The 117653-nt window shown below is 40.2% G+C and overlaps 10 protein-coding genes and 1 long non-coding RNA gene across 15 annotated transcripts; 4 read left to right on the plus strand and 7 right to left on the minus strand.

The window, feature by feature from the left end:
* Nucleotides 1-4943: 4943 nt before the first annotated feature.
* On the minus strand, nucleotides 4944-37941 carry LOC121646025 (extracellular calcium-sensing receptor-like). Of its 5 annotated transcripts, none has more exons than XR_006011548.1 (10): nucleotides 23772-24009; nucleotides 23253-23547; nucleotides 23013-23099; nucleotides 22572-22841; nucleotides 22175-22381; nucleotides 21802-22077; nucleotides 21368-21595; nucleotides 21157-21280; nucleotides 20016-21058; nucleotides 4944-5067 (listed from the first exon to the last, which is right to left on the minus strand). XR_006011548.1 is itself a non-coding variant. In XM_041994882.1 (10 exons), the coding sequence occupies exons 1-10, from the start codon at nucleotides 37939-37941 to the stop codon at nucleotides 20148-20150; spliced, it is 2502 nt and encodes an 833-aa protein (XP_041850816.1). In that variant the 3' UTR covers nucleotides 19984-20147. The 5 variants fall into 5 exon arrangements, 4 of the variants coding, with proteins under 4 accessions (XP_041850816.1, XP_041850815.1, XP_041850817.1 ...); XM_041994882.1 differs by lacking the exons at nucleotides 4944-5067; nucleotides 21157-21280; nucleotides 21368-21595; ... (4 more) ...; nucleotides 23253-23547; nucleotides 23772-24009 and adding exons at nucleotides 32827-33687; nucleotides 35423-35546; nucleotides 35636-35863; ... (4 more) ...; nucleotides 37436-37730; nucleotides 37832-37941 and having other exon boundaries at nucleotides 19984-20197; XM_041994881.1 differs by lacking the exon at nucleotides 4944-5067 and having other exon boundaries at nucleotides 19984-21058.
* LOC121646029 (extracellular calcium-sensing receptor-like) lies at nucleotides 5184-9027 on the minus strand. Its single transcript, XM_041994887.1, has 9 exons — nucleotides 8790-9027; nucleotides 8271-8565; nucleotides 8023-8109; nucleotides 7582-7851; nucleotides 7246-7452; nucleotides 6873-7148; nucleotides 6440-6667; nucleotides 6229-6352; nucleotides 5184-6110 (listed from the first exon to the last, which is right to left on the minus strand). The coding sequence occupies exons 1-9, from the start codon at nucleotides 9023-9025 to the stop codon at nucleotides 5200-5202; spliced, it is 2634 nt and encodes an 877-aa protein (XP_041850821.1). The 5' UTR covers nucleotides 9026-9027; the 3' UTR covers nucleotides 5184-5199.
* LOC121646027 (extracellular calcium-sensing receptor-like) lies at nucleotides 25629-30405 on the minus strand. The gene is made up of 9 exons (XM_041994885.1): nucleotides 30281-30405; nucleotides 29737-30031; nucleotides 29548-29634; nucleotides 29062-29331; nucleotides 28602-28802; nucleotides 28229-28498; nucleotides 26855-27082; nucleotides 26627-26750; nucleotides 25629-26551 (listed from the first exon to the last, which is right to left on the minus strand). Exons 1-9 carry the CDS (start codon nucleotides 30388-30390, stop codon nucleotides 25638-25640), a joined length of 2499 nt encoding a protein of 832 aa, XP_041850819.1. The 5' UTR covers nucleotides 30391-30405; the 3' UTR covers nucleotides 25629-25637.
* Nucleotides 37942-40478: 2537 nt separating the features above from the next.
* LOC121646028 (extracellular calcium-sensing receptor-like) lies at nucleotides 40479-44689 on the plus strand. Its single transcript, XM_041994886.1, has 8 exons — nucleotides 40479-40687; nucleotides 41143-41437; nucleotides 41526-41815; nucleotides 42028-42323; nucleotides 42748-42953; nucleotides 43092-43313; nucleotides 43407-43530; nucleotides 43609-44689. Exons 1-8 carry the CDS (start codon nucleotides 40581-40583, stop codon nucleotides 44511-44513), a joined length of 2445 nt encoding a protein of 814 aa, XP_041850820.1. The 5' UTR covers nucleotides 40479-40580; the 3' UTR covers nucleotides 44514-44689.
* A 9798-nt stretch (nucleotides 44690-54487) lies between these two features.
* Nucleotides 54488-60355, minus strand: LOC121646145 (vomeronasal type-2 receptor 26-like). The gene is given in 4 exon segments (XM_041995016.1): nucleotides 54488-54612; nucleotides 54615-55400; nucleotides 58511-58624; nucleotides 60352-60355. Coding segments are annotated over 4 exon segments (1029 nt in total).
* A 5825-nt stretch (nucleotides 60356-66180) lies between these two features.
* Nucleotides 66181-70232, plus strand: LOC121646030 (extracellular calcium-sensing receptor-like). The gene is made up of 8 exons (XM_041994888.1): nucleotides 66181-66307; nucleotides 66699-66993; nucleotides 67093-67382; nucleotides 67595-67890; nucleotides 68466-68671; nucleotides 68811-69032; nucleotides 69126-69249; nucleotides 69328-70232. Exons 1-8 carry the CDS (start codon nucleotides 66201-66203, stop codon nucleotides 70230-70232), a joined length of 2445 nt encoding a protein of 814 aa, XP_041850822.1. The 5' UTR covers nucleotides 66181-66200.
* A 6378-nt stretch (nucleotides 70233-76610) lies between these two features.
* Nucleotides 76611-103225, minus strand: LOC121646146 (extracellular calcium-sensing receptor-like). Its single transcript, XM_041995017.1, has 5 exons — nucleotides 103183-103225; nucleotides 103072-103097; nucleotides 102355-102585; nucleotides 89662-89782; nucleotides 76611-77449 (listed from the first exon to the last, which is right to left on the minus strand). The coding sequence occupies exons 1-5, from the start codon at nucleotides 103223-103225 to the stop codon at nucleotides 76611-76613; spliced, it is 1260 nt and encodes a 419-aa protein (XP_041850951.1).
* LOC121646032 lies at nucleotides 88125-89234 on the minus strand. The gene is made up of 3 exons (XR_006011550.1): nucleotides 89104-89234; nucleotides 88964-89027; nucleotides 88125-88537 (listed from the first exon to the last, which is right to left on the minus strand). It is a non-coding gene; the product is annotated as an uncharacterized LOC121646032 (long non-coding RNA).
* Nucleotides 92758-97006, plus strand: LOC121646031 (extracellular calcium-sensing receptor-like). The gene is made up of 8 exons (XM_041994889.1): nucleotides 92758-92825; nucleotides 93298-93592; nucleotides 93693-93982; nucleotides 94195-94490; nucleotides 95069-95274; nucleotides 95414-95635; nucleotides 95729-95852; nucleotides 95931-97006. Exons 1-8 carry the CDS (start codon nucleotides 92773-92775, stop codon nucleotides 96833-96835), a joined length of 2391 nt encoding a protein of 796 aa, XP_041850823.1. The 5' UTR covers nucleotides 92758-92772; the 3' UTR covers nucleotides 96836-97006.
* A 27-nt stretch (nucleotides 103226-103252) lies between the features above and the next one.
* On the minus strand, nucleotides 103253-112486 carry LOC121646148 (extracellular calcium-sensing receptor-like). Its single transcript, XM_041995018.1, has 9 exons — nucleotides 112443-112486; nucleotides 108335-108544; nucleotides 107939-108233; nucleotides 107748-107834; nucleotides 107335-107604; nucleotides 106719-106994; nucleotides 106319-106546; nucleotides 106106-106229; nucleotides 103253-104091 (listed from the first exon to the last, which is right to left on the minus strand). The coding sequence occupies exons 1-9, from the start codon at nucleotides 112484-112486 to the stop codon at nucleotides 103253-103255; spliced, it is 2373 nt and encodes a 790-aa protein (XP_041850952.1).
* Nucleotides 112487-113287: 801 nt separating this feature from the next.
* LOC121646500 (extracellular calcium-sensing receptor-like) lies at nucleotides 113288-117449 on the plus strand. The gene is made up of 8 exons (XM_041995517.1): nucleotides 113288-113493; nucleotides 113914-114208; nucleotides 114311-114600; nucleotides 114813-115115; nucleotides 115676-115889; nucleotides 116028-116249; nucleotides 116343-116466; nucleotides 116545-117449. Exons 1-8 carry the CDS (start codon nucleotides 113387-113389, stop codon nucleotides 117447-117449), a joined length of 2460 nt encoding a protein of 819 aa, XP_041851451.1. The 5' UTR covers nucleotides 113288-113386.
* The last annotated feature ends 204 nt before the right edge of the window (nucleotides 117450-117653 follow it).

Below are 117653 nucleotides of genomic sequence, written 5' to 3' on the forward strand. Positions count from 1 at the left end.
TGTCCAGGTTTCACTGGCAATCCACTGTCGACCTGTTACATTCTGCCTCGCCACCTAAATTTTAAAGAATTCTTTTAACCATTCGGAGAAAGGGACTGTATTTTTAAGCATTATGGGTAATTTGAGCATTTGTAAGATGGATGATGGCTTGACTTTTTGAAGAGCCTTTTTATTATTATACATAACAATATTTTTTGTTAGGCAATAGTACATAGTGAAGAAATCTTTTTGGAGCATGACAAAAAATAATCAGAATAGTTAATCAATATAATTTAAATTATAGATTAATATTTAACTAAATTTAATTTCTTACCTCTTCCATCAGTTGAATCATGTGAATCTCATGTGCAAACACAATGACAACATGAGCGGTTGATTTTTTAATCAAATGTACAATCCTTTTGAGTTCACTTGGATTACTGTCCCAGGGTAAAACCTCAAGGTAGGCCAGGCAACCTCCACCAGATTTAGGCAGGTCTGATTGAAAGGACTGGGCAACATGACGTCCATAATCATCATCACTGACCAGCAGACCTACCCACGTCCAGCCGAAGTGTTTGAGAATCTGAATCATAGCACGCACCTATACGTGAGCACATGAGCATTAAAACATTAGTGTGTGGACTAGTGTATTCTTTTAGAACAAGCTATAGAAAACTCCTATATATTTCTCTATTAAACTTGGTACATTTGTCACCATCAAATAAAATAAAGACTGTATCATTTAGTACTAGTTATTTATTCAGACAATTGTCTGAAATACATGTACTTTAAATTTTCCGAGGTAATTGTGTTTCACCTGAAAAGCATCACTTGGTTGTTCTAAAGAAGGTTGGAAAGCGCTGCCGATCACTCAGGCAGGAACATGTGGCAAAATAACTCACCTATAAATAAACAGAAACTTTATAAAGTCATTAAAAGTATTTGAATAAACATCATTAAAAATATTAATAAAAAAGACAGAAAACTGGAAACTTAAAACTTACAAGAGGCATTTTGTATAAACCTAGCACATTGGCAATAGCAATAGAAAAAGTTGAATAGTGATCGCCAACATTTCCCAGGACCGGAGGGGTTCCTGAACAGTTTTGCTGGAGCTGAAACTGGTTTATTTTTTATTAAATCCAACTTGAGCCAGATTGCTTTTCATATTGCTAACAATAGTTAAAATAACTAATCTTGCAATGAAAGGAAACAAAAATAGAAACAACATCATGAAACATAATTAAAAACAAACAAAGAAAAAGCATTCTTATCTTTAGTTTATAAGTGTTTATAAACTGTTTGGTGAGATGATCATCTGTGTGTGTGCAGGAGTTCAGTAGAAGCAGCTCTGCAAGGCTATGTGTGTGTCATTGTGTGTGTGCAGGAGAAAGTCAGTGTGGAGGTTTTTGTTTAGAATGTGTTTCATATGAGCAAGATTGGGAACATTTGGGGAGATTATTTGCAACTCAGAACACTTAGATAGGATGAAGAAGAAATCTCTTCATTTGGTTCAGATAAGAGGTTGTTCAAGAACAACGAGAGGAGGAAATTTCATTAAGAATTCTATGACAGTTTTGGTTATGAAGAGGTTAGAGTTATGAAGTCATAGAGTAATAGTTAAACCCATCTGTGAGAAATATTAGACTTTAACAGAGGAGTAAAATTTGTAAAAGAAAGAAGGTTACAATAAAAATAATGTAACCTTAAAAAGAAAATAAATTTAAAAGAAGGAAGTTTAAAAATAACAGAGTTTGGCTATAAAGTTATTCTATTTTCCCATATAGCTGCGTAGTGAGACTGAAGACTATAGGAATAAAGAAGCTGACATTTTTTAAGTTGATAGAAGATAATAAGAGTAAGGTAATAGGAATATATTGGGTTAATAAGATATTACTATGATAATGATGAGAACTGTGTGTTTATTAAACAAGTTACTTCAGCTCTGCAGTTCAGGACATCTAACTCATGCTGGAGACAGATGTTTTATGGTGCAAAGCAATGCATGCAAATTAGTGTTGTTCATAATGTTTTATAGTTTTCAATTTAGAAGTCAGCAGTCTGTTGGTTAGATGAAGCATTTTGGTCAATTGCAGTTATAAGAAGTCACATAAATAAAAGGGGACATAAGGGGGTCTGAAGACGGTTGATGACCCTTGTTAATGTTTTATTCACAAGAAAAAGAGTGAAATAAAGAAGAAAAGAAAAAGATAATTTAAGATCAAGATTCAAGCTTTTTTATTGTCAGTTTCTGTGGTATCTGAGTACATACACAGAAATTAAAAAGGATGTTTCTCTCCATCCCATGGTGCAAAAAATACAAAGGATAATTTAAAGAAAAGAAAAACAGTGTAAAACACACAATTAGGTGATTCTGTGGCAACAGCAGCCTCATTTTTTTTTCTTTTTTTTTTTTAATAGTGCAATTTCTGTGTTCAGTAAGTGTTGAGGAGGGTTCAGAGTTCAAAGTTTCTGGAGGCCGAGGAAGGAGGTGGTAGGGAGGAAAGAGTGTTCAACTTTCTAACAGACTGATGGTCGAAGCTGTTTAAAAGTCTGGTATAGCAGGCTTGGATGCTCCGATACCTTCTTCCAGAAGGCAGGAAGCTAAACAGGCTGTGCAAGGGGTGGCTGGAGTCCCTCATAATGCTGACTGCTTTGCAGGTCAGGAGGGTGTTATAAGGGCCCAGGAGAGGAGGAAGTGTGACACCAATAATCTTCCCCACTGTGTTCACTATGTGCTGCAGTGTTTTTCTGCTCTGTTCTGTGCAGCTCCCGAACCACACAGTGACACAGCTGATCAGGATGCTCTCAATGGTGCCTCAGTAAAAGGTGCACATAATGGGTGAGGGGGCTCTCACTCTATTCTATTCTATTCTATTCTATTCTATTCTATTCTATTCTATCACAAGATCACAATTTCATTGAACAATGTCAACTTGGGTATAAGTGCACACAGCTTATTCAGTTCTTGGTTGAGCCAAAGAGCTGGACAAATCTTTCTAACTCATTCTGTTGAGTAGAAGAGTTCAGCTACTGAGTCTTTAGCTTGCTTTTAAAAGTGGATAAGGACAGAGTTAGGCCGATCGTTCCACCACCGGGGGACAACAGAGGAGAAGAGTCTAGCTACTGATTTTGTGCCACATTGTGGTGGGAGCACTAGGCGTCTTTCAGTGGGAGAGCATTACTGTCGAGAGGGAGTGTAGCTCTGGATTAAGCAGTGGAGGTAGACAGGAGGTATTTGGGTTATTGTTTTGTAAGCCAGAAGCAGCGCTTTGAATTTGATGCGTGCTGCATCCTCATCTGGCGACAGACAGCAGCTCAAATTGATACAGTGGCAACTTACAGCAGTGCTTCCTGTAGCTGCCACAACCTGCTGCGAGTCTCCAAAGCTTTCCAGAGCTGCTGGAGCTGTTGAGAAGCCAGCATAATAGTGCTAACGGCTTGGACTGATATGGTTCAGGACCACCTTGTTGTTGTGTAGCTGAGGAGATTCAGGAGGGGAAAAGTCTTCCACCTCAAAAACCGCTGTGGCGTAGTGCTTTGTGAATCTCGCTTTCCATAGCGGCTGCTGAGGTGCTGTCTGTCAATCCTTTCTGCATGTACATTTTGTCCTGACCACTCTCCGCTCCCGATGATCCCAACCCTTGCAGTTTCAGGGATTTTTCCAAATTTGGCAGTGGGTGGAGTTATGCAAACAAAAGTTTTGGTCCGACAAATTGGATTCAATCAAACCATATTGTCAAGTCATACGTGGTTTAATTTAAAATAGTCTTGTAATTTTTGATGTCATGGTCACTATGCTTCACTTTATTGTTTAATATCACAAAATTCAGGATCCTCAGCTTTTTATATTTACATTTAATAAAAAGAAATTTCACTGCAGCAATTTTATTAGTTCTAATGAGTTTCAGCAGTAGTTCCCAATCTGGGGTCTGGGGTCCCCGAGGCTTTGAACATTCAGAGCTATAGACATTGTCCTTATCTTATGGGAAAAAGTAAGGCTATATGTTTTCATTTAATGTTGGCTCTATCAAAGGACAGAACTCACTCAGAATACATTATTTATGGTGGGAATCTCACTTTCAAAGCATAACACCAAGCAATGTGCGGGGCCATATCTGGACATATGTATGAAAACAATTATTATTTTCAAGGTAATTATGTAACTGCATGTTTTATTTGTGCTTTGAACGTGATCTATGAAGTTACAACAATGAGTTCCTTTACAAGTTGTACAGTAGTGTGGTGGCTACCACATCGCCCTACAACAAAAAAGTTAAAAAACACAAAGCCTTGGGGCTTTGTGTTTTCTTCAGGTACTCCAGCTTCCCCCAACAGTCCAAAATCATGCATTCATGCTAGGTTAATCATAATAATAATAATAATAATAATAATAATAATTATAATAATAATATTAATAATAATAATAATAATAATAATAATATTAATAATAATGATAATAATAATAATAATAATAATGAGATAGGGTCAAGCCTCCTGTTGCCCTGCATTGTAAAAAGCAGATTTAGACATTGAATGGATGGAGTCTGCTAACTACATGTTGTTACATTATTAACCTGCTGCTGCCATCTGCTGTTCAATTGTCCAACTTGCTCCCTTTTACATGTGGCTAAACAAATGTTTGATGATAGCTTTTTTTTTTTTTTTACTTGTAAAAGACAAGACAATATGTGTAGACTGAGAAAGAAAATGAAGGAAAAGAAACATAAAGGTGCAACTCACATATATATTTCAGTGGCTTTAAAAGACAGAATGTAATATTTTATTGCTATGAAAATGTAAACATGTTTTTCACTTGTTATCATGCTGGTGATACTGGTTCAGATTTTATATGGTGCAAACATTCCCCGAAATAAAATGACCCATGTTTTTTGAGAGTTCTGATATTATGGTGTGATTTTCATTTTTTAGTGTTATGATGATATACCTTTATGCAACTACAGTATTAAGCAGCAAGGTTGATCTGTTTATTAAAATTAATACCATAAAAAGAGCAAATATATGTGTAATAGTTTTACAACTTTATTTAAAATATCTCACTGTATCTATTGTGAATTATGTTACCTAGAATGCTTAACATTTAAAAGTATTAATTTGGCATCAGCTCTTTTTCCTACAATTTTAGAAATATTACATCGACCTATAAAGAAAAAGAAAAAGTATTCAATCTGTCCTATAAAATGGGTGCATGCTCTTTTATGATTTAATACCTCGACCCATAATAGCTTTCTTTGTGTTCCTTTCTGGTCTCAGCAAGATTATGTAACATTTGGGTCCAAACAGCGCCAACAAGAGACCAAAACTAGAAGCCAGAATGGCAAATACCTCCACTGCATCTGCATATTTGCCTGGTGAGCTGATATAAGCAGGAACAAAGGCCACCCACACAGCACAGAAGATCAGCATGCTGAATGTGATGAGTTTGGCTTCGTTGAAGTTATCTGGAAGATTCCTTCCCATAAATGCTAACAGAAAGCTAAGAAGAGCCAATAAGCCAATGTATCCAAGTAATACAGCAAAACCAATAGTGGACCCAACAACACACTCATAAACTATCTTGTCATCATAATATTGAGTGTTTTTATAAGGGGTTGGTGAGGAAGAGACAAGCCAAGCAGTGCAGATGGCTGCTTGAATAGAAGTAAGAACTAAAACTGTTCCTCTCTGCTGCATTGCACCAAACCACTTGAGATTGGCTCCACCTCCTGGCTTGGATGATTTGAACACAGTCAACACCACCATGGTTTTAACCAGGATGCACGATACACAAAGCACAAAGCTGATCCCGAATGCTGCATGTCTCAGTTGGCACGTCCACAGTCTGGGTCGTCCGATGAAAAGCAGTGAACACAGGAAACACAGTTTGAGTGACACTAAGAGCTGAAAGCTCAGTTCAGAGTTATTGGCTCGTACTATAGGTGTTCTGCGATGATAAGTGAAGATTCCCAGGACAACAGCACAAATACATGTTCCCAGTAAAGATGCAGCCGTCAAGCAGATACCCAGGGGCTCCTGATAAGAGAGGAACTCAGTTTCTTTAGGAATGCAGTAGTCACGCTGAGGGCTGGACCAGAAGTCTTCTGGACAACTGATGCACTCTAAGGAGTCTAACAAAAAGGGGAGACAGTGTGACATATACTGCATGCTAAAACAAAAAAAAAAACAAACAAAAAAAACAAACAAACAAACCATACTGTCATAAAAATAAGTTAGATGGATACCCACTGGTTATATTTATAATCTTTCCCTCAGAACAAGGGATGCAGTCAAAACAGCACTCAGGTTCCCCCTTCCTTCTCACCATGCGAGTACCTGGTAGACAGTTCTCACTGCACACTGAGCGAGGAGGCTATGGGAGGAAAAAAGATTCTGTTATTTGAGCATTTTTTACCCTTCTAAGATGAATTATAAAAGAGGAAAAACGATAGGATATAACCTTTTTTGATTCCAAATTCCAGAAGATCTTGTCTTCGTCAATGATAAGTTCTTCACCTTTGAATTCTGATATTTTAACTTCTCCCACATTTTGAATTTTAGTTCTTCCATCAGGGAGCCACAACCAGTTCATAACATCATATATTGGTAAAGCATCACCTTTCGCATCAAATGATACTCGATCCCCAAATGATGTAGTGAAGTTCACTTTTTCCAGATAATACACAAGCTAAGAAAGAAGAAAAAAAAAGAAAACATAAACTAAGCAATAATTTGAGTGATGTCAAATAGCTTCTTATTGATATCTTGCAAAACATTTTTTAATAAATCCTTCTGTCAGTTCATAATCCATTTGAAAACTTTGCGTTTCATCCTGCAGGCTAAACTAGTGAAAAGCAGGATTTAGTCACATAATCAGAGGGAGCATAGTGTACCTGCCATGGCTGAAGTGTTTGCAAAGTGGCACATGTGTGCTCACTAAAAGGCCCTCTCCCTTGCTCACACCGCAGCACATCATTAAGGGCATATGCCAATGCATACACAGCTTTGTAAACATTGTAGTCAGCCCTGAGATTAGAAACATCCAAAAACTCAGTCTCCACAGCCTCTAGATCTTCTTCTCCAGTGCACAATGTTCCCCCAGCTTCCACCCAGTCTAATGAAGGTGGTGTAAATCTACACTGAAATGTGAATTCCCAGAACTGGTTTACCTGTAATAAATGCAAAACTCTACCTTGTCAGTGATACTTGTCTTTTGACTGTTTTTCACTGATACAAAAAAGATCAGCTTATGCTGGTAAAACTCACAATGCTATTTTCATAGCTGTTGTTATGAAGGAGGTCAGGACGAGTTTGCAGCAGAAAGTCCCTGAGGCCTGGTATTTCCCCTCGGCGAATAGCAATCCCCAGTGTTCCACCCAAGTATGGCATGAGATGAGGGGTCTGAAGCACGGCAGCAGTTGTCCAGGCTTCACTAGCCATCCACTGCAGACCCGTCATATTCTGTCTTACCACCTGTGCATTTACCAAATGTATACTCTTAGATTTCCAAGCCACTAGATTACTGCATTACTCTGAGAAATTATGGGTATTTTTAGAACTGGAGCATACAATAAATTTTCTGACTATAAAACCAAGACCAACCTCCTCCATGAGATTAATGATTTGACTCTCATGTGCAAACACAATAACCACACGGGCGGTGGATTTCTTCATCACATCCACAATCCTCTTCAGTTCAGTTGTGTCTTTCTCCCATGGCAAGACCTCTAAGTAAGCCAGGCAGCCTGCACCAGACAGACTGAGATCTGTTTGGAAGGATCGGGCAGCATGGAGTCCATAATCATCATCACTGATCAGCAGACCAGCCCAAGTCCAGCCAAAATGTTTTAGAATCTGAATCATAGCACGCACCTAAGTGAGCACAGAGTGAGGAATAAGTGGAGTTCAGGAGCAAAATATATTTATTTATATAGTTTGGTCAGTTTTGTTTTCTATTTTACAATTCAGTTGATAACAAAAGTGTGTGACTAGTCAAACAGAAAATTTCATTCTGTATAATATTTCTTATTTTAAGGTTTATACCTGGAAAGCATCACTTGGAATTGTCCTAAAGAACGATGGAAACTTCTCCCGGTCACTCAGGCAAGAGCATGTGGCAAAATAACTCACCTGTGAAGCAGAAACACACACACTTTGCATTGCTAAAAATATTAAAATCTTTTATCACTAAATATAATATAGTATCACTTTTATACACTTGACATTAAAAAGTTTTAAAGTTTAAATGAAATCATTCAAGGAATTATTAGATGGTAAAATGAAAAACTTACCATAGGTACTCTGTACAAACCTAAGACACTAGAGATGGCTATAGAGCGTGTTGATGAAGAATCACCTACGAGCCCAACAATTGGAGGGCTTCCCACACAGGTCTTATTTAATGTAATTTGCTCCTCTTGACCATTGAGTAATGCCAATGCTGCACGGAATCCCACTCCAAGAGTGAGACAGTTATCAAACAGACTGTATCCCAGAGTCACATTTGGAAGCAGGTTGACGTTTCTGTTGATCTCATCAATGGCAAAAGTCATGGTCTGGACCTTCCTAAATCCTAGAACATCAAAACTAAGAGAAAGTACTTTACTGTTTAACACAGAAAAATGTAACCACGCCAACTGCACAGAACAATCATTGTTACAAAATAAATTAAGTAAATTGCCTAAAAATGTTTTAAATGTCTGCAAACAAACATTGACTAATTTGAAGGTATGATATCAGTTTTGCAGCTGTTCTGTCAGTTCCAGATTTCTCCCAGATTCTTATATTTGCTGTGACCCTAACACACTCACCCATTGCAGGTTAGTTGTTGTGGCTTGGAGGTAAAAGATAGGTCGGGAAAGGTGGAAAAGAAGTGCATTTGAAACAGTCCCCCCAGAACCACGTCTCCTGCCTTGTGCATCCCATTTAGATGAAACTGTCCCTGTAACTCACAGGTGGAGGAGAAGTGAGAGGAGGATGCAGTGGAAGAAAAAGCATACTCAAACAACACAAGCATGAGCAGGCTTGTGTGTAAAATAGGCCACATGACTTTCACCTGGTTGCCCTCTTCTCTGAGTCCAGTTTATGTTTAGTTGTCCCACTTTTATTGGTTTGCAGTCTTGTTTCATCTTACACCCATTAGAGAAAAAAGAACTGTGGGCAGGGCCTAACATGCATTTCATTACACAATGATTTTGCATGAAAGTAGAATGACTACAGATGTTAGAATATTACAATAAATAAATTATCCACTAGATGGTAGCAGCACACCAAGACAGCTGTGACTGCAATGTTTGATAAAGGTTTTTCCAACGATTATGGTTGGTCTCAGTGCTGCAATTGATGTTCCCTAATTGGAAAAAGTACAATGTATTTATTACTAAAATCATATATGGCAAAAATGGGTTGAAGGGATCCCAACACTGTTGTTGGGGCAGTTAGCCCCTGGTAGGGTAGCTAAGGCAGACTGGCTGGTAGAGTTCATTACAATGCAGATTAGAAAATGGTCTGAGATAGTAAATAATCCTTAAAAAAATCCCTAGATCCAGGTGGGGATCCAAATCACCCCCAAAATCTATTCACATGTTGCTTATTCCATTTCTGAGATTTTATGAACATTTCATTAAAATCCATCCATGACTTTTTGAGTTATGATGTTAAAAGACAGACAGACTGACAGACAAACGAACCCACGCTGCTGCATACATATATAAGATCATGGTGTGGGCCTGTCTAAAGCCTAATACAAAAAAGCTAACGCAACACACTTCACACGTAATTATCCATGGGTCTACATTTGTGGTATAAATAAATGTTAAGACTTCCATCTCCCCCATAGCAGAGGATAAAAACATTGTGTTTTCTTTTGTAAGCTTGATGTTGCTGTCCACAGTAATCATGTTTCAAATGAAGGTCAACTTTCGCCATAGCAAAGGGCATAACCTTTGCTATGGCGAAAGTTGTAAGTAAATGAGTTTTTAACTGAAGAGGGCTGCACATTCTTATCTTTCATCACTATCCTTGATGAGTCAGTAGAGATGAGTATGTATTGACAACTAAAATTATACAATAAGATAATATTATAATTACAGTCTAAGATTTTGAAGATCAGTGGTTGATAGGAACATTTATCTAAATGTAAAACTGTTTTAAACAACAACAGGTGCTGCTAATTTAATATAAATAGTCATTTTTAGAGGAAAGAGCCAAAGTAATGACTTCCTTAGTTTTTAGATTTGCTGTTCAATCCATGTAAATTTCACCAGTTTCTGAACAGCACAGGTCACTGCTGCATACACAGCTGTAGAATCGAATTAATTTATGTGTGATATCAATTGATTGTTGAGGGTTGAAAACCTTAAATGCTTGTGAAAGAACAACGTGAATGATCTTCTTCACATATCATTTATTTATTACTTGAAGTGCAGTGTGATGTTTATTGCTAACAAAAAAAGCATACTCAAACAACACAAGCATGAGCAGGCTTGTGTGTAAAATAGGCCACATGACTTTCACCTGGTTGCCCTCTTCTCTGAGTCCAGTTTATGTTTAGTTGTCCCACTTTTATTGGTTTGCAGTCTTGTTTCATCTTACACCCATTAGAGAAAAAAGAACTGTGGGCAGGGCCTAACATGCATTTCATTTCACAATGATTTTGCATGAAAGTAGAACGACTACAGATGTTAGAATATTACAATAAATAAATTATCCACTAGATGGTAGCAGCACACCAAGACAGCTGTGACTGCAATGTTTGATAAAGGTTTTTCCAACGATTATGGTTGGTCTCAGTGCTGCAATTGATGTTCCCTAATTGGAAAAAGTACAATGTATTTATTATTAAAATCATATATGGCAAAAATGGGTTAAAGGGATCCCAACACTGTTGTTGGGGCAGTTAGGCCCCAGTAGGGTAGCTAAGGCAGACTGGCTGGTAGAGTTCATTACAATGCAGATTAGAAAATGGTCTGAGATAGTAAATAATCCTTAAAAAAATCCCTAGATCCAGGTGGGGATCCAAATCACCCCCAAAATCTAATCACATGTTGCTTATTCCATTTCTGAGATTTTATGAACATTTCATTAAAATCCATCCATAACTTTGTGAGTTATGATGTTAAAAGACAGACAGACTGACAGACAAACGAACCCACGCTGCTGCATACATATATAAGATCATGGTGTGGGCCTGTCTAAAGCCTAATACAAAAAAGCTAACGCAACACACTTCACACGTAATTATCCATGGGTCTACATTTGTGGTATAAATAAATGTTAAGACTTCCATCTCCCTCATAGCAGAGGATAAAAACATTGTGTTTTCTTTTGTAAGCTTGATGTTGCTGTCCACAGTACTGATGTTTCAAATGAAGGTCAAGAATGATCAGCATGTCTTAGATATAGGTGTATGTGTGAAAACAAACGTGACATAGAATCTCTTTTTTCTTTTGTGATCTCTTCCTTTTGGATTTCTCTTCAAAGGCAGTTATTACATTTTAAAGTGGACTTTTTTGGTGCCGATAATCATCAGAAAAATGATAATTCTGGTCTCAGCAATAGCTTACAACTTTCGCCATAGCAAAGGGCATAACCTTTGCTATGGCGAAAGTTGTAAGTAAATGATTTTTTAACTGAAGAGGGCTGCACATTCTTATCTTTCATCACTATCCTTGATGAGTCAGTAGAGATGAGTTTGTGTTGACAACTAAAATTATACAGTAAGATAATATTATAATTACAGTCTAAGATTTTAAAGATCAGTGGTTGATAGGAATATTTATCTAAATGTAAAACTGTTTTAAACAACAACAGGTGCTGCTAATTTAATATAAATAGTCATTTTTAGAGGAAAGAGCCAAAGTAATGACTTCCTTAGTTTTTAGATTTGCTGTTCAGTCCATGTAAATTTCACCAGTTTCTGAACAGCACAGGTCACTGCTGCATACACAGCTGTAGAATCAAATTAATTTATGTGTGATATCAATTGATTGTTGAGGGTTGAAAACTTTAAATGCTTGAGAAAGAACAACGTGAATGATCTTCTTCACATATCATTTATTTATTGCTTGAAGTGCAGTGTGATGTTTATTGCTAACATCAAAATACAAAGAGGAAGGTGAAGATTGTACTAATTTTATGACTTGGTTGTTGCTCACATTCCCACACACAGGTATGTGTAGTTTAGGTTTACCCACATTGGCCTGTGCTGAACCCAAATGAGATCCTAAGAACCCAAATCTAAGCTCGTTTGTGCATTCACAGTTCCCCAAACAAAGCAGACTTTCTGAGCAAACAGACTAGGATTTGAAACAAAGAGAGCTGGTGTAAATGCAGATGCATTAACTGTGAAATATTGAGCTGACGTTATACCAGTATTGATGTTAACATTTTGTCAGAGAAACCATAAAATATGCAATAAAAATATTATAACGTTTCATCAGACTATTTTTGAATGAGCACAAATTTGTTCTAAGAAATTACTTAAAGCTATCTTCAAAGTCAAAGCAGCACAGCCAGGATACACCATATAAATATCAGCTACTGCCTGATGTTATCCTTGCTGAAAAGCTAGCTGCAGCTATCAGGCTAAATTTGAGGTGTATAGTGTATCTGTAGATATCTAATACTAATAATTTTTCATTCATTCACTTTCTAAACCACTTAGTCCAATTCCAGATCAAGGGGAAGCTGGACCATATTTTCAGCAATTAGAAGGAAAGAAGCTGCTTACAATTTAAGACTGTTAATAACTAATAGCAAACATATCACCTTTATGATTAGATAATGTGCCTTTTCTTAACAATCCATGCTAACTATAATATCAGGGTGTAGCAGCCTCGACGGATGGCGATGCCCAATGTGCCGCTCAGGTATGGCATTAGCTCTGAAGTCTGGAGTACAGATGCTAATGTCCAGGTTTCACTGGCAATCCACTGTCGACCTGTTACATTCTGCCTCGCCACCTAAATTTTAAAGAATTCTTTTATCCATTCAGAGAAAGGGACTGTATTTTTAAGCATTATGGGTAATTTGAGCATTTGTAAGATGGATGATGGCTTGACTTTTTGAAGAGCCTTTTCGTTATTATACATAACAATATTTTTTGTTAGGCAATAGTACATAGTGAAGAAATTTTTTTGGAGCATGACAAAAAATAACCAAAATGGTTAATCAATATAATTTAAATTATAGATTAATATTTAACTAAATTTAATTTCTTACCTCTTCCATCAGTTGAATCATGTGAATCTCATGTGCAAACACAATGACAACATGAGCGGTTGATTTTTTAATCAAATGTACAATCCTTTTGAGTTCACTTGGATTACTGTCCCAGGGTAAAACCTCAAGGTAGGCCAGGCAACCTCCACCAGAGTTAGGCAGGTCTGATTGAAAGGACTGGGCAACATGACGTCCATAATCATCATCACTGACCAGCAGACCTACCCACGTCCAACCAAAGTGTTTGAGAATCTGAATCATAGCACGCACCTATACGTGAGCACATGAGCATTAAAACATTAGTGTGTGGACTAGTGTATTCTTTTAGAACAAGCTATAGAAAATTCCTATATATTTCTCTATTAAACTTGGTACATTTGTCACCATCAAATAAAATAAAGACTGTATCATTTAGTACTAGTTATTTATTCAGACAACTGTCTGAAATACATGTACTTTAAATTTTCCGAGGTAATTGTGTTTCACCTGAAAAGCATCACTTGGTTGTTCTAAAGAAGGTTGGAAAGCGCTGCCGATCACTCAGGCAGGAACATGTGGCAAAATAACTCACCTATAAATAAACAGAAACTTTATAAAGTCATTAAAAGTATTTGAATAAACATCATTAAAAATATTAATAAAAAAGACAGAAAACTGGAAACTTAAAACTTACAAGAGGCATTTTGTATAAACCTAGCACATTGGCAATAGCAATAGAAAAAGTTGAATAGTGATCGCCAACATTTCCCAGGACCGGAGGGGTTCCTGAACAGTTTTGCTGGAGCTGAAACTGGTTTATTTTTTTATTAAATCCAACTTGAGCCAGATTGCTTTTCATATTGCTAACAATAGTTAAAATAACTAATCTTGCAATGAAAGGAAACAAAAATAGAAACAACATCATGAAACATAATTAAAAACAAACAAAGAAAAAGCATTCTTAACTTTAGTTTATAAGTGTTTATAAACTGTTTGGTGAGATGATCATCTGTGTGTGTGCAGGAGTTCAGTAGAAGCAGCTCTGCAAGGCTATGTGTGTGTCATTGTGTGTGTTGAGGAGAAAGTCAGTGTGGAGGTTTTTGTTTAGAATGTGTTTCATATGAGCAAGATTGGGAACATTTGGGGAGATTATTTGCAACTCAGAACACTTAGATAGGATGAAGAAGAAATCTCTTCATTTGGTTCAGATAAGAGGTTGTTCAAGAACAACGAGAGGAGGAAATTTCATTAAGAATTCTATGACAGTTTAGGTTATGAAGAGGTTAGAGTTATGAAGTCATAGAGTAATAGTTAAACCCATCTGTGAGAAATATTAGACTTTAACAGAGGAGTAAAATTTGTAAAAGAAAGAAGGTTACAATGCAAATAATGTAACCTTAAAAAGAAAATAAATTTAAAAGAAGGAAGTTTAAAAATAACAGAGTTTGGCTATAAAGTTATTCTATTTTCCCATATAGCTGCGTAGTGAGACTGAAGACTATAGGAATAAAGAAGCTGACATTTTTTAAGTTGATAGAAGATAATAAGAGTAAGGTAATAGGAATATATTGGGTTAATAAGATATTACTATGATAATGATGAGAACTGTGTGTTTATTAAACAAGTTACTTCAGCTCTGCAGTTCAGGACATCTAACTCATGCTGGAGACAGATGTTTTATGGTGCAAAGCAATGCATGCAAATTAGTGTTGTTCATAATGTTTTATAGTTTTCAATTTAGAAGTCAGCAGTCTGTTGGTTAGATGAAGCATTTTGGTCAATTGCAGTTATAAGAAGTCACATAAATAAAAGGGGACATAAGGGGGTCTGAAGACGGTTGATGACCCTTGTTAATGTTTTATTCACAAGAAAAAGAGTGAAATAAAGAAGAAAAGAAAAAGATAATTTAAGATCAAGATTCAAGCTTTTTTATTGTCAGTTTCTGTGGTATCTGAGTACATACACAGAAATTAAAAAGGATGTTTCTCTCCATCCCATGGTGCAAAAAATACAAAGGATAATTTAAAGAAAAGAAAAACAGTGTAAAACACACAATTAGGTGATTCTGTGGCAACAGTAGCCTCATTTTTTTTTCTTTTTTTTTTTTAATAGTGCAATTTCTGTGTTCAGTAAGTGTTGAGGAGGGTTCAGAGTTCAAAGTTTCTGGAGGCCGAGGAAGGAGGTGGTAGGGAGGAAAGTGAGTTCAACTTTCTGACAGACTGATGGTCGAAGCTGTTTAAAAGTCTGGTATAGCAGGCTTGGATGCTCCGATACCTTCTTCCAGAAGGCAGGAAGCTAAACAGGCTGTGCAAGGGGTGGCTGGAGTCCCTCATAATGCTGACTGCTTTGCAGGTCAGGAGGGTGTTATAAGGGCCCAGGAGAGGAGGAAGTGTGACACCAATGATCTTCCCCACTGTGTTCACTATGTGCTGCAGTGTTTTTCTGCTCTGTTCTGTGCAGCTCCCGAACCACACAGTGACACAGCTGATCAGGATGCTCTCAATGGTGCCTCAGTAAAAGGTGCACATAATGGGTGAGGGGGCTCTCACTCTATTCTATTCTATTCTATTCTATTCTATTCTATCACAAGATCACAATTTCATTGAACAATGTCAACTTGGGTATAAGTGCACACAGCTTATTCAGTTCTTGGTTGAGCCAAAGAGCTGGACAAATCTTTCTAACTCATTCTGTTGAGTAGAAGAGTTCAGCTACTGAGTCTTTAGCTTGCTTTTAAAAGTGGATAAGGACAGAGTTAGGCCGATCGTTCCACCACCGGGGGACAACAGAGGAGAAGAGTCTAGCTACTGATTTTGTGCCACATTGTGGTGGGAGCACTAGGCGTCTTTCAGTGGGAGAGCATTACTGTTGAGAGGGAGTGTAGCTCTGGATTAAGCAGTGGAGGTAGACAGGAGGTATTTGGGTTATTGTTTTGTAAGCCAGAAGCAGCGCTTTGAATTTGATGCGTGCTGCATCCTCATCTGGCGACAGACAGCAGCTCAAATTGTTGCAGTGGCAACTTACAGCAGCGCTTCCTGTAGCTGCCACAACCTGCTGCGAGTCTCCAAAGCTTTCCAGAGCTGCTGGAGTTGTTGAGAAGCCAGGATAATAGTGCTAACGGCTTGGACTGATATGGTTCAGGACCATCTTGTTGTTGTGTAGCTAAGGAGATTCAGGAGGGGAAAAGTCTTCCACCTCAAAAACCGCTGTGGCGTAGTGCTTTGTGAATCTCGCTTTCCATAGCGGCTGCTGAGGTGCTGTCTGTCAATCCTTTCTGCCTGTACATTTTGTCCTGACCACTCTCTGCTCCCGATGATCCCAACCCTTGCAGTTTCACTTTAATTGTTTTGGTCCGACAAATTGGATTCAATCAAACCATATTGTCAAGTCATACGTGTTTTAATTTAAAATAGTCTTGTAATTTTTGATGTCATCGTCACTATGCTTCACTTTGTTTAATATCACAAAATTCAGGATCCTCAGCTTTTTATATTTACATTTAATAAAAAGAAATTTCACTTCAGCAATTTTATTAGTTCTAATGAGTTTCAGCAGTAGTTCCCAATCTGGGGTCTGGGGTCCCCGAGGCTTTGAACATTCAGAGCTATACACATTGTCCTTATCTTATGGGAAAAAGTAAGGCTATATGTTTTCATTTAATGTTGGCTCTATCAAAGGACAGGACTCACTCAGAATACATTATTTATAGTGAGAATCTCACTTTCAAAGCATAACACCAAGCAATGTGTGGGGCCATATCTGGACATATGTATGAAAACAATTATTATTTTCAAGGTAATTATGTAACTGCATGTTTTATTTGTTCTTTGAACGTGATCTATGAAGTTACAACAATGAGTTCCTTTACAAGTTGTACAGTAGTGTGGTGGCTACCACATCGCCCTACAACAAAAAAGTTGAAAAACACAAAGCCTTGGGGCTTTGTGTTTTCTTCAGGTACTCCAGCTTCCCCCAACAGTCCAAAAACATGCATTCATGCTAGGTTAATCATAATAATAATAATAATAATAATATTAATAATAATAATAATAATGAGATAGGGTCAAGCCTCCTGTTGCCCTGCATTGTAAAAAGCAGATTTAGACATTGAATGGATGGAGTCTGCTAACTACATGTTGTTACATTATTAACCTGCTGCTGCCATCTGCTGTTCAATTGTCCAACTTGCTCCTTTTTACATGTGGCTAAACAAATGTTTGATGATAGCTTTTTTTTTTTTTTTTTACTTGTAAAAGACAAGACAATATGTGTAGACTGAGAAAGAAAATGAAGGAAAAGAAACATAAAGGTGCAACTCACATATATATTTCAGTGGCTTTAAAAGAAAAAATGTAATATTTTATTGCTATGAAAATGTAAACATGTTTTTCACTTGTTATCATGCTGGTGATACTGGTTCAGATTTTATATGGTGCAAACATTCCCCGAAATAAAATGACCCATGTTTTTTGAGAGTTCTGATATTATGGTGTGATTTTCATTTTTTAGTGTTATGATGATATACCTTTATGCAATTGTAGTATTAAGCTGCAAGGTTGATCTGTTTATTAAAATTAATACCATAAAAAGAGCAAATATATGTGTAATAGTTTTACAACTTTATTTAAAATATCTCCTTCTTCAGCTTGACGGCATCCCTTACTGCCGGTGTCCACCAATGAGTTCGGGGGTTACCGCCACGACAGGCACCGACGACCTTACGGCCACAGCTGCGGCTGGCCGCCTCGACAATAGAGGCACGGAACACAGCCCATTCAGACTCAATGTCCCCTGCCTCACCCGGGACTTGGTTGAAGCTCTGCCGGAGATGGGAGTTGAAACTCTTTCTGACAGGGGACTCTGCCAGACGTTCCCAGCAGACCCTCACAACACGCTTGGGCCTTTTTGGCCTGTGGGACTCCAGAGGCAGCTGATGGGTATTGGCGGGCTAAGCGGGGCACGGCTTCGGCGGTCGCTAAGGCAAAAGCTCGGGCATGGGAGGAGTTTGGAGAGGCCATGGAGAATGACTTCCGGACGGCTTCGAGGAGATTCTGGTCCACCATCCGGCGGCTCAGGAGGGGAAAGCAGTGCTCCGTCAACACTGTGTACAGTGGGGATGGGGGGCTGCTGACCTCGACTCGAGACGTTGTGAGGCGGTGAAGGGGATTCTTCGAAGACCTCCTCAATCCCACCAACACGTCTTCTGATGAGGAAGCAGAGTCTGGGGTAGCTGGTGCTGGCTCGCCTATCTCTGGGGCTGAGGTTGCTGAGGTGGTTAAAAATCTCCTTGGTGGCAAGGCCCCAGGGGTGGATGAGGTCCGCCCAGAGTTCCTTAAGGCTCTGGATGCCGTAGGGCTGTCTTGGTTGACACGCCTCTGCGGCATCGCGTGGACATCGGGGACAGTCCCCCTGGACTGGCAGACTGGGGTGGTGGTCCCCCTCTTCAAAAAGGGGGACCGGAGGGTGTGCTCCAACTACAGGGGGATCACACTCCTCAGCCTCCCCGGTAAGGTCTATTCAGGGGTGCTGCAGAGGAGGGTCCGTCAGATAGTCGAACCTCGAATTGAGGAGGAGCAGTGTGGTTTTCGTCCCGGTCGTGGAACAGTGGACCAGCTCTACACCCTCTTTGGGGTCTTTGAGGGGGCATGGGAGTTTGCCCAACCAATCTACATGTGTTTTGTGGATTTGGAGAAGGCATTTGACCGTGTTCCCCGGGGACTCCTGTGGGGGCTACTCCGGGAGTATGGAGTGCGGGACTCGCTTGTAAGAGCTGTCCGGTCCCTGTACGACCGGTGTCAGAGCTTGGTCCGCATTGCCGGCAGTAAATCAGAATCGTTTCCAGTGCAGGTTGGACTCCGCCAAGGCTGTCCTTTGTCACCGATTCTGTTCATAACTTTTATGGACAGAATTTCTAGGCGCAGCCGAGGTGTGGAGGGGATCCGGTTCGGTGGCCTCAGGATTGGGTCTCTGCTCTTTGCGGATGACGTGGTTCTGTTGGCTTCATCGGGACGTGATCTTCAGCTCGCACTGGAGCGATTCGCAGCCGAGTGTGAAGCGGCTGGGATGAGAATCAGCACCTCCAAATCCGAGACCATGGTCCTCAGCTGGAAAAGGGTGGAGTGCTCTCTCCGGGTCTGCGATGGGGTCCTGCCCCAAGTGGAGGAGTTTACATATCTTGGGGTCTTGTTCACGAGTGAGGGAAGGATGGAGCGAGAGATCGACAGGCGGATCGGTGCGGCGTCCGCAGTGATGCGGGCTCTGCATCGGTCTGTCGTGGTGAAGAGAGAGCTGAGCCAAAAGGCAAAGCTCTCGATTTACCGGTCGATCTACGTTCCTACCCTCACCTATGGTCATGAGCTGTGGGTAATGACCGAAAGAACGAGATCTCGAATACAAGCGGCCGAAATGAGTTTCCTCCGCAGGGTGGCCGGGCTCTCCCTTAGAGATAGGGTGAGAAGCTCGGTGATCCGGGAGGGGCTCAGAGTAGAGCCGCTTCTCCTCCACATCAAGAGGAGCCAGATGAGGTGGCTCGGGCATCTGGTTAGGATGCCTCCTGGACGCCTCCCTGGTGAGGTGTTCTGGGCATGTCCCACCTGAAGGAGGCCCCGGGGCAGACCCAGGACACGCTGGACAGACTACATCTCTCGGCTGGCCTGGGAACGCCTCGGGATCCCTTCGGATGAGCTGGTGAATGTGGCCGGGGAGAGGGAAGTCTTGGTTTCCCTGCTTAGGCAGCTGCCCCCGCGACCCGACTCCGGATAAGCGGAAGAGAATGGATGGATGGATGGATGGATGGATTTAAAATATCTCACTGTATCTATTGTGAATTATGTTACCTAGAATGCTTAACATTTAAAAGTATTAATTTGGCATCAGCTCTTTCTCCTACAATTTTAGAAATATTACATCGACCTATAAAGAAAAAGAAAAAGTATTCAGTCTGTCCTATAAAATGGGTGCATGCTCTTTTATGATTTAATACCTCGACCCATAATAGCTTTCTTTGTGTTCCTTTCTGGTCTCAGCAAGATTATGTAACATTTGGGTCCAAACAGCGCCAACAAGAGACCAAAACTAGAAGCCAGAATGGCAAATACCTCCACTGCATCTGCATATTTGCCTGGTGAGCTGATATAGACAGGAACAAAGGCCACCCACACAGCACAGAAGATCAGCATGCTGAATATGATGAGTTTGGCTTCGTTGAAGTTATCTGGAAGATTCCTTCCCATAAATGCTAACAGAAAGCTAAGAAGAGCCAATAAGCCAATGTATCCAAGTAATACAGCAAAACCAATAGTGGACCCAACTACACACTCATAAACTATCTTGTCATCATAATATTGGGTGTTTTTAAAAGGGGTTGGTGAGGAAGAGACAAGCCAAGCAGTGCAGATGGCTGCTTGAATAGAAGTAAGAACTAAAACTGTTCCTCTCTGCTGCATTGCACCAAACCACTTGAGATTGGCTCCACCTCCTGGCTTGGATGATTTGAACACAGCCAACACCACCATGGTTTTAACCAGGATGCACGATACACAAAGCACAAAGCTGATCCCGAATGCTGCATGTCTCAGTTGGCACGTCCACAGTCTGGGTCGTCCGATGAAAAGCAGTGAACACAGGAAACACAGTTTGAGTGACACTAAGAGCTGAAAGCTCAGTTCTGAGTTGTTGGCTCGTACTATAGGTGTTCTGCGATGATAAGTGAAGATTCCCAGGACAACAGCACAAATACATGTTCCCAGTAAAGATGCAGCCGTCAAGCAGATACCCAGGGGCTCCTGATAAGAGAGGAACTCAGTTTTTTTAGGAACACAGTAGTCACGCTGAGGGCTGGACCAGAAGTCTTCTGGACAACTGATGCACTCTAAGGAGTCTAACAAAAAGGGGAGACAGTGTGACATATACTGCATGCTAAAACAAAACAAACAAACAAACCATACTGTCATAAAAATAAGTTAGATGGATACCCACTGGTTATATTTATAATCTTTCCCTCCGAACAAGGGATGCAGTCAAAACAGCACTCAGGTTCCCCCTTCCTTCTCACCATGCGAGTACCTGGTAGACAGTTCTCACTGCACACTGAGTGAGGAGGCTATGGGAGGAAAAAAGATTCTGTTATTTTAGCATTTTTTACCCTTCTAAGATGAAATATAAAAGAGGAAAAACGATAGGATATAACCTTTTTTGATTCCAAATTCCAGAAGATCTTGTCTTCATCAATGATAAGTTCTTCACCTTTGAATTCTGATATTTTAACTTCTCCCACATTTTGAATTTCAGTTCTTCCATCAGGGAGCCACAACCAGTTCATAACATCATATATTGGTAAAGCATCACCTTTCGCATCAAATGATACTCGATCCCCAAATGATGTAGTGAAGTTCACTTTTTCCAGATAATACACAAGCTAAGAAAGAAGAAGAAAAAAAAGAAAACATAAACTAAGCAATAATTTGAGTGATGTCAAATAGCTTCTTATTGATATCTTGCAAAACATTTTTTAAGAACTCATTTGTAAGTTCATAATCCATTTGAAAACTTTGAGTTTCATCCTGCAGGCTAAACTAGTAAAACACAGGATTCAGTCACATAATCAGAAGGAGCATAGTGTACCTGCCATGGCTGAAGTGTTTGCAAAGTGGCACATGTGTGCTCACTAAAAGGCCCTCTCCCTTGCTCACACCGCAGCACATCATTAAGGGCATATGCCAATGCATATACAGCTTTGTACACATTGTAGTCAGCCCTGAGATTAGAAACATCCAAAAACTCAGTCTCCACAGCCTCTAGATCTTCTTCTCCAGTGCACAATGTTCCCCCAGCTTCCACCCAGTCTAATGAAGGTGGTGCAAATCTACACTGAAATGTGAATTCCCAGAACTGGTTTACCTGTAATAAATGCAAAACTCTACCTTGTCAGTGATACTTGTCTTTTGACTGTTTTTCACTGATACAAAAAAGATCAGCTTATGCTGGTAAAACTCACAATGCTATTTTCATAGCTGTTGTTATGAAGTAGGTCAGGACGAGTTTGCAGCAGAAAGTCCTTGAGGCCTGGTATTTCCCCTTGGCGAATAGCAATCCCCAGTGTTCCACCCAAGTATGGCATGAGATGAGGGGTCTGAAGCACGGCAGAAGCTGTCCAGGCTTCACTAGCCATCCACTGCAGACCCGTCATATTCTGTCTTACCACCTGTGCATTTACCAAATGTATACTCTTAGATTTCCAAGCCACTAGATTACTGCATAAATCAATTACAAAAGGCTGATTCCCTGATTTTACCCTTTTACAGGTAAAATGTATGTTTTTCCTCTGAGAAATTATGGGTATTTTTAGAACTGGAGCATACAATAAATTTTCTGACTATAAAACCAAGACCAACCTCCTCCATGAAATTAATGATTTGATTCTCATGTGCAAACACAATAACCACACGGGCGGTGGATTTCTTCATCACATCCACAATCCTCTTCAGTTCAGTTGTGTCTTTCTCCCATGGCAAGACCTCTAAGTAAGCCAGGCAGCCTGCACCAGACAGACTGAGATCTGTTTGGAAGGATCGGGCAGCATTGAGTCCATAATCATCATCACTGATCAGCAGACCAGCCCAAGTCCAGCCAAAATGTTTTAGAATCTGAATCATAGCGCGCACCTAAGTGAGCACAGAGTGAGGAATAAGTGGAGTTCAGGAGCAAAATATATTTATTTATATAGTTTGGTCAGTTTTGTTTTCTATTTTACAATTCAGTTGATAACAAAAGTATGTGACTAGTCAAACAGAAAATTTCATTCTGTATAATATTTCTTATTGTAAGGTTTATACCTGGAAAGCATCACTTGGAATTGTCCTAAAGAACGATGGAAACTTCTGCCGGTCACTCAGGCAAGAGCATGTGGCAAAATAACTCACCTGTGAAGCAAAAACACACACACTCTAAAAATATTAAAATCTTTTATCACTAAATATAGTATAGTATCACTTTTATACACTTGACATTTAAAAGTTTTAAAGTTTAAATGAAATCATTCAAGGAATTATTAGATGGTAAAATGAAAAACTTACCATAGGTACTCTGTACAAACCTAAGACACTAGAGATGGCTATAGAGCTTCTTGATGAAGAATCACCTACGATCCCAACAATTGGAGGGCTTCCCACACAGGTCTTATTTAATGTAATTTGCTCCTCTTGACCATTGAGTAATGCCAATGCTGCACGGAATCCCACTCCAAGAGTGAGACAGTTATCAAACAGACTGTATCCCAGTGTCACATTTGGAAGCAGGTTGACGTTTCTGTTGATCTCATCAATGGCAAAAGTCATGGTCTGGACCTGCCTAAATCCTAGAACATCAAAACTAAGAGAAAGTACTTTACTGTTTAACACAGAAAAATGTAACCACGCCAACTGCACAGAACAATCATTGTTACAAAATAAATGAAGACAATTGCCTAAAAATGTTTTAAATGTCTGCAAACAAACATTGACTAATTTGAAGGTATGATATCAGTTTTGCAGCTGTTCTGTCAGTTCCAGATTTCTCCCAGATTCTTATATTTGCTGTGACCCTAACACACTCACCCATTGCAGGTTAGTTGTTGTGGCTTGGAGGTAAAAGATAGGTCGGGAAAGGTGGTAAAGAAGTGAATTTGAAACAGTCCCCCCAGAACCACGTCTCCCGCCTTGTGCATCCCATTTAGATGAAACTGTCCCTGTAACTCACAGGTGGAGGAGAAGTGAGAGGAGGATGCAGTGGAAGAAAAAGCATACTCAAACAACACAAGCATGAGCAGGCTTGTGTGTAAAATAGGCCACATGACTTTCACCTGGTTGCCCTCTTCTCTGAGTCCAGTTTATGTTTAGTTGTCCCACTTTTATTGGTTTGCAGTCTTGTTTCATCTTACACCCATTAGAGAAAAAAGAACTGTGGGCAGGGCCTAACATGCATTTCATTACACAATGATTTTGCATGAAAGTAGAATGACTACAGATGTTAGAATATTACAATAAATAAATTATCCACTAGATGGTAGCAGCACACCAGGACAGCTGTGACTGCAATGTTTGATAAAGGTTTTTCCAACGATTATGGTTGGTCTCAGTGCTGCAATTGATGTTCCCTAATTGGAAAAAGTACAATGTATTTATTACTAAAATCATATATGGCAAAAATGGGTTGAAGGGATCCCAACACTGTTGTTGGGGCAGTTAGGCCCCAGTAGGGTAGCTAAGGCAGACTGGCTGGTAGAGTTCATTACAATGCAGATTAGAAAATGGTCTGAGATAGTAAATAATCCTTAAAAAAATCCCTAGATCCAGGTGGGGATCCAAATCACCCCCAAAATCTAATCACATGTTGCTTATTCCATTTCTGAGATTTTATGAACATTTCATTAAAATCCATCCATAACTTTTTGAGTTATGATGTTAAAAGACAGACAGACTGACAGACAAACGAACCCACGCTGCTGCATACATATATAAGATCATGGTGTGGGCCTGTCTAAAGCCTAGTACAAAAAAGCTAACGCAACACACTTCACACGTAATTATCCATGGGTCTACATTTGTGGTATAAATAAATGTTAAGACTTCCATCTCCCTCATAGCAGAGGATAAAAACATTGTGTTTTCTTTTGTAAGCTTGATGTTGCTGTCCACAGTACTGATGTTTCAAATGAAGGTCAAGAATGATCAGCATGTCTTAGATATAGGTGTATGTGTGAAAACAAACGTGACATAGAATCTCTTTTCTCTTTTGTAATCTCTTCCTTTTGGATTTCTCTTCAAAGGCAGTTATTACATTTTAAAGTGGACTTTTCTGGTGCCGATAATCATCAGAAAAATGATAATTCTGGTCTCAGCAATAGCTTACAACTTTCGCCATAGCAAAGGGCATAACCTTTGCTATGGCGAAAGTTGTAAGTAAATGATTTTTTAACTGAAGAGGGCTGCACATTCTTATCTTTCATCACTATCCTTGATGAGTCAGTAGAGATGAGTTTGTGTTGACAACTAAAATTATACAGTAAGATAATATTATAATTACAGTCTAAGATTTTGAAGATCAGTGGTTGATAGGAATATTTATCTAAATGTAAAACTGTTTTAAACAACAACAGGTGCTGCTAATTTAATATAAATAGTCATTTTTAGAGGAAAGAGCCAAATTAATGACTTCCTTAGTTTTTAGATTTGCTGTTCAATCCATGTAAATTTCACCAGTTTCTGAACAGCACAGGTCACCGCTGCATACACAGCTGTAGAATCAAATTAATTTATGTGTGATATCAATTGATTGTTGAGGGTTGAAAACCTTAAATGCTTGTGAAAGAACAACGTGAATGACCATCTTCTTCACATATCATTTATTTATTGCTTGAAGTGCAGTGTGATGTTTATTGCTAACATCAAAATACAAAGAGGAAGGTGAAGATTGCACTATTTTTATGACTTGGTTGTTGTATGACCCATGATAGCTTTTCTTGTGTTTTTGTCTGGTCTCATCAAGATTAAGTAACATTTGGGTCCAAACAGCGCCAATAAGAGACCAAAACTGGAGGCCAAGATGGCGAATACCTCCACTGCATCTGCATATTTGCCTGGAGAGTTGATATAAGCAGGAACAAAGGCCACCCACACAGCACAGAAGATCAGCATGCTGAATGTGATGAGTTTGGCTTCATTAAAGTTGTTGGGAAGATTTCTTACCAGAAAAGCCAAGAGAAAGCTAAGAGTAGCCAATAAGCCAATGTAACCCATTAACACAGCAAAACCAATAGTGGACCCAACTACACACTCATAAACTATCTTGTCATCATAATATTGGGTGTTTTTATAAGGGGTTGGTGAGGAAGAGACAAGCCAAGCAGTGCAGATGGCTGCTTGGATGAAAGTGAAAACTAGAACTGTTCCTCTCTGCTGCATCGCACCAAACCATTTGAGATTGGCTCCACCTCCTGGTTTGGATGATTTGAACACAGCCAACACCACCATGGTTTTAACCAGGATGCACGATACACAAAGCACAAAGCTGATCCCGAATGCTGCATGTCTCAGTTGGCATGTCCACAGTCTGGGTCGTCCGATGAAAAGCAACGAACACAGGAAACACAGTTTGAGTGACACTAAGAGCAGGAAGCTCAGTTCAGAGTTGTTGGCTCGTACTATAGGTGTTCTGCGATGATAAGTGAAGATCCCTAGGACAACGGCACAGATAAATGTACCCAGCAATGAAGTAGATGTCAAACAGATACCCAAAGGCTCTTGATAAGAGAGGAACTCTGTTATTTTAGGAATGCAATGGTCACGTTGAGGGCTGGACCAGAAGTCCTCTGGACAACTGATGCACTCTAAGGAGTCTAAGAAAACAGAGATTAAAGTGAGATATAAACAATACATGTTACATATAAAACATTTTAAACATCAACACCTACTAGTATTATTGGTTATTTTTCCATTAGAACAGGGGATACAGCTAAAGCAGCATTCAGGTTGCCCCTTTTTCCTGGAAATGCGGGTACCTGGTGGACAGTTTTCACTGCACACTGACCGAGGTGGCTGGAAGAAGAGAAAGTGAAATTGTCAATCCATAATATGTTCATAATCTGCAATGATCTAAGAAGAAAATGAATGAGAGATACAATCTGAAAGAAAGAAATGACCTCTTTTGATTTAGAGTTCCAGACGATTTTATATTCATCAAGTGTGAGTTCTTCACTTCCGGAAATTGACCTCTTCACCTCGCCCACATTCTGAACGTTAGTTCTTCCATCAGGTAGCCACAGCCAGTTCATAACATCATAAATTGGTAATGCATCCCCATTCTCATCAAAGGACACGTGGTCACCAAATGATGTGGTGAAGTTTACTTTTTGCAGATAATGTACAAGCTATACATGGAATAGAGAGACAATTAAAACACATTAGGATTGAAAGACTGGGCAGTTTTACACTTTATATAACTTTATTTTGATGGAAACATTTCAGTTGTCCTACTGAAGGGAACAATTGCTGCAAAATCAGAATACTTTATATTTTTTTGCTTTTTTCAAAGTGGGCAATATGTGTTAATGGGATCAAACACATATCTTGTGAAAATTTAAAACATTCAAAATACATTATTCAGACCAATGGAATTTATTCCCTATTTCTTCATTGTCTGAACTGACATGTTTTCATTTCTGGCTTTTCTTCCCTTACTTGTTTACATCAGAGTGTAAGAAATAACCATATGTCTGAAGTTTAATCAGTCCTCCGGCAGTTTTGACCAATCAGAGAAAACAGTGTTTCGGAAGAAGGAGTCTGGAGAGCATTAACTAAGTGGCTAATGCAGGTCAACTTCTGTTTCCACCTCATAAGAGAAAACCATGGAGCTGCATCTGATCCAAGCGGATGGAGCTGCATCTGATCCAAGCGGTCTTGGGTTAATCATATTTCTAACAGAACTTTTAACGCGTTCTTCCACATCTGAACAAAAAACCATTTCTCCCAGTAAGAGCTGCTTACATTCCCACACACAGGTATGTTTAGTTCGACCAATTGCATTTTGTCACCCCATTAATTCCAGAGAAACCATAAAATATGCAATAAAAATATTATAATGTTTCATCAGACTATTTTTGAATGAGCACAAATTTGTTTTAAGAAATTACTTAAAGCTATCTTCAAAGTCAAAGCAGCACAGCCAGGATACACCATATAAATATCAGCTACTGCCTGATGTTATCCTTGCTGAAAAGCTAGCTGCAGCTATCAGGCTAAATTTGAGGTGTATAGTGTATCTGTAGATATCTAATACTAATAATTTTTCATTCATTCACTTTCTAAACCAATTCCAGATCAAGGGGAAGCTGGACCATATTTTCAGCAATTAGAAGGAAAGAAGCTGCTTACAATTTAAGACTGTTAATAACTAATAGCAAACATATCACCTTTATGATTAGATAATGTGCCTTTTCTTAACAATCCATGCTAACTATAATATCAGGGTGTAGCACTTTACAAGAATAGAAATAAAAAGTGAGCGGATATCACACCTGCCATGGCTCCAGAGTTTGCAAAGTGGCACAGCTGTGTCCTCTGAAAGGCCCTCTTCCAGACTCACAGTGCAGCAGGTCATCAAGGGCATGAGCCAGTGAATACACAGCCTTGTACACATTGTACTCAGGCCTGAGGTTAGAAAGATCCAAAAACTCAGTCTCAATATGTGTAATATCTTCTTCTGCAGTGCACAGCGCTCCCTCAGTTTCTATCCAATCTGCTGGATCAAATTTGCACTGAAATGTATGTTCCCAAAACTGCCTCACCTGAAACATAATAAAATAAATTTACTAAAAACATCACTTTCATTACCTTGTTTACTTAGTTTATGTCTTTTACTTTAGATGGGGTTTAAGATTAAATTCTCACCATGTTATTTTTATTGTTATCATTTTGGTCAGGATTTATTTGGAACAGGAACTCCCTGAGCCCTGGTATATCTCCTCGACGGATGGCGATGCCCAATGTGCCGCTCAGGTATGGCATTAGCTCTGAAGTCTGGAGTACAGATGCTAATGTCCAGGTTTCACTGGCAATCCACTGTCGACCTGTTACATTCTGCCTCGCCACCTAAATTTTAAAGAATTCTTTTATCCATTCAGAGAAAGGGACTGTATTTTTAAGCATTATGGGTAATTTGAGCATTTGTAAGATGGATGATGGCTTGACTTTTTGAAGAGCCTTTTTATTATTATACATAACAATATTTTTTGTTAGGCAATAATACATAGTGAAGAAATTTTTTTGGAGCATGACAAAAAATAATCAGAATAGTTAATCAATATAATTTAAATTATAGATTAATATTTAACTAAATTTAATTTCTTACCTCTTCCATCAGTTGAATCATGTGAATCTCATGTGCAAACACAATGACAACACGAGCGGTTGATTTTTTAATCAAATGTACAATCCTTTTGAGTTCACTTGGATTACTGTCCCAGGGTAAAACCTCAAGGTAGGCCAGGCAACCTCCACCAGATTTAGGCAGGTCTGATTGAAAGGACTGGGCAACATGACGTCCATAATCATCATCACTGACCAGCAGACCTACCCACGTCCAGCCGAAGTGTTTGAGAATCTGAATCATAGCACGCACCTATATGTGAGCACATGAGCATTAAAACATTAGTGTGTGGACTAGTGTATTCTTTTAGAACAAGCTATAGAAAACTCCTATATATTTCTCTATTAAACTTGGTACATTTGTCAACATCAAATAAAATAAAGGCTGTATCATTTAGTACTAGTTATTTATTCAGACAATTGTCTGAAATACATGTACTTTAAATTTTCCGAGGTAATTGTGTTTCACCTGAAAAGCATCACTTGGGATTGTTCTAAAGAAGGTTGGAAATCGCTGCCGATCACTCAGGCAGGAACATGTGGCAAAATAACTCACCTATAAATAAATAGAAACTTCATAAAGTCATTAAAAGTATTTGAATAAACATCATTAAAAATATTAATAAAAAAGACAGAAAACTGGAAACTTAAAACTTACAAGAGGCATTTTGTATAAACCTAGCACATTGGCAATAGCAATAGAAAAAGTTGAATAGTGATCGCCAACAATCCCCAGGACCGGAGGGGTTCCTGAACAGTTTTGCTGGAGCTGAAACTGGTTTTCCTGGCCACTGGCCAGTGATAAGGCACCACTGAATCCAACAACAAGTGCACCACAGTTATCATAAATACTGTATCCCAGTGTCATGTTTGGAAGCAGATTGGAGTTCTTGTTGATCTCATCAATGGCAAAGGCCATGGTCATGGCATGCCTGAACCCTAATGTGTCAAAACTAAGAAAGAAAAGTTCATAGTTAACCTCTAAATGAAATGCATCAACCTGAAATTGAGGGCATGTCCTGCGTGTGTGAAAATACACATAATGCAATTCTTATAAATGGATAAATTTGCAGATCCATGTTAAAACGAAAACAAAAAACAAACACAAAACACACACAAACACAAAACAAAACAAAAAGTTTTACTAGCGAGAGAGTTTAATTTGTGCATCTTTGCTTTTCTTGTAAGTGTGTCATACTCACCCTTTGCAGATGGGCTGTTGTGGCTTTGAGGTAAATGTCTGTTCAGGAAAGACAGAAGTGTAGTGGACTTCAAACAGCCCACCCAGAATCACATCACCGGGTTTGTGCATTTCATTCAGATAAAACTTCCTTCTTAAGTTACAGGTTGAGGAAAGAGAGGAGCACACAGGGTATAAAAAGATAAAGTAGAAAATCCCAAGTACATATGTGAACAGAAATGCCCCCATAATTACTCTCCTCCTTGCGAACCTTTTTGCTTCCCTTCATGTGAGGTCACTCAGTTTTATATGTGTAGTGATGCCACCACCTGGCATAGTAATTGTTTAATCATTCACAACATTCATTATGAAAAGAGGTAGGACCAAATAAACACGCTGAAATGTTGCAAATGCAATGAAATATTACTGAGGGTATAAAAACACAAAAATATTTCCTATATTGTACGTTCATATTTAGTTCTTGTATTTTTTTTTAAAGAGGTAGTTTCTTTCTTTCAAAGCTGAGCTCAATATTCTATCATTCTTTGAATATATTTATTTGAATATATATGTACAGTATGTATGTGTGTTTATATATATATATATATATATATATATATATATAACTTCACCTATATATAACTATATATATATATATAACTTCACTATTTAATGCACAGATTATTACATCTTTTTTAATATCAGAGGCTTAACTTATGATATATTTAAAATAAATCTACACATCTTACTGTAAAATCAATAAGACTTTTGGAAACAATTGGGGGCAATATTACCACTAAGTGCCCTTTTTTTTAACTTCCTATCAAACAACATTTTCCAGAGGAAAACAAAGTTATCTTTACTTAGGCTAGTGTTTTTATATCCTGTACCCAACAAGGAACTGAAGTGCTGTTTTAACATGTTGGGGTTTTATTTAGTAAATGTAACATGGAAGTGAATAAACTCATTATAAAAGATTGATCAGCCCCACCTTCTACTATAGCTTGAAAAACCATCTGATTTTGACTGCAATTCTTTCTTCTGCCTTTAGGGCTGAAAGTGTACAGGAAAACTGTTTTGGTCACATTTAAAGAATTTAAGGACTAACTAACTCCTTAGCTAAACAATTATATTTAGGAATTGGCTTATATGAACACAGTAATTATAAATTGCACTAATTAGAATTTTAATTAAGATATAATTGTAATAAAACAAATTGTATTAAACTGGACTGTGTCTTTAAAGTGAGATTACTTAGTTGTGAATTGAAACTAATCTAATTTAATTTAATTTAAGTCAGGGTCGAGGCGTGGATGAGATAAAGACCCAAATACAGTCTGATGGAGAGGCAGGAGGCAGATGGAATGCAGAAACAAGGTTTTAATGGTGAATACTGAGACAGACGAATAGGGAAACACAATGGGTACATGACACAGACTACAATGAACTGGTGGAAAATAAATGAAACTGAGGGCTGTATGTACACAGAGGAGAACTAACAATAAACAGGTGAAGTGAGTTAGCTAAATCAAACCAGGTGCACTAGTGACAGCGATCCCTTCAGAGAAAGGAAACAAGGGGGGAGGAGGAGTGACTTCCTTAGAGACAGGGACCACAGGAGATGGAGGAACATTATTTTCCAGGACCCCTTTGGAAACATGGACTCGAGCTGGATGAGGAACATCTCATTCCAGCACCCTTTTGAAAACATAGACTTGAGGTGGATGGGGAGTGTCCCATCTCGGACACTGTTGCCTCCTTGCTCCTGTTTCCTCGGAAAGTGTCAGTGGCAAGGATGGCTGAACCACTGGACATGACGTGAGAAGCTGATGCGCTGGACGTGTCCTGGGCATGGGACTCTTAAGTGCTGGAAGGGACCTGGGAGCTGGCATAGGATGCTGTGGAGCTGGAAGCGAAACAGGAGACATGGAGCTAGAGGCGACAAAGCAAACGTGGGCCCTGGAGCTGGAGGCAACTCAGGAGACACTGGCCATGAGCTGAAAATGACACTGGAAACTTGGGCCATGGAGCTCATGGAGACAATGGAGATGAGGGCTGGGCCGCTAGAGAAGTAGGATGTTGCACTGCTGATGACAGTGGTGTGAGGCAAGGTCTTTTCGAGCCTTGCCTTTTTCTGGCCACCAAAGTAGTTCAAGCAACAACATAAGAACTGGGTCTCCCAGTTGTCCAGACCATCAATCAGCGTGGTCCATTTCTGGGTCACACCCCATTTCTGTTGCTTATTTTGGATAAATAAAGACTAAAAAAAAAGGGGAACAACAAAACAAAACAGTAGTTTGTAAAGTTAGCCATTTACTTTATACCAAGTCCGACAATGCTGACAAACCAAAACCACAAGATTGTTAGCTAAAAAAAAAAAAAGAATATTGACATAAAAAGTGTATTGCACAAAGCTTATTTACTTGCTTCAAAAATGTTGATAAAACATGATAGCTTTGAAATGCAGATAAGTCATGAGAAAATCTGAAATGTTTATTTGATTATTTATTTGTTTTTATGTCTTGTTGGTAGTGCGACCCATGATAGCTTTCTTTGTGTTTTTTTCTGGTCTCAGCAAGATTATGTAACATTTGGGTCCAAACAGCGCCACCAAGAGACCAAAACTGGAAGAGAGTATGGCAAATATCTCCACTGCATCTGCATATTTGCCTGGAGAGTTAATATAAGCAGGAACAAAGGCCACCCACACAGCACAGAATATCAGCATGCTGAATGTGATGAGTTTAGCCTCATTAAAACTGTCTGGCAGATTCCTTGCCAGAAATGCAAGCAGGAAACTGATGACAGCAAGTAAGCCAATATAGCCCAGTAACAATGCGAAACCTATTGTAGACCCAACAACACACTCATAAATTATCTTGTTATTGTGGTATTGTGTGTTTTTATGGGGGACTGGTGAGGCTGTGACAATCCATACAGTGCAGATTGCTGCTTGAACACAAGTAAGAACAAAAACTGTTCCTCTCTGCTGCATCGCACCAAACCACTTGAGATTGGCTCCACCTCCTGGCTTGGAGGATTTGAATACAGCCAACACCACCATGGTTTTAACCAGGATGCATGACACAGAAAGCACAAAGCTGATCCCGAATGCTGCATGTCTCAATTGGCATGTCCACAGTCTGGGTCGTCCGATGAAAAGCAGTGAACACAGGAAACACAGTTTCAGTGACACTAAAAGCAGGAAGCTCAGTTCTGAGTTGTTGGCTCGTACCACAGGTGTGCTGCGGTGGCAGGTGAAGATCCCTAAAACAACAGTACAAATAAATGTTCCCAGCAATGAAGCAGTTGTCAAGCAGATACCCAGAGGTTCGTGATAGGACAGGAACTCTGTTATTTTAGGAATGCAGTGGTCACGCTGAAGGCTGGACCAGAAATCCTCTGGACAACTGATGCACTCCACAGAATCTACAAAAAAAAAAAAAAAAAAAGAAGAAAGGTCTCCTTTATAATTAAATCAGGTTAGTAAGAGGAAAGCATAAGACTGTCAAATAAGACTGGTTCTTTCTTTTTCTTTTTTTCTCTTTCTTTCTTTCTTTCTTTCTTTCTTTCTTTCTTTCTTTCTTTCTTTCGTTCGTTCGTTGGCATGACACAATTATGTCATTGAACATTGAGTCCTCATTAAACGATTATTCAGGCACAATACTGATAGTCATAGTTGTAATAATCAAAACTATAACAATAATAATTTATATTTTGCGTAAACATGAACTGAGAGTACTGTCTACTGCCTGATGAACATTATTGTGAAAGTGCTCATTCTGGCGTTTGTGAACGGCGTCCTCTAACAATTGAAGTTTGTTCAAAAGTCTCAGATTTCCATGGAGCCTTCCAGGCAAAATCTGGCAACACCAGCCACCACACTGCACTGCGCATGCGTCACCAAATTGTGAAACATGGAGGCAAAATCCACTGAAGGCAGCAGCGCCACTTCTGCCTCAATGATCACAACAGCATCTTTGTATGATCACTTAACCCATAAGAGCCTTACGTGACATATTTCTTACATACAGTTTCTGAGACATTTTGCCTAAATTTATGGCATACACTTTGTTCAAAATCCAAACACTATCTGATAATTGTCTTCTGTTCCCTAACAGATACCCCTAAGTAGAAAACCATATTATAATATATTTAAAATATCACATGATAATAAATGGTAGATATCGCCTCCAAAAAAAAAATGTACATTTTTTGTTAAATATAGACCAGGGCCAAATATAGACCTCATATTAAAAAAAAAAAAAGAAAAAAGCCTTTTCTTACCATTTTTTCATGGGTCGGGCCTTAAAGGGTTCAAATAATTTTTTGAAAAGGTCAGTGATTATCCAGTAGGGAGAAATCTTGCCATTTTATGTGAACTTCAAGAAGCCACTGCGGACTTCAGCAATGTCAACAGCAAATCTGAAATGGCTTACAAAAATAAAGCACTTGGCTAGCCTTCCAAGGTATGTGAACTAAATGTCACTAAAAACAATCTAAAGACCTGATGGGCGCGGTTTTATAGGCAAGGACCCATCCAATTTTTTCTGGAGGGAGGGGGCTGTGAGGTTTATAAAATTTTCTTGTGATGAGAGAAGCACAAAGTACGGCTCAAGTTGGGCTCTACATCACGAAAAACAAAACTTGCTTTTACCCTGCAAGGGGTGTCATGAGCCATTTTTTACTGACAAAATCTCACTTTTTAAAGAAATGGGAAAAATACAACTTTTTTAACAGTATAAGTGGATTCCAACACAGTTATGTAATACTATGTTGTTTACACCTCAAAAAACATATTTTAGGGTGCACTACTCAAATAAGCCCGCTCTCTCCTGATTACATCAGACGCACCGAGATGGACTGCAAGCCTCTGTATGTGGCCAGTGACCAAGAAGTTTGAAGAAAAAAAAAAAAAACCAAGAACAAAACAAAAACAAAAAAATGGCATTAACGTGTGATTATAAAAACATGAACAGCGTTAATGTTAAAGCGATAATAATGCGTTAATGTGCCCAGCCCTAATTTTTTATTTTTTTTTATATAAGACATTTTTAGTAACTTTCTTGTATATGTCACTGAGATTAAACTCCTTCTATGAACACAGCAATGTCTAAGGATGGATGATGATAAAAATGGCCACTATAAAAACAGTGATACCAACCTGTTGTGTTGCTGAACTTTCCTTCAGAACATGGGACACAGTCAAAACAGCACTTAGGCTGTCCTTTTTTTCTGGCCATGCGGGTACCTGGAGGACAGCTCTCACTGCACACTGATCGAGGCGGCTGAGGAGATATTCATCAGATTTGTTCTACAGTACATTTCTCTTAGGTTACGCAGAACTATGTTTGAGCAACAATAAATGAATATGGACCTGATTGGAGTCAAAGTTCCAGAAAATTTTGTTTTCATCAAGTGTGAGTTCTTCTCCGCTGAATGTTGTCTTTTTAACAACCCCCACATTCTGAACTTTAGTTCCTCCATCAGGGAGCCACAGCCAGTTCATGATGTCATATATAGGTAAAGCATCACCATTCTTGTCAAATGACACTTGATCTCCAAATGATGTTGTAAAGGTGACCTTTTCCAAGTAATACATGAGCTGCAGACATAGGTAAGATATAAAGAGATCAGTATCGTAACAAGGAAAAAATACATCCCATAATACACCCAATAATATTTCAAGCTATTTTATTTCTTCAGCCTAACCATCTAAAATGGTGCAGAGTGTATTGACTTCACACCTGCCAGGGCTCCAGTCGTTGTAAAGAAGCACAGCTGTACCTATCAAAAGGCCCTCTCCCTGGCTCACATTGCAGCATGTCATTAAGGGCATATGCCAGAGCATACACAGCCTTGTAAATATTGTACTCAGGCCTGAGGTTTGAGACATCCAAAAACTCAGTTTCCACAGTCTCAAGATCTTCTTCTCCAGTGCACAGAGCTCCTCCAGCTTCCACCCAACCAGCTGGAGGTGGTGCAAATCTGCACTCAAAAGTGTGTTCCCAAAACTGCCTTACCTGAAAAATAATTTTAAAAAAGTCTGAAACACATTCCCATCATTTAACTAAGCAACTACAGTTCCAACTTAAAATGAATTACCATGTTATTTTCATTGTTGCTGTTGATATCAGGACGAATTCTTAAGAGAAAATCTCTGAGTCCTGAGATTTCACCTCGACGGATGGCAATACCCAGCGTGCCACCCAAGAACGGCATGAGATGGGGTTGTTGGAGCACAGCGGCTGATGTCCAAGCTTCACTGGCCATCCATTGCAGACCTGTCACATTCTGTTTCACCACCTATTCGTTAAATAAGAGATAGCTAGATAGATAGATAGACAGACAGACAGATAGACAGACACATAGATAGATAGATAGATAGATAGATAGATAGATAGATAGATAGATAGATAGATAGATAGATAGATAGATAGATAGATAGATAGATAGATAGATAGATAGATAGATAGATAGATAGATAGATAGATAGATACCTCTTCCATTAACTGAATCATGTGTATCTGATGTGCAAAGACGATTACCACACGAGCTGTGGACTTCTTCATCACTTCCACAATCCTTCTGAATTCAGCTTGGTTTTCACCCCAGGGTAAAATCTCTGAGTAAGCCAGACATCCCCCACCAGACTGAACCAACTCTGTTTGAAATGACTGGGCAACATGGAGTCCATAGTCATCATCACTGACCAGCAGACCAGCCCACGTCCAGCCAAAGCGTTTTAAAATCTGAATCATGGCATGCACCTATTGGAGGGAAAGGATTACTGTATAGAATGGTATTGCAGCACATTTTCAGTGGAAATGTCTACTCATTTATCCATTCAATAAAATCACAATAATGGTATTATACTTAGTTTAAATCCATGCAGTCTTTGAGCTCAAAACAAAAATAGTACTTTGGTTTTAATACAGCATTTCCTGTTAAACTTATCTTGTATATTATTTCTTAACCGGTCTCACCTGGAAAGAATCACTTGGAATAGTTCTGAAGAAAGATGGAAACCTTTGGCGATCACTTAGGCAGGAACATGTAGCAAAGTAACTCACCTTTCAAGAAATATGCAGTTAAAATCCATATTAAAGGACTCCAGCAAATATGTAACATTTAATTCTTATTTGAGCACAGCTAAAACTGAGGTAACAATACTTACAAGAGGCAATCTGAATAAACCTATAACATCAGAGGTGGCAATAGAAAATGTTGAGAAGGAATCACCCACAATCCCCAGCACTGGGGGGCTACCAAAACAGTTGTCTTGTAGCAAAAATTGTTCATCTCGACCAGTGGCCAGAGATAACGCAGCACTGAATCCAATTACAAGTGTAGCACAGTTGTCATAAAGGCTGTATCCCAAAGTCACATTAGGAAGCAGGTTGGGGTTTTTGTTGATTTCATCAATGGCAAAAGCCATAGTCATTGCATGCCTAAATCCTGGAGGGTCAAAGCTGACACGAAATGTTACAATTAAACACAAAAAAGCAAACTATGTAGACAAGCAGCAGTGATTTATTCTGTCTGTCGTCTGCTTCATGAGTGTAGTACTTACCCCTGACAGCTGAGTTTATGTGGTGTTGAGGTAAATGTGAGCTCAGGGAAGAAAGAGGTGTAATGGACTTCAAACAGTCCTCCTAGAATCACATCACCAGGCGAGTGCATTTCATTGAGGTGAAACCGTCCTCTCAATTTGCAAGATGTAAAAAGAGGAGAAGAGTCTGACAAGAAAAAGGATGATATCAAGATCAAGCAGACATAGAAGGACAAAGATGTGTGGAGAAATGTCCCCATAACTGCATCTCAGTACACCACTGCTTGTTATCCTCATGAATGGTCATTTTATATGCTGGGCCATCTCCCTTGATGGCTTTCATCATAGTTAGGGAAGGGCATACTCATACCAAATAAGCTCTGAAGACACTGAATGGCATGATTATTCAATATGGAAGAAATAAATAATGTTATAGGATATTTGACATAATGTTATTTTTCTTAAATCCTTTATAAGTCTTAAATGTGTCATTCTTGAAAGCTGGAGATCATCTTGTGTTGTCTTTTACTGAACACTATGAGCTGTGTAGTACAAAAGCTGAGAGCAGCCGTGCTTGACTATTATTCTTTTGTTAATCATTATCTCGAGATAATGAGGATAATTAATTATAACAACAGAGTAATTTATCTTTTTATCTCATTTATCAGAATACACTCCATGACAGCTGAGAAGGGTTAAAGTTATGGTGTATATGTGTAATTCTGTAAATGAGTCATTGGTAAAAGTCCATTGTCTGACACATCACAATTTCAGTCTTTGTCAGACTTTATCTTAGATACTTTATCTTGAGATACCAAGATAAATTATCCAGTTATGATGAGAAAACAAAAAAAAATCACAACCAAACAAAAAAGAAGCAAGCACGACCGCTGCAGACTTCCTTAGTGTGGAAAGGATTGAATGAAAATAATTTTTAAGCCTCAATTAAGTGTTCAACAAAGGAAGTGTAACATGATTTAATATTTGAAGGCTGAATGGGGAAAAAAGACCAGTAGATAAAGAAATTCAACACTTTATCTAATTCCAGCAAGATCAACTTACCAACAGTGTAATCACTGCTGAACAGAAAAAAGTGGAGGCATTGCAGTTATTTTACACACACATAATATCACCACAGTTAATAATAATTTGCATCACTTTTTGAGAAGTGTTGTGTAGTTAAAACTGTTAGCGATTTCTTTTGCATAAATACAATTTACAAGAAGTGCAATGTAGCATTATAGCTAATGTTGTAATCCTATAATATTACTGTAGCCAAACAAAAGTTCTAGAGTAGCACTTTAAAAGTCTTAACACCAAAAACTGCAGCATGAAGGTTTTCCAAATTGCTCCAACTGTAGGAGGATGAAATGTTATAAGAGTGCACTTCCATTAAAAGATTACTTGTAAAAAAGAGTATATGGAACTTTATCAACCACCAGCAGTAAGGAAATTACTTGCTAATTACCTTTCTGATCAATCCTTAGCTTTTAACAGCACGTCAGGCCAAAGTTTGTTTGTGTTTCTTTTTTTTTAAAGAAAGGAATGCCAAGAGCACTTCTCTTTCCCGATCTAATCCCGATCTGCTTACTCATAGTAAAATAAATTTCTGTCAAAGAGTCATATACTATACCAATATGTTGGCACTTCAGGGGGGTTATTTAGCACACAGATAACTGGAGGCCTGAAGAATTTATTTCTGCTCTAATCTTGCTCAGTCATTGTTGGTGTGCAGAGTGTGACAATTTATCAGTGCAGTATTCATCCCTCCCCACTACATCTGGATAAAAAGTGACAGTAACGGTGTTGCACAATGAAAAACACTAAACAAAACAAACAAACAAATGAAAAGCAGAGCATAAACCATCAGCTCAGTCTAAACTAAAAGATTGAGTCATTTTCAGCAAAGTACCACATCCATTTCCTTTGCAAACAATTTAAAAGACAAAAGGGCTTCAAGAGTAGCTTAGCTTCCTCATGATGTTTCTAGGATACTGTTATGACCATGCTGTAGAAATATAAAAACCTCAAGAAGTTGAAAAATCAAGCATTTTGAAACACCAAACATTTAGAAACAATTACAGAAGGATTTGTCCATCGTTGCATTTTCATACAATTACTGAATTTTAATATGGTGTCCAGTAGATGGCAGTATTATAGCAAGACTACATCAGTGTCTGTATAGCTTGACATTTACCTGAACTTTGTGTGTTGTTCCTGTCTCGAAAAATAATATTCAATGTTCAAAAACTGTGTGAAGAATAAATTTTGAGAAAAATGAATGATCAAACTCATTACAAAGGTAAGACTTAACTGTATTATGACACAAAAAGGTGCAATGTTGGGAGATATTTTGTGCTTATTGCAGTGTTGATTTAGGTGGAAAGAGACAGGTCCAAAAGGTTAAAGTTATATAACTTTTAATAATAAAGTATAACTTTAAGAAGAAAAAGAAGAAGAAGGAAAAAAAAATACGTGACGACACACACTTTCTTGTTTACAGTAGGCTAACGTTCAATAGAAAGGTTATATAAACCTGGGAAAAGACACACCTGCAGACACCAGAGGGATGGAGACCTCAGTTCTTTTTCTTGGCCTAAGAATGGCTCTAGGTTTGTTTCAGGTGAACTCAGTTATTGCCTTTAGTGAATCTCTGATTTATCTAAAGTACAGGACTGGACTGAGAGAGGCTGGAAATGATGGAGTCACTGCTGAGACTTCATCATTGAAATGTAGCCTGCAGGGTACTGCTCGCTTACCAGCGTTCTCCATGGATGGGGACTACATTATTGGAGGGGCTTTTTCAATTCACTACAAAGAGAAAATCATGATTCATGACTACATCACCATGCCTGAGCCACCAAGCTGCACAGGCGGGTTAGTAAGAGGAAAGCATGAGAGACTGTAAAATAACAAACATGTTGACTGCTGTAAGGGTAATGATTTTCTTTCATTTTCTTTCATTTTCTTTCTTTCTTTCTTTCTTTCTTTCTTTCTTTCTTTCTTTCTTTCTTTCTTTCTTTCTTCCTTTCTTTCTACTAAAAATGGACATGTTTGTGTTTCATAATCAAAACTTTGTTCAGCAGCTGTTTTGCAGGTCATTCAGAATTAATATTTAAATGATTATTTTTCAGCTGTAGGGGCTGTTGGAATGGTGCACTGGTATCTAGTCCTAAAATTATAATTTAATTATTCAATAATCCCTTTTGGCCCATAGCAAAAACTTGCACAAATCCAGGCTGCAGCTCTGCTTTGTTGTATGTTTTTGAGAAAAGGTGAAGTGACCTTATTTTGTATGAAAACAGTGATACATAACCTTTATCTGTGTGCAGCATTAACAGTCGTGAACTGCTCTTCTCTCGTGTAATGATTTTTGCCATTGAGGAGATTAACAACAGCACAGAGCTACTGCCAGGCATCAGGCTTGGTTATCAGATCCACGACTCGTGCGCCTCAGTCACCATGGCTGTGCGCGTGGCATTTCAGCTCTCCAACGGACAGGACCCTGTGTTTCACACAGGTGATAAGTGTTCTCAATCTGGAATGGTGATGGGTGTTGTAGCTGAGTCTGGATCTTCACCATCCATCAGCATTTCACGCATCATCAGCTCCTTTAACATCCCCCAAGTAAATAATCTGAATCTTTTGAATTTTTTTTTAAAAATATGCTTCTGACTTCTTCAGTTTATATTACTTTAAAGATGTTTTGTTTCAGGTGAGCCACTTTGCCACTTGTGCCTGCCTGTCAGATAAGCAGCAGTACCCGAATTTCTTCAGAACTATTCCCAGCGACCGGTTCCAAGCTGACGTGCTGGCCAAGTTGGTGAAACAGTTTGGCTGGACTTGGATAGGTGCTGTCCGCTCGGACTCTGACTATGGCAATAATGGCATGGCGTCTTTTCTTAAAGCAGCATACAGAGAGGGGATCTGTGTGGAATACTCTGAAGCCTTCTACAGGAACGACCCACAAAGCAAGATCCAGAAAGTAGCTGATGCTATCCGCAGGTTGCCATATCACTAATTTTGCATTGAGGTTTTTGCACTGATACTCTGCAGAGCAAACTATGAAATGAGTATAACACACGATTGGTATTTAGTTTATTGTCTGAGTAGTATGACATGTCTTGAAAATGAGTAAAACACTCAAACAGATAAATTACATATAACAGAAAATGCTGCATGTTAGTTTAATGTTACATATTATAATTTCTCTGCAGGTCTACAGCTAAGGTTGTTGTGGCCTTTGCAGCTACGGGAGACATGAAGGTCCTGCTGGAGGAACTGGCCCGGGACCCCCCTCCACCTCATCACTGGATAGGCAGTGAGTCGTGGATAGCAGACCCACAATTACTGAGGTTCAGTTTCTGTGTAGGAGCCATTGGAGTTGGTATTCCAGGATCTGTTATCCCAGGTCTGAGAGACTTCCTGATGGATCTCTCTCCTTCTGAAGTGGCTGCCTCCCCAACACTTACAGAGTTCTGGGAGGATGCATTCAACTGCACTCTGGAAAAAAGTGAGAAATGCACTGTAGAATGAGCGTATCACCACTATTTGTGGAGAAACAAACATTCAACATGCGTGTTCATGCATGTATTTCTTTAAGCATTGTGTTTACCAGCAAATCTCCATTTATGGATCTTTTATTTTGTATGATAACAGGTCAAAATATGTTTTATTATTTTTAAATAACAACCTTTAAATACGTCCTCTCGCCAGTTCTAACAGGTTCAAGCTATAATTACAATATACTATAATTTAAGCTGTATTCCAAAGCTATAAAATAATTAATTAAATTAATTAAATTAATTAATTAATTAATTGAAATGGAACATATCTATATACTTGCCTTTGTACATAAATATATCAGATATAAAGATATTGATACAATATGTCTTTTAGAGTTTGAAACACCGGCTACTGTGATTGTGTCTCTGTAGGTGCTGCTGCAGTCAAAAAGGATTGCGATGGAACTGAAGACATAAATACACTCAAACACCCATACACTGATACATCCCAGTTGAGAATTACTAACATGGTTTACAAGGCTGTTTATGCAATAGCACATGCTATTCACAATGCAGTGTGTGAGAGAACAAATTTCACAACCCAGTGCAACAAACACACCAGGTTGGAGTCCAGACAGGTCAGATGAAAAGAAAAGTCACCCCTGCTCTCTTTCTTTACCTGTAGTCTAACTTATTTCTAAATGAAAATGTAATAATGACATTGTTTGACATTTAATTTCTATCTTCTGCTTCTTGTTTGCACATCATCTTTACAGATTTTAACTGAGCTGAAGAAAGTCAACTTTTCCCGGAATGGTTATGTAGTGTCATTTGATGCTAATGGGGATCCACCGGCTCTGTATGAGCTGATCAACTGGCAGAAGAATAAGAGTGGAGTTATTGAGTTAGTGACAGTCGGGTTCTATGATGCTTCGATGCCAATAGGTCAAGAGTTTCGTATCATTAGAAACCTAACCTGGATGGATGGTGGCATGCAAGTAATCAGTCTAATGAACTGCTGGTGAGCTGCTTCGTAACATCTGTGTTGCAGAAACAATAAAATATTCCCTTTGCTTGTGTCTCTGTGACAGGTGCCGGTATCAGTCTGCACTGACAGGTGTCTCCCGGGAACTCGTAAAGTGCTGCAGAAAGGAAAACCCATCTGCTGTTATGACTGTAAACCCTGTCCTGAGGGAGAAATTAGTAATGTTACAGGTAAAATAACATGTTTTCCATGTGTATCTGAAACATCACATATGTGAATGTTAATAGTACTATTCGTGTGTTTTTCAGACTCTCCTGATTGTTTCCCTTGTCCCAGGGAATTCTGGCCGAATGCAGAGAAAAACACCTGTTTCCCCAAACCTGTGGAGTTTCTTTCATTTGATGAAGTCCTGTCAATCATCCTGGCTGTATTCTCTGTTGGTGGCGCCTGTCTGGCCATCATAACAGCAGCTGTTTTCTTTCATCACAGGACAACTCCCATTGTTAGAGCCAACAACTCTGAGCTGAGCTTCCTGCTGCTCTTCTCTCTGACTCTGTGTTTCTTATGTTCGCTGACTTTCATCGGGGAGCCCTCTGACTGGTCTTGTATGCTGCGGCACATAGCGTTTGGCATCACCTTTGTTCTCTGCATTTCTTGTGTTCTTGGGAAAACTATAGTAGTTTTAATGGCTTTTAAAGCTACGCTTCCAGGTAATAACATGATCAAATGGTTTGGTCCTCTACAGCAAAGGATGACTGTAGTTTCTTTCACCTTTATTCAAGTTTTAATATGTACTATTTGGTTGGCTGTGAGCCCTCCTTTCCCAGTGAAAAATCTCACTACATACAGGGAGAAGATCATTCTGGAATGTGCGTTAGGTTCTGCTGTCGGGTTCTGGGCCGTGCTTGGGTACATCGGTCTGCTGGCTTTCTTCTGCTTTGTGTTAGCTGTCTTGGCTCGGAAACTCCCTGATAACTTTAATGAAGCCAAGCTGATCACCTTCAGTATGTTGATATTCTGTGCTGTTTGGATCACCTTCATCCCAGCATATGTCAGCTCTCCTGGGAAATTTACTGTGGCTGTGGAGATATTTGCTATTCTGGCCTCCAGTTTTGGACTAATTCTGTGCCTTTTTGCTCCAAAGTGTTTCATCATATTATTTCAGCCAGAGAAAAACACCAAGAAGCATTTGATGAACAAAAATCAATTGTAGCACATTAAAACTTTAGAAATAATACAAGAAGATGATGAAATGGCACATTAAATATACTGCAGTTTGATATGCTTACATTTATTGGTCAGCTAAATTTTTTACTCTATATCTTGCTGAGTTAAACACTGCAATTTATAAATGACACTTTCAGCTGTTGTTTTGTCAAATGTTTTTTTTTTTTTTATTTATGTGCTGAACATATTAAATAAAATCTGTATATTCAAAAGCGTAATGTGGAAGAATTAAGTTCTTTGATTTTTTTTCCCCAGAGCCTTCAATCAGGCATCTTCAATTAGTGGGTGAGAAAGTTCTGTAGGGGGTGTGAACACATACACCCTCTCCTGGGTAACTGGCCATGATTACATGAGAGTTTTAAATCCCTGTTTATCCTGAATAAAACTTAAATACAATTCAAAATTACTTTGTAAACACCTAATTCTGAATGACTCAATCCAATCCAAACCAACTTTATTTATAAAGCACTTTAAAACGACAACGTTGACCAAAGTGACGTACACAGCCCGAGCTTAAAAACTATTTAGATAACATATTAAACAGCATAAAATAATTAATGGACTAGCAGCAGTAACACACAACGAAACAATAACAAAGAATAAACAAAAAATAAAAAAAACATTGAAAAAGTCGACCACTCAAGCTGGCCATGATTACATGAGAGTTTTAAATCCCCATTTATTCTGAATAAAACTTAAATACTACTCAAAATTACTTTGTAAACACCTAATTCTGAATCCAATCCAAACAACTTTATTTATAAAGCACTTTAAAACATCAACGTTGACGAAAGTGTCTTAAGCTATTTAAATAACACACTAAACAGCATAAAAACAATAAATGGACTAGCAGCAGTAACACACAATGAAACAATAAAGAATAAACGAAAAATAAAAAAACATTGAAAAAGTTGACCACTCAAGCTATGGTAAAAACCAATTAAAAAAGGGTATGTCCTACAAAGGATTTAAAAGCAGAGAGAGACTCGTCGTGTCTAAGATGCAGTGGCAGTGCATTCCAAAATTTGGGGCCAACAACTGAAAAGGAGTGGTCCCCTCTGGAATTCTTTTTAGATTTAGGGACAACTAACATGAAGTGATCTGTCGACCTAAAGGAGCGTGCAGGACTGTAGGGCTGGAGCAGGTCATAGAGATATTGTGGGACGAGGCCTTGTTGACATTTAAAAACAAATAAAATAATTTAAAAATCAATACGGAATGAAAGAGGTAAGCTGTGCAAAGACTTGGAAAGTGGTGTATGTGCTCCTGTTCTTTGGTGCCGGTTAAGAGCTGAGATGCCGAGCTGCATCGAGTTGCAGTCGGGCAAGAGTTGACTGACTGATCACGACATAAAATGTGTTGCAGTAACCTAAATGATTTATGATAAAAGCATGAATTAAACTCTCAAAATCATGACGACCGACGAACAACTTGACTTTAGACAGTTGTATAAGCTGAAAGAAGCTGGATTTCACGATCTGTACATCAAACGTTAGAGCACAGTCCAGCATCACACCAAGGTTAGTCACTGTAGGCCTGAGATACTGACCCAAGATCACAGGTCTAAGCGAGCTGAGGAAACATCCTTTGGGCCAAGCAACAGCACCTCAGTTTTGCTATGGTTAAAAAGAAGAAAGTTCAGGAACATCCAGGTTTTTTTTCTTTTTAATTACAACATAACATGCTTTTATTTCTTTAATACAACATAAAAGTGGTTTTATGCAGTAAGCATTACTTTGCTTTAGTGGCATATAAATCTGGCTGTCATCAGCATAAAAATGAAAAACGATGCCATGCTTACAGAGGATGGACCCAAGTGGGAGGAGATAAAGGGAGAAAAGGAGAGACCCAAGAATAGAACCTTGGGAGACCCCACAAGTAAGAGGCACTGTGGATAAATCAGCACATCTGATACGGACACAGGTATGACCTGAGCCACTGCAAGGCATATCCCTGGATTTCCACCAGTTCTCCAAACGAGACATCTAGTGGTCCACAGTATCAAAGGCAGCTGTTAAGTCCAACAAGACCAAACCAACACAGGGTTCAGAGTCTGTCATTAGGAGCACATCATTAAAAACTCTGACCAGCACTGTTTCTGTGCTGTGCTGAGTTTTAAAACCAGACTGGAACACCTCAAGAATATCCTATGCCTCTAGAAATGATTTTAACTGACCATAAATTACTTTCTCCAGGACCTTGGAGAAAAAAGGAAGCTTTGAAATAGGCCTAAAATTTGAAAGGATTGTAGGATCATGACCATGTTTTTTAATGAGGGTTTGTATTACTTTATTTTTAAAATTGACTGGTACATTCGCAGTAATTAGGCTATCATTTATAATGTCCAGAATATGTGATGCCAAGGTGGGAAGAACTTCTTTAAGAAGCCTAGGTGGAAATGGGTCTGGTGGGGAACCAGAGGGTTTCATGTGACCTATCCTATCAGTTCTTCCAAAAAGGTTAGATTGACAGGCTCAAAAGTATTCAAAACAACAGTGGCAAAAAGGAGAATGGACGGGTCATGGGTCGAAGGAGATATAAGGGACCCGGTGCTCTCTATTTTATTAACAAAGAACTGAGAAAACTTCTCACAAACCTCAACTGAGGCCTCTAAGCAGGGTGTTTGAGAGGCATTAAGAATGCGGTTAATAGTCTTAAACAAGACATCTATTTTATTCTATTTTCTTTTTACAAGATCTATTTTATTTTAGCATCTTCGTTCTGTTTTTATTTTATTAATTGCATTTCTTTTAATCTTTGTTTTTCTTTGTGCACTTGTATTGCTTACTGCACCCTGCTTAAATGTTTCATGTAAAGCACTTTGAATTGTCTTGTACATGAAATGTGCTATACAAATATATTTGATTGTCTTGCCTTGCTTTGCCTTGCCTTCCTCTGTCCTAACAAGAGGCTGCTTATTACTCATTGTCCAATCCGGAGCCAGGGGGGTGTGAGGACCTAACTGAAATCAGCTGTTCTCAATTATGTCCAGATTTATACACTCATTCAATTAGAAATACAGCAAGAGAAATATAAACCCCCCCCACAAAATCCACACAAATGTCAATAGCCAAGCTCATGCAAAAATAATACAAAAACATAAAATTGATCAAGAATTAAGCTTAAGAAGAATAAGGTCCCACACTGACATAGTCAGGGACTCAAACGTGAATTTTAACAGTTATATTAAGACAGTTGTGAAGTCAGCCTATTAACACTTAAAGAACATATTGAGGATTTAAGGACTGATGACTCAGCAGTATTTAGAAGTTGTCCATGCAACTATCTTTAGTTGACTGGACTACTGTAATGCTGTCATCACAGGTCTCCCTAAAAAGTCCATCAGACAGTTGCAGTTAGTCCAGAATGCTGCTGTCCGAGTCCTCACTAAGACCAAGAAAGTAGACCATTTAACTCCAGATCTCAGATCTTAACACTGGCTTCTTGTCTCTCAAAGAATTGACTTCAAAATCCTGCTGTTAGTTTACAAAGCACTGAATGGTTTAAGACCAAAATACATTCAGGATCTTCTGGTTTGTTATGAACCAACCAGATCCCTCAGGTCATCAGGGTCAAGTCTACTTTCTGTTCCCAGAGTCAGACCTAAATGTAGCAGGATACACGTGTTATTGATGGCAATATGCATTTTTCAGCCAATTACTGGAGGGGAGGACCATATAAAAGGCAAGCAGGATGTACATGCTGCCACTCTTGCTTGCTAGTGGCTGGGGTTAAATCACTTCCTGGCATCTGAAGCTTCCCCTCCTGAATGGTGCAGGTAGTCTTGCAGCCATGGCTGCAAATTGTTTGTTGTTTTGTCCGTCTAGTGCTTCTCACTCTGGTTATTGTGTCAGAGACTCATGTGGGTATTACTGCAGGCTGCAGAAGCTTCTGCACTGCAGGAGTTGAGTGATATGCTAAGGTTACAGCATGAGCAGTTGAATAAATTGACTCTAAGCATCTCCCAGCTGCAGGGCCTCCAACAGTCCAACCGTACCGCTTCTTGTGGCACAATAGTTTGTAGGAGGTGCCAGCTGCCAGCTGCCAGGTCACCTGGAGAGGGACTGTGATGGTGCCCATGTTCCTTACCATCCGCAGCAGAGCCGGCAATTTCCTCCTGCCAAGGGGCCAAAAAACTAGCACCCCCTGAACTGCAGACCCACATTTCAGGCGGGGCAGTTGTGGGCTCAGGTTTTGCAGGTGATCCAAGCTGTTATCATGTCCACATTTAGGTGTGCGTATGGGTGGAGTTTCTATCTTTTGCCTGGTGGATACCGGATCTATGGTGTCAACCATTGCAGAGTCTCTTTTTTGCCAGCACTTCAAGCCATGGGGTCAAGAACGATTCCCCTTATGAACGTAGGGTCCTCTGATGTACTGCTTTACCCTCGTGCAGTTGATGGGTCCTTAGAAGAGGTACAGATGGTAAGCCTACCTGCTGGCATCAGTGAGGTGCCCCCTCAGGTGGCTACTGTGTCGTTGCAGTCAGTTTCCTCCTCGGTCCAGGATCAGATAGTAGCACTGGAGTTGGGTAATTTGCCTGCAGAAGCACAGGATAAGGTGAGGGCTCTCCTTTGGCAGTATAGCTCGGTCTTCTCAGCTCATGACGGGAATCTAGGTTGCACTGACCTGATTGCTCATGAGATTCCTCTAGAGGATGAAATCCCTGTGCGTGCTGCGCTATCATCGTATTCCTCCCTCTGAGTATGAGGTTGTTAAAGACCACATCAATCAACTGCTTGGGTTGCAAATCATTAGAGAGAGTAGCAGTCCATATGCCTCTCCCACTGTAATGGTTAAAAAGAAGGATGGCAGTCCCCGGATGTGTGTCGACTATAGGCTTCTGAATAGTAAAACCAGAAAGGATGCGTTTCCTTTACTTTGTATTAACAAGTCTTTGGATCCTGACAGGTGCTTGTTGGTTTTCCACCATGGACCTGACTAGCAGGTACAACCAGATTCCAATAGCCAGTGCTGATCTTCCCGAGACGGCTTTTTACACCCCTTTCAGCCTTTTTGAGTGGAACCGCATGCCATTTGTGCTTTGCAGTGCTCCCAGCACATTTCAGAGGTTGATGCAGCAGATTTTTGGGGACCAGCAGTGCCAGTTCCTGCTGTTTTATCTTGATGACATTGTGGTTTTCTCTTCCACTATTGATCAACATTCAGAGAGATTGTGTATGGTGTTGGAGCGCTTGCAGCATGAAGGGCTTAAGGTAGAGCTCAATAAGTGCACCTTCTTTCAGCAGAGGGTATGCTACTTGGGTCATATAATTTCTGACCAAAGTGTCTACGGACCCCAGTAAGAATGAGGCAGTCTCTCGTTGGCTGCTCCTGCCACACTTTCAGAACTGCGCTCATTTCTTGGATTTGCTAGCTACTACCGCCGTTTTGTAGAGGGGTTTGCAAAGCTGGCTGCACTGTCATTCCACACAAGCAGATAAAACTGTCTCCAGTCATTGGACAGGAGAGTGTCAGCATAGTTTTGAGGCATTGAAAGCCAAAATTTGCTCTGCACCAGTCCTGGCTCCCATTTATCTTGGAGGTGGATGCCAGCTACGGTGGCCTTGGCGCCGTTTTATCCTAAGAGCAAAATGGCAAAATTAGGCCAATAGCTTATGCTAGTCATGGGCTGAGGCCCACAGTGCGTTATATGCTTAACTATTGCTCTATGAAGTTGGAGTTTTTGGCCCTTAAGTGGGCAATGACTGAAAAACTTCAGGAAAGCCTGCTGGGCCACAGATGTGAGGTCTATACCGACAACAACCCACTGCGCCACCTGTCGTCTGCCAAACTTGGGGCTACTGAACAATGTTGGGCTGCCCAACTAGCATCCTTTGATTTCGAGCTGAAGTAGCTCAAAATCAGTAGCCGTAGCCACAAAAATGCAATTTTTTTCCCTGTTTTTATTTAATTTCTTTAAAGTTTGTTTTTAATGCACTTGCCTCTTGCACCCTGTTGTAACACTTTTAATGTTTTATGTAAAGCACTTTAAACTTTCTTGTACATGAAATTTGCAATACAAACAAATTTGCCTTGCCTTCCCTAATATGTTCATAATCTCCTGTAGCATTAGGCCCCAAGACTTTGGTATCACCCAGAGTCTGCTCTTCCTATCTACATGTTTTGCGACCCAGAGGAAATTCCTGTCCACCACCAGATGGACAATTGTTGACCTAACACTGAGTTCCCCAGTCTACAGGAACTTTGCATTCAGAGGAGACTTGATTGGCCATCCGACCTGAAAACTCTAACTCATTAACTTCAAAAAGAAGAAACACCCTTAAGCTGAGTTAATTCAGGGCCGAGTGTCAACCGTACCAGGGAACATCTCAAACCTTTTGGTGATTATCAACATTTAAGGCCCCCTTCCCCAGACATTCGCACATGTAAATCAACCTGAAATGGACCTTAAGACGCCAGACCACATTCTTTCCACAGATGGACTTTGTCAAGAAGTGTCAGAAATAACAACCCTTTTCTTACAGGACTGTTTAACCTATAGTCTTCAAAACTGCCTTTAACGGTTGAATTTTTGTAATAATAAATGTTTAAATTGGTCCCACATCCTAGGAAAGTATAAATGGTAACTTTGAATGGATTCTCTGCTATGTACGGTCACAAAGTTACAATTCAAGGGATCCTTGCCACGGATCAACACCCCTCCTGTTGGCCGTTTGAAGGTTTGCTATCGGGATCCCAAACCAAACTTTAAAACAGTTTACAGAAACTTTTATCCATAAATATCCATAACAGAACTGATAGTGTGTGATTGTAAATGTGAACTTCATTTACAGGTAACGGATTGCCAAAGTATATCTGCGTTTTATTAATGAAATGGTATAAATCTGTTTATATCTCATGGATAATTAACCGCCTGTAATAACTGGAAGTTGTGTGTGTTTATCTTTCAAACAGGATATTCATCTGTTTTATGAAATGTGTTTTATAAGTGTACTTTCTGTTTGAACTGGCATATGGGAAAATAAGTTTATTCTTACATCCACAGTTATTAAGCGTCTAGGCCTTTGTATGTAAATTAAGCTCAACCGCTCCAATATTCTACACTGCTATTGGCCTAACCACGCCAAACCCCGCCTTAGCCAGAGAATATTACCAGAAACTCAGAGATTTTAATTTAGAAGAAGAAGAAGAAGAAGAAGAAGAGGAAGAGTTAAGAAAAGTTTACAGGAGAATGAGTTAAGAAGAAGGAGAAAATAATAGGTACCTATTAAAACAGATCTGTACGAGAAACAAATCCATGGAATAAGTCTTAGAACGTTCAATTTCGTTTTGTCTTTTGTTAGTGTTATTCGTTAATGTTTTTGATCATTTTTGCTCAAAGCAACCAAACCCGTTGCTACGCAACCAAGATATACAACTTTTGCGTCCAGCGCGAGAGATATTCTAACTTAGTGCATTTTTGATTGTTTTCCTTTTTGAGAAGAACTTTGGGGAAGTCAGCCCAAAGTTCAGTTTATCAGAGCCAATCTCCGCCAGAAGCGTTCTGATCCATAACGCTCAATTGTGGACAATTCCAACAACAAGACTCTGGTTACGGTTCCAAGCCTCTGGAACCACACCAGCTAATTGCCACCACTGTGTCAGTGGAGCGTGGGAATCAACCCGGTTCGTCTTGGAAGCTGATCCAAACCATTGCGGACGGGCTGTCTTCTGCCGGGTACCAGACGACATCAGGGATTCTTCCACCTTGACGCCGTACCCGAACCCCGCTTCTAGGCCCTACCGCCTGCTCCAAGTAAGACCGAACAGAGCCTCCAACTGGGTCTAGCTGGTGTCTTTGAAACGTTGAGTTTTAGTCACTCTCCACTCCAAAATTCATTTAGTCATTCCTTTAATTCAATTGACTATTCTAAATTGTCTTCCTAAATTCCCGTCTACTTCGCTAGGTTCCGATTAGAATTAAAGGTTACTCATTAGTTAGTTTATTTTCCCATATTCCAAACTGCGTAAGATACAGATATCAAGTTCTTTATAATCCCTGATTTAATTTGATTGTCTTTTTACCCTTGTTTATTTCATTGTGCTGCTTTCTTTCTACTGTCTTTTAAGCTGGTTTACCCTCCCGGCGCAACAGAAGGCCCGCAGTGTCTCTAAAGCGATATTGATAATTTCATACTTTCTGACATTGATTTATCCTTGCTGTTAATTGATTATTGATGGTAATAAATTGTTACATTTTGAAAGTTAGAATCGTTTCCGTGGTTAATTTTGGATGGAATCAAGGTCCCTTCAGACGTTGAATTCGCCACTTCAGATATGAGAGTTAGACTGAATTAAAATCAATTTTATTGCAATCCTGCTCACGGTTTTCTCTTCTGGACCGTGGATTATTCAATTATTACACAGAAGAGTGGTGCCCCAATTCGAGGAAAATCACAGTCATAATTTTCATTGATTTGATATTAATTTCTACCGCCGAGGTTATATTAATATCGAGGCATTACGCTACACTCCCATGATCTAAGAAGAAAATTAATTATAGATAGATTCTGAAAAAAAGAAATTGCCTCTTTTGATTTAGAGTTCCAGACAATTCTATCTTCATCAAGTGTGAGTTCCTCACCTCTGGAGATTGACCCTTCACCTCGCCCACGATCTGAACTTTAGTTCTTCCATCAGGTAGCCACAGCCAGTTCATAACATCATAAACTGGTAATGCATCCCTATTCTCCGGAAAGGACACCTGGTCACCAAATGATGTGGTGAAGTTTACCTTTTGCAGATAATGTACAAGCTATACATGGAATAGAGAGACAATTAAAAACACATTAGGATTGAAAGACTGGGCAGTTTTACACTTTATATAACTGTATTTTGATGGAAACATTCCAGTTGTCATACTTAGTATTATGTTAATGGGATCAAACATTGTTTTTTTTTTTTTTTTTTTTGTAATTGTTTTGTAACTTTTTATCATTCACAACACCCATTAGGAAAAGAGGTAGGACCAAATAAACAAGTTGAAGATCACACTGGAGGAGGAGTGACTTCCTTGGAGACGGGGACCAAAGGAGAAGGAAGAACATTCTTTTCCAGGACCCATTTGGAAACATGGACTCGAGCTGGATGAGGAATGACTCATCCCAGCACCCCTTTGAAAACATAGACTTGAAGTGGATGAGTGTCCCATCTTCGGACGTTGCTTCCTCCTTGCTCCTGTTTCCAAGAAAACAGGAGCAAAGCTATGTGTGGGCAGTGTCAGTGGCAAGGACTGCCAAAGCACTGGACATGACGTGGGAAGCTGATGGCCTGGACATGACCTGGGTGCTGGTGTGGGACTCTTAAATGCTGGAAGGGACCTGGGAACTGGCATAGGATGCTGTGGAGCTGGAAGCAACACAAAAGACATGGAGGTAGAGGCAACTCAGGAGACATTGGCCGTGGAGCTGAAAACGACACTGGAGACGTGGGCCATTGAGCTCATGGAGACAATGGAGATGAGGGCTGGGGCGCTAGAGAGGGAGGATGTTGTGTTGTTGTTGACAGTGGTGTGAGGCAAGGTCTTTTCGAGCCTTGCCTTTTTCTGGCCTCCAAAGCAGTCCAAGCAACAACATAAGAACTGGGTCTCCCAGGAGGTGCCCAGACCATCAGTCTGGCCCCCCAGAATGGCGACCTCACAGGAGCGTAGTCCATTTCTGGGTCACACCCCATTTGTGTTGCTTATTTTGGATAAATAAAGATAAAAAAAAGAAATCAGTAGTTGTAAAGTTAGCCATTTACTTTATACCAAGTCCGACAATGCTGACAAACCAAAACCACAAGATTGTTAGCAAAACTTATTTAATTGCTCCAAAAATGTTTTTTAAATCTTAATTTTCTATTAAAAAAATTAGGCCAGGCTGTTAGGCAATATACATTACAGTGCAATATTATAGCTTTGAAGGGCAGATAAGTCATGAGAAAATCTGAAATGTTTATTTGAATATTTATTTGTTTTTATGTCTTGTTGGTAGTGTGGCCCATGATAGCTTTCTTTGTGTTTTTTTCTGGTCTCAGCAAGATTATGTAACATTTGGCTCCAAACTGTGCCACCAAGAGACCAAAACTGGAGAACAGTATGCAAATATCTCCACTGCATCTGCATATTTGCCTGGAGAGTTAATATAAGCAAGAAGAAAGGCCACCCACACAGCACAGAAGATCAGCATGCTGAATGTGATGAGTTTAGCCTCATTAAAACTATCTGGCAGATTCATTGCCAGAAATGCAAGCAGGAAACTGATGACAGCAAGTAAGCCAATATAGCCCAGCAACAATGCGAAACCTACTGTAGACCCAACAACACACTCATAAATTATCTTGTTATTGTGGTATTGTGTGTTTTTATGGGGGACTAGCGAGACTGTGACAATCCATACAGTGCAGATTGCTGCTTGAATAGAAGTAAGAACAAAAACTGTTCCTCTCTGCTGCATCGCACCAAACCACTTGAGATTGGCTCCACCTCCTGGCTTGGAGGATTTGAAAACAGCCAACACCACCATGGTTTTAACCAGGATGCATGACACACAAAGCACAAAGCTGATCCCGAATGCTGCATGTCTCAGTTGGCATGTCCACAGTCTGGGTCGTCCGATGAAAAGCAGTGAACACAGGAAACACAGTTTGAGTGACACTAAAAGCAGGAAGCTCAGTTCTGAGTTATTGGCTCGTACCACAGGTGTGCTGCGGTGGCAGGTGAAGATCCCTAAAACAACAGTACAAATAAATGTTCCCAGCAATGAAGCAGTTGTCAAGCAGATACCCAGAGGTTCGTGATAGGACAGGAACTCTGTTATTTTAGGAATGCAGTGATCACGCTGAGGGCTGGACCAGAAATCCTCTGGACAACTGATGCACTCCACAGAATCTACAAAAAGAAAAAAAAAAACAACAGAAAAAAGAAAAAAAAAAGAAGAAAGCTCACCTTTATAATTAGCCCAATCAGGTTAGTAAGAGGAAAGCACGAGACTGTAAAATAACAAAAATGGTGACTGATGTACTTTCTTTCTTTCTTTCTTTCTTTCTTTCTTTCTTTCTTTCTTTCTTTCTTTCATATCTAAGTAGCATATTTTTTTTTGCTGGGAAGAGTGTACTATACTGACATGACACAATTATGTCATTGAACATTGAGTCCTCATTGAATGATTGTTCAGGCACAATACAGATACTCATAATTGTAATAATCATAATTCTAACAATAATAATTTATATTTTGCGTAAACATGAACTGAGCGTATTGTCTTTTGCCTGATGAACATTATTGTGAGCGGGCTCATTCTGGCGTTTGTAAACGGCGTCCTCTAACAGTTGAAGTTTGTGAAAAAAGTGCCAGATTTCCATGGAGCCTTCCAGGCAAAATCTGGCAACACCAGCCACCACACTGCACTGCGCATGCGTCACCAAATTGTGAAACATGGAGGCAAAACCCACTGAAGGCAGCAGCAGCAGCTCTGCCTCAATGATCACAACAGCATCTTTGTATGATCACTTAAAATAATTTTTTGAAAAGTTCAGTGATGATCCAGGAGGGAGAAATCTTGCCAGGTGTAAAGAAGCAACTCCGGACATTAACAACATCAACAACAAACATGAAACGGCTTATTGTAATAAATCACCCGCCTAGCCTTCCAAGGTCCGTGATCTAAATGTCACTAAAAACAATGTAAAGCAACAGCGTGCTAAAGCAGATACTCTACCACCCAAAACTAAATAGCGGCGTACAGTAGCAGCAGCGCCGTTGTCTTCATCTCCAGCCACAGCTGGAAAACCTTTTGCCGTATATTGTTGGAGGCCTGCAGCCTTTGAGGAAAGAGGAACCCTCAGCTTTCATAAACGTGACAAATGTATGACATATGGTCTTGCGTGTCTTTTTTTATTTGTTTTGTACTTATACTTTTGGGCTGAATTTTGCACATTTATGACCAAGTTCTAGAACTTTTCTTTGGACAAACAAGTCAGAAAAAAATACATTCACAAGAAAATTGAAAAGTGACTTAATGAAAAGATAAATAATAAAAATGCACTTTAAATATTGCACTTTGAGGTACACCCTTTGTTTCCTACCTGAACCTGGTTCCTACCTCAGATAGTTTCGTAATTTTAAGTTTTTCCTTATGTTTTTATACTTTAGGAGTGAAAGCTGCAGCTGGCCACGAGTGTGGACTGAATGAGTGGCAACAATAGGAAAACGCCAGTATTCTGAGGGTAATAGCTTGCAGCAACATATTGGGGAAAAAGAGCTTTGAACTAGTTCATCTTTAGAGCTGTGAACATAGTTCAAAAATTTGAATTATAAACTATGAACTGAACTAGTTCATTTTAAAATGTGTGGCTCTCTGGACCTTCCACAATGGCTCTTAATACATGGCTAAAATGCTAAAGAACTAACTACTGTTTTTAAACATAGATTTGATAACAAATTAAGGTTTTAGTGATTTCTCAGTTTTTTTTTTTTTTTTTTTTTCTGTTTAGCTTAACCTCTTGCGCCTGCACCCTCTGGTACTGGGAGTTAAGGGATTAACATCTGGTTTTGGTTGTAACATCAGGTCTGTAAATGTAACAATAAACATGTGTGGTATCCATAGAATGTCCAGAATCTTAGGCAACAGCTCAGTTAAACCATTTCTATGACCACCAAACACAGTTAAGACAACAAACAATTAAAAGACCAGGTACACAAAGTCCAAAGAAATATGTAAACACAAATTATGGCTCCCCTTGTCCACCTGAATACGGACAAATCACTCTTCTACTGAAAGCATACATCTCACAGATTCCACAACTCTTTTTGTCTTGCTATGACCAAGTTTTACCAAACCAGAGGCAAAAGCTGGCCCAATTTATACTTCATGTCATAAAATGTCTTACCTTTGCTGTCTTGCCTCAAAACTTATATCCAACAGGATTAGTGAAAAAAAACAAAAACAATAACAAACAAAAAACTACATTTTCTCATTGTCTCATGGGTTTGGATGGAGAAAGATAAACAAGTGTTCTTTTACTTCTTTCTTAAGTGCCAGACAGAAAACTTCTATTCATTTTAAAGTGTAACTACACCTACACCCTCGACTTTTTGCGTAAGCCTACTGCCAAATATTGAAAAATGACTGAAACTACAAGGGTTGGGGTGGGAGATGTGGGCTGATTGACAGACAGCACCTCAGCAGCCACTAGCATGATGGAAAGCGAGATTCACAAAGCACCTAAGCCACAGAGCGGTATTTGAGGTGGAAGACTTTTCCCTTCCAGATTCCCCTCAGCGCCACAAGAACAAGGTGGTCCTGAACTGTACCAGTCTGAGCTGTTAGCACCTGTTCATATGCGTCGGTGGGAGTTGTTTCCTATACCTGCAAGGCAAGGACCAGCCCATTTGCATCCGGAGAGCAGAGGGCTGTGAGGTTTTCACAATTTTCTAGTTATGTAGAGAAGCACCAAGTACAGCTTTACATCACGGAAAAAAAAAAAAAGAAAAAAAGAAAAAAAATGGTTTTACCCTGTAGGGGGCGGCATGAGTCAGTTTTTACTGACAAAATCCCATTTTTTTGAAGAAATTAAAAACTTACAAATTTTTCAGCAATATATATGTGGTTTTCATCACAGTTATGTAATACTATGTTGTTTACACCTCAAAAAACACGTTTTAGGGTGTACTACTCCTTGAATAAGCCCGCTCTCTCCTGATTACATCAGACGCACTGCTGCAGCAGGACAAGATATGTGGAAGAGATGGACTGCAAGCCTCTGCATGTGGCCAGTGAACAAGAGGTTTGAAAAAATAAAAAATAAACAATGAAAAAAGGCATTAATCAATAATGTGTTAACTCGATAATATGTTAATGTGCACAGCCCTATTTTTTTTTTAATATTAGATAGTTTTAGTAACTTTCTTGTATATAATTAAACTCCTTCTATGAACACAGCAATGTCTAAGGATGGATGATGATAAAAATGGGCACTATAAAAAACAGTGATACTAACCTGTTGTGTTACTGAACTTTCCTTCAGAACATGGGACACAGTCAAAACAGCACTTAGGCTGTCCTTTTTTTCTGGCAATGCGGGTACTTGGAGGATAGCTCTCGGTGACTATTACTGTGCATAATTATTAGGCAACTTAACAAAAACCAAATATATACCCATTTCACTTATTTATTTTCACCAGGGAAACCAATATAACGACTCAAAATTTACAAATATACATTTCTGGCATTCAAAAACAAAACAAAAACAAATCAGTGACCAATATAACCACCTTCCTTTGCGAGGACACTCAAAAACCTGCCATCCATAGATTCTGTCAGTGTCTTGATCTGTTCACGATCAACATTGCGTGCAGCAGCAACCACAGCCTCCCAGACACTGTTCAGAGAGGTGTACTGTTTTCCCTCCCTGTAGATCTCACATTTGATGAGGGACCACAGGTTCTCTATGGGGTTAAGATCAGGTGAACAAGGAGGCCATGTCATTTTTTCTTCTTTTAGACCTTTTCTGGCCAGCCACGCAGTGGAGTACTTGGATGCGTGTGCATTGTCCTGCATGAAAATCATGTTTTTCTTGAACGATGCTGACTTCTTCCTGTACCACTGCTTGAAGAAGGTGTCTTCCAGAAACTGGCAGTAGGACTGGGAGTTGAGCTTGACTCCATCCTCAACCCGAAAAGGTCCCACAAGCTCATCTTTGATGATACCAGCCCATACCAGTATCCCACCTCCACCTTGCTGGCGTCTGAGTCGGAGTGGAGCTCTATGCCCTGTACTGATCCAGCCATGGGCCCATCCATCTGGCCCATCAAGACTCACTCTCATTTCATCAGTCCATAAAACCTTAGAAAAATCAGTCTTATGATATTTCTTGGCCCAGTCTTGACGTTTTATCTTGTGTGTCTTGTTCAGTGGTGGTCGTTTTTCAGAGTATTGCACACCTCGTGCTTCTTGGCACTTCAGTGATGTTGCAGCTCTGAAATATGGCAAAACTGGTGGCCAATGGCATCTTGGCAGCTTCACGCTTGATTTTCCTCAGTTCATGGGCAGTTATTTTGCGCCATGTTTTTTCAACACACTTCTTGCGACCCTGTTGACTATTTTGAATGAAACACTTGATTGTTCGATGATCACGCCTCAAAAATTTGGCAATTTTAAGAGTGCTGCATCCCTCTGCAAGACATCTCACTATTTTTGACTTTTCAAAAGTCCGTCAAATCTCTCTTCTGACCCATTTTGCCAAAGGAATGGAAGTTGCCTAATAATTATGCACACCTGATATAGGGTGTTGATGTCATTAGACCACACCCCTTCTCATTACAGAGATGCACATCACCTGATATGCTTAATTGGTAGTAGACTTTCAAGCCTGTACCGGTTGGAGTAGAACAACATGCATAAAGAGGATGATGTGATCAAAATACTCATTTGGTAAGTTCGTTTGGTCGTGACAAGAGTGGTGGGTGAGCAACAACTGTATCGTGACTGTATTTATTATGGGTGACAGTTCGGACGGAGAAGATATTCTCATGCCATGGCAGGAAGCCAGTAAGAAAAGGAAAATGAGGAGTGGAAGTTCTGTGAGTGCTAGATCGGGATCGGAGAGTGAGGAAGCGACAAGAAAGGCTAAAGCTAACAGTTGGGAGGATAGAGTGGAGACCAGGCAAAATGAATGGAGAGTCATGGTTACGTTCAAAGAGGGAGGGGCACATTTTCATCCATTTAAGATGGTGAAGGATATAGAGAAGCAGATGGGGAAGTTTAGTTTTGCCAAGTTTCTAAATAACAGGAGGCTGCTGGTTTTTGCAAAGGATAAAGCACAAAGGGACTCATTTTTACGCATAGACTCTCTTGGTGGGCAAAGAGTTACTGTTCATATTCCAGGAAGTGCAGCAAAGCGCAGAGGGGTGATTCGGGATGTGCCCTTGGAAGTGTCAATGGATGAAGTGTTACAAGAAGTAAAAGGAGGGAGAGTGGTGAAAGCCTCTAGACTGCTAATGCACGAAACGGTGTTAAGACTGACAGTCTCTCAGTCGTTTTAGAGTTTAAAGACGTTCTCCCTAAACGAGTTACTTTAGGCTTCCTAAGCTACGATGTCAGAGAATATGTCCCAGCACCCCTAAGGTGTTTTAAGTGTCAAAGATTTGGACATACTGCAATGCAGTGTAGGGGAAAGCTAAGGTGTGCCAGATGTGGTGGGGAGCACGAGTATGGCAAGTGTGGCAAAGAGGCAAAAATTATATGTTGCAACTGTGGTGGGGAACACAGTGCCGCTTATGGGGGGTGTCCAGCGCAGAGGCAAGCAAGGGAAATCATGAAATACAAAGTTACCAATCAAGTATCTTATGCTGATGCGGCTAAAAAAGTAAAGCAAGCGGAACAAGGTAATTGCCCAACACCACAGGTGATGGTCTCTGGAGCGCAAGCTCTCAACCCCAAAAGGCAAGAGGAGGCAGATCCATGTATAAAGGGAATCAATAAAGACACACTGCTTGTGGACAAAGTCAGCTTTGTTGCTTTTATATGTAAGACGGTTAATGTAGCAATTCAGCAGCAGAGGAAAAGTGACAGAATCAAGACAGTAGTGGAGGCAGCAGCGGAATTTCTGGGAATCAGAGAGGCAAAGGCAGAAATAATTCACGAAATGTTAAATCCTGTTAGTTCTGATGGAGTATCTCAGGCTGATTGAAATAATTATGGTATTTTATATCCTACAATGGAATGCCAGAAGCTTAATAGCTAATGGACAGGAATTTAAAAAAGTAGTGACAGAAATGGATGTTGTCCCGGATGTTATTTGCATTCAAGAATCATGGCTGAGGCCGCAGGTGGTGGATAGATGGTGTTTTGCCAAGGCAGACTGGGGAAAGTTCCGAGCATGCTGTTTGGAGGCCTGTGAGGCACTGGCGATGAATGATGATGTTGAAAGCTGCAAAGAGGCAGTTACAACTATGTTCTTGAATGTAGCATTGCAATGTATTCCTAGCAGTGGACATGGTTGGAAAAGAAATGCAGTTCCATGGTGGAACGAAGAATGCAAAAAAGCTATTAGGGAAAGGAACCAAGCATTTAGAAACCTAAAGAGGCACTATAACCAAGATAGTGTATTAGAATATCAGCGAAAGAGAGCAAACGCAAGGAAAATAGTTAAGTCATGAAAACGGAATGCATGGAGAGAATACTGCTCATCAATTGGCAGAGAACTTCAGTTAAAGGATGTGTGGTACATGATAGGGAAAATGACTGGGAAAAAGCAAAATGCTAAAGTGCCAGTGCTTGTGGAGGGGAGCTACCGGGCTATCACAAATAAAGAAAAGGCTGACTTGCTAGGCAAAAAGTTTGCAGGCATTCACAGTGGGAATCACCTAGACCCAGCTCATAGGCAGCATAAAGAAGACATTTTGAGAGTAAATACGGACGTAACTAAGAAAAAGCCCAGGGAGGGGACTCCACTTGATATGGGCTTTTTTCTGCAGGAGTTAAAGAAAGCCCTACACGGAACAGGGTTCTCCGCACCGGGACAGGACCAGCTATGTTACGCCATGTTCAGGCAGCTGTCTGATGAGGCACTGAATGTTGTGCTCAGGTTATTTACCAAGATTTGGAGTGAAGGAGTAATGCCAGTTAGTTGGAAAAGCGCTCTGATACTGCCGTTCAGTAAGCCTGGCAAAGATCCGGCTGATGCACGAAATTATCGGCCAATAGCGTTAACTTCTCACTTGGCAAAATGGATGGAAAAAGTCATTGCTAACAGACTGACATATTTTCTGGAACAAAAAGGTTTGCTTAGCCCTTGTCAAAGCGGCTTTAGGAAAGGTAGATCGACTACAGGTGCGCTTGTTAAAGTCAGTAACGAGGCAGAGAAAGCTGTTAATAATAAAGAAGCTCTGGTTATTGTATATTTTGATATAGAGAAAGCGTATGATTCTATGTGGAGAGAAGGACTCCTTATTAAATTGGAAAGGTTGGGCATTAGGGGCAGACTGTGCAACTGGGTCCTAGACTTTCTGTCTAATAGGACATTTAGAGTGAGAGTGGGAGACGACCTCTCAGCAGAGTACAGCATCTCGAATGGAGTACAGCAGGGCAGCTCGATCAGCCCAATATTATTCAATATCATGATTAATGACATTTTTACAAATGTTGGCAAGGACATTGGATCATCCCTCTATGCTGATGATGGAGCCATATGGAAGAGAGGGAAGAATGTCAACCATATTGTCAGTTCAGTCCAGGCCGCTATTGACAAAGTTGAGCAGTGGTCGTATGATTGGGGTTTTAAAATGTCCGTCAGTAAGACATGCTACATGATTATTACTAAGAAAAGGAAAGTAGCTAATGTCAGCCTCAAGATTTATGGGCAGAGCATAGCAAGAGTTAAGGAGTTTAAATATCTTGGTCTGTGGTTTGATGAAAAATGTCTCTGGAAGGCACATGTCAGTAAAGTGGAAACCAAATGTAAGAAGGTGCTGAACCTCATGAGGGCTGTGTCGAGTTATGATTGGGGAGCAGACAAGCAGTCACTATTAGGCATTTATAGGGCCCTGATCCGATCATGTATAGATTATGGTTGTATTGTGTATGGAGTGGCGGCCAATCATATCTTGGAAAAAATAGACCGTAAACAGCATAGAGCATTGAGGATTTGTATTGGTGCAGTGAAAACAACCCCCACAAACTCTTTGCTGGTGGAAGCTGGGGAGCTGACGTTAAGACTTAGAAGGCTCAAGTTGTCTCTTGTCTACTGAGTAAAGTTAAAAGGTTCAGTAGAAGAGCAACCAGCTACAGGTGTGCTTGCAGACTGCTGGGAGTACCTGCAAAAACAAAAATGTAAAGGGTTTGGGTGGACGATTGAAGATGTAGCTTCACAATATGGTCTAGACATGCTTGAGTATAGTCCGGCCTTGGTGTGGGGCAATGTGCCCCCCTGGATCCTTCCGGTACCAGGGGTGGATAGTAAGCTCATTGAGAGAAGGAAAGGGTGGAAAGGAACTGACACCGGTCCCATGGCAGAGGAGTATGTGAGGATGAGATACCACAGTTACTTAAACATATACACCGATGGCTCAAATGACCCAGTATCTGGACATGTTGGAGCAGGAGTATTCATTCCAGAGTTCAATGTATCCATCTGCAAAAGGATCACAGATAACTTATCAGTATTCACAGCAGAAATAGTGGCCATCATACTTGCGCTACAATGGATAGAGGAGATTCAGCCTGAGAGAGTTGTCATCTGTTTGGATTCCGCAGCAGCTATGGAGTCTTAACGCCAAAGAAACATGTAGAGATGACCTGCTGTTGGAAATTCACCTGATCCTGTTTCGCTTACAGAGAGTTGGCCTGGTTGTGGAATTTTGTTGGATCCCTGCACATGTAGGCATAGTGGGAAATGAAAGAGCAGATGAAATAGCAAAGAGAGCATTAAAACTGTCCAACACTGAAATAATTAAAGTTTCATTTGGAAGAGGGGAGGCAAAATCCTTGATTAGTGCAGCAGTAACAAGAGCGTGGCAAACTAACTGGGACGCAGATCAAGAAGGGAGACACCTGTATAGCATCCAACAGTCAGTAAAGGTAGAGGTACCTAAGGGCAGGGATAGGAGAGAGGAGGTAGTGTGTTCACGGCTCAGGTTAGGACACACGGGTCTGAGGGCAACACTGTATTTAATGGGTAAAGCGGAAACAGATAACTGTGAGGTATGTGGTGTCATAGAAAATGTGCAGCATGTGTTAATGGACTGTAGACGATTTGTAACACAGAGGAATATACTGAAAGACAAGTTGTACATGCTAGGCAGGGGCTGGGATTTGCAGGGAATCTTGGGAAAGGGTGACAACGCCAAAGACTGCAATAAGGCATTAATGGGATTTATTAAGAGCACAGGGTTAGTGCATAGATTGTAGGTTTTTTTTTTTTTTTTTTTTGTTTGTATCTATACGACATTAGCCTGTAACCTGAAGAACTAGTCACCCTAAGAATACACACTCCGATACAGTAGGTGGCAGTATGCACCTGAAACGTTGGTTGCGATCTGCCATTAAGTAGAAGAAGAAGAAGAAATACTCATTTGCCTAATAATTCTGCACACACTGTATGGTGTATATGTGTAATTCTGTGAATGAGTCATTGGTTAAAGTCCATTGTCAGACATATTAGTCTTTGTCAAACTTAAAAGTTTATCTTGAGATAACACCAAAAACTGCAGCGTGAAGGTTTTCCAAATTGCTCCAACTGTAGGAGGAAATGTTATGAGAGTGTTCCTCCATTAAAAGATTACCTGTAAAAAAGAGTATATGGAACTTAATCAACCCCCATCAGTAAGGAAATTACTTGCTAATTACCTTTCTGATCAATCCTTAGCTTTTAACAGCACGTCAGGCCAAAGTTTGTTTGTGTTTTTTTTTTTAAAGAAAGGAATGCCAAGAGCACTTCTCTTTCCCGATCTAACCCCGATTGCTGCTTACTCATAGTAAAATAAATTTCTGTCGAAGAGTCATATACTATACCAATATGTTGGCACTTCAGGGGTGTTATTTAGTACACAGATAATCGGAGGCCTGAAGAATTTATTTCTGCTCTAATCTTGCTCAGTCATTGTTTGTGTGCAGAGTGTGACAATTTATCAGTGCAGTATTCATCCCTCCCCACTACATCTGGATAAAAAGTGACAGTAACGGTGTTGTACAATGAAAAACACTAAACAAAAAAAAACAAACAAATGAAAAGCAGAGCATAAAACCATCAGCTCAGTCTAAACTAAAAGATTGAGTCATTTTCAGCAAAGTACCACATCCATTTCCTTTGCAAACAATTTAAAAGACAAAAGGGCTTCAAGAGTAGCTTAGCTTCCTCATGATGTTTCTAGATACTGTTATGACCATGCTGTAGAAAAATAAAACCCCAAGAAGTTGAAAAATCATTTTGAAACACCAAACATTTAGAAACAATTACAGAAGGATTTGTCCATCGTTGCATTTTCATACAATTACTGAATTTTAATATGGTGTCCAGTAGATGGCAGTATTATAGCAAGACTACATCAGTGTCTGTGTAGCTTGACATTTCCCTGAACTTTGTGTATTGTTCCTGTCTCGAAAAATAATATTCAATGTTCAAATACTGTGTGAAGAATAACTTTTGAGAAAAATGAATGATCAAACTCATTACAAAGGTAAGACTTAACTGTATTATGACACAAAAAGGTGCAATGTTGGGAGATATTTTGTATTTATTGCAGTGTTGATTTAGGTGGAAAGAGACAGGTCCAAACGGTTAAAGTTATATAACTTTAATAATAAAGTATAACTTTAAGAAGAAGAAGAAGAAGAAAAAAATTTAACTTTGAGAAGAATGTATTTAAAAAAAAAAAAAAAAAAAAAAAAACTCTAGGTGACGACACACACTTTCTTGTTTACAGTAGGCTAACGTTCAATGGAAAGGTTATATAAACCTGGGAAAAGACACACCTGCAAACACCAGAGGGATGGAGACCTCAGTTCTTTTTCTTGGCCTAAGAATGGCTCTAGGTTTGTTTCAGGTGAACTCAGTTATTGCCTTTGGTGAATCTCTGAATGATCAAAAGTACAGGACTGGACTGACAGAGACTGGAAATGATGGAGTTACTGCTGAGACCTCATCATTGAAATGTAGCCTGCAGGGTACTGCTCGCTTACCAGTGTTCTCCATGGATGGGGACTACATTATTGGAGGTGTTTTCTCATTTCACTACATAGAGAAAATCATGGTTCATGACTACATCACCATGCCTGAGCCACCAAGCTGCACAGGCGGGTTAGTAAGAGGAAAGCATGAGAAACTGTAAAATAACAAACATGTTGACTGCTGTAAGGGTAATGATTTTCTTTCTTTCTTTCTTTCTTTCTTTCTACTAAAAATGGACATGTTTGTGTTTCATAATCAAAACTTTGTTCAGCAGCTGTTTTGCAGGTCATCCAGATTTAATATTTAAATGATTATTTTTCAGCTGTAGGGGCTGTTGGAATGATGCACTGGTATCTAGTCCTAAACTTAGAATTTAATTATTCAATAATCCCTTTTTGCCCATAGCAAAAACTTGCACAAATCCAGGCTGCAGCTCTGCTTTGTTGTATGTTTTTGAGAAAAGGTGAAGTGACCTTATTTTGTATGAAAACAGTGATACATAACCTTTATCTGTGTGCAGCATTAACAGTCGTGAACTGCTCTTCTCTCGTGTAATGATTTTTGCCATTGAGGAGATTAACAACAGCACAGAGCTACTGCCAGGCATCAAGCTTGGTTATCAGATCTACGACTCGTGCACCTCAGTGACCATGGCTGTGCGCGTGGCATTTTGGCTCTCCAACGGACAGGACCCTGTGTTTCACACAGGTGATAAGTGTTCCCAATCTGGAATGGTGATGGGTGTTGTAGCTGATACTGGATCTTCATCATCCATCAGCATTTCACGCATCATCAGCTCCTTTAACATCCCCCAAGTAAATAATCTGAATCTTTTGAACTTTTTTAAAAGATATGCTTCTGACTACTTCTGTTTATATTACTTTAAAGAACTAGATTGTTATGTTTTGTTTCAGGTGAGCCACTTTGCCACTTGTGCCTGCCTGTCAGATAAGCAGCAGTACCCGAATTTCTTCAGAACTATTCCCAGCGACCGGTTCCAAGCTGACGTGCTGGCCAAGTTGGTGAAACAGTTTGGCTGGACTTGGATAGGTGCTGTCCGCTCGGACACTGACTATGGCAATAATGGCATGGCATCTTTTCTTAAAGCAGCATACAGAGAGGGGATCTGTGTGGAATACTCTGAAGCCTTCTACAGGAACGACCCACAAAGCAAGATCCAGAAAGTAGCTGATGCTATCCGCAGGTTGCCATATCACTAATTTTGCATTGTGGTTTTTGCACTGGTACTCTGCAGAGCAAACTATGAAATGAGTATAACACACGATTAGTATTTAGTTAATTATCTGAGTAGTATGACATGTCTTGAAAATGAGTAAAACACTCAAACAGATAAATTACATATAACAGAAAATGCTGCATGTTAGTTTAATGTTACATATTATAATTTCTCTGCAGGTCAACAGCTAAGGTTGTCGTGGCCTTTGCAGCCGCAGCAGACATGAAGGCCCTGCTGGAGGAACTGGCCCGGGACCCCCCTCCACCTCATCAGTGGATAGGCAGTGAGTCGTGGATAGCAGACCCACAATTCCTGAGGTTCAGTTTCTGTGTAGGAGCCATTGGAGTTGGTATTCCAGGATCTGTCACCCCAGGTCTGAGAGACTTCCTGATGGATCTCTCTCCTTCTGAAGTGGCTGCCTCCCCAACACTTACTGAGTTCTGGGAGGATGTATTCAACTGCACTCTGGAAAAAAGTGAGAAATGCACTGTAGAATGAGCATATCACCAGTATTTGTGGAGAAACAAACATTCAACATGCGTGTTCATGCATGTATTTCTTTAAGCATTGTGTTTACCAGCAAATCTCCATTTATGGATCTTTTATTTTGTATGATGACAGGTCAAAGTATGTTTTATTATTTTTAAATATGTAGCAACCTTTAAATATGTCCTCTAGCCAGTTCTAACAGGTTCAAGCTATAATTACAATATACTATCATTTAATCTATACTACAAAGTCATAAAATAGTCTGTGTTTGACAAGAATTCAAATGTGATGTGATAAAGTCACAAAAAAGTATGTATTAACCATTTAAAGTCATTCTTATATTTCATTGTTATGTCAGTTGTCTATTGGAGTTCCCTCAGGTGGAAACTCACTCTCAGTTGAAGAAAGATAATAAAATTAATTTAAGTTTACTTCTTAATTGAAATGGAACATATGTGTATACTTGCCTTTGTACTTAAATATATTAGATATTAAAAAGATATTGATACAATATGTCTTTTAGAGTTTGAAACACCGGCTTCTGCCATTGTGTCCCTGTAGGTGCTGCTGCAGTCAAAAAGGATTGCGATGGAACTGAAGACATAAAGATGCTCCACAAACCATACATTGATACATCCCAGTTGAAAATCACTAACATGGTTTACAAGGCTGTTTATGCAATAGCACATGCTATTCACAATGCAGTGTGTGAGAGAACAAATTTCACAACCCAGTGCAACAAACACACCAGGTTGGAGTCCAGACAGGTCAGATGAAAAGAAAAGTCACCCCTGTTCTCTTTCTTTACCTGTAGTCTAACTTATTTCTAAATGAAAATGTAATAATGACATTGTTTGACATTTAATTTCCATCTCCTGCTTCTCTGTCTGCACGTCATCTTTACAGGTTTTAACTGAGCTGAAGAAAGTCAACTTTTCCCGGAATGGTTATGTAGTGTCATTTGATGCTAATGGGGATCCACCGGCTCTGTATGAGCTGATCAACTGGCAGAAGAATAAGAGTGGAGTTATTGAGTTAGTGACAGTCGGGTTCTATGATGCTTCGATGCCAATAGGTCAAGAGTTTCGTATCATCAGAAACCTAACCTGGATGGATGGTGGCATGCAAGTAATCAGTCTAATGAACTGCTGGTGAGCTGCTTTGTAACATCTGTGTTGCAGAACTTTTAAAATATTCCTTTTGCTTGTGTCTCTGTGACAGGTGCCGGTATCAGTCTGCACTGACAGGTGTCTCCCAGGAACTCATAAAGTGCTGCAGAAAGGAAAACCCATCTGCTGTTATGACTGTAAACCCTGTCCTGAGGGAGAGATTAGTAATGTTACAGGTAAAATAACATGTTTTCCACGTGTATCTGAAACATCACATATGTGAATGTCAACAGTACTATTCATGTGTTTTTCAGACTCTCCTGATTGTTTCCCTTGTCCCAGGGAATTCTGGCCGAATGCAGAGAAAAACACCTGTTTCCCCAAACCTGTGGAGTTTCTTTCATTTGATGAAGTCCTGTCAATCATCCTGGCTGTATTCTCTGTTGGTGGCGCCTGTCTGGCCATCATAACAGCAGCTGTTTTCTTTCATCACAGGACAACTCCCATTGTTAGAGCCAACAACTCTGAGCTGAGCTTCCTGCTGCTCTTCTCTCTGACTCTGTGTTTCTTATGTTCGCTGACTTTCATCGGGGTGCCCTCTGACTGGTCTTGTATGCTGCGGCACACAGCATTTGGCATCACCTTTGTTCTCTGCATTTCTTGTGTTCTTGGGAAAACTATAGTAGTTTTAGTGGCTTTTAAAGCTACGCTTCCAGGTAATAACATGATCAAATGGTTTGGTCCTCTACAGCAAAGGATGACTGTAGTTTCTTTCACCTTTATTCAAGTTTTAATATGTACTATTTGGTTGGTTGTGAGCCCTCCTTTCCCAGTGAAAAATCTCACTACATACAGGGAGAAGATCATTCTGGAATGTGCGTTAGGTTCTGCTGTCGGGTTCTGGGCCGTGCTTGGGTACATCGGTCTGCTGGCTTTCTTCTGCTTTGTGTTAGCTGTCTTGGCTCGGAAACTCCCTGATAACTTTAATGAAGCCAAGCTGATCACCTTCAGTATGTTGATATTCTGTGCTGTTTGGATCACCTTCATCCCAGCATATGTCAGCTCTCCTGGGAAATTTACTGTGGCTGTGGAGATATTTGCTATTCTGGCCTCCAGTTTTGGACTAATTCTGTGCATTTTTGCCCCAAAGTGTTTCATCATATTATTTCAGCCAGAGAAAAACACCAAGAAGCATTTGATGAACAAAAATCAATTGTAGCACATCAAAACTTTCAAAGCAATACAAGAAAATTATGAAATTGGACATTAAATATACAGCAGTTTAATATACTTACATTTATCGGTCTCAGCTAAATTTTTTACTTTATATCTTGACTTGACAGCAAATATTCACTTTTGGCATGCAATTTATAAATGGCATTTTAAGCTGTTGTTTTGTCATTTTTTTCTTTTTATTATGTGCTGAACATATTAAATAAAATCTGTATATTCAAAAGTGTAATGTGGGAGAATTAAGTTCTTTGATTTTTTCCCCCAGAGCCTTCAATCAGGCATTTTCAATTACTGGGTGAGAAAATTCTGTAGGGGGTGTGAACACATACACCCTCTCTTGGGTAACTGGCCATGATTACATGAGAGTTTTAAATCCCTGTTTATTCTGAATAAAACTTAAATACTATTCAAAATTACTTTGTAAACACCTAATTCTGAGTGACTCAGCAGTAACACACAATGAAACAATAACAAAGAATACACGAAAAATAAAAAAAACATTGAAAAAGTCGACCACTCAAGCTGTGGTAAAAACCAATAAAAAAAGGTATGTCCTACAAAGGATTTAAAAGCAGAAAGAGACTCGTCTTGTCTAAGATGCAGTGGCAGTGCATTCCAAAGTTTGGGGCCAACAACTGAAAAGGAGTGGTCCCCTCTGGAATTCTTTTTAGATTTAGGTACAACTAACATGAAGTGATCTGTCGACCTAAAGGAGCGTGAAGGACTGTAGGACTGGAACAGGTCATAAAGATATTGTGGGGCGAGGCCTTGTTGACATTTAAAAACAATTAAAATAATTAAAAAATCAATACGGAATGAAAGAGGTAAGCCGTGCAAAGGCTTTAAAACTGGTGTATGTGCTTGTGTTCTATATGCGCCGGTTAAGAGCTGAGCTGCATCGAGTTGCAGTCGGGCAAAAGTTGACTGACTGATCACGACATAAAATGTGTTGCAGTAACCTAAATGATTTATGATAAAAGCATGAATTAAACTCTCAAAATCAGGATGACAGACAAACAACTTGGCTTTAGACAACTGTCTAAGCTGAAAGAAGCTGGATTTCACGACAGCGCTAATATGTGCATCAAACTTTAGAGCACAGTCCAGCATCACACCAAGGTTAGTCACTGTAGGCCTGAGATACTGACCCAAGTATCACAGGTCTAAGCGAGCTGAGGAAACATCCTTTGGGCCAAGCAACAGCACCTCAGTTTTGCTGTTGTTAAAAAGAAGAAAGTTCAGGAACATCCAGGCTTTTATTTCTTCAGTACAACATAAACATGCTTTTCTTTCTTCAATACGATGTAAAAGTGGTTTTATGCAGTAAGCATTACTTTGCCTTAGTGGCATATAAATCTGGCTGTCATCAGCATAAAAATGAAAAACGATGCCATGCTTACAAAGGGTGGACCTAAGTGGGAGGAGATAAAGGGAGAAGAGGAGAGACCCAAGAATAGAACCTTGGGAGACCCCACAAGTAAGAGGCACTGTGGATAAATCAGCACATCCGATACGGACACAGGTATGACCTGAGCCACTGCAAGGCATATCCCTGGATTTCCACCAGTTCTCCAAACGAGACATCTAGTGGTCCACAGTATCAAAGGCAGCTGTTAAGTCCAACAAGACCAAACCAACACAGGGTTCAGAGTCTGTCATTAGGAGCACATCATTAAAAACTCTGAGCAGCACTGTTTCTGTGCTGTGCTGAGCTTTAAAACCAGACTGGAACACCTCAAGAATATTATATGCCTCTAGAAATTATTTTAACTGACCATAAATTACTTTCTCCAGGACCTTGGAGAAAAAAGAAAGCTTCGAAATAGGCCTACAATTTGAAAGGATTGTAGGATCATGACCATGTTTTTTAATGAGGGTTTGTATTACTTTATTTTTAAAATTGACTGGTACATTCGCAGTAATTAGGCTATCATTTATAATGCCCAGAATATGTGATGCCAAGGTGGGAAGAACTTCCTTAAGAAGCCTAGGTGGAAATGGGTCTGGTGGGGAACAGAGGGGTTCATGTGCCCTATCCTATCAGTTCTTCCAAAAAGGGTAGATTGACAGGCTCAAAAGTATTCAAAACAGCAGTGGCAAAAAGGAGAATGGATGGGTTATGAGTCAAAGGAGATATAAGGAACCTGGTGCTCTCTATTTTATTAACAAAGAACTGAGAAAACTTTTCACAAACATCTACTGAGGCCTCTAAGCAGGGTGTTTGAGAGGTATTAAGAATGCGGTTAATAGTCTTAAACAAGACATGAGGATTGTGACAGATCTATTTTATTTTAGCATCTTCGTTCTGTTTTTATTTCATTAATTGCATTTCTTTTAATCTTTGTTTTTTTTTAATGCACTTGTATTGCTTTCTGAGCCCTGCTTAAATGTTTCATGTAAAGCACTTTGAATTGTCTTGTACATGAAATGTGCTATATAAATATATTTGCCTTGCCTTGCCTTGCCTTCCTCTGTCCTTAAGAGAGGCTCCTTATTAGTCATTGTCCAATCCGGAGCCAGGGGGTGTGAGGACCTAACTGAAATCAGCTGTTCTCCATCATGTCCAGATTTATACACGCATGCAATTAGAAACACAGCAAGTGAAATATAAAAGCCAAAATAAAAATCCACACAAATGTCAATAGCAAAACTCATGCAAAAATAATACAAAAACATAAAATTGATCAAGAAATAAGCTTAAGAAGAATAAGGTCCCACACTGACATAGTCAGGGACTCAAACGTGAATTTTAACAGTTATATTAAGACAGTTGTGAAGCCAGCCTATTAACACTTAAAGAACATATTGAGGATTTAAGGACTGATGACTCAGCTATATTTAGAAGTTGTCTGTGCAACTGTCTTTAGTAGACTGGACTACTGTAATGCTGTCCTCACAGGTCTCCCTAAAAAGTCCATCAGACAGTTGCAGTTAGTCTAGAACGCTGCTGTCCGAGTCCTCACTAAGACCAAGAAAGTAGATCATATAACTCCAGAGCTCAGATCTTTACATTGGCTTCCTGTCTCTCAAAGAATTGACTTCAAAATCCTGCTGTTAGTTTACAAAGCACTGAATGGTTTAAGACCAAAAAACATTCAGGATCTTCTGGTTCGTTATGAACCAACCAGATCCCTCAGGTCATCAGGGTCAAGTCTACTTTCTGTTCCCAGAGTCAGACCTAAATGTAGCAGGTAGTCTTGCAGCCATGGCTGCAAATTGTTTGTTGTTTTGTCCGTCTAGTGCTTCTCACTCTGGTTATTGTGTCAGAGACTCATGTGAGTATTGCTGCAGGCTGCAGAAGCATCTGCACTGCAGGAGTTGAGGGATATGCTAAGGTTACAGCATGAGCAGTTGAATAAATTGACTCTAAGCATCTCCCAGCTGCAGGGCCTCCAACAGCCCAACTGCACCGCTTCTTGTGGTACAATAGTTTGTAGGAGATGCCAGCTGCCAGCTGCCAGGTCACCTGGTGAGGGACTGTGATGGTGCCCATGTCCCTTACCATCTGCAGCAGAGCCGGCAATTTCCTCCTGCCAAGGGGCCAGAAAACTAGCACCCCCTGAACTGCAGACCCACATTTCATGCGGGGCAGTTGTGGGCTTTAGGTTTTGCAGGTGGTCCAAGCTGTCATCATGTCCACATTTAGGTGTGCGTATGGGTGGAGTTTCTGTCTCTTGCCTGGTGGATACCAGATCTATGGTGTCAACCATTGCAGAGTCTCTTTTTTGCCAGCACTTCAAGCCATGGGGTCAAGAACGATTCCCCTTATGAACGTAGGGTCCACTGATGTACTGCTTTACCCTCGTGCAGTTGATGGGTCCCTAGAAGAGGTACAGATGGTAAGCCTACCTGCTGGCATCAGTGAGGTGCCCCCTCAGGTGGCTAGTGTCCTCGCAGTCAGTTTCCTCCTCGGTCCAAGATCAGATAGTAGCACTGGAGTTGGGTCATTTGCCTGCAGAAGCCCAGGATAAGGTGGGGGCTCTCCTTTGGCAGTATAGCTCGGTCTTCTCAGCTCATGACGGGAATCTAGGTTGCACTGACCTGATTGCTCATGAGATTCCTCTAGAGGATGAAATCCCTGTGCGTGCTGCGCTATCATCGTATTCCTCCCTCTGAGTATGAGGTTGTTAAAGACCACATCAAACAACTGCTTGGGTTGCAAATCATTAGAGAGAGTAGCAGTCCATATGCCTCTCCCACTGTAATGGTTTAAAAGAAGGATGGCAGTCCCCGTATGTGTGTCGACTATAGGCTTCTGAATAGGAAAACCAGAAAGGATGTGTTTCCTTTACTTTGTATTAACAAGTCTTTGGATCCTGACGGGTGCTTGCTGGTTTTCCACCATGGACCTGACTAGCAGGTACAACCAGATTCCAATGGCCAGTGCTGATCTTCCCGAGACGGCTTTTTACACCCCTTTCAGCCTTTTTGAGTGGAACCGCATGCCATTTATGCTTTGCAGTTCTCCCAACACATTTCAGAGGTTGATGCAGCGGATTTTTGGGGACCAGCAGTGCCAATCCCTGCTGTTGTATCTTGATGACATTGTGGTTTTCTCTTCCACTATTCAGTGAGATTGCGTGTGGTGTTCGAGCACTTGCAGCGTGAAGGGCTTAAGGTAGAGCTGAATAAGTGCACCTTCTTTCAGCAGAGGGTATGCTACTTGGGTCATATAATTTCTGACCAAAGTGTCTATGGACCCCAGTAAGAATGAGGCAGTCTCTCGTTGGCTGCTCCTACCACACTTTCAAAGCTGAGCTCATTCCTTGGATTTGCTAGCTACTACCGCCGTTTTGTAGAGGGGTTTGCAAAGCTGGCTGCACTGTCATTCCACACAAGCAGATAAAACTGTCTCCAGTCATTGGACAGGAGAGTGTCAGCATAGTTTTAAGGCATTGAAAGCCAAAATTGGCTCTGCACCAGTCCTGGCTCCTATTTGTCTTGGAGGTGGATGCCAGCTACGGTGGCCTTGGCGTTGTTTTATCCCAAGAGCAAAATGGCAAAGTTAGACCTATAGCTTATGCTAGCCATGGGCTGAGGCCCACAGTGCGTAATATGCTTAACTATTGCTCTATGAAGTTGGAGTTTTTGGCCCTTAAGTGGGCAATGACTGAAAAACTTCAGGAAAACCTGCTGGGCCACAGATGTGCGGTCTATACCGACAACAACCCACTGCGCCACCTGTCGTCTGCCAAGCGTGGGGCTACTGAACAATGTTGGGCTGCCCAACTAGCATCCTTTGATTTCAAGCTGAAGTAGCTCGAAATCAGTAGCCGTAGCCACAAAAATGCATTTTTTTTCCTGTTTTTATTTAATTTCTTTAAAGTTTGTTTTTAATGCACTTGCTTCTTGCACCCATGAAATGTGCAGTACAAACAAATTTGCCTTGCTTTCCCTAATATGTTCATAATCTACCATGATCTAAGAAGAAAATGAATTATTGAAAGAACCTGAAAAGAAGAAATTGCCCATTTTGATTTAGAGTTACAGACAATTCTATCTTCATCAAGTGTGAGTTCCTCACCTCTGGAGATTGACCTCTTCACCTCACCCACGATCTGAACTTCAGTTCTTCCATCAGGTAGCCACAGCCAATTCATAACATCATAAATTGGTAATGCATCCCTATTCTCCGGAAAGGACACCTGGTCACCAAATGATGTGGTGAAGTTTACCTTTTGCAGATAATGTACAAGCTATACATGGAATAGAGAGACAATTAAAAACACATTAGGATTGAAAGACTGGACAGTTTCACACTTTATATAACATTATTTTGATGGAAACATTTCAGTTGTCATACTTAGTATTATGTTAATGGGATCAATCATATATCTTGTGTAAATAAACATCATTCAAACTACAAAATTCATACCAATGGAATTTATTCTCTGTTTCTTCATTGTCTGAACTGACACGTTTTCTGGCTTTTCTTCCCTTACTTGTCTACATCAGACTGTAATAAATAACCATATGTCTGAAGTTTAATCAGTCCTCCAGCAGTTTTGACCAATCAGAGTAAACTGTGTGTTTCAGAAGAAGGAGTCTGGAGTGCATTCACATCTACATTAACTAAGTGGCTAATGCAGGTCACCTTCTGTTTCCACCACATAAGAGAAAACCATGGAGCTGCATCTGATCCAAGCCCAGACCCAAATCTAAGCTCGATTTTGCATTCACACTTGAAACTGGTCTTCCAACCACTGGCCTGTGATAAGGCACCACTGAATCCAGCAACAAGTGTACCACAGTTATCATAGATACTGTATCCCAGGGTCATTTTGGAAGCAGATTGGAGTTCTTGTTGATCTCATCAATGGCAAAGGCCATGGTCATGGCATGCCTGAGCCCTAATGTGTCAAAACTAAGAAACAAACAGCGCCACCAAGAGCCCAAAACTGGAGAACAGTATGGCAAATATCTCCACTGCATCTGCATATTTGCCTGGAGAGTTAATATAAGCAGGAACAAAGGCCACCCACACAGCACAGAATATCAGCATGCTGAATGTGATGAGTTTAGCCTCATTAAAACTGTCTGGCAGATTCCTTGCCAGAAATGCAAGCAGGAAACTGATGACAGCAAGTAAGCCAATATAGCCGAGTAACAATGCGAAACTTATTGTAGACCCAACAACACACTCATAAATTTTCTTGTTATTGTGGTATTGTGTGTTTTTATGGGGGACTGGCGAGGCTGTGACAATCCATACAGTGCAGATAGCTGCTTGAACACAAGTAAGAACTAAAACTGTTCTTCTCTGCTGCATCGCACCAAACCACTTAAGATTGGCTCCACCTCCCGGCATGGAGGATTTGAATACAGCCAACACCACCATGGTTTTAACCAGGATGCATGACACACAAAGCACAAAGCTGATCCCAAATGCTGCATGTCTCAGTTGGCACGTCCACAGTCTGGGTCGTCCGATGAAAAGCAGTGAACTCAGGAAACACAGTTTGAGTGACACTAAAAGCAGGAAGCTCAGTTCTGAGTTGTTGGCTCGTACCACAGGTGTGCTGCGGTGGCAGGTGAAGATCCCTAAAACAACAGTACAAATAAATGTTCCCAGCAATGAAGCAGTTGTCAAGCAGATACCCAGAGGGTCATGATAGGACAGGAACTCTGTTATTTTAGGAATGCAATGGTCATGCTGAGGGTTGGACCAGAAATCCTCTGGACAACTGATGCACTCCACAGAATCTACAAAAAGAAAAAAGAAAAAAAAAGAAGAAAGGTCTCCTTTATAATTAGCCAAATCAATTAGTAAGAGGAAAGCATGAGACTGTCAAATAACAAAAATGTTTATGTTCTTTCATTCTTTTTCTTTGATTCTTTTTCTTTCTTTCTTTCTTTCTTTCTTTCTTTCTTTCTTTCTTCTTATCTAAGTAGCATATTTTTTTTGCTGGGAAGAGTGTACTACACTGACATGACACAATTATGTCATTGAACATTGAGTCCTCATTGAATGATTGTTCAGGCACAATACAGATACTCATAATTGTAATAATCATAATAATAATAATAATTTATATTTTGCATAAACATGAACTGAGCGTACTGTCTTCTGCCTGATGAACATTATTGTGAGTGGGCTCATTCTGGCGTTTGTAAACGGCGTCCTCCAACAGTTGAAGTTTGTTCAAAAGTGCCAGATTTCCATGGAGCCTTCCAGGCAAAATCTGGCAACACCAGCCACCACACTGCACTGCGCATGCGTCACCAAATTGTGAAACATAGAGGCAAAATCCACTGAAGGCAGCAGCTCCACTTCTGCCTCAATGATCACAACAGCATCTTTGTATGATCACTTAAAATAATTTTTTGAAAAGGTCAGTGATGATTCAGGAGGGAGAAATCTTGCCAGGTGTCAAGAAGCAATTCCGAACATTAACAGCGTCATCAACAAACATGAAACGGCTTATTGTAATAAATCACCCGCCTAGCCTTCCAAGGTCCGTGAACTAAATGTCACTAAAAACAATGTAAAGCAACAGCGTGCTAAAGCAGATACTCTACCACCCAAAACTAAATAGTGGCGTACAGTAGCAGCAGCGCCGTTGTCTTCATCTCCAGCCGCAGCTGGAAAACCTTTTGCCGTATATTGTCGGAGGCCTTTGAGGAAAGAGGAACCCTCAGCTTTCATAAACGTGACAAATGTATGACATATGGTCTTGCATGTCTTTTTTGTTTTGTTTTGTACTTATACATTTGGGCTGAATTTTGCACATTTATGACCAAGTTCTAGAACTTTTCTTTGGACAAACAAGTCAGAAAAAAATACATTCACAAGAAAATTGAAAAGTGACTTAATGAAAAGATAAATAATAGAAATGCACTTTAAATATTGCACTTTGAGGTACACCCTTTGTTTCCTACCTCAACCTGGTTCCTACCTCAGATAGTTTAGTAATTTTAAGTTTTTCCTTCTGTTTTCATACTTTAGGAGTGAAAGCTGCAGCTGGCTACGAGTGTGGACTGAATGAGTGGCAACACTAGGAAAACGCCAGTATTCTGAGGGTAATAGCTTGCAGCAACATATTGGGGAAAAAGGAGCTTTGAACTAGTTCATCTTTAGAGTTGTGAACATAGTTCAAAATTTGAATTATAAACTATGAACTGAACTAGTTCATTTTAAAATGTGTGGCTCTCTGGACCTTCCACAATGGCTCTTAATACATGGCTAAAATGCTAAAGAACTAACTACTGTTTTTAAACATAGATTTGATAACAAATGAACCTTCATGTGTTATCAAATCTATGTTTCTAGGGACCCATCAACTGCAAGAGGGTAATCTATGTTTTCTACCAATAAACATGTGTGGTATCCATAGAATGTCCGGAATCTTAGGTAACAGCTCAGTTAAACCATTTCTATGACCACCAAACACAGTTAAGACAACAAACAATTAAAAGACCAGGTACACAAAGTCCAAAAAAAATATGTAAACACAAATTATGGCTCCCCTTGTCCACCTGAATACGGACAAATCACTCTTCTACTGAAAGCATACATCTCACAGATTCCACAACTCTTTTTGTCTTGCTATGACCAAGTTTTACCAAACCAGAGGCAAAAGCTGGCCCAATTTATACTTCATGTCATAAAATGTCTTACCTTTGCTGTCTTGCCTCAAAACTTATATCCAACAGGATTAGTGAAAAAAAAAAACAAAAACAAAAACAAACAAAAAACTACATTTTCTCATTGTCTCATGGGTTTGGATGGAGAAAGAGAAACAAGTGTTCGTTTACTTCTTTCTTAAGTGCCAGACAGAAAACTTCTATTCATTTTAAAGTGTAACTACACCTACACCCTCTACTTTTTGCGTAAGCCTACTGCCAAATATTGAAAAATGACTGAAACTACAAGGGTTGGGGTGGGAGATGTGGGCTGATTGACAGACAGCACCTCAGCAGCCATCAGCATGATGGAAAGCGAGATTCACAAAGCACCTAAGCCACAGAGCGGTATTTGAGGTGGAAGACTTTTCCCTTCCAGATTCCCCCCAGCGCCACAAGAACAAGGTGGTCCTGAACTGTACCAGTCTGAGCTGTTAGCACCTGTTCATATGCGTCGATGGGAGTGGTTTCCTATGCCTGCAAGGCAAGGACCAGCCCATTTGCATCCGGAGAGCAGAGGGCTTTGAGGTTTTCACAATTTTCTAGTGATGTAGAGAAGCACTAAGTACGGCTCTACATCACAGAAAAAAAAAAAAAAAAAAAAAAAAATGGTTTTACCCTGTAGGGGGCGGTATGAGTCAGTTTTTACTGACAAAATCCCATTTTTTTGAAGAAATTAAAAACTTACAAATTTTTCAGCAATATATATGTGGTTTTCATCACAATTATGTAATACTATGTTGTTTACACCTCAAAAAACATGTTTTAGGATGTACTATGTAGCATATACGTTGCACAAAATGGTCACTAATCACTAAAGGGTGAGTAAAGGAGGGACCCTAAGTACTAACATTATGCAATATAATCGTAATGGACTAGTGTTCAGAAGAGTAAGGTTCAGTTCAAGGAGAGAGAGGCAGAGACTGGAAGGGTTGCTTTTGATGGTACCATGTATTGAATATAATTAAAGACAAAGACAAAACATACATTTAACATTCAGAGAGAGAGAATGGCCATTCTAAAGAGTAAAACCCACAATGTGTTACAAGGTTTCAATATTCAAATAATTACCCAGTTCAAAGGTTATTTACAACAGTTCAATATTCAATTCAACATTGATCGGGAGCGCACAGATCAATGAAAAGCTCACACGCACAGTCCAACGCAGAGTGAGCGTTAACAGTTCATACGACACAGATGTACCAGTTCAGAGGGACGTCCATGTGTAGGAATGGAATAGTGTAAGTAGCTGGAGCAATGGGTCGCAGAATAAGTGCGTGAGCGAGTGCAAGAGTTCGTGTCGGCTACAGGAGCCTCCTACCAGCCCGAGCTGAGCAGAGGGATGGAGGGGGTCCCGATAGAAATCTTCAGCAGCTGAGTTGATTCAGGTTCATTGGGGTTAGCTCGCCATCTAGATCTGGCCTGTATAAACAACAGGACCAACGTTATTCCAATAAATCTATGTGTACACAATTCACCAATCTAAATATCAAACCAATGATACTAACTGTATTACAGTGGATAAATAATTTCACATGTAAGATCAATATTATACAATAGATCCAAAGTATTCCAAACAACAAACAATTACTTGTAACTGAATTAAATAACTTTCAGTCACATAAATCAGTCGCAATAAAGCTTTGCAGTTAAAATGCATATAAGTACATTTCAATAGAACAAGGATGGATAATATAAACAGACATGTCACATTAAATACAATTCATTCAGACAACAATACTGTCCACTGTTTGGCATAGATAGCAAATGCTAACCGGACTCATGTTATCCTATGGGGTGGCTAATGCTAAGCTAACCAACCAAACAATATAGGAAGCATGGACTCACCGATTCCGCTTATTTAATTTAAATGCGCAGTCATTCGCGGCGGTTTCGGACTGATAGTCGGCTCCTACAAGTCATCAGTTCATGCAATAAGTTTCAGAACATGACATGATGAGTTAATAGTAATCTGAACCAAATCATACCTCGTAGCAAACATTTGTGTAGCTCTCCCCTCGCATGTTACCGGCAGCTTTCGGGTAGCGCTTAATAAAGCTAGCTAATTGGTCGACCGCAGTCATGTGACCAAAGGCATACAAGGCACGTGAGAATCAAAGAGCAAAAGGCAGGGCAAGAGAACACAGTGAGAGCGGTTTCGGCACCCGCGTTACACCCTCCCCCCTTAAGACCATGCACCTCCGTGTGCATGTGAGGCAACGTGAACAGACGACTGTGAGCTGTAGTTTGCTACTGAGGAAGTACTAAGTGCTTCACTACAGACATCTGCCAAACTATGGAACAATGTCTGGATCACCGAGATTAAAGGGTTTCCTAACGTAGAATAGCGGAGGCGGTCAGGCGGCTGTCGTTGTCTTGACGAACAATGGACTGTATCATTAGGCTCCGCTACACGCAAGGTTGGCTCAGAGTCGTCAGGGACAACCGATGGATTAAGAGAAATCTCGGTCAAATCAGGAGAGATCCCTGCCTGGCCACACAGCTCCACTCCCTCATCAGGAACGTCCATCTCTGGAAGTATTCCTTCATCAGCTTGAGGTAAGTGTTCAGTGATTACGGCAGCAGCAGAAGACTCTCCAGAATCAGGCAAGTATTGAGTTGGAGACGCTGGCTCCAGATCACCAGCATCCGTAGGTACAGGCACAGGAACAACAGAGACAATACGTTCAAACTGAAATGGCTCAGGTGACCTGGTTGTGACATATGGCAGATCACATCCATCTTCATCTGGAAGATCAGTTGAAGGACCGGGTTGACACTGGCTGCGGGTCACTGGCCTACAAACAGGTGACAGTTCTGGAACAGGAGCAGTATCGACCGTGTTGGCGCAGCCATTCTGAACAAGAGCTGGACAACGGCAATACGGAGGAAGAAAGACACACAGTCAACATTTACGTTTGGCCTGCATGCTACAAAGAGGATAATTTTGTGAATGAGCAGCAGCCATTTATTGATTATTGCACACCGGTGTGTAGCCACGCCCACCTCTCAAAAGTAGGTCAGTGGGTCACTTAAGAACACTTCAGTCAACAGACCGGAAGAAACCCACAGGGGAGTAAGAGGTCACGGTGGAGTGTTCGACTTGGAGCGTGAACATCATTCTCTAACCTCACAGTGTATACTGGTAAATCGCCAGCACGGTTGAGGACAACATACACATCTCGTTCCCACTTATCTTCCAATTTGTGTTTCCCACGCAGTCTCACATTGCGAACAAGAACTCGATCACCGACTTCCAAGATTGACGGGGTCACACGCTGATCAAAGCGAGTTTTATTCCTGGCTGCTGATTTTCCAGCGTTCTTTGAAGCCAATTGGTAGCTTTGCTCAAGTCGGGAGCGCAGGTTCTCAACGTATTGTGAGTGCGATGTCGACCGATGTTCTCGGATGGGTAGTCCAAATGCCAGGTCCACGGGAAGACGTGGTGGGCGACCAAACATTAACTCGTATGGTGTGAACCCAGTAACTTCGTTTCTGGTACAATTGTATGCATGGACAAGTGGCTTCACGTACTCTTTCCACCTCTTCTTCTGTGTGGACTCGAGGGTTCCCAGCATGCTTAAGAGTGTTCTATTGAAGCGTTCAACGGGGTTACCCCGAGGATGGTAAGGGGTAGTTCTTGTCTTTTCAATTCCAGAGATTTCACAGAGTTCCTTGATGAGCTTTGACTCAAAATCTGGTCCTTGATCCGTGTGTAGACGTTCAGGAAAACCATAACACACAATGAAATTTTCCCACAAGCAACGTGCCACTGTCCGGGCCTTCTGGTTTGGCGTTGGCAAACTTTGTGAAGTGGTCTGTAAGTACCAGAATATCCTTGGTGTTACTCTGGTCAGGTTCAAGCGACAAGAAGTCCATGCAGACCAACTCCAATGGACGAGTGGTAGCGATGTTGACCAAAGGCGCAGCTCGTTCTGGCAGGGTCTTTCTCCTCACACAGCGGTCGCAAGTGCAAATTTTGGTCTCAACATCCGCTGACATGCGAGGCCAGAAAAACCTAGATCGGACGAGATCCAATGTCCGTTCAATGCCCAGATGTCCCATGTCATTATGAAGACTTGTCAACACGAGGGACCGTAGATCTTCGGGCAGGACAAGTTGAAACTGCACGTCTTCACCCTCTTTCCTCTTTCTATACAAAATATTGTCTCTTAAATCAAGGCGGCTCAACTCCCGAAGCAACAATGCAAGTTCAGGGAGCTCTTGCCTTGCGGTGGGAGGAACTCGTTCCCCCGTTTCCAACTGGTGGATAATCTCCCTGATTTCTTCCAGAGACAAGGATGGAATGACAGGCAGCCCATGTTGACTTTCGTTGACGTCTGGAATGGCCTTGGTGGACATAGTGAGAGATTCAACAAGTGTGATGGACTGACGGTCAGAAGAAGTGAAGAGGGAACAGGCTCTGGCTAAACAACTTTGACAGATAGCCGCAACAACTTCTGGGACAACCTTGTATCCAAATTCACCACTGTGTTCTTGGGTGAACTGGTGGATAAAATCGATGTCGGAAGAAGAGTCAAGTGGAAAACCATGTGGACGTCGAGACAGCGCATCTGCATCTTGATTTTGAGTGCCGGCACGATACTGGAGTGTGAAGTTATAAGTGGAGAGGGCAGCAAGCCAACGATGACTAGCCGCATCCAACTTAGCGGACGTCAGAATATAAGTGAGTGGATTATTGTCGGTGACTACCACGAAGTTGGCTCCATACAGATAATCATGGAACTTCTCTGTGACGGACCACTTCAACGCCAGAAACTCCAGTTTGTGCACTGGATACCTTGCTTCACTTGATGAAAGTCCATGGCTGGCGTATGCGATGACCCTCAGATGACCATCCTGCTCCTGGTACAGGGCAGCACCAAGCCCGGTAGTACTGGCATCGGTGTGAAGGATGTATGGCCTCTTTGGATCAGCAAATCCAAGAACCGGAGCAGTTGTCAGCTGGTTGATCAGCGTTTCGAAGGCATGCTGACACTCAGACGTCCATCTCTCTCCAAACGGCTGTTTCAAATCGGGTGCCTTGGCAGTTGTGGTGGATCTCTTCAACTTGGACTTGCGAGTCGGAATGTAGCCTCGCGTCAAATTGTTGAGTGGCTTTGCGATGGCTGCATATCCACGGATAAAGAGTCTATAATATCCAGCAAAACCAAGGAAGGATTTCAGTTCTTTCAGTGTTCGCGGGATCGGCCATGATTTCAAAGCGATAACTTTTTCAGGATCGGTCTCCACGCCCCCCTCCAATACCACGTGACCCAGGTACCGCACCGAGGTCTGGAAAAATTTACATTTCTCCGGAGACAACTTAAGACCATATTCTTTCAGCCTGTGAAGAACACGTAAGAGGCGCTCTTCATGCTCCTCCAAAGTGCTTGAGAAGACAATAAGATCATCAAGAAATACCAGAACTTATTTGAGATGTAGCTCTGCCATGCATTTTTCCATGAGCCGTTGGAGCCGGCATGCAATTAAATTCCCAGATTCCCAACGGGGTAACAAATGCAGTTTTTTCCTTGTCGGCTTCCGTCATCTCAATCTGATAGTAACCGGACTTGAGGTCCAAGACGCTGAACCACTTTGAACCTGTAAACGCAGAGAAAGACTCTTCTAAATTAGGAAGAGCATAGGCGTCCTTGATAGTTTGCAGGTTCAGCTTCCTGTAGTCAATGCATAGGCGGACGTCACCATTCTTTTTACGCACAACCACAATTGGGGAGGAGAAGGGAGACGCTGACTCTCGAATTACACCGGCTTGTAGCAGATCTTCCAGGTGTTTACGCACTGCCTCAATGTCTTGTGGATGTATTGGTCTTGATCGATGCTTAAATGGAGTTTCATCATGCAACTTGATACTGTGTTTCACTTTATCCGTTCTTCCAAAATCAAGATCATGATTAGAAAAGACTTCAGGGATTTCGTTTAGCTTATCTGTAATCCTTTCCTTCCATTCCACAGATATCGGAGAGTCACCAAAGTCTGGTTGAAGGCTTTGGATGGTTTCAACAGGTTTGACAGCATGTGACAAAAGCTGAGGAGTTAACACCAGATCAGCAATGGTGCTCATGGGTGGAATAGACACATCCTGCTCTGACTCATTCTTGAGGATGACTGGAACTTTGTGCGGTGAGTGGCGTGAGATGGTAATGAGACAGCTTGTGACACATAGTCCCCCAGCAAGCGGAGTAGTGGGATGTTCAACGAGCACACAGCAGCCTGCAGGAGGGGTGATGGCGTGAATGGAACCCTCCACAACGACAGTGTGGCCCGCAGGGATGATAACAGGGCCTTTGCCGGAGAGTCGCACAACCGCTTCGCTACCCCACTGGGTTTGCTGGTGTCTCAGCTGTAGCAGTTTGAGAACGGCTCTGTAACCGCAAGTTGCTGGCTGGAAGCTGGCATGCTCACTCTGTGTGTACTACTCGTAAAGTGGTTCCAGAGTATTCATCCCAATCAATACTTGAGACTGAGCCTCAGGCTGATAATCAGGGACGACGAGTGCAAGTGTGGATAGTTCAGTGTCGATGCCAGCAAAGTCACTGGGGAATTTTACTGTTATTTCAACGTATCCCAGATAAGGAACAGCTTGCCCTGCAGCACCCTCAACATGAAGGAGCTCGCAGAGAGGTTTCAATGGCTGGTGAAACAGATACTTGTTATAAAACGACACAGGAACGGTGGTGACTTGCGACCCAGTGTCGAGTAAACAGTAACACACTTGACCAGTGATGTCGACTTCACTCGTGCACTTGGATCCGATGAGACCTTTTGGCAGATGTGACTTGGTAACTGGAGTGGCGGAAGTCAGTTCTTGGCATGTAACAGTGTTCTTGGGACATTTTGGGTCCAAAAGAGTTCCAGTTCGCCCCTTAACAGGAACTTCACTTAGTTTAAAGACTGATGTGGGACTGACTTAGATCCTTGCCACCTGCCATGTTTCTCAGCAAACTGCTTCCTCTTAGCAGCAACAAGGGCAGAGTTTGGGGGGTTATCACAGTGAGTTCTGATATGCCCGTCTTCGCCACACCTGAAGCAATAGCCCGGCTTAGGTACAGAGAGTGAGTTTCTTTGTGGCTTATCCACCCTCTGACCCTCACCAGAGAGACGGCTGGGTGTGGACTTTGCTGCAGCATGCTTGGAGCTGGACTGGGCGGCAGTCGGGGCTGCTAATTGTCTTTGTATATCAGCCAGCTGTTTTGTAAGTTGTTCCAACGTAGCAGTTTCTGGTTTTTCTCCAGGCTGAGAACAGGCATACTGAACGTGAGTCTTAACTTTGGCGGGACCAAGGTGTTGTTTCATCCGCTGCATTTTTTAAGCTTCACGATCCTTCGGAAATCAATATATTGTCCCAACAACCTCTGCAGAACTGATTGAGCAGACGCTTATCCACTTCAGAGGGTGGGACTCCCCCTCTCTTGACTGCTGCAGTGAGGGCGACTTGCAAGCGCTGGAGATATGATGAGGCCCTTTCTCCTGCGTTCTGGAACGTATCCATAAATTTTGCATAGAGTTCGTCGCCGTCTTGGACCGTGCCATATGCTGAATCGAGGATGTGGATGTAGACTGCTGGAGGTGTCTCTGGTTTAAGATGCTTCACCATATCTGCAGCTGGAGGCAATAGACTTTCAAATATTCTTCTCGACCGCTGTAGATCTGAAACAGAGGGGTCCTTCAACATTAAATCCACACTGGAACGCCATGTCTCAAAGTCAGTTTCATTCTGTGGGCGGGGCACCCGACCAGAAAATGCTCTCAATCGCTGATCGGAAAAGTGGAGTATTGCACTGTCTTCATTTTTAACAATATGCTCGACCACATAGCGCTGAACTTCTGGTGGGTTGAGATCAGGCATGTGTGGAGACGATCGAGCTCTGAATTCTGGTTGAGCATGTCCAAGCGTTTCACTTGGATCCGGAACAGTGGCAGCAGGGGGCAGTTCAGCAGAGGAAGCAGGCGCAGACATCACATTTTCAGCATCGTCAGGGAGCTGTGGTCCTAGCTCAGCTACTGAGTGGCCAAGCAGGGACATCACATCTTTTAGTACGTCTACATAATCTTTGCCTGTAAGCTTCGCAACATTTTGGAGCTCACGCAAGTAAGTATTAGTCATTACTTTTCCAACTTGAGCGGAGCAAGGAGTTGATAAATCTGAGATTTCATAAGTGACGGTTTTATCTATGCTGACATACGTGTATGGCAACAATTTCCGCAATGCAACAACAGCAGAACCCGAATTAAATTCAACCACCAGTTTCTGATGAAATACAGATTCAGGCTCATCTATGACCTGCGATTTTGAAATTGAGCCATATTTGCTCAAAAAGTCAATCACTTCCTCGTCTATCTCTGTTTTTGTAACACCGGCAATGACCACTGCATTGGGAATCTTAATGCCAAACTTCTCAAAAACATCAATGTCTGTATATTATTGTACTTTGACCACACAATACTTAAATACACCAGTAGTTCTGCCAAATCTCTCTCCTGGCTAGTTCGCCACAAATTATGTAGCATATACGTTGCACAAAATGGTCACTAATCACTAAAGGGTGAGTAAAGGAGGGAGCCTAGGTACTAACATTATGCAATATAATCGTAATGGACTAGTGTTCAGAAGAGTAAGGTTCAGCTCAAGGAGAGAGAGGCAGAGACTGGAAGGGTTGCTTTTTATGGTACAATGTATTGAATATAATTAAAGACAAAGACAAAAGATACATTTAACATTCAGAGAGAGAGAATGGCCATTCTAAAGAGTAAAACCCACAATGTGTTACAAGGTTTCAATATTCAAATAATTACCCAGTTCAAAGGTTATTTACAACAGTTCAATATTCAATTCAACATTGATCGGGAGCGCACAGATCAATGAAAAGCTCACACGCACAGTCCAACGCAGAGTGAGCGTTAACAGTTCATACGACCCAGATGTACCAGTTCAGAGGGACGTCCATGTGTAGGAATGGAATAGTGTAAGTAGCTGGAGCAATGGGTCGCAGAATAAGTGCGTGAGCGAGTGCAAGAGTTCGTGTCGGCTACAGGAGCCTCCTACCAGCCCGAGCTGAGCAGAGGGATGGAGGGGGTCCTGATAGGAATCTTCAGCAGCTGAGTTGATTCAGGTTCATTAGGGTTAGCTCGCCATCTAGATCTGGCCTGTATAAACAACAGGACCAACGTTATTCCAATAAATCTATGTGTACACAATTCACCAATCTAAATATCAAACCAATGATACTAACTGTATTACAGTGGATAAATAATTTCACATGTAAGATCAATATTATACAATAGATCCAAAGTATTCCAAACAACAAACAATTACTTGTAACTGAATTAAATAACTTTCAGTCACATAAATCAGTCGCAATAAAGCTTTGCAGTTAAAATGCATATAAGTACATTTCAATAGAACAAGGATGGATAATATAAACAGACATGTCACATTAAATACAATTTATTCAGACAACAATACTGTCCACTGTTTGGCATAGATAGCAAATGCTAACCGGACCCATGTTATCCTATGGGGTGGCTAATGCTAAGCTAACCAACCAAACAATATAGGAAGCATGGACTCACCGATTCCGCTTATTTCATTTAAATGCGCAGTCATTCGCGGCGGTTTCGGACTGATAGTCGGCTCCTACAAGTCATCAGTTCATGCAATAAGTTTCAGAACATGACATGATGAGTTAATAGTAATCTGAAGCAAAACATACCTCGTAGCAAACATTTGTGTAGCTCTCCCCTCGCATGTTACCGGCAGCTTCCGGGTAGCGCTTAATAAAGCTAGCTAATTGGTCGACCGCAGTCATGTGACCAAAGGCATACAAGGCACGTGAGAATCAAAGAGCAAAAGGCAGGGCAAGAGAACACAGTGAGAGCGGTTTCGGCACCCGCGTTACAACTACTCCTTGAATAAGCCCGCTCTCTCCTGATGACATCAGACGCACTGCTGCAGCAGGACAAGATATGTGGAAGAGATGGACTGCAAGCCTCTGCATGTGGCCAGTGAACAAGAAGTTTGAAAGAAAACAAAAAAAAACAATGAAAAAAGGTGTTAACGTGCAAAAAAATAAATAAATAAAAAAAAAGAACAGCATTAATCAATTAATGTGTTAACTCAATAATATGTTAATGTGCCCAGCCCTATTTTTTTTTAAATATTAGATAGTGTTAGTAACTTTCTTCTATATGATTAAGTCCTTCTATGAACACAGCAATGTCTAAGGATGGATGATGACAAAAATGGGCACTATAAAAACAGTGATACCAACCTGTTGTGTTACTGAACTTTCCTTCAGAACATGGGACACAGTCAAAACAGCACTTAGGCTGTCCTTTTTTTCTGGCCATGCGGGTACCTGGAGGATAGCGCTCACTGCACACTGATCGAGTGTGCAGATGACTATTACTGTGCATAATTATTAGGCAACTTAACAAAAACCAAATATATACCCATTTCACTTATTTATTTTCACCAGGGAAACCAATATAACAACTCAAAATTTACAAATATACATTTCTGGCATTCAAAAAGAAATCAGTGACCAATATAACCACCTTTCTTTGCGAGGACACTCAAAAGCCTGCCATCCATAGATTCTGTCAGTGTCTTGATCTGTTCACGATCAACATTGCGTGCAGCAGCAACCACAGCCTCCCAGACACTGTTCAGAGAGGTGTACTGTTTTCCCTTCCTGTAGATCTCACATTTGATGAGGGACCACAGGTTCTCTATTGGGTTAAGATCAGGTGAACAAGGAGGCCATGTCATTATTTTTTCTTCTTTTAGACCTTTTCTGGCCAGCCACGCAGTGGAGTACTTGGATGCGTGTGCATTGTCCTGCATGAAAATCATGTTTTTCTTGAACGATGCTGACTTCTTCCTGTACCACTGCTTGAAGAAGGTGTCTTCCAGAAACTGGCAGTAGGACTGGGAGTTGAGCTTGACTCCATCCTCAACCCGAAAAGGTCCCACAAGCTCATCTTTGATGATACCAGCCCATACCGGTATCCCACCTCCACCTTGCTGGCGTCTGAGTCGGAGTGGAGCTCTATGCCCTGTACTGATCCAGCCACGGGCCCATCCATCTGGCCCATCAAGACTCACTCTCATTTCATCAGTCCATAAAACCTTAGAAAAATCAGTCTTATGATATTTCTTGGCCCAGTCTTGACGTTTTATCTTGTGTGTCTTGTTCAGTGGTGGTTGTTTTTCAGCCTTCCTTACCTTGGCCATGTCCCTGAGTATTGCACACTTCGTGCTTCTTGGCACTTCAGTGATGTTGCAGCTCTGAAATATGGCAAAACTGGTGGCCAATGGCATCTTGGCAGCTTCAAGCTTGATTTTCCTCAGTTCATGGGCAGTTATTTTGCGCCATGTTTTTTCAACACGCTTCTTGCGACTATTTTGAATGAAACACTTGATTGTTCGATGATCACGCCTCAAAAACTTGGCAATTTTAAGAGTGCTGCATCCCTCTGCAAGACATCTCACTATTTTTGACTTTTCAAAAGTCCGTCAAATCTCTCTTCTGACCCATTTTGCCAAAGGAATGGAAGTTGCCTAATAATTATGCACACCTGATATAGGGTGTTGATGTCATTAGACCACACCCCTTCTCATTGCAGAGATGCACATCACCTGATATGCTTAATTGATAGTAGGCTTTCAAGCCTGTACCGGTTGGAGTAGAACAACATGCATAAAGAGGATGATGTGATCAAAATACTCATTTGCCTAATAATTCTGCACACACTGTATGGTTTATATGTGTAATTCTGTGAATGAGTCATTGGTTAAAGTCCATTGTCAGACATATTAGTCTTTGTCAAACTTAAAAGTTTATCTTGAGATAACACCAAAAACTGCACCGTGAAGGTTTTCCAAATTGCTCCAACTGTAGGAGGAAATGTTAAGAGAGTGTTCCTCCATTAAAAGATTACCTGTAAAAAAGAGTATATGAAACTTTATCAACCACCAGCAGTAAGGAAATTACTTGCTAATTACCTTTCTGATCAATCCTTAGCTTTTAACAGCACGTCAGGCCAAAGTTTGTTTGTGTTTTTTTTTTTAAAGAAAGGAATGCCAAGAGCACTTCTCTTTCCCGATCTAACCCCGATTGCTGCTTACTCATAGTAAAATAAATTTCTGTCAAAGAATCATACACTATGCCAATATGTTGGCACTTCAGGGGTGTTATTTAGCACACAGATAACCGGAGGCCTGAAGAATTTATTTCTGCTCTAATCTTGCTCAGTCATTGTTGGTGTGCAGAGTGTGACAATTTATCAGTGCAGTCTTCATCCCTCCCCACTACATCTTGATAAAAAGTGACAGTAACGGTGTTGTACAATGACCAACACTAAACAAAACAAAACAAACAAACAAAAGAAAAGCAGAGCATAAAACCATCAGCTCAGTCTAAACTAAAAGATTGAGTCATTTTCAGCAAAGTACCACATCCATTTCCTTTGCAAGCAATTTAAAAGACAAAAGGGCTTCAAGAGTAGCTTAGTTTCCTCATGATGTTTCTAGATACTGTTATGACCATGGTGTAGAAATATAAAACCCCAAGAAGTTGAAAAATCAAGCATTTTGAAACACCAAACATTTAGAAACAATTACAGAAGGATTTGTCCACCGTTGCATTTTCATACAATTACTGAATTTTAATATGGTGTCCAGTAGATGGCAGTATCATAGCAAGACTACATCAGTGTCTGTATATCTTGACATTTACCTGAACTTTGTGTATTGTTCCTGTCTCGAAAAATAATATTCAATTTTCAAATACTGTGTGAAGAATAAATTTTGAGAAAAATGAATGATCAAACTCATTACAAAGGTAAGACTTAACTGTATTATGACACAAAAAGGTGCAATGTTGGGAGATATTTTGTATTTATTGCTGTGTTGATTTAGGTGGAAAGAGACAGGTCCAAAGGGTTAAAGTTATAAAACTTTAAGAATAAAGTATAACTTTAAGAAGAATGTATTAAAAAAAAAAAAAAAAAAAAAAAAAAAAAACTCTTGGTGACGACACACACCTTCTTGTTTACAGTAGGCTAACATTCAATAGAAAGGTTATATAAACCTGGGAAAAGACACACCTGCAGACACCAGAGGGATGGAGACCTCGGTTCTTTTTCTTGGCCTAAGAATGGCTCTAGGTTTATTTCAGGTGAACTCAGTTATTGCCTTTGGTGAATCTCTGAATGATCTAAAGTACAGGACTGGACTGACAGAGACTGGAAATGATGGAGTTACTGCTGAGACCTCATCATTGAAATGTAGCCTGCAGGGTACTGCTCGCTTACCAGTGTTCTCCATGGATGGGGACTACATTATTGGAGGTGTTTTCTTAATTCACTACAAAGAGACAATGATTGTTCATGACTACATCACCATGCCTGAGCCACCAAGCTGCACAGGCGGGTTAGTAAGAGGAAAGCATGAGAAACTGTAAAATAACAAACATGTTGACTGCTGTAAGGGTAATGATTTTCTTTCTTTCTTTCTTTCTTTCTTTCTTTCTTTCTTTCTTTCTTTCTTTCTTTCTTTCTTTCTTTCTTTCTTTCTTTCTTTCTTTCTTTCTTTCTTTCTTTCTTTCTACTAAAAATGGACATGTTTGTGTTTCATAATCAAAACTTTGTTCAGCAGCTGTTTTGCAGGTCATCCAGACTTAATATTTAAATGATTATTTTTTCAGCTGTAGGGGCTGTTGGAATGATGCACTGGTATCTAGTCCTAAACTTAGAATTTAATTATTCAATAATCCCTTTTTGCCCATAGCAAAAACTTGCACAAATCCAGGCTGCAGCTCTGCTTTGTTGTATGTTTTTGAGAAAAGGTGAAGTGACCTTATTTTGTATGAAAACAGTGATACATAACCTTTATCTGTGTGCAGCATTAACAGTCGTGAACTGCTCTTCTCTCGTGTAATGATTTTTGCCATTGAGGAGATTAACAACAGCACAGAGCTACTGCCAGGCATCAAGCTTGGTTATCAGATCCACGACTCGTGCGCCTCAGTCACCATGGCTGTGCGAGTGGCATTTCAGCTCTCCAACGGACAGGACCCTGTGTTTCACACAGGTGATAAGTGTTCCCAATCTGGAATGGTGATGGGTGTTGTAGCTGAGTCTGGATCTTCATCGTCCATCAGCATTTCACGCATCATCAGCCCCTTTAACATCCCCCAAGTAAATAATCTGAATCTTTTGAACTTTTTAAAAAAAATATGCTTCTGACTTCTTCAGTTTATATTACTTTAAAGAACTAGATTGTCATGTTTTGTTTCAGGTGAGCCACTTTGCCACTTGTGCCTGCCTGTCAGATAAGCAGCAGTACCCGAATTTCTTCAGAACTATTCCCAGTGACCGGTTCCAAGCTGACGTGCTGGCCAAGTTGGTGAAACAGTTTGGCTGGACTTGGATAGGTGCTGTCCGCTCGGACACTGACTATGGCAATAATGGCATGGCATCTTTTCTTAAAGCAGCATACAGAGAGGGGATCTGTGTGGAATACTCTGAAGCCTTCTACAGGAACGACCCACAAAGCAAGATCCAGAAAGTAGCTGATGCCATCCGCAGGTTGCCATATCACTAATTTTGCATTGTGGTTTTTGCACTGGTACTCTGCAGAGCAAACTATAAAATGAGTATAACACACGTTTAGTATTTAGTTAATTGTCTGAGTAGTATGACATGTCTTGAAAATGAGTAAAACACTCAAACAGATAAATTACATATAACAGAAAATGCTGCATGTTAGTTTAATGTTACATATTATAATTTCTCTGCAGGTCAACAGCTAAGGTTGTCGTGGCCTTTGCAGCCGCAGCAGACATGAAGGCCCTGCTGGAGGAACTGGCCCGGGACCCCCCTCCACCTCATCAGTGGATAGGCAGTGAGTCGTGGATAGCAGACCCACAATTCCTGAGGTTCAGTTTCTGTGTAGGAGCCATTGGAGTTGGTATTCCAGGATCTGTTATCCCAGGTCTGAGAGACTTCCTGATGGATCTCTCTCCTACTGAAGTGGCTGCCTCCCCAACACTTACTGAGTTCTGGGAGGATGTATTCAACTGCACTCTGGAAAAAAGTGAGAAATGCACTGTAGAATGGGCATATCACCACTATTTGTGGAGAAAAAAAAAACATTCAACATGCGTGTTCATGCATGTATTTCTTTAAGCATTGTGTTTACCAGCAAATCTCCATTTATGGATCTTTTATTTTGTATGATAACAGGTCAAAATATGCTTTATTATTTTTAAATATTTAGCAACCTTTAAAGAGTTTCTCTAGCCAATTCTAACAGGTTCAAGCTATAATTACAATAAACTATCATTTAATCTATACTACAAAGTTATAAAATAGTCTGTGTTTGACAAGAATTCAAATGTGATGTGATAAAATCACAAAAAAGTATGTATTAACCATTTAAAGTCATTCTTATATTTCATTGTTGTGTCAGTTGTCTATTGGAGTTCCCTCTGATGGAAACTCACACTCAGTTGAAGAAAGATAATAAAATTAATTTAAGTTTACTTCTTAATTGAAATGGAACATATGTGTATACTTGCCTTTGTACTTAAATATATTAGATATAAAAAAGATATTGATACAATATGTCTTTTAGAGTTTGAAACACCGGCTTCTGTCATTGTGTCTCTGTAGGTGCTGCTGCAGTCAAAAAGGATTGCGATGGAACTGAAGACATAAAGACGCTCCACAAACCATACACTGATACATCCCAGTTGAAAATCACTAACATGGTTTACAAGGCTGTTTATGCAATAGCACATGCTATTCACAATGCAGTGTGTGAGAGAACAAATTTCACAACCCAGTGCAACAAACACACCAGGTTGGAGTCCAGACAGGTCAGATGAAAAGAAAAGTCACCCCTGCTCTCTTTCTTTACCTGTAGTCTAACTTATTTCTAAATGAAAATGTAATAATGACATTGTTTGACATTTAATTTCTATCTTCTGCTTCTCTGTTTGCACGTCATCTTTACAGGTTTTAACTGAGCTGAAGAAAGTCAACTTTTCCCGGAATGGTTATGTAGTGTCATTTGATGCTAATGGGGATCCACCGGCTCTGTATGAACTGATCAACTGGCAGAAGAATAAGAGTGGAGTTATTGAGTTAGTGACAGTCGGGTTATATGATGCTTCGATGCCAATAGGTCAAGAGTTTCGTATCATCAGAAACCTAACCTGGATGGATGGTGGCATGCAAGTAATCAGTCTAATGAACTGCTGGTGAGCTGCTTCGTAACATCTGTGTTGCAGAACTTTTAAAATATTCCTTTTGCTTGTGTCTCTGTGACAGGTGCCGGTATCAATCTGCACTGACAGGTGTCTCCCAGGAACTCATAAAGTGCTGCAGAAAGGAAAACCCATCTGCTGTTATGACTGTAAACCTTGTCCTGAGGGAGAGATTAGTAAGGTTACAGGTAAAATGACATGTTTTTTATGTGTATCTGAAACATCACATATGTGAATGTTAACAGTAATATTCGTGTGTTTTTCAGACTCTCCTGATTGTTTCCCTTGTCCCAGAGAATTCTGGCCGAATGCAGAGAAAAACACCTGTTTCCCCAAACCTGTGGAGTTTCTTTCATTTGATGAAGTCCTGTCAATCATCCTGGCTGTATTCTCTGTTGGTGGCGCCTGTCTGGCCATCATAACAGCAGCTGTTTTCTTTCATCACAGGACAACTCCCATTGTTAGAGCCAACAACTCTGAGCTGAGCTTCCTGTTGCTCTTCTCTCTGACTCTGTGTTTCTTATGTTCGCTGACTTTCATCGGGGAGCCCTCTGACTGGTCTTGTATGCTGCGGCACACAACCTTTGGCATCACCTTCGTTCTCTGCATTTCTTGTGTTCTTGGGAAAACTATAGTGGTTTTAGTGGCTTTTAAAGCTACGCTTCCAGGTAATAACATGATCAAATGGTTTGGTCCTCTACAGCAAAGGATGACTGTAGTTTCTTTCACCTTTATTCAAGTTTTAATATGTACTATTTGGTTGGTTGTGAGCCCTCCTTTCCCAGTGAAAAATCTCAATACATACAGGGAGAAGATCATTCTGGAATGTGCGTTAGGTTCTGCTGTCAGGTTCTGGGCCGTGCTTGGGTACATCGGTCTGCTGGCTTTCTTCTGCTTTGTCTTAGCTGTCTTGGCTCGGAAACTCCCTGATAACTTTAATGAAGCCAAGCTGATCACCTTCAGCATGTTGATATTCTGTGCTGTTTGGATCACCTTCATCCCAGCATATGTTAGCTCTCCTGGGAAATTTACTGTGGCTGTGGAGATATTTGCTATTCTGGCCTCCAGTTTTGGACTAATTCTGTGCATTTTTGCTCCGAAGTGTTTCATCATATTATTTAAGCCAGAGAAAAACACCAAGAAGCATTTGATGAACAAAAATCAATTGTAGCACATCAAAACTTCAGAAATAATACAAGAAGATGATGAAATGGCACATTAAATATACTGCAGTTTAATATGCTTACATTTATTGGTCAGCTAAACTTTTTACTCTATATCTTGCTGAGTTAAACACTGCAATTTATAAATGACACTTTCAGCTGTTGTTTTGTCAAATGTTTTTTTTTTTATTATTTATGTGCTGAACATATTAAATAAAATCTGTATATTCAAAAGTGTAATGTGGGAGAATTAAGTTCTTTGATTTTTTTCCCCAGAGCCTTCAATCAGGCATTTTCAATTAGTGGGTGAGAAAATTCTGTAGGGGTTGTGAACATGTACACCCTCTCTTGGGTAACTGGCCATGATTACATGAGAGTTTTAAATCCCTGTTTATTCTGAATAAAACTTAAATACTATTCAAAATTACTTTGTAAACACATAATTCTGAACGACTCAGCAGTAACACACAATGAAACAATAACAAAGAATACACGAAAAATAAAAAAACATTGAAAAAGTCGACCACTCAAGCTGTGGTAAAAACCAATTAAAAAAGGTATGTCCTACAAAGGATTTAAAAGCAGAGAGAGACTTGTCTTGTCTAAGATGCAGTGGCAGTGCATTCCAAAGTTTGGGGCCAACAACTCAAAAGGAGTGGTCCCCTCTGGAATTCTTTTTAGATTTAGGTACAACTAACATGAAGTGATCTGTCGACCTAAAGGAGCGTGCAGGACTGTAGGGCTGGAAAAGGTCATAGAGATATTGTGGGGCGAGGCCTTGTTGACATTTAAAAACAATTAAAATAATTAAAAAATCAATACGGAATGAAAGAGGTAAGCTGTGCAAAGGCTTTAAAACTGGTGTATGTGCTTGTGTTCTTTTTGTGCCGGTTAGAGCCGAGATGCCGAGCTGCATCGAGTTGCAGTCGGGCAAAAGTTGACTGACTGATCACGACATAAAATGTGTTGCAGTAACCTAAATGATTTATGATAAAAGCATGAATTAAACTCACAAAATCATGATGACAGACAAAGAACTTGGCTTTAGACAATTGTCTAAGCTGAAAGAAGCTGGATTTCACGACAGCGCTAATCTGTGCATCAAACTTTAGAGCACAGTCCAGCATCACACCAAGGTTAGTCACTGTAGGCCTGAGATACTGACCCAAGTATCACAGGTCTAAGCGAGCTTAGGAAACATCCTTTGGGCCAAGCAACAGCACCTCAGTTTTGCTGTTGTTAAAAAGAAGAAAGTTCAGGAACATCCATGCTTTTATTTCTTCAATACAACATAAACATGCTTTTCTTTCTTCAATACGATGTAAAAGTGGTTTTATGCAGTAAGCATTACTTTGCCTTAGTGGCATATAAATCTGGCTGTCATCAGCATAAAAATGAAAAACGATGCCATGCTTACAAAAGGTGGACCTAAGTGGGAGGAGATAAAGGGAGAAGAGGAGAGACCCAAGAATAGAACCTTGGGAGACCCCACAAGTAAGAGGCACTGTGGATAAATCAGCACATCCGATACGGACACAGGTATGACCTGAGCCACTGCAAGGCATATCCCTGGATTTCCACCAGTTCTCCAAACGAGACATCTAGTGGTCCACAGTATCAAAGGCAGCTGTTAAGTCCAACAAGACCAAACCAACACAGGGTTCAGAGTCTGTCATTAGGAGCACATCATTAAAAACTCTGAGCAGCACTGTTTCTGTGCTGTGCTGAGTTCTATAAGGAGACTGGAACACCTCAAGAATATTGTATGCCTCTAGAAATTATTTTAACTGACCATAAATTACTTTCTCCAGGACCTTGGAGAAAAAAGGAAGCTTCGAAATAGGCCTAAAATTTGAAAGGATTGTAGGGTAATTAGGCTATCATTTACAATGTCCAGAATATGTGATGCCAAGGTGGGAAGAACTTCTTTAAGAAGCCTAGGTGGAAATGGGTCTGGTGGGGAACAGAGGGGTTCATGTGACCTATCCTATCAGTTCTTCCAAAAAGGTTAGATTGACAGGCTCAAAAGTATTCAAAACAACAGTGGCAAAAAGGAGAATGGATGGGTGATGAGTCGAAGGAGATATAAGGGACCTGGTGCTCTCTATTTTATTAACAAAGAACTGAGAAAACTTTTCACAAACCTCTACTGAGGCCTCTAAGCAGGGTGTTTGAGAGGTATTAAGAATGCGGTTAATAGTCTTAAACAAGACATGAGGATTGTGACAGATCTATTTTATTTTAGCATATTCGTTCTGTTTTTATTTCATTAATTGCATTTCTTTTAATCTTTGTTTTCTTTAATGCACTTGTATTGCTTACTGCACCCTGCTTAAATGTTTCATGTAAAGCACTTTGAATTGTCTTGTACATGAAATGTGCTATACAAATATATTTGCCTTGCCTTGCCTTGCCTTCCTCTGTCCTTAAGAGAGGCTCCTTATTACTCATTGTCCAATCCGGAGCCAGGGGGTGTGAGGACCTAACTGAAATCAGCTGTTCTCCATTATGTCCAGATTTATACACGCATGCAATTAGAAACACAGCAAGTGAAATATAAAAGCCAAAATAAAAATCCACACAAATGTCAATAGCAAAACTCATGCAAAAATAATACAAAAACATAAAATTGATCAAGAAATAAGCTTAAGAAGAATAAGGTCCCACATTGACATAGTCAGGGACTCAAACGTGAATTTTAACAGTTATATTAAGACAGTTGTGAAGCCAGCCTATTAACACTTAAAGAACATATTGAGGATTTAAGGACTGATGACTCAGCTGTATTTAGAGGTTGTCTGTGCAACTATCTTTAGTAGACTGGACTACTGTAATGCTGTCCTCACAGGTCTCCCTAAAAAATCCATCAGACAGTTGCAGTTAGTCCAGAACGCTGCTGTCCAAGTCCTCACTAAGACCAAGAAAGTAGATCATATAACTCCAGATCTCAGATCTTTACACTGGCTTCCTGTCTCTCAAAGAATTGACTTCAAAATCCTGCTGTTAGTTTACAAAGCACTGAATGGTTTAAGACCAAAATACATTCAGGATCTTCTGGTTCGTTATGAATCAACCAGATCCCTCAGGTCATCAGGGTCAAGTCTACTTTCTGTTCCCAGAGTCAGACCTAAATGTAGCAGGACACATGTGTTATTGATGGCAATATGCATTTTTCAGCCAATTGCTGGAGGGGAGGACCATATAAAAGGCAAGCTGGATGTACATGCTGCCTCTCTTGCTTGCTAGTGGCTGGGGTTAAATCACTTCCTGGCATCTGTAACTTCCCCTCCTGAATGGTGCAGGTAGTCTTGCAGCCATGGCTGCAAATTGTTTGTTGTTTTGTCCGTCTAGTGCTTCTCACTCTGGTTATTGTGTCAGAGACTCATGTGAGTATTGCTGCAGGCTGCAGAAGCATCTGCACTGCAGGAGTTGAAGGATATGCTAAGGTTACAGCATGAGCAGTTGAATAAATTGACTCTAAGCATCTCCCAGCTGCAGGGCCTCCAACAGCCCAACTGCACCGCTTCTTGTGGCACAATAGTTTGTAGGAGATGCCAGCTGCCTGCTGCCAGGTCACCTGGTGAGGGACTGTGATGGTGCCCATGTCCCTTACCATCCGCAGCAGAGCCGGCAATTTCCTCCTGCCAGGGGCCAGAAAAGTAGCACCCCCTGAACTACAGACTCACATTTCATGCGGGGCAGTTGTGGACTCAGGTTTTGCAGGTGGTCCAAGCTGTCATCATGTCCACATTTAGGTGTGCGTATGGGTGGAGTTTCTGTCTCTTGCCTGGTGGATACCAGATCTATGGTGTCAACCATTGCAGAGTCTCTTTTTTGCCAGCACTTCAAGCCATGGGGTCAAGAACAATTCCCCTTATGAACGTAGGGTCCTCTGATGTACTGCTTTACCCTCGTGCAGTTGATGGGTCCCTAGAAGAGGTACAGATGGAAAGCCTACCTGCTGGCATCAGTGAGGTGCCCCCTCAGGTGGCTAGTGTCCTCGCAGTCAGTTTCCTCCTCAGTCCAGGATCAGATAGTAGCACTGGAGTTGGGTCATTTGCCTGCAGGAGCACAGGATAAGGTGAGGGCTCTCCTTTGGCAGTATAGCTCGGTCTTCTCAGCTCATGACGGGAATCTAGGTTGCACTGACCTGACTGCTCATGAGATTCCTCTAGAGGATGAAATCCCTGTGCGTGCTGCGCTATCATCATATTCCTCCCTCTGAGTATGAGGTTGTTAAAGACCACATCAATCAACTGCTTGGGTTGCAAATCATTACAGAGTAGCAGTCCATATGCCTCTCCCACTGTAATGGTTAAAAAGTAGGATGGCAGTCCCCGCATGTGTGTCGACTATAGGCTTCTGAATAGTAAAACCAGAAAGGATGTGTTTCCTTTACTTTGTATTAACAAGTCTTTGGATCCTGACGGATGCTTGCTGGTTTTCCACCATGGACCTGACTAGCAGGTACAACCAGATTCCAATGGCCAGTGCTGATCTTTTGTGCTTTGCAGTTTTCCCAGCACATTTCAGAGGTTGGTGCAGCGGATTTTTGGGGACCAGCAGTGCCAATCCCTGCTGTTGTATCTTGATGACATTGTGGTTTTCTCTTCCACTATTGATCAACATTCAGAGAGATTGCGTGTGGTGTTGGAGCACTTGCAGCGTGAAGGGCTTAAGGTAGAGCTCAATAAGTGCGCCTTCTTTTAGCTGAGGGTATACTACTTGGATCATATAATTTCTGACCAAAGTGTCTATGGACCCCAGTAAGAATGAGGCAGTCTCTCGTTGGCTGGTCCTGCCACACTTTCAGAGCTGCGCTCATTTCTTGGATTTGCTAGCTACTACCGCCGTTTTGTAGAGGGGTTTGCAAAGCTGGCTGCACTGTCATTCCACACAAGCAGATAAAACTATCTCCAGTCATTGGACAGGAGAGTGTCAGCATAGTTTTGAGGCATTGAAAGCCAAAATTTGCTCTGCACCAGTCCTGGCTCCTGTTTATCTTGGAGGTGGATGCCAGCTACGGTGGCCTTGGCGCTGTTTTATCCCAAGAGCAAAATGGCAAAGTTAGACTTATAGCTTATGCTAGCCATGGGCTGAGGCCCACAGTGCTTAATATGCTTAACTATAGCTCTATGAAGTTGGAGTTTTTGGCCCTTAAGTGGGCAATGACTGAAAAACTTCAGGAAAACCTGCTGGGCCACAGATGTGCGGTCTATACCGACAACAACCCACTGCGCCACCTGTCGTCTGCCAAGCTTGGGGCTACTGAACAATGTTGAGCTGCCCAACTAGCATCCTTTGATTTCAAGCTGAAGTAGCTCGAAATCAGTAGCCGTAGCCACAAAAATGCATTTTTTTCCCTGTTTTTATTTAATTTCTTTAAAGTTTGTTTTTAATGCACTTGCTTCTTGCACCCATGAAATGTGCAGTACAAACAAATTTGCAGTGCTTTCCCTAATATGTTCATAATCTACCATGATCTAAGAAGAAAATGAATTATTGAAAGAATCTGAAAAGAAGAAATTGCCCGTTTTGATTTAGAGTTACAGACAATTCTATCCTCATCAAGTGTGAGTTCCTCACCTCTGGAGATTGACCTCTTCACCTCACCCACGATCTGAACTTTAGTTCTTCCATCAGGTAGCCACAGCCAGTTCATAACATCATAAATTGGTAATGCCTCCCTATTCTCCGGAAAGGACACCTGGTCACCAAATGATGTGGTGAAGTTTACCTTTTGCAGATAATGTACAAGCTATACATGGAATAGAGAGACAATTAAAAACACATTAGGATTGAAAGACTGGACAGTTTCACACTTTATATAACTTTATTTTGATGGAAACATTTCAGTTGTCATACTTAGTATTATGTTAATGGGATCAATCATATATCTTGTGCAAATAAACATCATTCAAACTACAAAATTCATACCAATGGAATTTATTCTCTGTTTCTTCATTGTCTGAACTGACACGTTTTCTGGCTTTTCTTCCCTTACTTGTCTACATCAGACTGTAATAAATAACCATATGTCTGAAGTTTAATCAGTCCTCCAGCAGTTTTGACCAATCAGAGTAAACTGTGTGTTTCAGAAGAAGGAGTCTGGAGTGCATTCACATCTACATTAACTAAGTGGCTAATGCAGGTCACCTTCTGTTTCCACCACATAAGAGAAAACCATGGAGCTGCATCTGATCCAAGCCCAGACCCAAATCTAAGCTCGATTTTGCATTCACACTTGAAACTGGTCTTCCAACCACTGGCCTGTGATAAGGCACCACTGAATCCAACAACAAGTGTACCACAGTTATCATAGATACTGTATCCCAGGGTCATTTTGGAAGCAGACTGGAGTTCTCGTTGATCTCATCAATGGCAAAGGCCATGGTCATGGCATGCCTGAGCCCTATGTGTCAAAACTAAGAAACAAACAGCGCTACCAAGAGACCAAAACTGGAGAACAGTATGGCAAATATCTCCACTGCATCTGCATATTTGCCTGGAGAGTTAATATAAGCAGGAACAAAGGCCACCCACACAGCACAGAATATCAGCATGCTGAATGTGATGAGTTTAGCCTCATTAAAACTGTCTGGCAGATTCCTTGCCAGAAATGCAAGCAGGAAACTGATGACAGCAAGTAAGCCAATATAGCCCAGTAACAATGCAAAACCTATTGTAGACCCAACAACACACTCATAAATTATCTTGTCATTGTGGTATTGTGTGTTTTTATGGGGGACTGGCGAGGCTGTGGCAATCCATACAGTGCAGATTGCTGCTTGAACACAAGTAAGAACAAAAACTGTTCCTCTCTGCTGCATCGCACCAAACCACTTGAGATTGGCTCCACCTCCCGACTTGGAGGATTTGAATACAGCCAACACCACCATGGTTTTAACCAGGATGCATGACACACAAAGCACAAAGCTGATCCCAAATGCTGCATGTCTCAGTTGGCACGTCCACAGTCTGGGTCGTCCAATGAAAAGCAGTGAACACAGGAAACACAGTTTGAGTGACACTAAAAGCAGGAAGCTCAGTTCTGAGTTATTGGCTCGTACCACAGGTGTGCTGCGGTGGCAGGTGAAGATCCCTAAAATAACAGTACAAATAAATGTTCCCAGCAATGAAGCAGTTGTCAAGCAGATACCCAGAGGTTCATGATAGGACAGGAACTCTGTTATTTTAGGAATGCAGTGGTCATGCTGAGTGCTGGACCAGAAATCCTCTGGACAACTGATGCACTCCACAGAATCTACAAAAAGAAAAAAGAAAAAAAAAGAAGAAAGGTCTCCTTTATAATTAGCCAAATCAATTAGTAAGAGGAAAGCATGAGACTGTCAAATAACAAAAATGTTGATGTTCTTTGATTCTTTTTCTTTGATTCTTTTCCTTTCTTTCTTTCTTTCTTTCTTTCTTTCTTTCTTTCTTTCTTTCTTTCTTTCTTTCTTTCATATCTAAGTAGCACTGACATGACACAATTATGTCATTGAACATTGAGTCCTCATTGAATGATTGTTCAGGCACAATACAGATAGTCATAATTGTAATAATCATAATTCTAACGATAAGAATTTATATTTTGCGTAAACATGAACTGAGCGTACTGTCTTTTGCCTGATGAACATTATTGTGAGCGTGCTCATTCTGGCGTTTGTAAACGGCGTCCTCCAACAGTTGAAGTTTGTTCAAAAGTGCCAGATTTCCATGGAGCCTTCCAGGCAAAATCTGGCAACACCAGCCACCACACTGCACTGCGCATGCGTCACCAAATTGTGAAACATAGAGGCAAAATCCACTGAAGGCAGCAGCTCCACTTCTGCCTCAATGATCACAACAGCATCTTTGTATGATCACTTAAAATTATTTTTTGAAAAGGTCAGTGATGATTCAGGAGGGAGAAATCTTGCCAGGTGTCAAGAAGCAATTCCCAACATTAACAGCGTCAACAACAAACATGAAACGGCTTATTGTAATAAATCACCCGCCTAGCCTTCCAAGGTCCGTGAACTAAATGTCACTAAAAACAATGTAAAGCAACAGCGTGCTAAAGCAGATACTCTACCACCCAAAACTAAATAGCGGCGTACAGTAGCAGCAGTGCCGTTGTCTTCATCTCCAGCTGCAGCTGGAAAACCTTTTGCCGTATATTGTCGGAGGCCTTTGAGGAAAGAGGAACCCTCAGCTTTCATAAACGTGACAAATGTATGACATATGGTCTTGCGTGTCTTTTTTGTTTTGTTTTGTACTTATACATTTGGGCTGAATTTTGCACATTTATGACCAAGTTCTAGAACTTTTCTTTGGACAAACATTTCATTTTAAAGTGTAACTACACCTACAACTCTACTTGTTGCGTAAGCCTATTGAAAAATGACTGAAACTACAAGGGTTGGGGTGGGAGATGTGGGCTGATTGACAGACAGCACCTCAGCAGCCACTAGCATGATGGAAAGCGAGATTCACAAAGCACCTAAGCCACAGAGCGGTATTTGAGGTGGAAGACTTTTCCCTTCCAGATTCCCCTCAGCGCCACAAGAACAAGGTGGTCCTGAACTGTACCAGTCTGAGCTGTTAGCACCTGTTCATATGCGTCGGTGGGAGTTGTTTCCTATACCTGCAAGGCAAGGACCAGCCCATTTGCATCCGGAGAGCAGAGGGCTGTGAGGTTTTCACAATTTTCTAGTTATGTAGAGAAGCACGAAGTACAGCTTTACATCACGGAAAAAAAAAAAAGAAAAAAAGAAAAAAAATGGTTTTACCCTGTAGGGGGCGGCATGAGTCAGTTTTTACTGACAAAATCCCATTTTTTTGAAGAAATTAAAAACTTACAAATTTTTCAGCAATATATATGTGGTTTTCATCACAGTTATGTAATACTATGTTGTTTACACCTCAAAAAACACGTTTTAGGGTGTACTACTCCTTGAATAAGCCCGCTCTCTCCTGATTACATCAGACGCACTGCTGCAGCAGGACAAGATATGTAGAAGAGATGGACTGCAAGCCTCTGCATGTGGCCAGTGAACAAGAGGTTTGAAAAAATAAAACAATGAAAAAAGGCGTTAACGTGCAAAAAAAAAAAAAAAAAAAATGAACAGCATTAATCAACTAATGCATTAACTCGATAATATGTTAATGTGCCCAGCCCTAATTTTTTTTTAATATTAGATAGTTTTAGTAACTTTCTTAAACTCCTTCTATGAACACAGCAATGTCTAAGGATGGATGATGATAAAAATGGCCACTATAAAAACATTGATACCCACCTGTTGTGTTACTGAACTTTCCTTCAGAACATGGGACACAGTCAAAACAGCACTTAGGCTGTCCTTTTTTTCTGGCCATGCGGGTACCTGGAGGACAGCTCTCACTGCACACTGATCGAGGCAGCTGAGGAGATATTCATCAGATTTGTTCTACAGTACATTTCTCTGAGGTTACGCAGAACTATGTTTGAGTAATAATAAATGAATATGGACGTGATTGGAGTCAAAGTTCCAGAAAATTTTGTTTTCATCAAGTGTGAGTTCTTCTCCGCTGAATGTTGTCTTTTTAACAACCCCCACATTCTGAACTTTAGTTCCTCCATCAGGGAGCCACAGCCAGTTCATGAAGTCATATATAGGTAAAGCATCGCCATTCTTGTCAAATGACACTTGATCTCCAAATGATGTTGTAAAGTTGACCTTTTCCAAGTAATACATGAGCTGCAGACATAGGTGAGATATAAAGAGATCAGTATCGTACCAAGGAAAAAACGGAACTGAAGTCATGCAGATGTCCACATATACCCAATAATATTTTAAAGCTACTTTATTTCTTCAGCCTTATCCTCTAGAAAAGGTGCAAATAGTGGCTGAGTGTCTATTGACTTCACACCTGCCAGGGCTCCAGTCGTTGTAAAGAAGCCCAGCTGTACCTATCAAAAGGCCCTCTCCCTGGCTCACACTGCAGCATGTCATTAAGGGCATATGCCAGTGCATACACAGCCTTGTAAATATTGTACTCAGGCCTGAGGTTTGAGACATCCAAAAACTCAGTTTCCACAGTCTCAAGATCTTCTTCTCCAGTGCACAGAGCTCCACCAGCTTCCACCCAACCAGCTGGAGGTGGAGCAAATCTGCACTTAAAAGTATGTTCCCAAAACTGCCTTACCTGAAAAATAATTTTAAAAAAGTCTGAAACACATTCCCATTATTTAACTAAGCAACTACAGTTCCAAGTTAAAATGAATTACCATGTTATTTTCATTGTTGTTGTTGATATCAGGACGAGTTCTCAAGAAAATCTCTGAGTCCTGAGATTTCACCTCGACAGATGGCAATACCCAGCGTGCCACCCAAGAACGGCATGAGATGGGGATGATGTCATCAGCGACTTATGTCCAACCTTCACTGGCCATCGAGACAGAGAGATAGATAGATATAATAGATAGATAGATAGATAGATAGATAGATAGATAGATAGATAGATAGATAGATAGATAGATAGATACCTCTTCCATTAACTGAATCATGTGTATCTGATGTGCAAAGACGATTACCACACGAGCTGTGGACTTCTTCATCACTTCCACAATCCTTCTGAATTCAGCTTGGTTTTCACCCCAGGGTAAAATCTCTGAGTAAGCCAGACATCCCCCACCAGACTGAACCAACTCTGTTTGAAATGACTGGGCAACATGGAGTCCATAGTCATCATCACTGACCAGCAGACCAGCCCACGTCCAGCCAAAGCGTTTTAAAATCTGAATCATGGCATGCACCTATAATATATAGGTATAATAATGGTATTATACTTAGTTTAAATCCATGCAGTCTTTGAGCTCAAAACAAAAATAGTACTTTGGTTTTTATACAGCACTTCCTGTTAAACTTATCTTGTATATTATTTCTTAACCGGTCTCACCTGGAAAGAATCACTTGGAATAGTTCTAAAGAAAGATGGAAACCTTTGGCGATCACTTAGGCAGGAACATGTAGCAAAGTAACTCACCTTTCAAGAAACATGCAGTTAAAATCCATATTAAAGGACTCCAGCAAATATGTAACATTTAATTCTTATTTGAGCACAGCTAAAACTGAGGTAACAATACTTACAAGAGGCAATCTGAATAAACCTATAACATCAGAGGTGGCAATAGAAAATGTTGAGAAGGGATCACCCACAATCCCCAGCACTGGGGGGCTACCAAAACAGTTGTCTTGTAGCAAAAATTGTTCCTCTCGACCAGTGGCCAGAGATAACGCAGCACTGAATCCAATTACAAGTGTAGCACAGTTGTCATAAAGGCTGTATCCCAGAGTCACATTAGGAAGCAGGTTGGGGTTTTTGTTGATCTCATCAATAGCAAAAGCCATAGTCATAGCATGCCTAAATCCTGGAGGGTCAAAGCTGACACGAAATGTTACAATTAAACACAAAAAAGCAAACTATGTAGACAAGCAGCAGTGATTTATTCTGTCTGTCGTCTGCTTCATGAGTGTAGTACTTACCCCTGACAGCTGAGCTTATGTGGTTTTGAGGTAAATGTGAGCTCAGGGAAGAAAGAGGTGTAATGGACTTCAAACAGTCCTCCTAGAATCACATCACCAGGCCAGTGCATTTCATTGAGGTGAAACTGTCTTCTCAATTTGCAAGATGTAAAAAGAGGAGAAGAGTCTGACAAGAAAAAGGATGATATCAAGATCAAGCAGACATAGAAGGACAAAGATGTGTGGAGAAATGTCCCCATAACTGCATCTCAGTACACCTCTGCTTGTTATCTTCATGAATGGTCATTTTATATGCTGGGCCATCTCCCTTGATGGCTTTCATCATAGTTAGGGAAGGGCATACTCATACCAAATAAGCTCTGAATTGCATGATAATTCAAAATGGATGAAATAAATAATGTTATAGGATATTTGACATAATGTTATTTTTTCTTAAATCCTTTGTAAGTCTTAAATGTGTCATTCTTGTGTAGCAGATTCCAGTGTCTTCAAAATAAAGATTGGAACCTTTGTTTAATTATGACTGAATTAAACAATCTCTGAGGATTTTCTCTCCTTACAGACTAACAGTCTCACTCCCAAAGTGGGGGTCTGACTCAAATTTATGACTTGGTTTCCAGCTCCACAGGTCAACAAAGGTCGACTCTCCCCAACATGGACTGGGAAGGACTTCATTAAGTTATTTATGAGACCTGGGAAATTTCTGAACTTTAATCTTCTGCAACATAAATTTGCTTTTTAGTTAACCAAAGGATCCCAGATACAACTCTTCATACAAGATGTCCACTTTGAAACTGTTTCTTACTAAATTTGTGTGTTGCTTCAACTGATAAGCAGAAACCCCCTTTTTCAGGCAGTCTTAACTGGAAACAGAACACCTGGACACACCAAGAAACGTTTATCTTAGCATTCCAGAGGGTAATAAAGTGTCTTTCTCTGTTTCTCTCTGTCCCAGCACAAGAGGAGACAAAGACTTTGTGTGAAGAGTAAAAGATCATACTTTCACTAGTCAACAATGTTCATTTAAATAGATACATATATATATATATATATATATGTGTTTTATCTTGATACCATGCGCATGCATATAATCATTATCATTTTGTACAAGGTTTAATCAACAAGCTTGATTAATTGGTGACCTGAAACTTTATTACTGTGTTTGTGTGAGATATAACCTTTTTACTATTTTCTTGTCTTTGCAATGATTCACTGATGGATTTTAATGATGTCTCATTTAAGGCTTTAGTAACTTGGATATATGGATATATTCACAAAATGTTTAATTTGATAACTCTTTACAAAATGATCAGGCCAGCCCCTCTGTATCTGCTATCTGACCCAAAACCAACCCACAAGATCACACATCCCTCCATGGGGTGGGTCTTCAAAACTAACACTTTAGGAACTCAGAACAAAGAGTTTAGTTAGTTCTGTTCGTCCTCCTTCGCTCTCTTCCTCAAGTGGACTTCCAGTTCCCTTCAACCCATCCTCTCCAGACATGGCTTTCTTCCAGAGTTAGGACACTTGGTCTGAACGCCAGAGAGAGAGAGAGAGAGATGCTGCCAGAGAATTAAGTTTGCAGTGATGTGAAGAACATCACTGCCAATACTTAAGTTTGTGCCTGCATACAAGATGCATGATTGACAATTTTTGGCTCTTTTTGGACTCCGTAGTTCATTACTTTTTTCCAGCTAATATTTCGCTTTTCTTTAGCTATGTTTTTTATCTTTTGGACTTTTAATATTGATCCTAAATTTTGATCTTTACCTTGGATAACTGGTTAACACAGGCTGATCAAAGCTCCAGAACCAGTGCTACAGAATCTTTTTTGGACTGACCTAAAGCTGGACATTTTCATCTTTGCCATATCACCGCAAGTCATTCACTGTCCATCATCGATACCACCAGCCGAGCCGCAGGAGAGTCCACATCCGCAGAGCTGCCTGATCCAAACCTTCGGACCACCACGTGACGCATCTTCTGGCCTTCTGGAAGTCGCTCGGGATCCAAACCATCTGCGCCAACTTCCTCGCTTGCCATCAGAGTCACCACAACGGTCGTAAGTCGGCTCGATCCAAACAGAACCGGACGAGTCCTGCTCGGATCAATTCTCTGCTTTTCTGCTCAAGAATGGTTGGTTGTCTGACAGTGACCTAGTAGTTCTACATCTTAGTTAAACTTCCAGTTTAAACAGATGAGATTCAGTTTTCCCTTTTTCCTTTTAGGATTTAGAGATCTTTTTCAGTCCTGAACCTTAGTTTAATTAACACCGCAGGTTAATTAACTTTTGTTCATTTCTTGCAAACATTTCATTCATTCTGACACATTGAAATAAGATTTTGGTTTGAACTCCATATTCTGCATTTTACAATGTTTGATTCATTTTCCATGCGAAGTCCTTTGTACATATTTCCTTTTTATTTATGCATTATTAGTTTAGTAATAAATATTCCATATTTATCCTAAACTGGTCTGGTTATTGTGAACTTCTCCTTTGAACCATGTTATGGGTCCCTTCGACGTAAGAATTCACGTTAGTAGCGTCCTGAGACTGATTGATTGATAACTGATTGATTTCTAGCTTGAATTAATTAATTTATTAAATTAACTAATTTAGTTCTCTAATGGTGTCCACACAGCCATTAGGTTAGGAAAGCTATCTGTGTGGTGGTGCCCCACGAGGAAATTAAAAAGTAATTCCAAGAAATTATTAAAATTAATAGTTTTATTAAACATCTTTAATGTTTAATGACGCTTAACGCTACACTTGAAAGCTGGAGATCATCTTGTGTTGTCTTTTACTGAACACTATGAGCTGTGTAGTACAAAAGCTGAGAGCAGCCGTGCTTGACTATTATTCTTTTGTTAATCATTATCTCGAGAAAATGAGGATAATTAATTATAACAACAGAGTAATTTATCTTTTTATCTCATTTATCAGAATACACTCCATGACAGCTGAGAAGGGTTAAAGTTATGGTGTATATGTGTAATTCTGTAAATCAGTCATTGGTAAAAGTCCATTGTCAGACACATCACAATTTCAGTCTTTGTCAGACTTTATCTTAGATACTTTATCTTGAGATACCAAGATAAATTATCCAGTTATCATGAGAAAAAAAAAAATCACAACCACAACCAAACAAAAAAGAAGCAAGCACGACCGCTGCAGACTTCCTTAGTGTGGAAAGGATTGAATGCAAATAATTTTTAAGCCTCAATTAAGTGTTCAACAAAAGAAGTGTAACATGATTTAATATTTGAAGGCTGAATGGGGAAAAAAGACCAGTAGATAAAGAAATTCAACACTTTATCTAATTCCAGCAAGATCAACTTACCAACAGTGTAATCACTGCTGAACAGAAAAAAGTGGAGGCATTGCAGTTATTTTACACACACATAATATCACCACAGTTAATAATAATTTGCATCACTTTTTGAGAAGTGTTGTGTAGTTAAAACTGTTTGCGATTTCTTTTGCATAAATACAATTTTCAAGAAGTGCAATATAGCATTATAGCTAATGTTGTAATCCTATAGTATTACTGTAGCCAAACAAAAGTTCTAGAGTAGCACTTTAAAAGTCTTAACACCAAAAACTGCAGCATGAACGTTTTCCAAATTGCTCCAACTGTAGGAGGAGGAAATGTTATAAGAGTGCACTTCCATTAAAAGATTACTTGTAAAAAAGAATATATGGAACTTTATCAACCACCAGCAGTAAGGAAATTACTTGCTAATTACCTTTCTGATCAATCCTTAGCTTTTAACAGCACGTCAGGCCAAAGTTTGTTTGTGTTTCTTTTTTTTAAAGAAAGGAATGCCAAGAGCACTTCTCTTTCCCGATCTAATCCCGATTGCTGCTTACTCATAGTAAAATAAATTTCTGTCAAAGAGTCATATACTATACCAATATGTTGGCACTTCAGGGGTGTTATTTAGCACACAGATAACCGGAGGCCTGAAGAATTTATTTCTGCTCTAATCTTGCTCAGTCATTGTTGGTGTGCAGAGTGTGACAATTTATCAGTGCAGTATTCATCCCTCCCCACTACATCTGGATAAAAAGTGACAGTAACTGTGTTGTACAATGAAAAACACTGAACAAAACAAAACAAACAAACAAAAGAAAAGCAGAGCATAAACCATCAGCTCAGTCTAAACTAAAAGATTGAGTCATTTTCAGCAAAGTACCACATCCATTTCCTTTGCAAACAATTAAAAAGACAAAAGGGCTTCAAGAGTAGCTTAGCTTCCTCATAATGTTTCTAGATACTGTTATGACCATGCTGTAGAAATATAAAACCTCAAGAAGTTGAAAAATCAAGCATTTTCAAACACCAAACATTTAGAAACAATTACAGAAGGATTTGTCCATCGTTGCACTTTCATACAATTACTGAATTTTAATATGGTGTCCAGTAGAGGGCAGTATCATAGCAAGACTACATCAGTGTCTATATAGCTTGACATTTACCTGAACTTTGTGTATTGTTCTTGTCTCGAAAAATAATATTCAATGTTCAAATACTGTGTGAAGAATAAATTTTGAGAAAAATGAATGATCAAACTCATTACAAAGGTAAGACTTAACTGTATTATGACACAAAAAGGTGCAATGTTGGGAGATATTTTGTGTTTATTGCAGTGTTGATTTAGGTGGAAAGACACAGGTCCAAACAGTTAAAGTTATATAACTTTAATAATAAAGTATAACTTTAAGAAGAAAAAGAAGAAGAAGGAAAAAAAAATACGTGACGACACACACTTTCTTGTTTACAGTAGGCTAACGTTCAATAGAAAGGTTATATAAACCTGGGAAAAGACACACCTGCAGACACCAGAGGGATGGAGACCTCGGTTCTTTTTCTTGGCCTAAGAATGGCTCTAGGTTTGTTTCAGGTGAACTCAGTTATTGCCTTTAGTGAATCTCTGATTTATCTAAAGTACAGGACTGGACTGAGAGAGGCTGGAAATGATGGAGTCACTGCTGAGACTTCATCATTGAAATGTAGCCTGCAGGGTACTGCTCGCTTACCAGTGTTCTCCATGGATGGGGACTACATTATTGGAGGTGTTTTCTCAATTCACTACATAGAGAAAATCATGGTTCATGACTACATCACCATGCCTGAGCCACCAAGCTGCACAGGCGGGTTAGTAAGAGGAAAGCATGAGAAACTGTAAAATAACAAACATGTTGACTGCTGTAAGGGTAATGATTTTCTTTCTTTCTTTCTTTCTTTCTTTCTTTCTTTCTTTCTTTCTTTCTTTCTACTAAAATGGACATGTTTGTGTTTAATAATCAAAACTTTGTTCAGCAGCTGTTTTGCAGGTCATCCAGATTTAATATTTAAATGATTATTTTTCAGCTGTAGGGGCTGTTGGAATGGTGCACTGGTATCTAGTCCTAAACTTAGAATTTAATTATTCAATAATCCCTTTTGGCCCATAGCAAATTAAAAAACTTGCACAAATCCAGGCCGCAGCTCTGCTTTGTTGTATGTTTTTGAGAAAAGGTGAAGTGACCTTATTTTGTATGAAAACAGTGATACATAACCTTTATCTGTGTGCAGCATTAACAGTCGTGAACTGCTCTTCTCTCGTGCAATGATTTTTGCCATTGAGGAGATTAACAACAGCACAGAGCTACTGCCAGGCATCAGGCTTGGTTATCAGATCCACGACTCGTGCGCCTCAGTGACCATGGCTGTGCGCGTGGCATTTCGGCTCTCCAACGGACAGGACCCTGTGTTTCACACAGGTGATAAGTGTTCTCAATCTGGAATGGTGATGGGTGTTGTAGCTGATACTGGATCTTCATCATCCATCAGCATTTCACGCATCATCAGCTCCTTTAACATCCCCCAAGTAAATAATCTGAACATTTTTAACTTTTTTTTTTAAAAATATGCTTCTGACTACTTCTGTTTATATTACTTTAAAGAACTAGATTGTCATGTTTTGTTTCAGGTGAGCCACTTTGCCACTTGTGCCTGCCTGTCAGATAAGCAGCAGTACCCGAATTTCTTCAGAACTATTCCCAGCGACCGGTTCCAAGCTGACGCGCTGGCCAAGTTGGTGAAACAGTTTGGCTGGACTTGGATAGGTGCTGTCCGCTCGGACACTGACTATGGCAATAATGGCATGGCGTCTTTTCTTAAAGCAGCATACAGAGAGGGGATCTGTGTGGAATACTCTGAAGCCTTCTACAGGAACGACCCACAAAGCAAGATCCAGAAAGTAGCTGATGCCATCCGCAGGTTGCCATATCACTAATTTTGCATTGTGGTTTTTGCACTGGTACTCTGCAGAGCAAACTATGAAATGAGTATAACACACGTTTAGTATTTAGTTAATTGTCTGAGTAGTATGACATGTCTTGAAAATGAGTAAAACACGCAAACAGATAAATTACATATAACAGAAAATGCTGCATGTTAGTTTAATGTTACATATTATAATTTCTCTGCAGGTCAACAGCTAAGGTTGTCGTGGCCTTTGCAGCCGCAGCAGACATGAAGGTCCTGCTGGAGGAACTGGCCCGGGACCCCCCTCCACCTCATCAGTGGATAGGCAGTGAGTCGTGGATAGCAGACCCACAATTCCTGAGGTTCAGTTTCTGTGTAGGAGCCATTGGAGTTGGTATTCCAGGATTTGTTATCCCAGGTCTGAGAGACTTCCTGATGGATCTCTCTCCTTCTGAAGTGGCTGCCTCCCCAATACTTACTGAGTTCTGGGAGGGTGTATTCAACTGCACTCTGGAAAAAAGTGAGAAATGCACTGTAGAATGAGCATATCACCACTATTTGTGGAGAAAAAAAAAACATTCAACATGCGTGTTCATGCATGTATTTCTTTAAGCATTGTGTTTACCAGCAAATCTCCATTTATGGATCTTTTATTTTGTATGATAACAGGTCAAAATATGTTTTATTATTTTTAAATATGTAGCAACCTTTAAAGACTTCCTCTAGCCAATTCTAACAGGTTCAAGCTATAATTACAATATACTATCATTTAAGTTATATTACAAGGCTATAAAATAGTCTGTGTTTGACAAGAATTCAAATGTGATGTGATAAAGTCACAAAAAAGTATGTATTAACCATTTAAAGTCATTCTTATATTTCATTGTTGTGTCAGTTGTCTATTGGTGTTCCCTCTGATGGAAACTCACACTCAGTTGAAGAAAGATAATAAAATTAATTTAAGTTTACTTCTTAATTAAAATGGAACATATATGTATACTTGCCTTTTTACATAAATACATCAGATATAAAGATATTGATACAATATGTCTTTTAGAGTTTGAAACACCGGCTTCTGTCATTGTGTCTCTGTAGGTGCTGCTGCAGTCAAAAAGGATTGCGATGGAACTGAAGACATAAAGATGCTCCACAAACCATACACTGATACATCCCAGTTGAGAATCACTAACATGGTTTACAAGGCTGTTTATGCAATAGCACATGCTATTCACAATGCAGTGTGTGAGAGAACAAATTTCACAACCCAGTGCAACAAACACACCAGGTTGGAGTCCAGACAGGTCAGATAAAAAGAAAAGTCACCCCTGTTCTCTTTCTTTACCTGTAGTCTAACTTATTTCTAAATGAAAATGTAATAATGACATTGGTTGACATTTAATTTCTATCTTCTGCTTCTTGTTTGCACATCATCTTTACAGGTTTTAACTGAGCTGAAGAAAGTCAACTTTTCCCGGAATGGTTATGTAGTGTCATTTGATGCTAATGGGGATCCACCGGCTCTGTATGAGCTGATCAACTGGCAGAAGAATAAGAGTGGAGTTATTGAGTTAGTGACAGTCGGGTTCTATGATGCTTCGATGCCAATAGGTCAAGAGTTTCGTATCATCAGAAACCTAACCTGGATGGATGGTGGCATGCAAGTAATCAGTCTAATGAACTGCTGGTGAGCTGCTTCGTAACATCTGTGTTGCAGAACTTTTAAAATATTCCTTTTGCTTGTGTCTCTGTGACAGGTGCCGGTATCAGTCTGCACTGACGGGTGTCTCCCAGGAACTCATAAAGTGCTGCAGAAAGGAAAACCCATCTGCTGCTATGACTGTAAACCCTGTCCTGAGGGAGAGATTAGTAATGTTACAGGTAAAATAACATGTTTTCCATGTGTATATGAAACATCACATATGTGAATGTTAACAGTACTATTCATGTGTTTTTCAGACTCTCCTGATTGTTTCCCTTGTCCCAGGGAATTCTGGCCGAATGCAGAGAAAAACACCTGTTTCCCCAAACCTGTGGAGTTTCTTTCATTTGATGAAGTCCTGTCAATCATCCTGGCTGTATTCTCTGTTGGTGGCGCCTGTCTGGCCATCATAACAGCAGCTGTTTTCTTTCATCACAGGACAACTCCCATTGTTAGAGCCAACAACTCTGAGCTGAGCTTCCTGTTGCTCTTCTCTCTGACTCTGTGTTTCTTATGTTCGCTGACTTTCATCGGGGCGCCCTCTGACTGGTCTTGTATGCTGCGGCACACAGCGTTTGGCATCACCTTTGTTCTCTGCATTTCTTGTGTTCTTGGGAAAACTATAGTAGTTTTAATTGCTTTTAAAGCTACGCTTCCAGGTAATAACATGATCAAATGGTTTGGTCCTCTACAGCAAAGGATGACTGTAGTTTCTTTCACCTTTATTCAAGTTTTAATATGTACTATTTGGTTGGTTGTGAGCCCTCCTTTCCCAGTGAAAAATCTCACTACATACAGGGAGAAGATCATTCTGGAATGTGCGTTAGGTTCTGCTGTCGGGTTCTGGGCCGTGCTTGGGTACATCGGTCTGCTGGCTTTCTTCTGCTTTGTGTTAGCTGTCTTGGCTCGGAAACTCCCTGATAACTTTAATGAAGCCAAGCTGATCACCTTCAGTATGTTGATATTCTGTGCTGTTTGGATCACCTTCATCCCAGCATATGTCAGCTCTCCTGGGAAATTTACTGTGGCTGTGGAGATATTTGCTATTCTGGCCTCCAGTTTTGGATTAATTCTGTGCCTTTTTGCTCCAAAGTGTTTCATCATATTATTCCAGCCAGAGAAAAACACCAAGAAGCATTTGATGAAGAAAAATCAATTGTAGCACATCAAAACTTCAGAAATAATACAAGAAGATGATGAAATGGCACATTAAATATACTGCAGTTTGATATGCTTACATTTATTGGTCAGCTAAACTTTTTACTCTATATCTTGCTGAGTTAAACACTGCAATTTATAAATGACACTTTCAGCTGTTGTTTTGTCAAATGTTTATTTTTATTTATGTGCTGAACATATTAAATAA

Source organism: Melanotaenia boesemani, chromosome 9, assembly GCF_017639745.1.
Source record: "Melanotaenia boesemani isolate fMelBoe1 chromosome 9, fMelBoe1.pri, whole genome shotgun sequence".
NCBI classification, from domain to species: Eukaryota; Metazoa; Chordata; class Actinopteri; order Atheriniformes; family Melanotaeniidae; genus Melanotaenia; species Melanotaenia boesemani.

Coding starts and splice junctions, on each gene's coding strand:
- LOC121646029 (XM_041994887.1), bottom strand. CDS start 9,025: ATGTGGCCTATTTTACACACAAGCCTGCTCATGCTTGTGTTGTTTGAG. Junction 8,110..8,270: donor GTTTGTACAGAGTACCTATG/GTAAGTTTTTCA, acceptor TCTGCTTCACAG/GTGAGTTATTTTGCCACATG. Junction 7,149..7,245: donor ACAGCTATGAAAATAGCATT/GTGAGTTTTACC, acceptor CATTTATTACAG/GTAAACCAGTTCTGGGAATT.
- LOC121646025 (XM_041994881.1), bottom strand. CDS start 24,007: ATGTGGCCTATTTTACACACAAGCCTGCTCATGCTTGTGTTGTTTGAG. Junction 22,382..22,571: donor TCATTAATTTCATGGAGGAG/GTTGGTCTTGGT, acceptor GTAAATGCACAG/GTGGTAAGACAGAATATGAC. Junction 21,596..21,801: donor AAACACTTCAGCCATGGCAG/GTACACTATGCT, acceptor CTTCTTTCTTAG/CTTGTGTATTATCTGGAAAA.
- LOC121646027 (XM_041994885.1), bottom strand. CDS start 30,390: ATGCACAAACCCGGTGATGTGATTCTGGGTGGGCTGTTTGAAGTCCAC. Junction 29,635..29,736: donor GTTTATACAAAATGCCTCTT/GTAAGTTTTAAG, acceptor ATTTATTTATAG/GTGAGTTATTTTGCCACATG. Junction 27,083..28,228: donor AAACTCTGGAGCCATGGCAG/GTGTGATATCCG, acceptor TTCCATGTATAG/CTTGTACATTATCTGCAAAA.
- LOC121646028 (XM_041994886.1), top strand. CDS start 40,581: ATGGATGGGGACTACATTATTGGAGGGGCTTTTTCAATTCACTACAAA. Junction 41,438..41,525: donor GCTCCTTTAACATCCCCCAA/GTAAATAATCTG, acceptor GTTTTGTTTCAG/GTGAGCCACTTTGCCACTTG. Junction 43,531..43,608: donor AGAAATTAGTAATGTTACAG/GTAAAATAACAT, acceptor TGTGTTTTTCAG/ACTCTCCTGATTGTTTCCCT.
- LOC121646030 (XM_041994888.1), top strand. CDS start 66,201: ATGGATGGGGACTACATTATTGGAGGTGTTTTCTCATTTCACTACATA. Junction 66,994..67,092: donor GCTCCTTTAACATCCCCCAA/GTAAATAATCTG, acceptor GTTTTGTTTCAG/GTGAGCCACTTTGCCACTTG. Junction 68,672..68,810: donor CCAGGTTGGAGTCCAGACAG/GTCAGATGAAAA, acceptor TCATCTTTACAG/GTTTTAACTGAGCTGAAGAA.
- LOC121646031 (XM_041994889.1), top strand. CDS start 92,773: ATGATTGTTCATGACTACATCACCATGCCTGAGCCACCAAGCTGCACA. Junction 93,983..94,194: donor GTAGCTGATGCCATCCGCAG/GTTGCCATATCA, acceptor ATTTCTCTGCAG/GTCAACAGCTAAGGTTGTCG. Junction 95,275..95,413: donor CCAGGTTGGAGTCCAGACAG/GTCAGATGAAAA, acceptor TCATCTTTACAG/GTTTTAACTGAGCTGAAGAA.
- LOC121646146 (XM_041995017.1), bottom strand. CDS start 103,225: ATGACCATGGCCTTTGCCATTGATGAGATCAACGAGAACTCCA. Junction 102,586..103,071: donor GGTTGGAAGACCAGTTTCAA/GTGTGAATGCAA, acceptor TTCCATGTATAG/CTTGTACATTATCTGCAAAA. Junction 77,450..89,661: donor AAAGTTCAGTAACACAACAG/GTTGGTATCACT, acceptor TTCTTTTTGTAG/ATTCTGTGGAGTGCATCAGT.
- LOC121646148 (XM_041995018.1), bottom strand. CDS start 112,486: ATGGTTTATGCTCTGCTTTTCTTTTGTTTGTTTGTTTTGTTTTG. Junction 106,995..107,334: donor TGATTCAGTTAATGGAAGAG/GTATCTATCTAT, acceptor ATTATTTTTCAG/GTAAGGCAGTTTTGGGAACA. Junction 106,230..106,318: donor GGAACTTTGACTCCAATCAC/GTCCATATTCAT, acceptor ATATCTCCTCAG/CTGCCTCGATCAGTGTGCAG.
- LOC121646500 (XM_041995517.1), top strand. CDS start 113,387: ATGGATGGGGACTACATTATTGGAGGTGTTTTCTCAATTCACTACATA. Junction 114,209..114,310: donor GCTCCTTTAACATCCCCCAA/GTAAATAATCTG, acceptor GTTTTGTTTCAG/GTGAGCCACTTTGCCACTTG. Junction 116,250..116,342: donor GGATGGATGGTGGCATGCAA/GTAATCAGTCTA, acceptor TCTCTGTGACAG/GTGCCGGTATCAGTCTGCAC.